The sequence below is a fragment of the Lytechinus pictus genome, chromosome 10 (genome assembly GCF_037042905.1).
Source record: "Lytechinus pictus isolate F3 Inbred chromosome 10, Lp3.0, whole genome shotgun sequence".
Classification (NCBI taxonomy): domain Eukaryota; kingdom Metazoa; phylum Echinodermata; class Echinoidea; order Temnopleuroida; family Toxopneustidae; genus Lytechinus; species Lytechinus pictus.
This window is the reverse complement of record NC_087254.1, coordinates 32115622-32249293: the sequence shown is the minus strand read 5'-3', so window position 1 is coordinate 32249293 and position 133672 is coordinate 32115622. Positions and strand designations below refer to the sequence as shown.

The 133672-nt window shown below is 37.0% G+C and overlaps 6 protein-coding genes, 1 long non-coding RNA gene and 1 other non-coding gene across 13 annotated transcripts; 6 read left to right on the top strand and 2 right to left on the bottom strand.

Moving 5' to 3' along the window:
* Positions 1–19865: 19865 nt before the first annotated feature.
* LOC135155743 (uncharacterized) lies at positions 19866–26255 on the top strand. The gene is made up of 2 exons (XR_010294922.1): positions 19866–20541; positions 21651–26255. It is a non-coding gene; the product is annotated as an uncharacterized LOC135155743 (long non-coding RNA).
* A 4310-nt stretch (positions 26256–30565) lies between these two features.
* LOC129270095 (phospholipase B-like 1) lies at positions 30566–41172 on the bottom strand. Of its 2 annotated transcripts, none has more exons than XM_064105845.1 (11): positions 40841–41172; positions 40365–40516; positions 39276–39501; positions 37709–37943; positions 36999–37160; positions 36105–36249; positions 35120–35320; positions 34524–34664; positions 33361–33546; positions 32850–32953; positions 30566–32291 (listed from the first exon to the last, which is right to left on the bottom strand). In XM_064105845.1, exons 2-11 carry the CDS (start codon positions 40480–40482, stop codon positions 32115–32117), a joined length of 1695 nt encoding a protein of 564 aa, XP_063961915.1. In that variant the 5' UTR covers positions 40483–40516; positions 40841–41172; the 3' UTR covers positions 30566–32114. The 2 variants fall into 2 exon arrangements, with proteins under 2 accessions (XP_063961915.1, XP_063961914.1); XM_064105844.1 differs by lacking the exon at positions 40841–41172 and adding an exon at positions 40818–40836 and having other exon boundaries at positions 31465–32291.
* Positions 41173–45709: 4537 nt separating this feature from the next.
* LOC129269489 (mitochondrial dynamics protein MID49-like) lies at positions 45710–57024 on the top strand. 4 transcript variants are annotated; one of them, XR_010294921.1, is made up of 3 exons: positions 45710–46168; positions 50765–54553; positions 54727–57024. XR_010294921.1 is itself a non-coding variant. In XM_064105843.1 (2 exons), the coding sequence occupies exon 2, from the start codon at positions 50779–50781 to the stop codon at positions 52198–52200; it is 1422 nt and encodes a 473-aa protein (XP_063961913.1). In that variant the 5' UTR covers positions 45710–45831; positions 50765–50778; the 3' UTR covers positions 52201–57024. The 4 variants fall into 4 exon arrangements, 3 of the variants coding, with proteins under 3 accessions (XP_063961913.1, XP_063961912.1, XP_054762972.2); XM_064105843.1 differs by having other exon boundaries at positions 45710–45831; positions 50765–57024; XM_064105842.1 differs by having other exon boundaries at positions 45710–45994; positions 50765–57024.
* Positions 57025–63899: 6875 nt separating this feature from the next.
* On the top strand, positions 63900–70941 carry LOC135155585 (uncharacterized). Its single transcript, XM_064105079.1, has 5 exons — positions 63900–63975; positions 64345–64548; positions 66008–66948; positions 67544–67747; positions 69185–70941. The coding sequence occupies exons 3-5, from the start codon at positions 66709–66711 to the stop codon at positions 69722–69724; spliced, it is 984 nt and encodes a 327-aa protein (XP_063961149.1). The 5' UTR covers positions 63900–63975; positions 64345–64548; positions 66008–66708; the 3' UTR covers positions 69725–70941.
* A 595-nt stretch (positions 70942–71536) lies between these two features.
* Positions 71537–77439, top strand: LOC129269488 (uncharacterized). Its single transcript, XM_054906995.2, has 2 exons — positions 71537–72264; positions 75450–77439. Exons 1-2 carry the CDS (start codon positions 72157–72159, stop codon positions 75705–75707), a joined length of 366 nt encoding a protein of 121 aa, XP_054762970.2. The 5' UTR covers positions 71537–72156; the 3' UTR covers positions 75708–77439.
* Positions 77440–81534: 4095 nt separating this feature from the next.
* Positions 81535–100064, top strand: LOC129269487 (probable ATP-dependent RNA helicase DDX17). 2 transcript variants are annotated; one of them, XM_054906994.2, is made up of 14 exons: positions 81535–82061; positions 85849–86059; positions 86670–86766; positions 89155–89288; positions 90491–90556; positions 90990–91131; positions 91289–91449; positions 91732–91904; positions 92223–92333; positions 93814–93875; positions 94099–94158; positions 96060–96296; positions 96578–96847; positions 98522–100064. In XM_054906994.2, exons 1-14 carry the CDS (start codon positions 82003–82005, stop codon positions 98548–98550), a joined length of 1812 nt encoding a protein of 603 aa, XP_054762969.1. In that variant the 5' UTR covers positions 81535–82002; the 3' UTR covers positions 98551–100064. The 2 variants fall into 2 exon arrangements, with proteins under 2 accessions (XP_054762969.1, XP_054762968.1); XM_054906993.2 differs by having other exon boundaries at positions 81875–82061; positions 96578–100064.
* Positions 100065–101791: 1727 nt separating this feature from the next.
* Positions 101792–124256, bottom strand: LOC129269485 (transient receptor potential cation channel subfamily A member 1-like). Its single transcript, XM_054906992.2, has 27 exons — positions 123984–124256; positions 121910–122520; positions 120163–120322; positions 119425–119603; positions 118807–118914; positions 118203–118311; positions 117704–117801; positions 116676–116848; positions 116069–116232; positions 115018–115181; positions 114237–114319; positions 113551–113712; positions 112693–112804; positions 111977–112146; positions 110711–110855; positions 109984–110067; positions 109343–109413; positions 108752–108956; positions 108474–108581; positions 107623–107789; positions 106864–106924; positions 106237–106305; positions 105509–105685; positions 105027–105095; positions 104657–104776; positions 103925–104025; positions 101792–103322 (listed from the first exon to the last, which is right to left on the bottom strand). The coding sequence occupies exons 1-27, from the start codon at positions 124084–124086 to the stop codon at positions 103151–103153; spliced, it is 3945 nt and encodes a 1314-aa protein (XP_054762967.2). The 5' UTR covers positions 124087–124256; the 3' UTR covers positions 101792–103150.
* TRNAM-CAU (transfer RNA methionine (anticodon CAU)) lies at positions 102523–102594 on the top strand. The gene has a single exon. It is a non-coding gene; the product is annotated as a tRNA-Met (tRNA).
* Positions 124257–133672: the final 9416 nt, after the last annotated feature.

Here is a 133672-nt window from a genome sequence, read left to right as displayed (position 1 = left end):
TGTCACAAGAATGATGAGACAAATCAATAGTCTGCCACACAATGATTACAGTTCATTAGTATTTATTCCAAAGATGATAAATACCAATCAAAGATGAATATATATAAAATATATATATGTATACAGTATAAAATATAGCTGGTTATAAAAGAAGGCTGTTATAATATTAGGTACTCCCCAACAAAGGCCATATGGTAACCCCTAAAGAGGGATGGCGAGGGAGACCAAGCACGCAGTGTCCTCTCGTCAAGAGACGGAGAAGAGAAGTCCTTTCTTAATTATTTTGGGGGTACAACTCTTAGTTTCGCACCATTAGGGGGGAGGAGTTAAACAATGTATCGACTAATCAGGAAAGAAGGGTGGAGCATAAAAAAAATGAAAGTTTATTTGCATCTGAAGTCAGGGAGCTATTATCTGGGGAGAAGGTTGGATGGAGGATAAAATATACCTCATTATTATGAATTATAAACACAATGCAAGGATAATTATGGTCTCTTAGGAGGAATTATAAACATAATGCAAGGATAAGGCTACCACATCAATCTGCGCAAACAGGTGATGGGTGTGTGGTCATTTGCTCTAAACAAAAGGAGTTGTGTCAATGGACAAAAGAGCATTGAACTTTCTTTCAACCAATTTACTATCTGGAGTTTGTGAGTTTACTCAAACATCCAAGCATGTTTAAAAGTATACCGGTAATCAGTTTTACAAAAATATGAAATGCAGAGTGTTATATTACTATAAACTGCATGCAAAAATTACACAGACATTATGTTTCCTAATATTTTATATCCATGCTTGTATAGTCTAACCAACGTAGTCTTAGATTATTGAAATATGTTTTCTTAATTTTGTAATGACCGAAAACTCTTTGTTATATTTGATATTCATTACCAATGTTCTATTATAAAGCACATCATGACCTCTGCCTGACCTTTGATAACATCGCTTGTTGAACTTTGACCTAAAGTTTATTTCATGTGATTATGATTGATTATTGATAATCTGTTATGTAGATATGATCAAATAAAGAATTTTACAAAATGGCGCGTAGATGACGTCATCATGACCAGATGACCTTGAAAAGCTTAGTATGGCGTCTCTGATAGACTATATATGACAGAAAAATCAGCCAAATTGATTCAGCCAATTCGGAGAAAAGTTGGCGACAAACATAGGTGCGAATAAATAAATAGAGAAAGAAAATTCTGACGAAATTAAGAGATGATCTGTCATAGACAGACCACCTAATAACAGTATACAATATGTACAAGAATGAAAATTACATGTAAAAGAGAAAAAAGGGAAAACTACTGAAAAGTTCATAAGAACTTGTGAGTTGTAGCTCCCAGTAAAACAAGAAAAAATACATATGGAAAAAATTGGAAATCAAATTAAAAATATACATTCAGCATCAGCAATCACCAGCATACATACAAGGGGGACAGTCGGGGAAAGTGTAGAATTATCTGAACAGTCATTTTTTTATTATGCCTCAGATGTCAGAACTTTCTTATTTTGCATCTAATGTTGATGATATTTTCAGTGCTATGCTTGCTTGACTTTCTCTATTGATTCAAATCAATATTTTCCTGAGGTGGACTTGACCTTTAAACCGTTTATTTACTCAGAATCTCTACTTCCATCATGACCTCAGGCTCACTGTCTGAAGAGGAAGAAGAATCAGGTTGCTCGTGATGAGGAATACTTACATGTTCTGTCTGGGCGTCTCGACCTGACACACCAGACTGCCACAGGCTGATACAGGGCTCTGGATTGAAGAAGTTTATATCCTGTGAATGCAAAATGTTATCAATTGATCAGTTACCCTATCATCATGCAGTCCTTAATGATAATGATAATAATAATAATGTGACTTATAAAGCGCCAAATCCACTCTGTAGAGTGCTCAAGGCGCATAAAGAGCTAAGAGTTAAATAAAAAAGTTTTTACAAGATTTTTGAAAGTTTCGACAGAGGTACATTTTTTTATGTCTTCAGGAAGGCTATTCCACAAAGTGGGGCATGCAAAAGCAAATGATCTTTCCCCCCAAGTTTTTGAAACTTTTGGAATGACAAGGAAGCCAGAGGTGGATGAGCGCAAAGACCTGCTTGGTCTGTAGTGATTGATAAATGAAAGACTGTATTGTGGTGCTGATCCAAGAATACTATGAAAGGCAAGCAGCAAAATCTTAAAGATAATCTGATTTTTGATAGGGAGCCAGTGCAGCGAATACAAGATGGGAGTGATATGAGAGCGTTTACTTGACAAAGTGACAATGCGAGCAGCTGCATTCTGAAGCTTCTGAAGCTTATGTAACTGAGCCTGCGGTAAATTAAACAAAAGGGCATTACAGAAATCAAGGCGGGAGGAAATCAAGGCATGTCCTTAAGTTGGTTTTCACTAGATTCAGTTGGCTGAATCCTCGTTCAGCATCTGCTGAGCTTGCGAGGACAGCCAGAAGAAGATCCAGGAGACCACAAATGTTTGGCAGGTGATCCTTCATTCCTGGGATGATCTCACTCCAGCATTGGCCCTTTTTGGAATGACTGAAATTGTGATAAGAGTTATAATGTAGTAAACACAATCCAGTCCAATCCAATAGACATACTCGTTATGTATTGTATACAGCGCCTTTTCTTTTGGTTGTAAAGCACTGCACACACTTCATGCCATTTCACACCACTTTGTCCACCTCTGATTTTGCCAAGGTTATACTTGGCTGCTACATGTGAATCTATTGACGTGAAGTCAATATCCGATTTCTGCATTGAAAGTCACAGAAATACACAGTTGCTTCTAGAACCCAGGCTTTTGCTTGTATATTACGCCTTACAGTTCTCTTAAGTTTTTACTATAAACTGCATGCTAAAATTTCACAGACATTTTGTCTCCTAACATTTTATATCCATGCTTGTATAGTCTAATCAACGTAGTCTTAGATTATTGAAATATGTTTTCTTAATTTTGTAACAACTGAAAACTCTTTGACATATTTGATATTCATTACTGAATAAGGCCACATTATGTGAATTGGTTGGTTGGTAGAGACTATTTGATAAATAACTCCTGTACATGTATATCTTCCAATACCTGATTCAGAAGAATAACAAAGTGCTTCATGGTTCCCACATAACTTACAATTAGTGTTCATTCTATTCCCCCATCTTTTAAGGTTGTCCCCAGAAGGCAATATGTTAATTGCTGCTCATGTTATAAAACTAAGTACACCTTTGGGAAGTCAAAAAATAAGCGATCTCCAGGTGAGATCGCTCTTCTCTAATTCAACCAGCTTTAGGAAATCACCCTGAAACACCAGAAGAATGTTTGTTGCCCACATCATTGGTCCCAATACTTAACATGACAACACTTGGTACTTCAGGTAGAACCACTGACTCGAGCTCTTTGCAAATTAAGGTGATCGTCCCTCTTGAGGCGCAGAGTCAGCTATATCGAACAATTGTTTCCAATTTTACTGCATGTTGTACAACAGGCCTCATCTGAGAATTATATTTGCCAGGTTCCAGGTAAAATTGGCCTCCTCCATCCACACTTTCAAATGTCCTCTGTGATTTTGGTCATTTTGGCGAAAGAATGTTTGTTGCGCACATCATTGGTCCCAACACTTAAAATGACAACACTTGGTACTTCAGGTAAAACCACTGACTCGAGCTCTTTGCATGTTGAGGTGAGCGTGGCTTCTAAAGTGATCTTTTTTTTTAAAGGAATAGCAAATGAAAAAAAGTTAATTATCACTCAGGAAATGTCAGATTCTAGTTTTCTACTCAGTGCCCATATAGACAGTGGTCTTAGACATTCCATAGGTGTGAGCAGCTCCTTGGTGTGAGATGTACAAACAGTTATTGCTAGAAGGTTGATAGGACACTTGAGCTCCCCAAGGGAAGTTAAATACTTTTGATTATTATATTTTTTTTCTAAAGTTTGTTTCCTTATTCCAAGATTAATATGTGAAAATGAAATGTTCTATTATATAGCAGAAAGAATAAGCTCAAGAATACAGCATTATTACATAGGCACCCTATGTACAAGGCTTGCCATATAGGAACTCATCCTAAACCAGAAAATACCCAGAAAAAGAGGATTTGACCATGCAGCTATAACAACTCTCAGAAGAAAAGACGTGCAGGATTTTGGGGTGCATGATTCCCCAAGACGTAGAATTGTTTTCCATTCCAAAAAGACTACAGTTGTGGAAAAGAGAAGTGAACTGCAATGTGCAAAATAAGTGTAAGTTGTCTATTATAGCACCGTGCTGGGACATGAAACCATGACCCTAGCAAAAAATGACTAAAATTCTTTCCAAAATGCTTGCAGAATGCAGATTGATGCATGAACAATATAATCTGAAAGACTAGCCTCCAAGAATTGACTTAAGTGTTAAAGGTCCCATTGAGTGTAATTCTTGAGTGCATGCTGAAAGCATTCTGGCCAGAAACATAATTTCAACCCATGCCTGGCACTGGTGCTTATTTCTTCGCAGTTCGTTCTCGAAGCCTTCAAAGGCATCAGCAAGATCCTTTTGTTTTACATATAGAAATCCATCCAAGAGGAGCTTCCTCCCACCCCTTTCCGTCTGTACCCACTCCATCCTTGCTAATAGTGATGGACTCATGTACCAATAACATTGACGGGTCGTATGGTTTGCATAGAAAAGTTTCTCAATTCCCTTCTAATTTTGCCATTGATTAGGTAGAGAATTCCTGTAAAAGAAATCAACACTACAGATATTTCGCGCGCACCAGATAATCATGATAATAACACAAACACAAAACAGCTATACCAAAACCTCCAGAATTTCTCTCAATTTTTCTCAATAAAGTATCCCTGGAAAATTAAAGTAGATTGAAAAAGTGTCCCTGGAAAATAAACTATATCACTAAAATAAAGAAAAAGAGGCCAAAAGTCATCAGGTCATAATTTTTCTTCGATATTTTTTTTTTTGTGTGTGTGTCTTGCCCCCATCTCTGGAAAAATTCTAGGTACCGCCATTTAAACTCTATTCTTGTTTAATCATTCATTGTTGTAAATACCTGTATCGGTGGTCACATACTGCTTGAAGGATAACACTGTGCCAACTGCCAACACTTTCTAATCCTATGATAATAGTCTGCGGCATAATCGGAGGGGGCAACGATGGGAATATGCGTTCGGTCTATTGCCCCAGTGCACCTGGAATCCCTTGAGAACTTCAAATAGAAGCACATTCTTCGGGAATTTGATGAATAGTGGTACTAATCTGTCAATGATTGCCCTGCATGTTGAATTTACAATCTTACATGCTGGAGACCTTCCAACTCCAAAGAGATGCGCCAATGTTCGAAACTCCACGTTTGAAGCTAGCCTCTAAAGAGTGATGGCTAATCTTTTCTCTACAGAGACAGCCTCCCTTAATTTTGTGTCTGGTTTCTGGATGAGGTGTCTTAGTTCCTTGCACAAAAATTCACAAGTTTCCTCGTTAATTCTGAAGTTCTTTTACCAATAATCATTATGTTGGACTATTTCCCCAAACCCCTGACTTTTGGGTTTATCCACACATCCCGCTCGCAACTCGTACTGATGAGGAGCATCATCATGCAAATCATATATCGACGTCTACGATTCACGATCTGTCTTCTGAAATGTCGCAGTCTTTTATGTCTCTCCCCTATAATGATATCCTAAAGTCGATCCATCTTGAAAGATTCTCAAGAATATATCTACCACAAATGACAATTTGGAAAGAATTCATCGCCGAAAGGAGCACAAGATTTGATCAATTCACACACCACGACATACACCAATCGTGAACGAAAAAGAAACACGGAACCTGGGCATGTAGTTTGCATGTAATATTTCGCTACGCATGCCAGGCAGGAGCTGCTTGTTTCGAATTTCACATGAAACATTTTACCACACTCAAATCGTACCCATAGCAACAAATCGCTTTTCGCGGTGCCCCTCCAATGAAATGGCTGATGCCTAAATCTGCATGGACTGCCTTCATTAGTAAGGCCTTTGTTAACATCTATGTTTTTGAGTATTGACTCTTGCATTTACTGCAATCCACAGATAACCAGGTGACTGACTTTTACATCGTGTGACAGGTTTCTCAAGGATTTTACTTCCCTTTTTAGCATTTCTTTCAGTGTCTTCTGCTTATAAGCACACCACATTTGCACATTTTTTATTCAACAATTTCTTGTTCCATTCATCTACTTCTTTGTTGCAGGAAAAGATATGTAGAGCATCTTCACATTATTCATCCTTTACGCAAGATGTCAATCTTGTCAAGTCTTCATCACACATAATATCATTACACTCTTTCTTGCGTAATCTGTTTAAAAGTAAAGCAAACGCTGTATCATCCTTTTGCCTCATTACTTGTTCAAGGTCTACTCTTTGAAATTATTCCATAGTGCTCCTTCAAGTGTATCTTTATATAATGGATTTCCCCAAACAGGAGGTAACTGAAACATGTCACCAACAGCGATTACTGATACACCACAAAAAGCAGTCTGATCACGTGATTGTTTTATTTTGTCGTAAACGACTGTGAATGTAATACATCAACTTTTGATTTACCGTTGATACTTCATCGATAATAAGAATCTGCAATTGATGGTGACAATGCCCATACGATCAAATACTGCCCCAAGGAATCGGACAAGATTAGGAGCAGGACGACATCAGTGTCAAGATGGTCAGATAGTTCCTCACCCTGAAGGCAAGAATCCAAAAATCTACTTAAGGTAAAGTATGATATTTGCACATGTGTGTTAATTGGGTTTCTTCTTCATGAAGCGAAGTAAAATTTTAGATATAAAGCTATTTATTTCATTAATTTTGGAGTTTGGACCCCCTTACATGTTCTAAGCTTCTGTTTAGAAAATTCATAGATCCATATTTTCACTATCGCAACATACAATATAGCTGGTGATATTGAATAATGGTCATTTTGAAGTGTACATGTGCAGACCAGCGGGGTTGAATGTATTGGCTGTTGAGATGGCAGGCTTGAACAAACTGGCAGATGAGGGTTTTATAACGAATTGGTTAGGATATGGAACAGACATCTGTTTCTGATGTTGCCCAGCTGGGTCCTGGACTCAGTTCAGGGAATCGGGGCACTGCTGGTAGTTCTTTGGAAGTGGGGCGCCCTGCGATTCCTCATCTGACATGTCTAAACTATCAGACACATATCTCGAAGGAGGACTGAATAAGCAGGAATGTTACATGAATATTGGAATTGGTTTGAATGTGTCACTTACTTGAGACAACATTCTTTAAGAACCTTGTTCAACATCTTTACAGGATCCTTGATTATCTCCAGACATCATGTCATATTCTAAAAAATAGAATGAATTCAACCTTTCCAAAGAAATAAAGTTTATATATTTTTTGTTGTTGGTATTTATGGTGGCATTTATCACATGGAAAATACAGATTTGGTAATGGTTTGGTATTGCTCCAAGTGAAAATTTGCATATTTCTTGATACCAATGTCATCAATCAAGATATCATTACCCTTCATGAATTCACTACTATCATTGTCTCACCTGCATAGCAGAGTGAGACTATAGGCGCCGCTTTTCCGAAGGCGGCGTCAACACCAAATCTTAACCTTAGGTTAAGTTTTTGAAATGACAGCATAACTTAGAAAGTATATGGACCTAGTTCATGAAACTTGGCCATAAGGTTAATCAAGTATTACTGAACATCCTGCCTGAGTTTCATGTCACATGACCAAGGTCAAAGGTCATTTAGGGTCAATGAACTTAGACCATGTTGGGGGAATCAACATCAAAATCTTAACCTAAGGTTAAGTTTTTGAAATGTCATCATAACTTAGAAATTATATGGACCTAGTTCATGAAACTTATACATAAGGTTAATCAAGTATTACTGAACATCCTGCCTGAGTTTCATGTCACATGACCAAGGTCAAAGGTCATTTAGGGTCAATGAACTTTGGCCGAATTGGGGGTATCTGTTGAATTACCATCATAACTTTGAAAGTTTATGGATCTGATTCATGAAACTTGGACATAATAGTAATCAAGTATTACTGAACATCCTGTGCAAGTTTCAGGTGACATGATCAAGGTCAAAGGTCATTTAGGGTCAATGAACTTTGGCCAAATTGGGGTATTTGTTGAATTACAGCCATAAATTTGAAAGTGTGTTGGTCTAGTTCATAAAACTTGGACATAATAGTAATCAAGTATCACTGAACATCCTGTGCGAGTTTCAGGTCACATGATCAAGGTCAAAGGTCATGTAAGGTCAAAGAACTTTTGCCACGTTGGGGGTATTTGTTGAATTGCCATCATATCTCTATAAGTGTATTGGTCTAGTTCATAAAACGTGGAAATAAGAGTAACCAAGTATCACTGAACATCTTGTGCGAGTTATAGTAGTTTTCAAAATCAGCACTGCTGCTATATTGAATCGCGTGATGCAGGTGAGACGGCCAGAGGCATTCCACTTGTTTTAGTCTAACTACTGCAAAGTGAAAATCATGGAAATCTTGATTCTCTTGTTCCGCAACACGGGCAAATTTGACCAATTCATCAAAACTTTGTGTTGAATCAAAGGTGCCTTATCGCCTTTTGCGTTCAACAAGTCTATTACTATAACACTAGTCACAAACACTATACACACATGACTGCTCTCTCTGCTGGTCAAAGAACAAGTGCTTTATTCATACATATGAAACATGTGGTACCACGCAGGGTCCAGGGTATTATATAACTCTCTACACGGTGGTGAGGGGTAACCATGGGAACAGATGAGACAGGGTAGGGGATGGAATGTGCTGACCCAGGGAAAAGTCTGCTACTGGGAAATGATGACATGGAATGAATGGAATGATTATATGCCAATGCATGGAGGCCTATACAAACACAATATCACATGCTTTAAATCGCTATTTCTCAGGTCTTTGCAAAACTCAACTTTTAGGGTCTCATCCTTAGAGGCTCGCACTGTCTACCAACATTTGCAGTTGTGCACTATAACCCATTACTGACTTGAATGTATTTTGAGTAATGGAATGAAGCTGCTGAAGTAGAACAGCTCCTGATTCAACAGTCCCATAAAATACAACTATTTTTTCAATTATTACGGCCCTGGAAGCCTTAACATCCATATCGAGCACAATTTGCACAGCCTCTCCGCAGTTTCAGAATTGCATCCCACCTCATTCTGTAAGCATTTTATTTCACTCTGCTAAACTTCAAAGGAAACCTCTCCCCCTGTAGAATTCTTGTCGTCACTAAACAAGGACAACTTTGTCGGATTTTTTATAACGATGGGTCATTGGTTTCTTGTTCCCCTGAGAAATCATCATCACACCCAAGATTAATTTCTAAAAATATTCTTGGAACTTTGATAATCTTGATTGTCTCACCATGCAATCGCCGCCTGTTATCATAACACGCCTCTTGCGTCAGCTGCACTATCAAATACACAAAATGCTGTGCCCGTCGGTTCTCCGGTTACCGTGTCTCTACCAATCCTAGCATTATCAAGAAAAATATCGGAATCAGTGAAAAAAGCCATTACTTCTCCTTCAGGATATTCCCTTTATCAAAATTACATGGTCCGCAAAAAGCTGATCATGTCTATAAATAAGTTCAGGAACATTACCCGGTTTAACCATATCTCCTACTAAATCTGTTTGGACTCCACGGTCAATATATTTCTTATCGGCCATAGACTTATCGAGAAGGGGGAAATATGACTACTTCATTATAAAATCTGGAGTCCGTAATCCCTATTACTCTCATTCTAGTTGTGGACCTCGGGGCAAGAGTTACTATGTTTTCGGGGGAAACGATGCCATTGTTGTATCAATTCTTTCCCCCCAATGCTAACAAAATATTCCACTGGTTCTTCTAATAAAGTAAACATTGGAAAATGATATACCTTTCTCTGCCCTCTTCTTCCTACCCCCCCCCCCCCCCCCGAGAGGTCCTTGGGGTACTTGAGCCAGTTCTTCATGTAGCCTTATGTGGCCGAATTCTTTCAAGTAAGGATGAAATAAATTAAGCCTTCTCCAAATTAAAGGGTTTTCCGCCTCCGAGTTACTTTCATTCTTTCTTGTCAGTTGTGGATAAAAAAATATTACATACAGCAGGGATTCATAACAATTGAAAGCCAACCATGCTTAGTCTTATGAACCAAAGCAAGGGAGCATCTTGGAACATTAAAATTAAAATTCCGCCACCGCCACCATTGACAAATTAAAAGGGGAATCCAACCCAAATAAAAACTTTTTTTTATAAGGAAAGGAAAAATCAGACAAGTTGATAGGTGGAAGTTTGAACAATATTGGACAAACAACAACAAAGTTATGAATTTTTAAAAGTTGTAAATATTGGTAATCACTATACCCATGGAGACTTCAAATTGGCCGCATATGGGATGTCATAGTGATGTAAGGCAAGGACTACTCTTCCATGTACTACAATGCATATTATGGCTAAAATGTCATTTTTCCCAAATGTTTTATTTTAAATTATACTTTTCTTTCATGAGGACATAAAACAATATACTACCTGGGTTATATTTAGATTACTGCCCCAGGGGAATGGGTACTTAGGAGAAAACCACAAATTCCTGATAATAAAGTACATGGCCTATGGGAAAGTTGTCCTTGCCCCTTGTCATAATTTACTTACCCAATTGCCAATTTGAAATCTACATAGTATTAGTGATCTCAATTTTAAAACAGCTATAATTTTCTTATTGTCCGATTTCTTTCAAACTTTCACCATTCTCTTTGATTTATTTTTCTCCTTCCCAACACAACATTGTATGGCCAGGGCTGGATTCCCCTTTAAAGCTTGTGGATAGTGTTGGTAAAGGGTAAAAAAATTCCAGTTGCATGAGTCTTTGCCATTGAACAGCAATTACTGATAACAATTGGAAGTGAAATTGACAAAATTGCTTCTCAAATTTTCAAGAAGTCTGTGTTTATTGCAATATGTTGTTTGTAGCTCATATGCACACACCATTATTAGCTAGCCGGGGTAATAATAGTAGGGCCCGCTATTAGAACAGTTTTTAGAACTGAAGTGGCTTCCCCGGGTAAATGTCCTATATTATTATCATAGACTGCACATTCTCAGGGATGCTTTGGACGCACTGTACCTAGGCTATGCTAGGTTTAGCCAGAGTTAATAATAATAATAATAATAGCGGTATATTTACCCAGGGTAGCCGCTTCAGTTCCGAAAACTGTTCTCCCAGCGGGCCCTGCTATTATTATTGTTGTAACAATTTGCTCTGAACGCAAGGCCACTGAAACCAACCCTCATTCATTTCCAAATTTTTATTTTCATCTAAAAAAAATAAAATTGCATTTCACCAAAATCTGATGACAAATATGCTAAGTACTCCACTTTTGAAATAGTGGCACTTGAGTCATATAAGGGACCCTTTATCACATATCTTGAAACAATATGATTATCCTAAGGAGAAATATGATGACAAAATGTCTGTCAAGGCTTTCTTTCTCTTCACCCTAATACTTTCGGGGTATTTTAAAGCTGGTTATTACTAGGGAGGGGCCATTATCACCCCCCCCCCCCCCGAGATCTCAGCCCTGGGTTGCGTTATTGCCTCAAAATTTTGAACAAAAGTCAAGAATCATGTAATCTACAAACTTGTATAGCTAAAATTATGAAAAAGAAAGCCTTTTTATCTTTGTAATAATTTTTTTGCGAATTTGGGCATTTCTCACGAAATAAAGCCTCATGAATATCAACTTTTGGTACAAATATCGTTAATAACTCTATTATCAATTCCTGTAAGTTAAAAAATGGGTTTTGGTAGTTACTTCTAAACTATTTTTTTTTTTTTTCACTTTCCTTATGTATTTCTCTTCTTTCTTCAGGTGCTATTTGTGTGGATGTGTGTGCAGTAGTAATTATTTACATGATTTCAAACAATGATACTTACTAGAAAAGTATCTTCATAATTTGGAAAAGCTCCTAATTTTGTCCATAGGGTTGTACACACTCATATACAGAAATAGTGAAATTTCAGTGATACGCGTGTTCAGTAAACGTAATCTGACATCTGCACGGCAGGTCCGATCGCCATATAGTTAGTATCAAAATATGTGGGAAGGTTCAGAGAAAAGTCATGCCTTTTTTTTCTTGAAACCTTGAGGCATTAGGAAGTATCAACAAAAAATTGACAGGGGGGGGGTCGTAATGCCCTCCCAACCCCGGGGAGTATGAGGTTTAATTTGTTTCAACATTACTTTTGTCATTAATGAATCAATCATTGCTAGAGACTGTTATTGAATAACTTACCACATATAACAACTGGAGTTGCTTTGTGCTTGTTTATGGTTGTATCCTGGATCCCCTTCCAGCAAGCTTCTACTGCCGGGATGGCATACTGGGCATGGATCGCATGAAATGTCCTTTGAGACATGAAATTCAATTTCGAAAATTGGGATAGCAGTTTGATTTTCTGGAAGTTGTTTCCAGACAGCAGAATTGCGCTACCAAGCCTAACATCCCCCACATGGCTTCTTCCTATGACCTCCTGGCTGCAAAATTTGCGTTCATGTTCATTAGGACACACCTTCAACAAATAGAAATGAGGAAATATCCAATTAAGACAAAGATAAAATTATGACTTATGAGACATACTCTACTACAAACTATTCATAAACTCCACACTGGAAAAACTGAAATGTGTAGGAGAGAGAAAGGACATAAAACAAATACTTTCTTTTGTCCTGGATTGCAATTCAAGCTTCTAAATATATTTGCAACAAATAACTCTGGAACGATTGATTGATATATATCTAAATCTACGCAATGCATGCAAGTATGACACTGAAGAGGGACTGTACTCTTTAAAAAATGTACACTGATATTCCCTTTGAAATAAATTAGTACAGGCGACTTGTGGTTCACTTTTTTCAGAAAGGAATTCTCCTTTTCAAACAGTTCTTTTCTGAACTGATTTCATGCCAAGATAAAGGCCTCTCTTACAATTTATGTTAATCAAACATACGTTTAGTGCCTTTTTATTTATGAAATATTTGCTAATATCCTGCATAAAGCCAGGGGAGGATGTACATACCATAGTGAAGTAAACTGAAATAAAATAGAATTGAATAGCGTAACATGACATTAGAACCAATCTCAAAATGCTTAAATGCAAGACTGACTTTGAAGCTTATTCTTGAACAATCACAATCCCTACATTTGGATACAATGCTAGCACTTACCCACTTCACATGCCCAGCTGAACCATTGGCATCATGAACTGTTGCAATCGTCTCTGCGCCACAAACTGCACATGTTGGGTAGGCTTCTTTTGCCAACTGTTTCAATCTGGTCTTTGAAATCAGCACAAACCCTAAGTCCGAGGTCTCTTCTGGTGACACTTTTACATGCAGACCTAACCTCGTTGTCTGTAAACTGGACTCTAGTTCATCCTGCTCACCAAGGACTTTTTCGTCCTCCCCGATTCTCCTCAAGAAAGCTATATCCTCAGGCCTGTTGAAGAAGAAAGGACCCCCAAAAAAAGGTTCGATTTAAATCATCCTTATTATTGTTCTCTGTTTATCATTTTGGCAATATCTGCCTCTCTGACCTGCTCACAAAAAGTCTTGGATTTTTATCATGCTGATATCAAGCAAAGAGGGGTGCATTTTTTCCTATCTTGCATACCAAATTCTAACTACTAACTTCATTTTTCTGCTGGAAATTTTGAGAAGGGTTAAGTGCACACTTGCCCAAATACAAACATCATATAAAAATTACTAGTATGGTAAAGTATTAAAACTACTTCTAAATAAAATGCATTTGAGAAAATGAGCAGGCAATAATGGGTGTACTGTCCGGTTGCAGTAAATGCTCTATCTTGATATTTATTTTTAATTACAATTAATCAGAATCTGACAAAGGGATTTCTGAATTAAAATAATAACGGTTCTAAGGATTATTCAAATTCATTCAAGCATATTTCTACGGTATGCATTTATTTTAATTGCAATTAATCACAAAGGTGGCACCTTAAATCTTGGGGAAAGATTCCCCAATGAAATGTAGATGATCTCACATGGGTTTGTTAGTTGTTCCTCATTCTGAATTATTTTCTGAGGTTGTATTCCTTAAAAATTCTTGTAAAGAATTATGCTATCAGGTTGCCTTCATCAAAGAATGAAGAAAACATTACCATAATTTGGTGTATAAATTGCAATAATTATCGTCTTTGTAATAAAACCTCTGCAGCAAAATCACTATCATCATCATCTACAATATCCTCTTCATGTGGATATATGAAGTCACCTACTTCAGCAAAACTTATGCTGATGCTGCAAAATCTGAAAAAAATTGTAATATAATTTTGTAGATCAACCAAGTTTAAAAAAAATTATATATATATGTGTAGATGTGTACATTCTTCAAAGAGGAATGCATGTACTGCATACATTTCTGTAGACACAAGTAAGGAACTGTCCCACACTGCTTTAAACTATTCCTTGTCAAGTTCAGACAATGTGCAGCACAGGGTACCCATCCCAAACTGTAATAGAAATTTGACTGTAATAAATTAAAGATTATTTTATGACATGTTATATGTTATGACAAAATGGCAACAAAATCAATAATTAATGAATGTTTTAAAAGGTGAATAGCAAGGAATACCAACCCCGGGGAGTATGAGGTTTAATTTGTTTCAACATTACTTTTGTCATTAATGAATCAATCATTGCTAGAGACTGTTATTGAATAACTTACCACATACAACAACTAGAGTTGCTTTGTGCTTGTTTATGGTTGCATCCTGGATCCCCTTCCAGCAAGCTTCTACTGCCGGGATGGCATACTGGGCCTGGATCGCATGAAATGTCCTTTGAGACATGAAATTCAATTTCGAAAATTGGGATAGCAGTTTGATTTTCTGGAAGTTGTTTCCAGACAGCAGAATTGCGCTACCAAGCCTAACATCCCCCACATGGCTTCTTCCTATGACCTCCTGGCTGCAAAATTTGCGTTCATGTTCATTAGGACACACCTTCAACAAATAGAAATGAGGAAATATCCAATTAAGACAAAGATAAAATTATGACTTATGAGACATACTCTACTACAAACTATTCATAAACTCCACACTGGAAAAACTGAAATGTGTAGGAGAGAGAAAGGACATAAAACAAATACTTTCTTTTGTCCTGGATTGCAATTCAAGCTTCTAAATATATTTGCAACAAATAACTCTGGAACGATTGATTGATATATATCTAAATCTACGCAATGCATGCAAGTATGACACTGAAGAGGGACTGTACTCTTTAAAAAATGTACACTGATATTCCCTTTGAAATAAATTAGTACAGGCGACTTGTGGTTCACTTTTTTCAGAAAGGAATTCTCCTTTTCCAACAGTTCTTTTCTGAACTGATTTCATGCCAAGATAAAGGCCTCTCTTACAATGTATGTTAATCGAACATACGTTTAGTGCCTTTTTATTTATGAAATATTTGCTAATATCCTGCATAAAGCCAGGGGAGGATGTACATACCATAGTGAAGTAAACTGAAATAAAATAGAATTGAATAGCGTAACATGACATTAGAACCAATCTCAAAATGCTTAAATGCAAGACTGACTTTGAAGCTTATTCTTGAACAATCACAATCCCTACATTTGGATACAATGCTAGCACTTACCCACTTCACATGCCCAGCTGAACCATTGGCATCATGAACTGTTGCAATTGTCTCTGCGCCACAAACTGCACATGTTGGGTAGGCTTCTTTTGCCAACTGTTTCAATCTGGTCTTTGAAATCAGCACAAACCCTAAGTCCGAGGTCTCTTCTGGTGACACTTTTACATGCAGACCTAACCTTGTTGTCTGTAAACTGGACTCTAGTTCATCCTGCTCACCAAGGACTTCTTCATCCTTTCCGATTCTCCTCAAGAAAGCTATATCCTCAGGCCTGATGAAGAAGAAAGGACCCCCCAAAAAGGTTCGATTTAAATCATCCTTATTATTGTTCTCTGTTTATCATTTTGGCAATATCTGCCTCTCTGACCTGCTCACAAAAAGTCTTGGATTTTTATCATGCTGATATCAAGCAAAGAGGGGTGCATTTTTTCCTATCTTGCATACCAAATTCTAACTACTAACTTCATTTTTCTGGAAATTTTGAGAAGGGTTAAGTGCACACTTGCCCAAATACAAACATCATATGAAAATTACTAGTATGGTAAAGTATTAAAACTACTTCTAAATAAATTGCATTTGAGAAAATGAGCAGGCAATAATGGGTATACTGTCCGGTTGCAGTAAATGCTCGATCTTGATATTTATTTTTAATTACATTTAATCAGAATCTGACAATGGGATTTCTGAATTAAAATAATAACGGTTCTAAGGATTATTCAAATTCATTCAAGCATATTTCTAAGGTAAGCATAGATTTTAATTGCAATTAATCACAAAGGTGGCGCCTTAAATCTTGGGGAAAGATTCCCCATTGAAATTTAGATGACCTCACATGGGTTTGTTAGTTGTTCCTCATTCTGAATTATTTTCTGAGGTTGTATTCCTTAAAAATACTTGTAAAGAATTATGTTATCAGGTTGCCTTCATTAAAGAATGAGGAAAACATTACCACAATTTGGTGTATAAATTGCAATAATTACCGTCTTTGTAATAAAACCTCTGCAGCAAAATCACTATCATCATCATCATCTACAATATCCTCCTGATTCATGTGGATATATGAAGTCACCTACTTCAGCAAAACTTATGCTGATGCTGCAAAATCAGAAAAAATGGTAATATAATTTTGTAGATCAAATCATCAACCAAGTTTAAAAAAAATAATATATATGTAGATGTGTACATTCTTCAAAGAGGAATGCATGTACTGCATACATTTCTGTAGACACAAGTAAGGAACATTTTCATTCTAAAATCACTGAAATATGAATGAAATCCAAATAAGATATGGAAAGGTGCAACTCTATATGATTAATTTATACCAAATCTCACTGTGCACTCTAATAGTCCCCCTCTTTGATCGCGACAGTTCGTAAAACTTGCTCGATTCTCTTCCTTTTACGAGTCTTGTACCTGGAGAGGCACCCTTCGGTCCCCTCCTCCCTCATTCCTCGTCTCCCATATCCTCTTGATTAGATTATAAAATTTTACTTGAATTATTGTGCGGTGCGAACCTCTTGCCTTCGGCTTCGGCTGCAGGGATACCCGTATTTATATGAAATCAATTAATTTCACCATCAAAACACAATTTCAGTCCATTTACTTCATGTCATATCATTTTTAGGGCAAACACAATCATATAATTCATAAGTGAAGTGAAATGATGACAACTGCATATTTGAGAATCTCCAAAACTATCCACCCTCTTTAAGTACCACATTTATATGGGACATAAAAATTCTTAGAGCATTGTGCTGATAATGCAAGGGTCATGAGTTCCGTCTTAACGCTCCCCACCCTTCGACAGCTGCTTTGTGCCGGCAGGCTTGGAAATGGTTTTTGGTAAGGTCTGTTGAGCTCAGGAAGAAGCAACGCCTCACCACTGCCAAGCTGAGGGGAAGTTAGTTAACACAAAGACCATCGTAAAGTAAACGCAAAAGACAAATAAAAGATTTAAATGTCTATTTGGTCATTTGTTTTATTGTGTTTAATTTTTTATGCTAACACTTCCTTGGTTTTCTAAAAAATTGGTGTTCTCAAAAACACATTAACATATGGTTCACTTTTAGTTAAACTTTACCCCCCCCCAAAAAAAAAAGGAAATTATGAGCTTCACATATGAATTCACACAATCAATCAAACAATCACTTAAATTGTCAGTTACATAGAGTGAAAGGGACAAGGAGAAAAGAAGGAGTTTTTGCTGTTCAAGGGCCCTGATTCTTAGTGTCTCTCTTATCAATGGCTAAATGTTCATAGTTCTAGTAATACAGGCCTTTTCTTTATATATGGGGTAATTCATATTGTCAACTTAGCTAATCCTTGAATTCAATTCAATTCTTTATTTCATTTCCATTCTATATTTCCATTCCATTCTTGATTCCTTTCGTGACATGCCTTGCTTGGAGTCGTTACTGCAGACTTCTGATCCTCTACGAGGTTACTTATTGGTGTGTGCAGCTGTTACGATCCTCGCTATTCCTTTATACAAATTAATTCACAATCATCTCACCAGCTTTTTTTTCCACAGGTTTCAACAGGATCAAGATATGTTCATTCCTCTCATGTGATCTGGAACGCTTTAACTTTTTGGCAGTTCGCTACTGAATTTAATAGTAGAGAAGATACAGCATCCTCTACCCTTAAACTAGCCTTCTTCTTGAATTCAGATCTATGCCTTTTGCTGAGTACACACTCCATGTTAATCTTCACTATGCTACATAGATATATATTTAATGCTTTTTTCATTGACAAAAAGTTACCTTTGTAGAAACTGATTCCTGTATGGTTGTAGGAAAGAACCGTCCAGGGTAACCGTTTGTCCCCCAATAATTGTCCAAGATGTTTCCGAGATCGGTAATAATTGCACCTCCATTCATGTTGACTAATAGAGGGTTTTCATCCTTCGCCTAACTTCTGATCTTGATGACAATTATAATTACAGACACATCTTGACTGAAAAAAAAAACGTCCGCGGGTCCCCATCTCCAAGAGGTTTAGTGATCTTCACCTTTGATACAAATGATATATATATTTTTAATGAAATAGTCTATCATTTTTGACAAAATTTACATTTATTTGAACAATTTGCTTTTGAATTAAGATGGCTTAGTTTCTTGCTGAATCCCCTGATGAGATGGATGGAACCATCAGAGTTGCCTCTTTGGATGGTTACACGGCATCAACAACTCCATTTAGCAAGTTAAATACTTTTGACCAATGAGCAAATACTCAATACAGCCGTTGCAAATTTTGGAACCCTGTCATGATCCGATCATTTGCGAAAGATTCGGCGGCATCTCGATATTTCAGGACAGACTTTTACCATATCGAGAGTTGAGTTCCAGCGTGTATCCACATCCTTTACCAGTTATGTGTGTTGTTGATCTGGATAATGGAGATTGAGCTAGCTCTTGGAATCTCCTCTTGAGAGGGTGAATTTTTACCTTGCTCACTTGTGTACGAATTGCTTTGAGACTGTCCCACACTGCTCTAAACTATTCCTTGTCAAGTTCAGACAATGTGCAGCACAGGGTACCCATCCCAAACTGTAATAGAAATTTGACTGTAATAAATTAAAGCTTATTTTATGACATGTTATATGTTATGACAAAATGGCAACAAAATCAATAATTAATGAATGTTTTAAAAGGTGAATAGCAAGGAATTATATCACTTTTTTAGAAGTAGAATTAGGCTTTGCGAAATATCCTCATGATAATAGAAATCTATCATATATTATATAAAGAAATATATTCTCACCTGGTTGTCAACTTGATTAGCCTAGTGGAATGTCACGCACATATATTCCTTGTCTTGATGGGATCTCCACATGTCATTTGTTAAACTGACCCCACACATGGCCATTGCCAATTCATCTTTAAGTCCACTGACAACTTCTCGATAAAGCTCAGTGATAAAAATAATGTTCTCGATTGAACTTTGCACTGTGCATCCATCGTAGTTAGCAAATGCTGGAAACCATCATTTTCGACAATGTTTTATGGCCACATATCCATTGCCATCATCATTCCCGTGGCCCGACTTCTCCTTTCCGCTGTTTCAAGAAGCATTGTCTTCAGGTTACAGCTCCTCTTGCCACTCCTGGGCCCCATTGCCAACCTCTTGGGCATTTCTTGAGATGCCTTTTAAGTTTGTTGTACTACGATTCTTTGGATCTTGACCATGAAATTGCTTTTCCCCACAGTGCTTACGAACTGCCAAATTATCGTTGTCAGGTCTACTTGGAATTGGTACCACACACATTGGATATTGCGCTTTCTCGCTGACATTTTTTCAAAAGAGTCCACATCAGGATGGAACACTCACATGTAAATAAATAAACATGTTTCATCTTGCCAATGACATTCCTATTGAAGGACGTCAGGGCCTTTGACGTTCTTCTGAATTTGACATGACGAACGACTAATTAAGTTAAGCAAAAAATAAACAATTAAACATCATGTAGAAGGATTGTTTACAATTATCTCTGATGCAATCAATCATGTGACAATATTTTGTTTCAATCTTTTCACAAAAAATATTCTAACTCTACGCCATATAATTTTCTTATTTCCGATGGATTTCCGCCAATTTAAGTCTTAAGCGATGATGGATACAACGTCTATTGGTGAGATTTTTTCGGACGATGCCATTCGAATAGTGATGTAATAATGCAAACATATTTCCGTATCGGTAGGTTTTTCTCCTCCTGTTCCTCCCGTTTCCCCCAGCATATCTCTTTTTACGTATTTGGCAATGTCTCGCTTCAGGCCCGTCCAGTTGTTGCGCGTGTCGTCGGGAAGTGGGACGCCAAAATCTTCATGCAGGACCAGGCAGTGTAGTAAAATCACGCGAAATCGTCATTACGCAAACATGTAATAAAATGAGGTCACCACAGTGAATCGATAACAGCGAGAGCGCTGCACATACTTTGTTTCTCAACTTTATTAGCATCCGATCTATCCATGCCGATTAGATTTTTACCGTGCCATTTTGTTATAAATTAGCAAAAGAACATGTACATCAGTTTATCCAAGCTGAATAAAACGACTGGTAGGCGTTTATGACAGCCGTCATTCACGTAAACTTTTGTATCCGATATGTGAATTTTCATCTCTACACGTAGTGTACTGGTATACCCACAACGTCGTACTACTACAGCGATATTGAACGTTATCTGCGTTTGTATTAATATTCAGAGAGGTGATAGCAACAGGAGCATAAGATTGAAATGTACAATAAAAACCAGTAAAATCTATATAAAAGTGATGAGTCCTTGATGCAGTTCACTGACACAGTGAAGTAATTATCAGGATCATAAATTACAAAAAAGATGAACATGATGAAATTATGATAGTCCTTACTTACATGACTTGTCCAATATCACATGAATCATAATATCCCTTATTTTTCCTTTGGCTTTATAATGACTGTTAAGTGCAGAAAAGGGGGAAACGGTGACTATTTTAACTGGTAGCCTACTGGCTGGTTGGTCCCGTAGTCAGTTAACATGCATGTTCTACATTCACAATGATCACGATGGTCAGAGAACAATTTCCCTCATTCCTCTCAATTCTCTCTCATCATGCTTATCATTACATGTATCAGGTGTATACCAGGGAGATTGGATTTGATGTGTGCATGGAGCTACTAACTGGTGTGTGGATGCAAGGAAAGATACCTGATGTATAGGCCTTAGTTTGTGTGTAAGTTCATTGGGCATGTTGGGTCGGCTCTTCGGTCAAGAGCGCGGGTGTTGTGTGCATCATTGCACGGTGCAAGCTTCTGTGTCAAATACGCGCGAAACGACTAATAACAGGCTACAAAAATCACTCGACCATGCTGCCGCAGTGCGAACTCGGTGTGCGGAGATTACGTAACTTTCGCCAAAAGTAACGCTACACCGTCATGACGATTTTGTGTTATTTTACTACACTGCCAGGAGGCGGGTAGCGACTTGCTGCGGTGTATTCAACGGCGGTTTCCCCATTTGAGAGAGTTGTACGTCTGCAACATATCCAAGCAGAACGGCTCGTTTCACGGGGAATATCGGTTGGACGAATTACGACGAATCCTTTTGTACAGAATGCAAACACGTACTTTTACCGGATACAACAATAAGACTCGAGCGATCCACCCCCGCCTTAATATGGTCCATGTAGTCCTTCAACCTTTCGATCATGGTGTTCATACCTTGCAGCACCATATATGCTCCCTCTAAATCAGCACCGATGGAGGGACGAGGGAGTTTTCTTGCTTGAGAAGAAAACTCCTGCCTCATGGACCCACAACGGTTCTAGATGCTCTCTTGGAATTTTGGCGATTTTACTGCCGTTTTCGCACATGTCTGTGTTGAAGGGACGGCGGAATAAAAGAAGGGCGGAGAAAAGCGGAATAAGAGTGGGAGACTAGAGAGAGCCGGTGATGAAGAGGAAAAAAAACGGAATATATTTATATATCCTTGAATCAAAGTGAAAACAATGGGAATTTGGCTTTTCACTTTTAAATGATAAAGAAAATGAATAATGACTTCACCTCATTTCTATTAAGTATTTTGCATCTCTCTTTTCTCTCGATCTCTGAGACTCCCTCTTTCTTCCATTTTCCCCAATCTCTCGTTTTCAAAACTCTTCACTTCTCTCTAAAATCGTCAAAACTGTAAGGTAGCGAGCTGACACCTCAATAATAATGCCAATCACCTCAACATGAACTTAGTCAGATATTTATTCTTGCCACAACCAATTATAATACGATCTTAATCACTTCGTATCATAATTTGTAATCTTAATGGATCTTTTATACAGCGCTCTCTGAGTTCGGGGAATGTTCACCATTAGAGCTTGATGGGTTGAAACACCATATAACCATAAATTTGTATTAAACCATAACATAAAATAAGTGATGCAATGTACATACTCAAAATACACAATACTGCTTGGACCATAAAAAAGCATATTGTCTGTACAGCTTGGCCCAAAAGTAATGACGATACCAGCCAAAACTCTATATGTCATGTTAACTACTGGTAGTGGTTTTAAAATGTCTTTTCATAGGACTTTGTATACTGCCAATTAATAGAAGGAAACATGAACTGTTGCATACACGCACCAAACTTTGACAAGCACATTAACTTCTCACCAAGTGTTGATTTTGAATCGTTCCATCTGTGCTTCTGGGGCGATCTAATACCGCTGGTAAAGATGGTTGTTCTCGGCCTTAATATGGTCCATGTAGTCCTTCAACCTTTCGATCATGGTGTTCATACCCTGCAGCACCATAGATGCTCCCTCTAAATCAGCACCGATGGAGGCACGAGGGAGTTTTCTTGCTAGAGAGGAAAACTCCTGCCTCATGGACCCACAACGGTTCAAGATGCTCTCTTGGAATTTTGGCGATTTTACTGCCGTATTCGCACATTTCGTGGTTGAAGGGACGGCGGAATAAGGGCAGAGAAAAGCGTACACGCACCTAACTTTGACAAGCACATTAACTTCTCACCAAGTGTTGATTTTGAATCGATCCATCTGTGCTTCTGGGGCGATCTAATCCCGCTGGTAAAGATGGTGATTCTCGGCAGTTTTGCCACTGCGGCCAATTTGCTCTTAATGGATTACAATGTTTTTTAATTGTGCTTGCCTAACATAGCAATATGGAGCCTTGATGTAGCCCATTGCCAATGATTTGGCAGAAGTCTGTAAATTAAGGGCTCTGATTCTGTGAACTGCCATCTAAACCGGTGATGAGTGATCGCCCATTTGACAATTACGTAGATCTTCATTTTAATATAGTTCATATCCCTCATAATGCGGTACATTCTATTGTTGAAAAAAAATACTGTTATTAATCGAGATATGTTTTTTATGTTGAAGATTATTTGATTCTCTGTATTTTAAAATTAAATTTTCTGTTATCTTCTATTGTCATGCTGTAATTCACATTGAATGAATTCCATTTGTATTTCATAGAAAAAAGAGTCAAATATATTTCTAAATAACATTTAAAATGACAATCATTTGTATTTCATAGAAAAAGGGGTCAAATATATTTTAAAATCATCATTTAAAAAACGACAATCATCTTTAATCCAGAGCTCTTAATTCCTTAGGCCCCCATTCCACAGAGCGGAGACCATTGAAAGACCACTGAAAGACTTAAAATTGGTGAGGTCTTACAGCGGTCTTCAAGATCACTGAAATTTGTCATCTCTGTGGAATGGCTCAGAAAGACCCCTCCAAGAACTCTAAAAGACTGATGGATATTTCTTGTCTTACTGGTCTTAGACTAGTCCTATAGAGATCTTTCAATGGTCTTTCAGAGATCTTTTATGCAACAAGTGATCTTTCAGAATTCTTTCCATGGACTTTGCCTGGTCTTTCAATGATCTCTCATGAGTCTTACAGTGATCTCCGCAAAAATCTTGAGAGACTGCCGAAAGATCATTGAAAGTTCATCGAAAGACTGCTGAAAGACCGCTGGAAGACCACTGAAAGACCATTTTCTTGTAAGACCGTTGTAAGACTGTTTAGAACCGTTTCAAAAAGTTTTGGAGCCCTTGAAGACCACGAAGACCGCTGAAAGATTGGTCAGGACTTGTGTAAGACCTCAAAGACCATTGTAGGTTCATTGAGAGACCTCTGTAAGATCGACCAAAATTCATGGTCTTTGAAAGGTCTTTCAGTGGTCTTGCTCTCTGTGGAATGGCCCCTTAAGGCTACCATGGTGCAGGGCCCTGTTAGATAAAAGTTAACTTTGCCATCCAATGGTAACTACCGTGGTAACGGTGCTAATCAGCCAATCAAAATCAAGGATTTCAGGGAAGGTACCATTGGATGGCAAAGTTACCATAATAGTAAATTTTATGAAACTGGCCCCAGGATATCAGCTGTGAAAGAAGGATGTCAAGTAGAATCATATCCTGTGTGCATCAATGCCAATTAATATTTTTCATTTTCAAAATACATAAATGTCTGTTCATGCTGAAATTCTACATGAATGTCTATTCATGCTGAAATTCTACATAAATGTCTATTCATGCTGAAATTCTTCCTCTTGGATTATTCAAGTTCTTTATTTGCTTAAAGCAGGAAGAAATATTTGACTTTGGCCTTGGGTGTTAATTATAGGAATGTAGTTCTCATGACTAGAACAGGGCCCATATTCTTAAAACCTAACAGTCGAGTTATCATCGAATTGTGTATTTTTAAGTGTTTTATGAGTATGAGCCCTGGCAATTCCATTTTAAAAGGATCATTATCTGCTATATACTTTTGTAAAATGTATTGAAAACATGTAAGAAATCTTATCATTCCAGTATTAAAAACAGGACTTTAAGGCTGTACTTGAAAATGAATATTTTAAAAGAAGGATGCATTAAACTGGAAAGTACTGTAATATGAAATATGTATTACTTTTAATATGTACACTGTATATCAGGAAACCAATCTAATAATACGTACAGTTCATAAATCGGAACTTCAATCTGTGTTTTAGAATTAAATTTAAAGCAAAGATTTTATTTCTTGCCCTCATATAGTTAATCTGCAATTGAGAAAGTTGAGCGAAGCTTAATGTGAGTGCAAGTGTGTAACATGTGAGAGTTTAAGATATATACATTCTAATCACTGGCAATGCAGATGAGTCCAAAATAGTTTTTTTTTGTCTAATAAATGTGATGATAGCACAGATGAACTGTAGGATTTGAGTGTAACAACCAAGTGAATTGCTCACCCCCTTCCCCTCCCCCAATATCAGTGTTCAATGAATTTACAGTACCGGATACTTGTGTTTGTACTTTTCTTTTCATTGAAACTAAATATAAGCTCCACCTGGTTGAATGTGTGACAAAATGCATTGCTTCTGCTGTGATATACCAAATTAAATATCTACTCACCTTTCAGTTTCCAACAAAGGTTGTTAGAAGAGAGCTAAAGTCTAGAGATTATTGTATTCATTTATTTATGTACATTTGCAACTACACACTGTGCAGATACGATCACCTTATTTGAGATTTGTAATCAGCTATGCTCACTTTACATGTCTTATGAAGTGATACTATGGTTTAGTCTTGCTTGTTTGATAACCCATTTTGTTTAAATATCAACAGTAAGTGAAATTGTACTTCGTCTAACTTGATATTTTCCAATACCATTTCTTTTGTTTTGAAATTTTATAATGGTGTTAAGTGAAATGATTTTTTTTTCTGAGTTAACTATAATATCATGAAAAAGTGAAATGCATTTTGGCAAAAAGTAAACCATATCTCTGTGATTTAGTGTAATGAATTTTATGAAAAGTGAAATATATATGTTTTAAGGTGAAATAAAAATTTGTTAGAGTGAAATGATTTAGCAAAAGAGTTCAACATTTGTAAAAGTGAGATATATTTTGTATTGAATCCCTAATAGCATGTCATATTGTACCTTGAAAGTTTGATCTGTTTATGTGTGCTGCATTTTACATGTACCTTATATGTATTCCATTTTAAAAAATGTATCTGTAAATAGATTTTTCTATATTTAGCCACTGAAATAAATTTCACTTAAGATTATGAATGTGTATTGACTTAGTCACTTTTGTGTTAACTTTTGAGAACGATGTGATAAAGAGACCGGCAAGATAACTACATGTAAATGTTGCTTGGTGAATCACTTTGAATGCTGTTGAACCTGTTTATAAATACCACACAAAGAAGACAAGAAATGTAGTTTTCATGAGGAGTTAGTCTCTATGAACAGGTTCATGAAAATGAAAATCCATATTTAATTGTTGGAAATAGACATGAATGAAATAACTCTGCGCAGCGCCAGATTGACGAGGCTCATGTTAAAGATCTGTTAATACTATTCAAAAGAAACCCATAACGATTTTTTTTAATATACTGGTGGTCCTTCTTTACATGCGGTCCCTAAAGCAGATTTGACTGTATTTAACAGGCATTTCACCCTCACAAAAAAAATTTACAGTAAAACTAGCTAAAAAGATAACAAAAAACATTGGTGAAGATTTGAGGGGAAATCCAAAGATTAAAAAAGGTACAGTATTCTAATAGCATTTTTTTTGTGACATTATATGTGGGCATCTTTCCATGTATCGTGAGTTAAAAAAAAATCAATGAAATGTAATTTTCTCAAAAAATTTAAAAGGGTTTTTATTGTACTTTTAGTTTCATCAGCAGACAAATTATTTCACACCCGCTCTTGAAAGAAGAAAATTTTTAGTCTTCAGGAACCATAAAAAAAATGAAATTTCTGCATGTTATATTACATAACATATGGAACTGCTGCTCGTTTATGACGTCACAAATAATTAAAAAAACCTTTAAATACTATAGATGAGGTTGGTAGAGATGAGACTAATGCATTGTAAATATAGATCATTGGACCTCCTCATCTACTTTCTTAAAACAAGTTAGAGAAAACCAGCCATATGTGTACCAGTAACTGGAACTCTCAAAGCGGTCCTGGAAGCAATCTGTAGTGGTCTTCCTAACCAGTTTGGGAGACCACCTTACAATGTAGACAAGGACACAGCCATAGTTTGGGAAGCGATCTTCGCCTGGAAGTACAAGCATGTACAAATTGGGTGTGCTACTTAGTACACACCCCGAGTGTAGAAATGCCTATACTGCGCTTTCAAATTTCACATAAAACCAAGGAGCTTCCTTGATGAAACATACGACTCCGCTGAGACCACGTAACATAAAGTGGTCCTGGAAACCAGCCCAGGAGATGGTGATGAGATGCTAGCAAAGCGATCAATCTCAACTGGATCCTAAACTGGTTTAAGGGAAACCATTTTGTATTTTTCCTTGAAAGCATGAAAGGTTTTAATTTGAATTAAGGTCTAAAAGCATGCTGGAATTTAAAAAATGAGAAATTAAATAAAAAGCTGGAATAGTGTAAATGAGCATTTAAATGGGAAGTGAACTGACCAACACGATGTTGTCTCTCATTGACTATGAGACTGCTGTGTCTTAAAATATATCTTGACTATTAATAAAGTAGAGGATGAATTAGCCTATAATTCTATTTTTGTAGAGAAACTTGAGTCTTTTTTAGAGAAAAGGTACACATTTTGCTACCTGGTAATATAATAATTGTAATATGGAAGTATTGATTAGCGATTTAGTGTGTTATAATTCAAGTGGGTCTATATTACAAGACTACGCTGCTGAGAATATTGCATTATAGGTAATGAACCTGGCCAGATATGAGTAGTTTAGCACTTGAGGTGGGGCTATTAAGGTTGCTAGTTCGTATGTCCTTTAAAATGTCCCCTGCGGTGAGTGGAGGCATACAAAGATACAACAGATAAACAGACACATGAACTGAATAGATCATATATATATGAAAATTATGCATTTAATATAACATTTTATAGCATTGTAATATCATATCCATTCTGCACGATTCTCTTAGAGATCTCTCTGGTCAAAAGGTTCATTCATACATTAACATACATGTATTACCATTTTTCATCAATTCAAGAAAGTCAAATGGAAATAGGTAGAGAGTTATTTGTTCTAAGATGAACATAATGCAAGTGAATTTGCTGCAAATAAAATACTACTTACAGTTCATTAAACATGTCCAAATTTGAATAACATGAAGCAATTAAGCTTTTGAAATTACTCTTTTTTTCCCTACATGATATCAAAGGGTATCTAAGTAATCATTGGTATAGCAATACTGTCACTCATCTAAAACCTAATACTTTGTCATGTCAAATCAATTACTTCTCTTTGGTTTAGATTTTGTACTTTAGAACAGCACAGTCAAATTTACAATATTAAAATTCGGAAAGACGTTTTATTTTTCATACCAGTATAATCAAATTTCTTGAGGCAGGCATGTAGCAGTAGCTTCTTGCCCCCAAAAGGCTACATGTATTCTGATGCCTAATAAAACCTTGGGGTGAGGGGGGGTAGGGGGTTGATTCAGCCTTCCCTAAAACTACGCTGTTAACCATGTGATCATGAAAAAATGTTATGAACTTTATGGTTTTATTCCATGAAAATCATGAAGACATTTACTATCTCAATATTTTTGCAAGCAATTTTTCATAAATTGGAACAAATGTAGAACAAAACTTGTTCATGATAAATGTTCACAATCTTGGCTATTTGGTATTTATTTGATCAAGTTTCTGGATATTCAACCCACATCCTATTTTATTATAGCATTCAGCCTCACCTATCTTTCTATTTCAAAGGTCACTATACTACTATTTCAGTTGTGATGGTACAAGTTTCCAAACCATCTCTGATAGTATCTACAACAAATTAGGAAAAACCTGTCGACTATCCACTCTTCTTGGGGGCTGAGCTGAAAGAATAAAGCAAGATCTTTCAGGTAAAAGTTAAAATGTAAAACTATTTGATGTAAAAATTTGTACTACCAGTTTCATTATGGTTTATTACGTGGCAGTTATGGACCACTTTTCATCATTTTATGATGGCAACATCAGGCCCAAAGGACAGTTAAAAAAAATAAAAAAATTAAAATAAATGTATAAATGAGGTAATCAATGTAAATGAATATAATCAGTGATGGATTGAATTGAATAGTGGAACATGTAAATGTTCGACCCCCAAAATCACAAACTCTCAAAGAAGTCTCCCCAAACAACAGAGGTTTGGTGGCTTTCTCTAATATCCTATCTCTATATTTTCAATCAATTATCAATAACAATTTAAAAAATGCAACAAAAAAGAAAGAGTTGTATTCACACTACAGGTAATTACAAATAATGCACGTCCATTGATACATTTAAACGTTACCTTAAGACTCGTCTATTCAATGCCTCTTACTCTTAATTGTTTCTGAATCTATTACTATTATATTTCTACCTGTTCTCTTTCGTTCTTTCTTTCTTCTTTCACTGCGCCTTTGGCACTCTGCCGAGTGGATTTGGCGCATTACAAATCACATATATTATTATTATTATAATGTTTAGTAATCAAATAACACTATTGAAGTAGCTGATAAATGATTTTATCAGGCATAAGTTGACCATAGGACTAGGTTTCAACTAAGGATATCTGCTTACAATGGAGAGAGATATGTGTGTTGTAAAATAAATATATAAATTATGCCATTTATTGACATACATTGTACAAAAATGTATTACATATGTTCCATGTTTGATGTTGATATCATTATAATAGTTCTGATTGCATTTTTAATAACTGTCATTTGATTTTCTCCTTTCAAACCCTGATGATTGTAAAAATCATCCCAACACCCCAAAAATCATATAGTGCGAATTCAGAAGAGGGAGATATGAAATTACCATTTGTGAAAGTTCAAGACCATACTTTCAAATTTGAGTATCAATTTCAGCTATAACTTGGAAGCATACATGTGTAATCAATCTCTTGTTACTATTAACCTGGGTTAATAATTGCAAATGATGGTAATGATGGTCTGACAAAGTTTCTAAAACAAAAATCATCATGGCAATAATTCTAGTTCATGGATTTAACCATGAATACTTTAAAGTGATGTGGTAAACATGCTGCATAATTCCGACTCTGAAGAGGAAAGCCAATTTTTCCCAATGGTCTTATCTGGTTTGTAATTTTGCCAACTTTCTCCACATTTCCTTTTTTTAGAGATGTCATTGAGTACTGAGAGCATATGATTATTACACCTAGTATGCCACACCATGCCTATCATCAATTCATTACTGGTACCATGGGCGTACCGTGGGTCATGGCATTGGGGGGGCACCAGCAAAAATTTTGAGTCACTTAGGGAGCGCGCTCAATTCCAGGTATACTGACCTAATAGAGACATTTTAAGGACATGCAGTGCCATTAAACGGATATGTATCTCACTGATTAAATAATGCGAGCACAAAGCGCGAGCTGAAAATTTTTGATATTCGGACCTAAAAAGGGAAAAAAAAAATTGTAATCATGATATGTACCTGTCTCGCTAAATAAACAATGCGAGTGCGAAGCGCGAGCTGAAATTTTGTATCTATTGACCCCAAACAGGGACATTTCAAGGACTATATTTTAGGAATCCATTAAGAGTATAAATATCTCAGCATAGTCATATAATGCTAGTGCCATCCTTTGCTGATTTTGTTAGAATTACATCTAAACACATGAAGCACTTTTTCTAGTCATTGTAATCATGATTATCATACGCATCTCACTAATCAAATAGTGCGAGTGGGAAGCGCGAGCTGAAAATTTAGGAAATTCAGATCCGAAGAGGGACATTCTAAGGCTTGTTTGTAGGAATTCACTAAGACCGTACGTATTTCACTAACCAAATGATGCAAGAGCAAAGCGCGAGCTGAAATTTGTTTTATATTCAGATCAGAAAAATTGGCATTTTCAGGACTTATTTTAGGAATTCATGAAGAGCAGACATCTCACCAATCAACTACATGTAATGCGAACGTTAGCACGGACAGGAAATGTTTTATATTAAGACCTTAAAATAGGGCAATCACTTTAAGTAGTAATGAAAAAGAAGCAAATGTCACTACATAAAACAATGATAACTCGAATTGCGAGGAAATATATTTGGTGTATATTGATTTGAAAGCGGGAGGTTTTAGTACAACAGGATTATATATCTTGTTAAGCAGTCTATGCGAGCACCAGGAACAATGAAGACATAGGCCCTGAGCAAATAATGTTTCATAAAGTTATGAAAAAAATGCTTCTTATGTAATATAACATAATATAACATTATAAAGAACAATAATTTCTTCTTTCCCCACTACGTTTCTCTTCCTTTCTCCCTCTTTTTCTCCTTTTCCCCGTTTTTTTTTTTGCCAGCCGATTGGGGGGGGGGGGGCACGTGCCCCCCCCCCCCCCCCCCGTAGTTACGCCACTGACTGGTACCTATTCCGACTCTATCCGATCCCCTTTTTATCATCATAGAACCCCCCCATACCATCCTTACACAATCACTACCCCTCACCCCCTTCAATACAGTTTCCTTCACATACCCTGATATAAAATGATCATGTGGTAAAAGCTTCCCCTCTTTGCACACCATCTGTACCCCTTTATCCCACCCCTCCCCTTCAATGTGACACATGTTTATAGAAGCTGTCCCTCCACCTTTACTTCCTTCCCAATCCCCTCACTGTTGATATTAAAACAATAGAGAGGCTACCCCACCCTTACAGCCTATTCATTACATTCTCTACCCTTCCCCCTTTCCCTCCGATCCCTAACCCCCTCCCAATCAATGTGAGATCAAATGATGAAAGAAGCTGCCCTCACCGCCAACACCACCACTACTCATTCGATTCAACCCATCTCACTCCCTCCCCCCACCCCCGCTCTTATTCCCACACACCTTACGCGAATAAAAAGGATAACCAAAGTTTCCAGAAACAACCATTGACGATAAATTCACCAATATCTCAACACACATTCCTAAAGCTCTTTAGGACACATTTCTACAAAACTGAAATCATACAGCGTAGGGAGTCCGACATGAGACCAGCTTGTGAACGGGGCAGCCCACTGGAATGGTGGCAGGCTACCATCACCGCGAGTTGGCCCATTGATGACGTAACTGGTCTGCTTGGCCGCCATTGCTAGATTGGTCACCTGACAAAGAAAAAAAAAAAGAGGCCATTATGATTTTTGAAGAGGAGTATTACAAAAATTCTAGGGAATACAACTTGTTAAAATGAAAGCATGAAAGCATGAAAGCAAAAAAATGCAATGTTTCAAACATTTGGCTTTATGTATTGTGTCTAGGCCACTGATCAAATGCCCTTTCAATCTTTAACTTAAATCAATTATTTCCTCTATCTATCTATCTATCTGTCTGTCTGTCTGTCTATCTATCCATCCATCCATTATCTATCTATCTACATGTATCTATCTATCTATCTTTCTATCTATCCATTTTTTATTCATTTATTTATTCATTCATTCATTCATTTATTCATTTATTTTTTTTTCAATTTATTTATGTATGTATTGGTATAAACATTCACATACAATCATTTTTTTTAGTAAAATCAATTCAAACATTTATGAAGTAATATACACACTTTTAGTGTAACAACTTCAAGGAACTCTTTTGAAGCACTTCTACCCTCCTTCCACATAGTCTTTCACTTATCATTACTTCTTCATTAAAAAAAAGCAAATTTTTACCTTGGTATCATAGCAACCATCAGGAATAGGATCAGTCATGAGGTCACCTCTCATACAGATTGATTTGGATGGGTCACCCTCTGAGTATGGATCATTCTTGTAATCTAGATAACAAACATGGATTCTGCTTTATGTATATGTTCATCTTCTGAGGTAAATGATTCATTATTTTCTCTTTTTACAATATTATAAAGTTAAAAGAAGACTTCAGGTGATATGGTCCCCTCAAGATTTAAATGAGCCACTGTTTAATTTTGTGACACCATATTACATTTCTGAATATACATACAGCCCAATGGCATTTGGCTTTAGTTGTGAAAATAAATAAACAAGCTTTCTTTTCCATCTTGGTGTGACACAAGTGTTTCAAATATTTTCAAAACATTTTTGCTGTTACTCCTATGAAAGAGGTATTAAATTTCCTTTTTAAACTCACCTTTCAAATTCATAATTTTTTTTTCAATCATTTTTCTTACTTAATGTTTTTTGAAAAATATTCTTTGTAACCTACCATTGAATCTCATTATTTTTTTAAAAGACTCCATGTCAGTGACCTTCCCTTGATCTCTCCTGAATATCTTGGCACGAGGAGCAAGCTGGTACGTCATGTCTGATCCAACCTTCTTAACTTGCTCTGGGTAACCACTGATGTTATAGATCTCTTCATAGAATGGAACATTGTAAGATGGCCAGTAACCTTGATGAATTAAAAGAGGGTTGGACAGAAAGATGGCATAACAGATTTATTTTATCAGAAGATAGTCAAACTTGCTTTCGCAACAACCTGTATAGAATAAATGATCTTAATCGAAACATGCATTACATGAACCTGTTCATGAAGGGGTACTCTAGGCTGAAAATAATATGATTTGAACAGATGAAAATCAGGCCCCCCCCCCCAAAAAAAAAAAAAAAAGGGGAAAAAAATAATAATGATAATAAATAGATAAAAAAATAAAATAAAATGAATACAAAAAATGAAGAAAAAAAAAATAATAATAAAAAAACACTGAAAATTTCTTTAAAATCGGACAAGGAATCACAAAGTTATGACATTTTAAAGAATTGCATTATTTCAGTAAACATTTCTATACATGTCCTCTCGAGAATGCAATGAGCACGCTAATGATGTAAGATCTCCACTTATTCTTTTGTATTTTATTATAAGAAATCATGATAATTCAAATTCTATCCACCCAGAATGAAGAAAAAAATAGATTGACAACTTATTTAATGCATGAGATATTCATTGCTGCAACTTACCAGTATTTTGTTACAAGGGAGACCTATCACTATACATGAAAATGTCAAAAAATATGATTTAAACTAATTACAAAAGAAAAAGAGAAGTGGAGACATGTCATCATCAGTCCACCAAATTAATATTAATGACGGCATCCACATAACTGTTATAGTGCTGTAAAATTTAAGATTAAATTATTTGCTAATTGTTATTAGAAATCAAAGAATTTTTCAGCTCTTTATTTCAATTATTTTCAGCCAGGAGTACCCTTTCGATACAAATGATCAATGATGGCGATGATGTTCTACTTCACTAGCAAGAAGACCACACCTTGAAAATATTGAATAGATACCTATTCAATATGAGATTGCAATCGAGTAGGTCTCTATGTAGGCCCAATTTGATTGATAACAATCTAAATTTCCACATACCTGCTCTTAAAATGTTGGTTTGATCTCCTGAGGCTACAAGTGTCGGAACCTGTTCCACTACCCACAATGCATCATCCAAGATGGCAATCTTTGGTTTGATCTTGGTTCTGTCGATGATCATGTACTGATTGTTGTAGGTTCCTGAAATAAAGGGTAAATCATGAAAGAAAAGTAAGAAACTGTATCTCTCCCTAAAGTTATAATATGCTTCGACGTTGATTTTTAAAAGACACTGTTCAAACTAAGTTTGAGTTTTGGTATAGAAATATAATTTTGATAGGAAATGGTTGAAAGCAATCTGATAATGTTTATCATATGCCAGAATAACAAATTTCAAATATGCTATAGCAACAAATTTTAAATAAAATAATAAATGGACGGGCAACTTTCAGTAATTTTTCTGATCTTTATTTGCTCCATTACTCTGTAATTTACATTTTCCTTAGAGAATTGCTTGGCAGATATCGTATATTTACTGTTTTTATAACTCTGTGTAAGTTTTGTTCAATTCTGTGAACATTTCATTCTCTGTATTTACCAGTACCATAGTTAATCTTTCACAACCGTTACAATCAAAATACACTATCGTTTATTACCTGAGTTGTATCTGGCTACAATATCTGCCCATTGCTTTCCACTTCTCGCCATCATGTTGGCGACCCGCACCCGTTGCCATGCCAACAGTGACTGAGGTTGGACAAATTTGTAGAGTGTCTTGTTGAAGACGTTGTTTGTGGTTTGTAACATTGACAGTCCACTGCTCATGATGTAAAAATCATCCAAAGATTCCAAGAACCCTTAAAAGTAAAGCAATAACAAGAAAAAACAGGTCAAACACAAGTCAATATATTTCAGATATTTGCTGGATATATCCTATTGAAAATTCCTAGAGATTATCTTCGCTTCTGTAATTCAAAACATTAAAAAATAAGAGACAAAGTAAATGTTGAGATGAGATGCCACTATGGTTCAATTGGCATCTCATATTTTTTCATCAAATCATTCTGGTCTAAATTTTCAATTTTGTACACAAAATTCTTCCAGTCTGATCCCTATCATTATAATCTATATGTATCAAATGATTGAATTAAAACCTGGCATCATTTCTTGAGTCATCAGAATATACACAAATTTGAATGAAAGAGTTTATACTGTTAACCAATAGAATATGAAAATTATATTCCCGGACCAGGGATAAACAAAGCTAAAACTTAATCTGTTGCTCAAAGGCATCTAAGCTCTAATGGGTAAATGTTTAAACTCATTTGCTGATGATCTTAAATAGGTGTTATCATCCTCTCTATTGTTGAATTAGAAGATGTGCAAAAAAATTGCTTGTCAATATTAATAGGTCCCCAAAGTTGTCATATATCTTTAAATCAGTTATAACTTCAGAAATAATTGCTTGTCTAGTTCTTGCAAAAAAAAGAATATACAGATATACAATCAATGAAATTGATCAATGAAATGCACATTTTGAAAATTTTGTAAATGATTCTTGCAATCAGTTGCAAAGACCTTTCTTGCAACACATCCTATAACACTGATCCAGTGGTACTGTGACAGAGAATATATATTTACCTGGATAGCTGGAGAATGAAGTCACCTCAGCGGCATTTCCTTCAAAGTCAAGCTTAAAATGATAATGTTTGTAGATCCTGAGTGTAGCGCTGTATGTGAACCAGCTGGAATGAGACATGAAGACATCCTCAAAGGCTGGCAGTACCTAAACAAGGAATTAGATCAGTTAATAAAAAAAATTGGTGGTAGAAATGAATACAAGTATCATTTATTATTGCACTGCCACACACGCCCTCATATATATATATACAGAATATTGAATATTCTCATAGATTAAATAACTCTTTTTGGTTTTCATGGGGGAGAACAAATGTAAAACTTCTAAAATGTTTTCATATATTCACAGAAAGCTCTTCATTTAATTGAATCACAGAACTACAAGTATGCTTTTACATGTTCCAAATGAGCCAGACTTTTTTTATTTAACACAAGTACGTTGACAACATCATGTGCTGTCTGTACATCGCTGTTTCATAAAGAAATATATAACTTAAACATGATATAACTTCCTTACTTCATATCCAATTTTGACAACTTTGTCAATACAAGGCTCTTTCATTTTATTCAACTCAAGTCATTGGTTTGGGTGGACTTGGCCTTTAAGGATACACAGACACACAAGGACAGACGGTCCAAAGATCAATATATATCTTGTGCAAAAAAAAATTAAGACTATGTTTTATTGAAAATAAATCAGAGTAAATCTTACATTAAATCAATCAATTAGAACTAATAAAATGGCCAAAACATTTTACTTAAAAAGAAATGAGAACAGGGGAGAGAAAATAACTTCCAGCATGCGTGGAAAGAAAGGATAAAAACCAACATTTCCTCTTGAATGAAGAAAATAAAAATCCGCCCAAGGGTCCCATCCCTATATTACTTTCAATATACCTTGATAAGAGCAGAACAATGTCCAGAAGTGCTGACAAACCTCAGGATCTCTTTCTTGGTGAGCTTGTCCCAGTCTGGAATGAGAGATGGCATGAGAGCATTCTTGAGGTCTATGAGATCTCCACAGGAATTCAAGACTTGCATGGCGAGGAAACCGTCTTCCTGCAGGGGATAGATCCAAGAGGTCAGTAAATGATTTAAGAATCAAAAGTGCTTTTCGTCTTCCCTCAAAATCATGCAAAGATCCCTATTCTAATAATAACCACATTTCTAATGCACCCATATCCACTCCGAGGAGTGCTCAAGGTAACCACATGATAATATGTTGTTATTATTACTCCAACTTTAGCTGTGCTGCCTACAGGGGCTCAAGCGTGATTTCTTCCTACCTGGTACCCATTCACCTCATCTGGCTTGAGCGCAGCACAATGCGGGCAGACTGAAAGATGAGAGTCAAAACCACTAGGCCATGACACCCCCACAATTTTATCAAATTAATAAGATATTTTTACGAAGAGATAACCAAATCAATTTACGCATTCTATCTTAGAAAGTGAAGCTACAGTTCCATGTCAAAGACAAAACTATCCCACCTGAAGAGATTTTTTTTCTCTCATTTTTCTGAATATCTACCTCTTTTGACATACAAGGATTTATGGTTTCTTAGCAGATGAATAACAAATTCACTAAGAGAGGAACATAAAACTTACTGATGTAGCATTGGAGAAGCCACTCATCTTATACCCCATAATCAGGCCATCGAACTGGGAGAGGACGAGAGCCACGCCCTCCCAGAAGGGGTCATCATTGGCCCTCTCTTTAATCATCTCCCTCATCCATGTATCTTGTGTTGTAAAGAAATCTACAACCCGTGCCCAGAGCTCAGGGTTACCATCAGGACTGAAGAAGGTTGAATTTATGTTCTGTAGGTTCTGGGATATCTGCCTTGAGAGAAGAGAATGAGTGCAATATGACAAGCTGATTCATGATTTTACTGATTATAAAAGAGTTTTTTGGTATTTTCTGTAAATTTTAGATTCAGATTTTTATTTCATTTGCTCATATAATTTTTGAGTGGGCACAGTCAAATATTTAAGTTTTCACCTACACTGTAAACAAGGCCGAGATATAACAGGAATTTTCTTCTCAGATTCAGATGGCATCTTACGGAATTTGGAATTCACATCATGGGGACAATTGTCCTAACCTGGGTACGGTGCATGTTATAAAAAATACAGTAACATCATCAGTAGCAAATAATATTGATGATCCATGTAGTTGATATTCAAAGTGTGCCATTTTAAAGATGACACTCTTTTGTGGGGGTGTTGCAAGAAACTTGCGATCAGTCACAAAATTTTCTATTGTGGAAGTGTCATGGTGTAGCGGTTCTGACTCTCGCCTTGTAATCAGAGGGTCTTGTGTTCGAATCCCACCATGGCCTAGCATCCTTTGACAAGGCATCAATCCACAATTTGCCACTCTCCACCCAGGTGTTAATTCGGTACCTGGTGGGATGCGAAAGCCTATGTAGTATGCCTAGCAATTGAGTCTTGGAACTCTTGTTGGAATGCTCCCCAGGGAGTGGAGAAGGTGGATACATTGTATACGGGCATGCCAGGATCCAATGACCGGGCGCGTCGTGGTCTAGTGGTTCTGACTCTCGTCCTTCAAACAGAGGGTCATGAGTTCGAATCCTAACCATGGCGTGTTTTCCTTCAGCAAGAAATTTATCCGCACTGTGCTGCACTTGACCCAGGTGAGGTGAATGGGTACCCGGCAGGATTAATTCCTTATATGCACTGAGTGCCGGTGATGGTAGCTCGAGCTAAAGCCGGGGTAATAATAGCAGCACTTTTTATCCTCAGGCAAAAGGCGCTTTATAAATACAGCTATTACTATTATTATTATCTGTAAAGCGCTTAGAGACGTTGTTTAAAAGCGGATTATTACTTATTATTACTATCTTGGTCCCTAAATCAATCATGGGTCTTGCAATTAATTGCAAATTCGTGATTGATTGCTTATCTGCACCTTGAAAAAAGGAGTAATCCAATTTGCTACAGCTAAATTTGATCCATCAATTCTAAAATTGCAACAAAATATTTGCAAGTGATTGCAAATATTTTCTTGCAACACCCCCTAAGAGCAGTTATTAGAGAGAGGGAGAGAGAAAGGGGATTATCATATAATCCATATTTAAAATTTCACACTATATATTCAATCAATTTTTTTGACAAACCCCAACAAAAAACCTGTTTAAATAAAGCAGCATACTTGGCTGTCAGAGCACCTTCCAAGATGCCCGCTGCATACATTCTATCGAGGTCAGAGTGGGCCTTGTTTCCGGTCGAGTACCCCGCAAACAGGTGCAGTTCTCCCCATCCCGTCTGGAAAAGGGTGTTATTGTAAGACCCGTAGGCAACTCCTGTTTTGTCAATGCCTGGACTGACAGAGAAGGTGCCATCTTCATGCTTGAAAACAGAAGCTTCCTGAACCTCTCCTGAAATGACAACAAGATATCAACCTTATTATGATCACAGAGTTTGGAATAAAATACATTTCAAACGAAGGTTCTAGAAAATATGTTTTTGCAACACTACTATCATGGTTATCAACACTGAACTCTCATTATAGTCATTGTTTTTGCTATCATTGTCATAATCATTTAATCATTATGAATATTCATGAGTATTTTACTGGAAATAAGCGATAGGTCAGTTTCTCACATAATCAAAGATGATTTTTCTGGGGCAGAAATGCGCATGCTCAATGAAATATTGAGTATATGCCGTTTTGTTAAAAATATAAGCCTATTGGAAACTATTTGGATCTCTCACTGCGACTCTGGCACATTCTAAGTTTCTATCTCTATGTTTTCATGCCAGTGGCTTTCAGATTTTAGTTCAAAATGATCTCATTTCCACATACTCATATCGCAACTAGAATTGTACAGTTGGAGTACTTTTAGAGTGCAATGCAACGTGATTGTCCGCTTTTAAAATGAGACATCTGCTAGGTGATAATAATTATAATCATAATTATGACAATATTAAATTATAATTGTAACAATACTAGTTAAAATGAGACATCATAGTATCAACTATCATAGGCGTTGAAATACCCTCTTTAGAGTTGCATTGTACAGACTAAATCACATATACCTGATCAGTGCCAACTCTTTTATTTAATTAGTTGAATAATCAAGTTGTATTTTATTGCAACTAACTCTTTCAGCAATGAGCCCCTGGAGGGTAACATTATTCCCAGAATAATCCTCATTTATCAAAAATTAAAAACAATAATCTTTCAAAGTGGGATTTAGAGGTTTGGAAGATTAAAGTGGAAAGAAAGAAAACAATTTACCTGTGGAAAGGTTGAGTGAAGCAAAAATGAGAAAACATAACAGTTGTAACTCTCTGGCTCTGAAATACTTTGCCATCATTATCTTTGTCGTGCCAGTCTCTGGAGACTCTGGTTGCATCAGCTTCGAAGCAATGCTTGAGCCTGAGCTAGGTCTACGGTAAAAAGAAACCAAGAATAATGTGTGAGTAAAGTATGGTAGATTTTTTACATGACTGCATGGCGACCATCCACATTTGTTTGCTTATTCACACAATAATCTGAATTCACTTGACCTATTTCGTAATTAGAATCATGACTTACTACGACGAGTACTAAAACAAACTAAACCTAGTACTACTAGTCTAGTAGTAAGACTAGACTAACCTCGTACTAGTGACATAGTGTGAGTGGACTAGACTAATTATTAGTAAAAGTTAGAGCTGAGTGACTAACATTTTTAACAAGACTAAGTACCGTAGTAAGTAACGCTAACGTACGTTTAGACCAAAAGCTTCGGTCTCTGTTATGCTATGTTGGTTGTTCCACTGATCGAACTCCGTTGCCACGGGGCGTTGACTCCACTCACCAAATTATCAAATACAGAGAAATTTAAGAAAAAAATAAAAATGTTGAAAAACTCCTCGAAATCGCGAAACAGACGGCTGCCAGATGTCTACTTTCGTTAGTCTTTATCCTGAATCTGATGCCACAGCTCAGCTCAATTATCCGAGGTGTTTAGAAACAATAGTGCAACGGAAAGCTTTTTGTAATTAACAATTATGCATTTTGATCATGCAATGGCATGAAACTCAGCGTGCGTCAGCTGACAACATGAGGCACATGAAGCATCACCTGACACCCCGTACTGGCCGGTTGTTTATACTTAGTCTTACTCTCAGGCAGCTCAGAGTGAGAATGGGCGTCGCTCACGACTGTATTGTTGCTGGAAGTATAACAACTGAAATTCTGCAGAATTCCCATAATATAATTATGGTGATAGCGTGATGAGCCAAAAATTTTGAGGGTGCCATGGCGTATGCCTACAGTGCGAGCGAGCAAAGTAAGCAAGCAAACAAAAAATTCTTCCCTTTTTTCAGCATGAATGTAAAAAACAAACAAACATGGAATATCATCTAACTCATTCCCTTTCAAGCTAAGTGTTGCCGCATGAATTATAGGCATAATTATGCTTCATAGAATACATAGACAAAAGATATTCTCTAAGCGAAAGAGATCTAGGGGGAGGGTAAAACTCCCTAATCACAGTCTTTTATCGGAGTGATGGAAAACAATCCCATGTTGTAGACTCCTATTTAGAGTGAACTGATGGTGCATCTTTTGTCTTCCTTTTTTCAATCGGAATTTTCACACTGAAAAGAGGCAAATGTACTCTTAAAACATTTGCATATCTCACCGGTCCTTCATCCCCAGTGGCGTACCTGGCATATTTCGTCAGGGGGGGGGCAAGCGACAAAGATGAGCAAGGTAGCCTGGGGGTAGTAGGCCGTATATAGGCACAATTTTCGGGGGGGGGGGCTAATAATCATTCCCCAAATATCATCTTCACAGTTTTTAATTTTCGAGCGAGCGAAAAAAAAATCAATTATTATTTAGCCTTTTTACATGATGTGAAACGTGCAGAAATTATACATTCGGTCATTAAATTACCAATACACAAGGATGTTTGGGCACCTCGCAGTCCTTGTTGCCCTGCATTTTGCAGCCCACCCCCCCCCCCCCCATACGCGTTTGGATGTGTAGGTCTGGCAGTGGCACTGAAGGTGGGAAAGGTTACCCAGCTAGGGGGTGCCCAATAAAAAACAGTTGGGATCTTGCTACTTCTGATATTTGCTCTCGGGCGATTGCACTTTATTGTAGAAATCAATTCTTTTTTTTTGTACATCATTCCAGAAATTAAATGTATTGGATAGTGATCGATATATTTCTAATCAAGTGGTAATTGCAATGTTTATATTAAAATACTTCTTTTATTCCTCTTTGAAGGTGTTTACATTATATGTTCCAAATTCTGCTCATATGGAGACGTTATAAAAGAGGTATTTTGACATTGAAATCAGTTTTTAAAAATAATATAAAAATAATAATTGCGAGCGCGAAGCGCGAGCTGATTTTTTTTCTAAAAATTTAGACCTAAAACGATACATTTTGTGCATTTAATTATGAATAGGATGGGTATCTTTTAATAAATTATGCGAGACGAAGCGCGAGCTAAAAAATTTGATATTCCTAACTGGACACTAAACATTTTAACAGTTTTAGAGGAAGCATTTCTAAATAGTCGTGTGGGCGCGAAGCGCGAGCTAAAATGTTTGATATTCCGACTTAAGAACTGGATATTCTAAGCACTTTTAGTAACCATGAACAAATTGGTTTCTAACTGAAATTGATGCGAGCGCGAAGAGCGAGCTGAAAATTTGATATATTCCCCCTGAAAAGTGGAAATTCTAAGCACCTTTTTGTTTTACTATGAAAAAGATGGTAGTTAAAAACAATAAATTAGTGTGAGCGCGAAGCGCGAGCTATTTTTTTTTTATATTTTGACCCAAAAACTTTACATTCTGAGCACTTCATTTAATTATGAACAGGATGGAATTTTATGCGAGTGCGAAGATCGAGCTGAAATCTTTGATATTCCGACCTAAGAACTTGATATTAAGCAATTTTTGTAACCGTCAACAAATTGGTATCTGATAATATATTTTTGATTTGTTATATTCCGACCTGAAAACCGGACATTCTAAGCACTTCATTTAACTATGAACAGGATGGATATATCTAAACAGTTATATGTGAGCACGAAGCGCGAGCTGAAATTTTTGATATTCCGGCCTAAGAACTGAATATTATAAGCACTTTTTATAACCGTGAACAAATTGGCTTCTAACTAATCAATTGACGCGAGCGCGAAGTGCGAGCTGAAATTTTTTTATATTTCAACCTGAAAACTAAACATTTAGTATATATCCAACTCATGAAAAACTGATGCGAGCGCTACGCGCGAAATTTTTATTGTTATAATTATATTACCTAGAAGTTGTTCTTTACCTTTTTCCTGTCCCTGGTCAGTCCAGTCCGTCCTCACTATCGGTACAGAGAGCTCTAAAAGTCGCATTGCGTAAAAATCACAGTTACCAAGTGCAGTTTAATTGACATTTACCGACAAAGATGGTAGAACTAAAAAAAACGAATCAGTTGGAACAGCCCCGTGTGCCCGAAAGTTTATAATTTTTTTCCGACAGTCGATCTGCAGTCCAGTTTTTGTTTTCCCCTTTCTCTTAAACTTTCTTCTTTTTCCCCTTCTCCCCTCTTTACTCTTTCCTTTTTCCTCTTTTCTTTTTTCTTTCCCTTCCTTTTTTTTGCTTGTGACTCGTACGTCAGGGGGAGGCAGTCTGCCCCCCCCCCTTTAATAGGTACGCTAGGCTCATGCATCTCGCTCTGAGAGGAGAGGGACTCGATGCAAGGTATTTTGGGGGTATTTTTCTAGATAACTATAATATAGGCCTATACAGTGGCGTACCTAGGATTTTTCACAGGGGGGGCAAAACCGTCGGCCCAAAAATTTGACAAGCAAAAAAAAAAAAAAAAAAAAAAGGGTCTTCAATCACAAATAAAGGATTTCGTACCAGAAAAAAAATTGACAAGCAAAAAAAAAAAAAAAAAAAAAAAGGTCTTCAATCACAAATAAAGGATTTCGTACCAGAAAAAAAAAATTGACAAGCAAAAAAAAAAAAAAAAAAAAAAAAAAAGGTCTTCCAGATCGTCAGAATGGTCTTTCAAGCTCGTCAGGGGGGGGGGGGGCAAGGATACGTCTTTTGCATGGGTTGTGGCTCGTCAGGGGGGACAGACTGCCCCCCCCCCCCCCCCGTAGGTACGCTGGTGGGCCTATATACTTGCGTTGCCTCTTGTCGGAATTGATTTCATTTTTTATTTATTTTATTTACTAGGCAAAAGACAACAAGAATATGTACAAGAGGGAGAAATTACCACCGATTAGTGCCTGAGGATGACTAAAAGAAAAACTAGTTTCTGTTATGAAGCTCTCCTCACAAGTCGGGGTTTACAAATATGACGGAGTAGATCGACTGGCACATTGGGAACGCAGTGGTCGTTCATAATTGTACAACGCCTACTTAGCTTGTTGTACGCGAGCAAATGGGAGGCTGAATGTCAAACATTCGTACCGTTGCACAAAAGACGTACCATCCAAAATGTACCGTCCAAAATGTACCGTTGCACGGCTTTGGGAGGTGACGTCACAATACGATTTAATTCATTGCGCTCGGTAAAAATGAACAATACGCGTATAAGCCAGCTGGCTAAATGCGCAAGGCTGCCCAAGGTCATGTGCGCTTGTGGGATTTTGCTTTCTGCTCTCGGTATTTTTGCTCCCTTTTCATAGATTACTATAGGGATAAACTCTTTGTTTTTTCATATTTTTGCTAAATTCCGAGGCGTTGTACAACACAAATAGCGAATATTCTTATTCGTGCAATGGTGCGAGATTTCGCATGAGGTGAAAGAAAGAAACGCTCTATTCAACTCGGCTCACGCCTCGTTGAATAGAACATCTTTCTTTCACCTCATGCGAAATCTCGCACCATCGCACTCATGCCTATTCGCTATTTGTATACTGTGGCACAAAAAATGCAGGCCTATTCCGAGGCTGGAAGTTTGTGGATTCATTTGCAAAATCATCTTTTTGTCAAATAATGAGGTTTTCACATTTTTAAACTGCTTTCAGTCTTTCATAGAATCGTCAGCCCTTTTTTTTTCAGAACATAAAAACGGTTTGATATATTTCCTTATGTTTTGTGATAAAAAAAAAGAATATTCCAAAGTCCTTTTTAAACACACCTTGCACTTTTCAGTTTTACAATCAGAGGCGCAGCGCAGTGTACCTGTGTATTCTTTTGAATTTCTTTGGAAAATGGAAGCTGCGTGATTGAACTCAAAGTTTGTTGTTACTCCATTCTTGAAAAAATTAGATACGTCTACAGTGCCATAAGAATGAAGGAAATTTGTATTTTTAGGTCTGATCCGCGGAAATTTCAGTGGTCTGAGCATAAAGACTATGGAAAAAGCGCGCCTGAGATAGTCTGACAAAAAGACCCTACTTGTATTTCAATAAGTGAAGTTATCAAAGAATCGCAAAAAAAACTTATATTTGAATTTCAGTGATTTTTCAAACCAAGATAAAGTATAAAACGAAGCTTACTTTTAAAGTTTCTCACAACTTTAGGGTATATTTTATTCGAAACTTCAGAGAAAGTTAATTTTTGCGCCTGTAAACAACGACAACCCCTACAGTTATAGGAGTTATAGCCACTGACCGTATCTCTAGTTCAGTGGTTATAGCCTGTACTCGGTCAAGTGTGGAGCGACAAGACGTGACGACAACTCTTGATTAATTCGGTGCTATCAATTCTAATGGCTGGTTTATCATCTTTGAAGGTGTGATGGCGGGTAGGTAGGTAGCTAATAGTTGAAACTATAGAAGACTGGGACTGTAACTTTGTACGGTAGCCGGTAGTCGAGTCTCGAGAGCTCGAGAGACGCCGAAACTCTAAGTTCCAGCCACAAGTCAACACAGGCTCACACACTGCAAAGCCGCAGCCCAGGCACAGACACAGGTGCGTAGTGGGAGGAGTAGTATTGTAAACATACCGGTACCAACACTTTCTATCTACCACTTCTCGCGCTGACGCAGTACAACCACTCCGGACCCGGGACAAGAAAGAGGGGACCAGACGGGGAACCAGAGCAGCAGACAGAGGCAGGGTAGTGATACAGCCTTTAAAATACAGGTGAGCTGGTACTAGTAATTTAGCCACTCATCCAGGAACGAGGTTATAGCCACTCATTCAATGAACCTGGGGCCTGTCATGCCTGTTGCATGACGAGATGAGCGATATGTAGGAACATCCTAGGACCATTCTTCCGAGATAGGAAGATTGGCGACAAATCAGCACTTTCCGTTTCACGAAGGCAATTTTGTCTTTCAAGTCCGCGACATCGTTTGATATCGATAGTATCGGAAAAATATTTAGTCTTCATCGTCACCTGAACCTTTTATTTCGGAATGACGACTTTTCATAAAATCATATATTTCAATAAAAGGGGATCAAATAATGTTTTATTTATTACTGATTGTAGAATTGATGTATGGAGCGTACTTTATGAGGTATTTTTAAAAAAGAAAAAAAACTTTCAAGATTCACAAACAAAACTGGATAAAATCGAAATTTTCATTATTTCCCTTATTTAGAACACGGTGTCCTTTCAGAGACACCTTTCATTGATATTTCAACGAAAAAGACCCTTGTCCGACATAAAAATTGATTTAACTAAGTAATTTCGACATTTTATTAGTTCAATATACTGATTTTTTTATACATATATATATATATAATGATGATTTTGCAAATTATGCGTTAATATGTTATCTGTTGAGGTAAAAATAGGGTTTGAATGGAGTAAACAAAATCAACAGTGTCTGATTGTATGAGACTAAAAAGGAAAATATGAGAGGCTGCCTGTGAAAAATTTGATTTATTTATTTTATTTGTCAGATATAACGCAAGAAATACAAATGTGAGTGTTTAGAGTATAAACATACCTCAGACGAGTTGCATGATGAGTAACCGAAGACAAGGAAAATATGAAAATTGCTGCAAACATGTCCAAGTGGATAAAGTAGTGCTTTGAAATAACAATTAAAACATAGAAAAAGGTGTGCAATCCGCAATGGAAAAAATACTATTTACAGAAATAATGCTAAATATTACAATGATCATAAACGTTGGTCATCTTTAAAGTTGATCACTTAATTTATGGAAGCTTATATAAGAATATAGTTTAAGAATATAAAAAATATATATGTTCAACATTTCAAAGTTGAGTAGTAGAGACTACATTATTGCTTTATAACATTACATAGGGGCCGAAAGGGGCCTACCCTACGATTTAAAATGCACCTCTCCGTATGGACTTTCCATAATCTTTTCTTTAATGAACTAGCTTATCTTCATTTGTAATAATTGTGATGGATTCGTAAGCTATAGGCCAAATCTGTATCTTAAATTCAATTAGCTATTTTGTTAATGCAGACTCTTTTTTGTTTTGTTTCACTGTTTCACATCTCAATTAGTTAGCCCAAATCCGACAATTAATTTTCATTGATTAAAATTAATCTCAGCAAAAAATAATTAGGCCTACAATGAAAATGAAATAAAAATAAATGAATGATTTACCATGTTTAACATTTTAGTTTTGTATCGTATTTTGTTTTAGCTGAAGGATATAAACACGTTTTTTACCTTACATCATTTTTTAAAAAGAAATTTGTTTTCATGTTGTTTAATTAATTATCTATGAGAAAGCATGAGGGGTCAGAGAGATACTGCCGCCCATTTCGATATTTCAAATAAAAATTAATGGAAACGGTGTGGGGATAGGACGGAGAATAAAAGAAAACATATTAAAAAAAATATTTGGGCCTACATTACCCCCGGACATAATGCCCGGAGAAGTTACAGGGACTCAGTTTTATTATTATGAAAGGAGCAATAAAAAGCTCTCCTAAAACTTTTAAGGGGAGCACTACAAAAAGCTTCTTCTTTGACATACAAGGGGAGCTCTCTTGTCTGATTTCAAAATGGATGGAGGAACATACACTAAGTTACAACCCACAACCAAAGGAGACAAACAATCAGATATACATGTACAGTAGATCTATGCAATATTTATCTCATTGAACTTTTTAATGTCATTCTTGCAAGTGTGTTATTGCATACAATATAATTGTGTGTTATTTACAAAACCTTGACAGAAAATGAGGTTTTAAGGTTGACTCTAACAGTTTGATCACTGACTAACACTCTTGTTAAGCAATAGCTGAGGCGAGTGATAAATCGCTCTACCAAAAATGGAATAAGGAGAGCGGTAGCGAGTGATCACTCTCACTCCCCGTAAAACTGAGTCCCTGAAGTTAAAATGACATGTTTTTGGTTGTCTTGCCGTGCAAAAAGACGACCTGAAATTGATGACAACTAGCCCCCATATAAAAAATAACTTGGCGCCATCCCAGATAAAATGCATCAGTGTGCAACCCCCCCAAAAATTTTGAAGGTGATATGTCAGTGTGGCTTGCCGTAAACGCATTTTCTCTCAATGCCGACGGTGGCGGGCGGTGTGCAAAGAAGATCATGCCTACGTAGGACATGTCTGGAGGTGTCTTTCCAAGGACCATTCTTCGTATCGCCCAAATTGGCTTTGTGAAACAGTTGAGCGATATCTCGTTCTTACGTAGAATGGTTCTACGAAAGACCCTTTCATGCAACAGGCCCAAGGTTATGATATAACCTTGTTCTCAGTTACATCTCCATGACTGTGTGGCAAAATAAGGATGGCAATGTTTGGCTTATTTTCTCTTTTTCTATGGGACAAATGCTTGATTTTCTTACACTGTCAGTTTTCATTACAGCTATTCATCATATAGCTTGGCTCTTATGTAAATTTAATTCTTTAAATTATTTTTTCTTAATTAAAAATAGAGAGTGAAAAATGAAAATTTTATTGCCATATTACTTTCCACCAATAGAGGGCGTACACAAAAATATGCCCAAAATTCAAGTTTTTGAGCACTCTGGTGAATACAAAAATTATTCCCAAGTTACTAATGAAAAATAAATTACAACTGTATGGAAATTAGTAATTTTGATCACAAAAGTGATATTTTTAATGATTTTTAAAGTGTGCTATGTACAGCATTGGCATACCATAGTCCTACCTGTAGATTCCCCACAGGCAGGATGGTTGCAGTGAACAAGTGGTTATAGCCTTGTTTTAAATAGATCTACGGTACTGTACTGGTTATAAATTGTGTGATCTGATTTTAAAGTACATGTAGTAGAGACAGTGTACATATATCCACTCATTCAATGAACAAGGTTATGATATAATATCATGTCGGCAAGGCTACTGGTCGTTAGGCTGAAAAGTCTGCTGTTTCGTAGGAGTTTTTAAACATTTTCTGATTTTTTAGTCGTCCTGGGATGCTGCGGAGCCAGATGAAGTCTCAGCAGACCATATCTCTGACTGAAATTATGCAAAATAGACTGATTTTTCAGTCTAAGGCAAGGCCGGATCATTAACGTTTCTGTATTTGACATCTTTTGAGTACTGTACTTTTTTTTACTAGTTTTAGAATGCAATGCAAATTGATTTTGTCATTAATCACAAATGTACCAAAAATTGGTTGCCTGAAAAGGACTAGAAATGTCCCCAATTTCCTTTTTCTTATTAGATCTTCACATGATAATGGATATCACAATTCATATCCGTAACAAAATAATTTCCAGCAATGATTAGGCTATCTTATACATTATCAGTTGTCAATCAATCCATTTTTTTCACTTTTGGATGGCAAAATTTTAATAAATAATATTTTCATTTAATAAAATACAAAAGAATAATTTGGAATCAGCTGCCTTATTGCCTATTCTTGAAGAGATTCGTAGAACTATTTCACCAAAATTATTAATGCACAATTTTTTAAGGACAAGTCTGACCCAGCAAAAAGTTGGGTGGATAAAAATAAAAAAATCAAACCAGCATTACTTTGAAAAATTCTTCAAATTCGTATGTAAAATAAGAAAGAAATGACAGTTAAAAATTTCACTTTATTTCACAAAACAGGTCCTACATTATATTCACATCCTTGTCGGTATGCTAATGAGGAGACCGATGACATCTACTCACTATTTCTTTTGTATTCTTATTTTCTTCTCATTGTCAAGTGAAACATCATTGTTTTAAAATTTGTCTTTCGCACAAAAAGGTCTTTATAAATTGAAATATTTATATTGTAGTGCCTATAATTCAAATAATAAAATACAAAAGAAATGGTGAGGGAGGGACATTATTGACTCTCATCATTCAGTCGTGCACATAACTGTTTTGTGAAAAATAAGCAAAACTTTAAGTTGTCATACCGTAACTCTTATTTTACATCCGTTTTAACTTTTTGATGAAATTTTCAGTGTTGTGCTTCTTTGATTTTTCTGTGTTAATTCAAATCAACGTTTTTCAGGAGTGGAGTTACCTTTAAAATGTTATAACTTTGTTAATCCTTGTCCGATTTAATTACCTTTTTAGTGTTTTGTTTGTCTGCTTTTTCTTTATCTGGTGGTCAAATGATATTATTTTCAGCCTAAAGAGCCTCTTTGAAAAAGATGGTTAGTTTCAAAAGAGGTTTTTTACATGTTCATCAAGAGTTAAATCATGATGACTTCATTAAAATAATTTGCTGCAACTTTTGAGAGATGGAGAAATAAAGATAATCCATAGACTTGAATAATTATTGAAAAATTAATCTTTCTTTTTTTCTGTTTTTGGTTCAGGTGCTCGGGTCTCGATGGCACATAACAACAGAGAGAGGTCCTCTGCCCAGGAAAGAGATTCCTGGTGGGCAATGGGGCTTAAGGCTGCAGCTGGTCTAGGTGTACTTTCAGCAAGTGCCATCCTTGCAGCAGAAGCATACAAAGCAACAAAGCAGAGGGAAAAATACAATGCCCAAGCTCACCACCGTCAACGTCAGCAGCAGATGGCAGCATCTTCCTCTGCTCAGGTAGAGAGCTGTAGTGATGATGGAGCAGAAGAAGAGAAAGAACCATACGCATCTGGTCGCCGAACCTGTGATTGGTCAGATTACGAGGAAGTGGATTCTGATGATTATGAAGAAGCTGCTGCTCAGGAACATGCAAATGTGCGAATGTTACCCGTCAATTCTGATGTGCCAAGCGCAAGTGGATTACCTCTCAAAACAAGGTTGGAGAGCTACTACACAAGCTATGTCCTACCTAATGAAGAGAGGCAGCAATCTGAAAGAGAAGAGCTGAAGCCATTTAAAACATTCTTCATGAAGTTTGTGAAACAACATGGAAATAACCTCCCCATCCAGAATGCCTTCTTTGCTGGGGACAGGTCTCAGGTTACCATTGTCAAAGCTTATGATGCATCCACCAAATTACTTGTGCTTCCTATTGAAATGAACCCCCACACTTGGGAGTATGAAGATGCTCGACATTCTGTTCTGAAGGCACCTGGGTACTTCCTGGTAAGACGGATCAATCTGGACTTCATCCCGAAAGGCCAGGATCCTTGGGACAAGTTTATGGTCGGAAACTATCTCTGCCCTGCATATGTGCTTCGCCATCTACAAAGGCTTCTGGGTAGCAGTATCAACGAATTCTGCAAGATGTCCCCCGGAGAAGAACCAAGTGTGACCATAGAAGCTAAAATCTATGCCAAACTTGGTCCCAGACTTGTGACCCTGTCATCGTCTCCATTCTCTCCACGTCCTTCCGGTGTTATGCAAGATGATGAATATGATGAAGTAGAAAGTATGGAGTTGAATCTTCGCCCTGATACTAATCTTTGGATGTGGTGCTTCAATGAGTTTGTGCTTGAGATGCTACATGAGCTTGATGGCTCAGATGGGGGATGCAGGATGAAGTGTTTGGCCATCATGGAAGTCCTGAGAGTCAACAACTCCAAACTTCAAGTGCTCTCTCATGCCCACCTACTAGCCATCATGTACATCGCTTGTGTCGAAGAAACAGAGTGGGATGAACAGATGTTGGCAGAACGGTTCTTTGATATCCTAGTGATCCTGACAAGGTGCCTGTCCAACCATGATCTTCCGCATCCAAGGGATCAGAGTGTGAACTGTTTCCTGGACCTTCCATCCTGGGCTCTCCAGAGGATACGGAAATGGCTGAAGAGCATATTAAAGAACCCCAGAAAGATAAGTGGTATGCTGAAGCATAAGTACTGAGTGACAGTTTCAAATTGTTCTGAAACTGCACTCTCAATTACAACTCTGTGAGAGATGGGTGATTAACTGAATAGGGAATGTTTGCTTAAGAGTCACACTGAAGATTCAAGTAAAGAGAGATGGATTTTTACATTACAAAGACTCCGATAGAGTCTTTCTTAAAAATAGAAGAACCAGATTGATGGCTCTTTCCTAAGTTCAGAGTGAATTATCCGTTTGCAGTGTCATCCATTTTGGAAAAAGCATGTTACAGCTATTCCAGCTATTTATTCACTTCATTAGTGGATTGAAGGATTCATTGTCATGTTAGTTAAGAAGATATTACTCTTCATGAATCCTTTGTTCTGAGTGAAAATTCCCTAAATAAATAAACTTTTGTCAATACAAAAAAAATTATAACCTTCTCTTGATCAAATCAAGGTGCTTTATATACAGGAAATTGAAAGAGGAATGAATTAATAGAATACTTGATGACACACATGTATGTATGCATGTGAAATAGTTATGCTACCTTTTAAAGAAGCATGTAAGCTTAAGGTAAAATCTGGAAAAGACCATGTTTTTAGCTAAAGAAAAACTAACAAAGTAACATATCGTGTGCAGTTACCTATATACTGAACCTTTATTAAAACAAGTACATCCTTAAACATTTCTTGACAAACAAGAACGTGCTTTATTTTGCATGTATAGTGTATGCCAGTTTCAGTATAGCCATGTACCTTTTGTTGAAAGTTGCTGGTACTGAATATAAACCAGAAATTATTTAAGGTTATATTTGAGTGACTACATAGTGATCTGCGTTACATTCAAAATTCACCTATTCTCTTGATACCAGCTGAATTGAAGTTGTAAATTTAATGTTGTATTTTTATTATGAATATTAAGTACATTTTACAGGTCAGTGAGTATTTACACATGTAGTACATTTACAGGTCAGCATCTGGGATCAAGTTGTCTGGGATCTTATCCTAATTGGCAAGTATTTCTATTACATGTACGTTTTGTTCATATAAGGTTTGTTTCAAATTACTAAAGTCATACCATTTATGTATTATATACATACTTTAAAAGTAAATATAGTACATGTATTCAATTAAGTAGTTTTTAATGCACTGAAGACTTTCTTTTGATTAAGCATTGGATCTTATTAATATTGATCGTTTGTTGTAGGAGCCAATGCCACTGTGCTGTATGGCCATTCTTGGTCACATGTGTGACCAAAATTATGACAAATCTTGAATACAATTAGTTTAAAAAAATTTTTTTTTAGAGATTTATTAATTCAAAGGTTATATAACATCAAGTTTTATATAGTCTGCTATTATTTAGAAATATTTTTGCTGTCTCCAATATGCAGGTTCAAGTTCAGAGGTCAAAAGAAGTGGGTCACATTTGTGACTTCACACAGAACCATGATTTTGAAAGTTTAATTTTTTTTATCATTTTGAAATTCACAGGAATTTTCAAAATGAAATGAAAAAAATCATCATAATTAGTCATAAATCTGTATAATTTACAGATTTATACCTTATTAAAATCACGATTCGTCAAGATTTCTGTCACACATATGACCAAGAATGAACCTGTAGTGCAATACCACCTGTCAACCAATGGCCAATCATGATCAGACCTACACAAAACAACCAATAATTTGCAAGAAACCTGCCCATTTGAATGCCAATGCACCAATTCACTACATGTACTTGGTAAATTCATATCACAACTATTGCACTTTACATGCATGTTACCAATTAGCAAACAGTCCTTTTCCCACAAAAACATTGTAATTTCTCTCCACAAATAACATTATATGCCAAATTATCCTCTGTATTTACTAATGGTTATCCAAAATACCTCAAAATAGGCCTCAAAAGGTATACTTTAAGACTAGCTACATGTATTTATGGCACACAGTCGATGAGAGACAACATACAATGGTGATCAGTTTGCTCCCCTTTATTAAAGTCGCCTCATGCAGGGGCGGATCCAGGATTTCCCAAAAGGGGGGGGGGCACATTTGACAAGCAAAAAAAAGGTCTTCACTTTTAAAAGGGGGAGGCACACTTCTCTTTGAACGGCATTTTTACATTAAAAATTTTAATTGTGCCTCTCTCCCTGGATTCCCCAGTGACCTCATTCATGGATTCCTGACAGGATCGAATACAGGCTCTAACTTTTGGTAAGGTGTCTTTAAAACAGTATTGTCTCATGACCTAAACTAGTCATATATTTGTTCCGTACTCAACATTTTGATCATGATTCATGAATTCGTATTATGCCCAGTACAATTAAGCTGGAAGGAAAATACACAATGCTCGGGCGAATTTGCATCAAAATGCTCAGAACAGCCCTGGTGGGTGTTTCATAAAGCTGTTCGTAAGATACAAATGACTTTACGCACGACTGGTGATCCTTTCTTGTGGTATGTGATATCCCTATGCAATTGAGTTATGACCTAAGAACATGTTCCAGTCGTGCGTAAAGTCGCTCGTAACTTTACGAACAGCTTTATGAAACACCCACCAGGAAACTCAAAAACTTAGCCCTGGAAAATCCCCATTCATTGCAATGTTGTTCATTGTACATGTAATGTAATGCTCATCCAATTTTGCTGATTTAGGCAGTAAGTTGTGAAAAGTAGCCCCCGAATATAAAAGCTCATTTGTTTGCTTGGATTGGTTGTGAAAAGTAGAATACATTATCAAAATATCTGCCAAGGATTCAGAAGCCCAAAGCAATGATATGATTTAGGCCTCTGTTTATGTATATAGATTTTGAAATAAACGGTAATTATTTTTACTCGATAGCAAAGACCCTAAATTTAGCATTCTGGTCTGTCTTGTTGATATACATGCTGATTGCATGATTACCACATGAAATTTGCAAACTCAAAAACACCTCTGAAATAAGGCTGTAAATTTCCATGCAATACAACATACATGTACTTGTGATCAGGGCACTCATTCAATGAACAAGGTTATGATGTACATGTAACCTTGTTCGTTCCCTGAATAGGACTCCCTGTGTTGTAAAGTAAGGTTGGCAATGTTTGGCTTATTTTCTCTCGTTCTTGGGGACAAATGCTTGATTTTTTTGACACCGTCAATTTCCATTATTACTATTCTTCATATAGCTTGGCTTTTAAGTAAATTGAATTCTTTTTATTATTTTTTTTTCTGAATTAAAAATAGAGATTGTTGAATGACAATTTTCTTGCAATTTTTCTTTCCACCAATAGAGGGCCTATACAAAAACATGCTCAAAATTAAAGTTTTGAGCGCTCTGGTGAATTAAAAAGAAAATGATCCCCAAGGTACTAATGAAAAATAAATCACATCTGTATGGAAATAGGTATTTTGTTACAAAAGTGATATTTAAAAGAATTTTTAAGTGTGTGTTGTATACTCCATAGATTCACCATAGGCAGGGTGGTTGCAGTGAACAAGTGGATGGGGTAATAATGAAAGTTTTTGTGGGCATTTCGTGGCACATCTTGAAACTAATTGAAAACAAACACCCACACATATAACATAAAGATAAACAGCTTTTACATATTTTATATGCATGAGTCACTTATAAATTTAGTTTGCTATAACTAGATTGAATTGAGTAAAAATATCAATTCTGAATTCTGATTAAATACCTTTTTAGATATGTACATGTAATACAAAGTGCAAATCTGTTATGTATTCAATGCATGCAGATTGGTATGCATTTCATTGTACTGGGACTACAATGGCCTGGGAATTTCTTTTCAATGCTGTTGCTTTTGAATACAATTTGCTTTCGATTTGGGTATCGGTTTTGGTCTATTCCGTTTCATTGTGCAATTATGTGAACTGTATTTTCATGCATAAATATAGGTAGTGTAATATAGTACTAATGTCTTCTTTTTGTTTATTCTCTTACATGTATTAGATTTATTTGTGTGCTGTATTCTCCATTTCGTTACTTGGAATATATGCCCTATAAAAATTGTTTTATTCACTGACATAGCAATATATGTGGTTCATTTATATTCCAGTGAACTTTTTGCAAGTTCTCAGATTGTCAAAGTAATGTTTGTTAAAGAAGTGGGCTCAGTGTCACTACCCGAAGAAGGATGGTGTCCTCACCCACGCTTACACAAGTTTTTAACGAGGGCAAAGCGGTCTTGAAAACCGCATTGCGAAGTGGATTTCCAAACTGGTTTACAAGACTGCTTACAATCACTTCCAAGATCACACGTTTCACTAAACTGGTTTAAGAAAGTAGATGTGAACAGGGTCCTTGTGGAGTGAACAGGTGGGTGTTTCATAAAGTTTGTAAATTAAGAGTGACTCTAAGAAGACTGGTGATACCTTTCTTGTGGTAAATGGTATATTTCAAAATGTTCATCGGCGATGGTTTAGCACATAAGAAAGGATCACCAGTCATTCTTAAAGTGGCTCTTAACTTACGAACAGCTTTATGAAACAGCCCCCCCCCCCCCCCAGTCAGGTGGTCTTACATTAACTTCAAGAGACCTTAGGTATGGCAAGCACAATTACTTTACTATAATGCTAACAATGCTCAAGGGGGGTCTACTGGAAAATCGAGGTTTTATGGAAGTTCTCATAAAAAGCAAAATTACCATCATGACTATTTTTAATCCTTGGTTCAATGTGTCTGGGCAATGTTATCGCATAGCTTTTGATTTGAGAGAAACATCCTCTCATTATTGACAAATGATGGACCCATTCTTGTGTAAATAAAGAGGGCTGTTGTCCTGAAATCTCATGCTATGCAAATCACATGTTTGCCTGTTGGGAAGTAATAAAGCACATTATCGTACATTTCATGCAACATTCAATGGGAATGAGTATCACTTCTGTGTAATGCAACTCAATGTTGAATGGTGAATGTGAAGAAGAACATGTAGTCAGAGAAGTCCTATGCAACATGAGTTCTTGTGTGTGCTAGTTTTTCATACATCACACCAATTCAACAAGTGTTTTTAAAATCAATGCTGGACACATAGGCCCGTATTCTGAAGTTGGGTTTAACTTAAACTCAGGTTTAAAGTTGTGGTTTAAGTATGGATAGCCAATTGTTAACATAAATCACCAACAGTAGAGAAATCATATTTCAGCTCATTTGGCTCTCAAATCATTCATAATTGTCTAGGAAGTATGAAAACATGATTGTCTTCACCATCAATGAATCAGGAAAGAGCACAGCAAACATGAAAAAAATACAACTTAGTAAAAATGTTGACACTTTTGGCTTCCCGTAATCTTAGCACAGAGTTAGACCATGGTCTAAGTTAAACCTGACTTCAGAATCTGGGCCTTTAATACAGGCCAATAAGAAAAAAAAATATTGTGAGCTCTCAAATTCATTAAGGATTGTTTTTCATATGTCCTTGCATTATAATAAATGGCTTATAGTCACGTACACGTATTTTCACTAAATTGGGTCAAGTGTCTGTATACGTGCAGTTTCTGTCTACAGTGATTGTGACAAAACCGAAGGGGCTAATATACAAAGTGTCGATGCAGTGCATGCAGACAACCTATTCTCTGTGACAGACACCATCTCAATTTAATGTTTGGGAATGGTTTTTAACCACCAAACAACCACTGTGTTTATAATTTATGCCAAGTATGCATAGTGCCATAATCTTGTTGCAAAGAAAGCAAACAGCACATTATGCAGAGAGCTTATAACTTTTTTTTATAACAAATATGATGATATATAGGACGAGATACATCTTTCGGCACTTGCATTATTAAAGGTTTATTAAATGGTATAGGCATACCTCTTTAAAATACACAGCGTATGCCACTATACATGTAGTAATAGTAAGTTGTAGTTCGAATATAGCGCATTTCAGACCTGTAAGGACTCTCTATGCAAACAACATCAACATCAATCAATTACTGTACATGGCTTACACGTAAGTGTGTCTAGGAATAGGGGTATGGTTACAAGGTTGAGAAGTGTTTATGCAGGTCAGTGAATTGTTAGCTTTTCAGCTGTGTTAAGTCTTTACAGTTGAATGGAATAATCTCTAAAGGATTGTGCAACACTCCTTTGTGCCATGTTTACAATTATTGGCCATGGGCAATGGTCTGGATTTATAACCATCTTAAAAGAGTGATATTGAAAGATTACGTAATCATCTATCTAAAAGCATAACATGTGAATACCTCTTTTAAAAAAATTAAGGCTTGGGAGCTGAAATGTTTCCTTTTAAAACTCAACAAAAACTCATTTATTATTATTGCAATATACCCTGAATTGATAATCCTTTCACATATATATAGTTTACAGAAGGTCAACTGACTGTCTGCACACTAGAAAGGGGTGGGGGTAGGCAGCTATTCCCCCCCCCCAAAAAAAAAAATATATATATGAAAAAATATCTCTTGGTGAATATCCTGTTGATTTCTTTTACTTTATGTGATCATATTTAAAAAAAATATAGTAATATTCATAGCAAAATATTTTTTCACTGATTTACTTTACCGGGGTACTTGACTTTTAGTGTTCTTCAGAATTTTTTTGTTAGCTAGATTTGAACAGAAGCTTAGCATGTCTTAATTCATTCTTCCTTAATTTGGGGACAAAAGTGGTGCTTTTAGAAAACATGTATATTGTAAATTGATACTGCTTTATTATTCAAGTATAGTAATATACTCTATTATAATTGAATTTGTATAATAATCAAATTGTATTTTCAAAGCTGATATTTATTCATTCTTCAATGTTTTATTCATAACTTTTTTCTGATTTTAATTATATAATATTGATTATTGATATTCCTTGCATGTTTCTCTATGAATTCATAGCTATGAATTCATAAATTATAATTTCTTTCAGTGTGTATCAGAGCTTGTTATCGAAAATAATAAATTGGTTTACTTTCTTCACTTCATCAATTGTCAGGTGAATTAAAGATGTTTTTATTTAACTTGTTGTGTAATTGTATTCCCCCCAGAATAGTGTGAATTAGGATCCAATAACAGAGTAATGTACTAGTTAAAGGGATACATCAGGCTGAAAATAATCTAAATAAATAGAGTAAGAGTCACTGAGCAAAATGCTTAAAATTGCATCAAATTCTGAGCACTATAGTCTAATAACAAATCTATTGAATTTTAAAGTTCAACAATATTTTTAGAAAGCATTAATATGCAGGTCGTCATGAAGAGTCACTTGGTGGGCTGATGATTTCACATACCCACTTTCCTTATGTTGTTACATGAAATCATAATTATTTCATGTGTGAATGATATGTCTCCCTTATAATAAAATAAGTTGCAGCAATGAATGTCTCATACTTGAAATCAGTTGTCAATCCATTAAAAAAAATTTCTTTGAGGACAAAATTTGAATGAACATAATCTCAGGAAAAAACAAGTTGGGATATGACAGCATCAGTTTGCTCGTTGAATATTCATGAAGACCTGCATAGAACTGTTTCACTGAAATAAGGCAAATCTTTAAAATGTCATAACTGTTATTTCTTTCTGATTTTGATCAAATTTTCAGTGTTTTGCTTGTTTGGAGTTTCTTTATCTATCATAATATAAAATTTTCAGGAGTACCCGTTTTAATGCCCAAATGGATAGGTGTATCTCATAAAAGTCTCTAAACTTTTCATTTTGATGATGCTGCCTCGGGTGTCAAAGGTCATTTCATTGATATAATCCAGTTCGTAGTTCCATTCTGCGCATGATCAGAAGATTCTGCGCATGATCAGAGAAATGTCATTTGTACTAAAGTGGCATGGTGGTTTAAAATTTAATGAGATAAGCACCAACTTTGGTGTCTTGATTATTCATATATTCTTTTCAATTGTGTTTTTCATTGGCATCCACAAAGAACAAAAATGCGTCCACGAATGGTATTTCACTGCAGTTTGCCAAGTACATTGTGCAACATGCTATAATATGCATTCAAAGTAGACATGCAACAAATACCTTCATGGAGTCTTCAATGGTGTGCTATTCTAGTCACCTGGTATAATTCAATTTCTTCATCCTGCTATGTAAGGCATGCATATGTTATATCCTGCTTTGAAATATGCCTATCATAATGAAATAAATGAAAGGTAATTTGACCAAAATTGTCCCTGATGTAACTACGAACTGGTCTATTGGTGTAGCTGGAGACCACATTCTCTCCGAATTTATTTCAAATTGTTAAGAAAAACTTTGATGATGCTGCCCTCAGTGTTTTCTCTGTAATAGGGTATTTTATTGCTTATTTGAATGGAAATAGAAGGCATAAGTACGTGAATGAAACACATCAATCTATAAGATTGAGTAGACTTTGGGCATAATAATCTGTATTTTCTTTAAATTAGTTTATTTTTTTAAATTTCTACTTTTTGTGGGAAGGGGGGGTGCAGTGCATTTTTTAATTATTTATTTGTAGTTTTATTCATACAGGGTGGCACTGTCAGTTACAAAATTGCTTTCCACAACGGCCCTGTCATATACAATTTGTTATAATTGATATAATTGAATCATTAATATTAACATAATCAATAGCACAAATTAAATATTCACTTAATATACATATCTATATAGATATGGAACCCAAAACATTTGAAAAAAAAGACTTACAAAAAAGATATACAATAAAATATAAACAATGAATCAATTGGTTTAAAAATAAACGAAACCCTCATAAACAAACCCAAAAACGATTTTGAAAAAAAAATCATATGAAGTTCGTCCTAACCCAATGAAATAAAATTGATATAAAACTTAAATCTTTGTGAAACATCCACAGGCTTTAAAATGACTAATTTGCTTCATATATTTTGATTGCTTTATACGAAATACGGAAAATCATAATTTCCTTCAATTTTCAAAAGACTATAGGCGCCGCTTTTCCGACGGCGGCATCGTCAACATTGAAATCTTAACCAAGGTTAAGTTTTTGAAATGTCATCATAACTTAGAAAGTATATGAACCTAGATCATGAAACTTGGCAATAAGGGTAATCAAGAACTATATTATTACTGAACATCCTGCCCGAGTTTCAGGTCACATGACCAAGTTCAAAGGTCATTTAGGGTCAATGAACTTAGACCATGTTGGGGGAATCAATATCGAAATCTTAACCAAGGTTAAGTTTTTGAAATGTCGTCATAACTTCTAAAGTATATGGACCTAGTTCATGAAACTTGAATATAAGGGTGATAGTGTATCACTGAAGATCCTGCCTGAGTTTCAGGTCACATGACCAAGGTCAAAGGTCACTTAGGGTCAACGAACTTTGACCATGTTGGGGGTATTTGTTGTATTGTCATCATAACTTTAACATTTTATGGATCTAGTTCATGAAACTTGGGACATAAGGGTAATCAAGTATGAATGACTGTTTTGCACCTGTCTGAGGTCACATGATCATGGTCAAAGGTCATGTTGGGTCAATCGACATAGTATTTTATTATCAGTGTTTTCTTTTGTGAATAATTATTTAATAGCTGTTTTCAATTCAGCACTGCTGCTATATCGAATCGCGTAATGCAGGCTATAGACTGCCAGAGGCGTTCCACTTGCTATAAATTTAATTAAATTCTGATTTAAAAGCATTTAACGACCGACTGTTTCTTTGATTACCTTTTTAGTTCGACTTATTCATGATTTGTCTTTTTTACCTAATGATACACCCCCTAATTGTTGCGTTTGTGTGTATAATATAACCTTTGTTTTTAGCATTGTTTAATGATAATCACCGGTCCAAATCATGCACCTCGACCCCCCCCCCCCCCCTCTCACTCTCTCTCTCTATCTCTCCCTCTCTCTTTTATTGCGCGCCTGCGTCCCTAATTGCTCAATTCTGTCGCGCACAGGTAAAAGCGCATGCCCGGCCCCGAGATACGGCCCGGCGCCCCATGCCCAAAAAGGGGCACACACATTGCATGAAAATTTGCTAGCTGTAGGATTTCAAGTGACTTGAATTAAAAACAACGGTCAACTCGTAAAGAAAAAATAATAAGTTCAGGCATGACTGCTGAGGTGAGTGAATAGGCTTCTTGTGTGGGTTGATTTTGTGGCGAGATGGAGGCCGAGGATGCAAAAAAAGGGGGAGAGGTTTATTTTTAGTCGTTTGGGACTTGAGGAGGTAGGATGGGATCGGATGTCTGGACACTTTAAAATTTTGAAGCCTTTTTTATTTTGTCTTTGGATTACTCAAAATATATGCTTTCAATACTTTGTAATCTTCAATTTTGTTCTATTTAATATTGCCTAGGCCCCTAACATTTTGTAGGAGGGGGGAGGTAAGTTTCCGGACACGTTAAAAATTTAAAGCCTTCTTTTTTTTGTCTTTGGATTACCGGTAGGATAGGGGTCGGGTGTCCGGACAGTTTATCTTTTTGAAGCCTTTATTTTTGTCTTTGGATTACACTAAAAATATGAATTCAATACTTGTAATCATCTTCTATTTTGTTCTTTATAATATTTCCTAACATTTTGTACTAAAAATTGATGAAACTTCGCTTGTAATTTTTTCCAAATGACTTTCTCCGGACACACAACCTGTCCGGACACACAACAACTGGGTATACATGAATAGGCCTACAATACTTTGTAATCTTCTTCAATTTTGTTCTCCATAATATTGCCTAACGTTTTGTAGAATGGGCATGGGCGGAAATCCCAGCGGGACGCTTCCCCTATACCCAAAATAGTAGGGGGGCACAATATCAAATGTCCCCCTACTATTTTGGCCTTAATGATGGAAAGAAATACATCATTCCAAATCGAAATGAAACATTATTTTATGACCTTACTTTTTTGATGAGAACCTTTTTTTTTGCTTGTCAAATTTATTTTGGTCGAAACCGGCCCTGCATGGTTCCCCTACCTTGGGTGGGGGGGGGGGGGCGATTTCCGGCCTTGAGAAATGAGGGGGGTGGTGGGGTGCGGGGGTAAGTGTCCGGACACTTTAACATTTTGAAGCCCTCTTTTTTTACTTCTTTTCTTCTTCAATTTTGTTCTTTTTAATATTACTTAACATTTTGTTCTAAAAATTGATGAGACTTAGCTGGTTTGAGTTTTCCAAATGGCTGTTTAAAACCAACTGTCCGGACACACAAAATCTAGATAGAAACAGCCTAAACAGGGAAGCTGGTTCGTACCCGGAGGGGGGGGGGGGGCAGTCAACTTGTATTGCTGTACACATGCGTGACCAAATTATTTCCAAACACCCCTTAAATAAGTTTTTCGCGGGCTTTATTTACACATTTTGGCCCCTAAACAAGTTGTCGCCAGTATATGACCCCGGAGAAAAAATCTTGGGGAAAACATACCCTAAACACGTTTGGCTATATATAGTCTTTAAAAAGCTTTAGAAAAAATACGTTTGACCCCGGCCGTTTGACCATGCAGTCTATCAAAACCACCCATTTCCTTGAAAATCGGTGTTTTTGATACCCTTAACGAGTAAGTGCACGCGCGGCCCGCGTCCAAAACTGAAAAAAAACCACCCCTTTAAAAGCGTTTTGGGGGTCATGCATGTGTACAGCCTGTGTACAGCAATATATTAGACTGCCCCTCTCCCCCGCGGGGTTCGTACATTTACCATAGCCCCTAATTTGTTTCTCTCTCATTTTTGGTGGGTGAGGTGTTAAGTGCTCCCCATTATATAAAGTATATGGCAGTATTAACATTTATTTTTTTCTTGTAAGAACATTGTAAATCTGTTTTTATCAACAGGAACTTAGCGATTTAGTGCTCTCTGCACTGTATAAGATTACAGTGAGACAAGACGCTTTGGAAAGTTTTGTTAAGGTAAGCAACATCCATTTCTTTTGGATGACTTTTTTATCCCAATCGGGGGGGGGGGGAGGGGTGACAATTGATTATGTACATTGCACCTAATTTATTTTTCATTTTGTAAATAAAATGACCTTTCCTGTGGATCATCATCTTGCTTCCTTATCAACCCCCCTCCCCCGAAAAAATATTGCAACGTCCATGACTGAGTTAATACTAACTTAATGCTTATACAAAAGTCAGTTAATAAATCTCACAGTTTGCATCGAAAATGAAAATAATTCAAGCGAAACCGCCATTAATTTATGTAACTTTTGTTGTGTATAGGGCGATATCGAGACTGACGATAAGAATGATTGATCGTTTCATGGTTTGATTATACAGGCTTTGCACGGAAAAATAAAGAATCTGGCGGATCATCGGAAATGCACACCGTCGGAAGACTCGTCGAAGAATGTCGACGATCGCCGAGAACATTCGAAGTTTTCCGAGCTCTTTCGACTCCGCGAAGAAAACTTTGAGCTGAAGAGGGAAATTCAGAGACTGGACCATGCTCTGCAGCTTGCTAAAGATCTTGATTTAGATACGGTATGGTCTCGCCAGGGCTCGGGGAATGATTTATAAAGTGGGGAAGCTGATGTAAATTTGAAAAAAAAAATATCCTTTAAGAATGCTTGGGGGTTGGGTTCTGTCTACACTGTTTAAAAAAACCTGATTTTAGAGGGGGAAAAAACAAGATTTTGCAGAAAGCAATAACAGAATCATTTTGTAAATTCATAAAACAGGAATTTTTCTACAATTTAACAGAAGTTTAAAAAGGGGGAAAATGTTTTATTTAAGGAAATTTGTAAGGTTCCATACACCAAATACCAATTTCCTGTAATTTTACATGATACAATGTAGAATTACGCAATCTGGTAAGATTACAGATGTTCTCGAGACTCTGCTGCAGGAACTTCTTTCATTTTTAAGGATAAATTTTCTAACAGTGTATGGACACGCAGCACCCCAAGGAATTTTGGGGGGCACCTCCATCACCCCTGCTTCCCAGGGTTATCTCGCAGGATATTTGAAAGGAATGCGTTGACTGATCATGACTATATTTCTAAAAACCTGATGAGCTGTTTTTTTTAAAGAAAACAGATCTGCGAAGGGTCGTTATACGTTCTTTTTATCAATTATACTTCGTGTTTTGTCTTTCAATCATAACACTAACATGAATGATAACAGAATTATATAGAGGGCGTTTTTACATTTGTCTCTGCATGCAATTCGATGGTTTCACTTGGGCCGAGATGCCAGTCAAAAAGCTCTCAGGTACAAATTAATTTTGATCAGCTGTGGAGACAGACTGTAAAACTAGGGGAGAGTGGGGTAAATAATGGACCCCCCTTTCATAATTCCAATCATATCTTTTTTAATGCATAGCAGTAGAAACATGATAAGATGTCTAATACTAGGTCTATATACACTGAGTAGACCTACATTATGCAATACGGAGAACTAATTAATCTCATTTGCATATTAATGAGCATTAAACATTGTTGTCAGGGGCCTTATTTGCTTTATTTTGATGTGGTGCTAGGTTTGTGCTCCTCCTGGCTATGTGCATTTTGCTATGAGACATTGTTTATGCTCAAGATAATTATGTGCTAAGGAACTGTCTCACATACTACTCAAACAGCAACCCCCTTGACACTTGTAAACTTGAGCAGTGAGCTAAAATCTACAACAGGGGCCGTATTTACCCCGAGCCTCATTTACCCCACTCTCTCCATACTTGCCTCGAAATCACAAACCTATATAATATTGCAGCCTCCCACTATTGTCATGTATACTGATTTGACTTATTACTGCATGATTTAGGAAGTAGACCCATAATTTTCATTGTGACTATTTCAAAGCAATGCATTTAAGATTAAAATCTAGAATGTTGATTTAGAAATTAACGCATTTTCATCCATTGTGACCCCCGTGTAAATAGGCCTACATTTTTTTTTATTGTGAAACTACTACACGTAATCATAAGAAATGTTTTCTTCTACAGGGCCATTCGTCACCCTTTCTGCAGAATACCAGGAACCCGGTTAATTCCCGCTTCTGCAGAGATACCTGCGCGTCAGGATCGACTATACCCGAGAATTCCATAATTTCACATGATTCCACCGCAAAAATCACGAGAAATGCCCAATTCGAAAATGGAATTTCAAACACCAGAAGGGCCGATGGAAATTCAACTCCAAATATGAGGAGCGGAGGGAATATGTTTGACAGAATAGGGCGCATTGACAGTGTACCCAACCACGGAGAAACCTACAACGATGCCACGCCCCTCCGCCGAGCCTGCACTTCGACTAGTGATGGACGCCAAAACTTCTCGACCAATCAAGTGGAAGAGGCGACGGGAACATGCAAAGAAACTCCACCCTCTATAAGATCTATGCGAAACGATGGGGTCAAATGCGTCCGCAGACACGCCCAATCGATGCCAGAGGAGAAGCGAACTCGTGAGGACATTCGGCAACAGCTTCTTAACGATGCATTCCTTGTGTTGCAGAAAACTGGAGGTCGTTATATCAAAGATTGATGAATCTGTGATTGTGAGAAATGGAAGATTGGGTTACTTTCGTGTCACTTGAGTGACACGACGAAGACCATTTTCCATATAGGCTTCTATTTTATCTCATATAGACTCAAGATCCACTTCCCCACTTTACTTAGGAGAAAAACTACATTTCCTAAAACAATATGCAATATTGTAGACTGATCTTCTCAGTGTCGCATTACTTTGTCTGCACTTGCTACTTCACAATAGGAGAAGACATAGTGCTAATACCTATGCATTCTATTGCTTTGTCACTATTTTGTAAAATAAAAATTGGAAATGGAAACAGAGGAAACATCGATTGTAGTTCGGTCATATTGGCCATAAGACATGGGGGCTTCAAAAGGAGGCGAAATCTCCCGTTCATGAGACTGACGTGTCAGGTACGTAACTGTGCGGACGTTTTTCCGAAGGGGATGGGGCGTTAAATTTTGAACAAAAAGTGGACCTCGAGTCTTTTTTTGTGAGAAGCGGTCGAGTATAGGCCTGAATATGGGTTCAGTGGTATGCGCTTCCTGTGGCGTGATGAGGCAAGATATTAGGTGGCTGAGTTTTTTACTACAATAAACGGTTTTTTTTTTACATTGTGAGAGCGCAAAGCCCCCCCCCCTCCCCTAAAAAGAGGAAAATTCTAAAAGGGTACAATACTAAGTCTAACCGGTCATGTTTTCAAGGAAAAATCTGAACGTGTTAAAAGTACAGTACTTTTTCATTTTGTAAATAAAATGACCTTTCCTGTGGATCATCATCTTGCTTCCTTATCAACCCCCCCCCCCCCTCAAATATTGCAACGTCCATGACTGAGTTAATACTAACTTAATGCTCATACAAAAGTCAGTTAATAAATCTCACAGTTTGCATCGAAAATGAAAATAATTCAAGCGAAACCGCCATTAATTGATGTAACTTTTTTGTGTATAGGGCGATATCGAGACTGACGATAAGAATGATTGATCGTTTCATGGTTTGATTATACAGGCTTTGCACGGAAAAATAAAGAATCTGGCGGATCATCGGAAATGCACATCGTCGGAAGACTCGTCGAAGAATGTCGACGATCGCCGAGAACATTCGAAGTTTTCTGAGCTCTTTCGACTCCGCGAAGAAAACTTTGAGCTGAAGAGGGAAATTCAGAGACTGGACCATGCTCTGCAGCTTGCTAAAGATCTTGATTTAGATACGGTATGGTCTCGCCAGGGCTCTGGGAATGATTTATAAAGTGGGGAAGCTGATGTAAATTAAAAAAAAAAAATTCTTTAAGAATGCTTGGGGGCTGGGTTCTGTCTACACTGTTTAAAAAAACCTGATTTTAGAGGGGAAAAAACAAGATTTTGCAGAAAGCAATAACAGAATCATTCTGTAATTCATAAAACAGGAATTTTTCTACAATTTAACAGAAGTTTAAAAAGGGGGAAAATGTTTTATTTAAGGAAATTTGTAAGGTTCCATATACACCAAATACCAAACGCAATCTGGTAAGATTACAGGTGTTCTCGAGACTCTGCTGCAGGAACTTCTTTCATTTTTAAGGATAAATTGTTTAACAGTGTATGGAGAATAATACACGCAGCACCCCAAGGAATTTTGGGGGGCACCTCCATCACCCCTGCTTCCCAGGGTTATCTCGCAGGATATTTGAAAGGAATGCGTTGACTGATCATGACTATATTTCTAAAAACCTGATGAGCTGTTTTTTTTTAAAGAAAACATATTTGCGAAGGGTCGTTATACGTTCTTTTTATTAATTATACTCCGTGTTTTGTCTTTCAATCATAACACTAACATGGAAATGATGAATGATAACAGAATTATATAGAGGGCGTTTTTACATTTGTCTCTGCATGCAATTCGATGGTTTCACTTGGGCCGAGATGCCAGTCAAAAAGCTCTCAGGTACAAATTAATTTTGATCAGCCGTGGAGACAGACTGTAAAACTAGGGGAGAGTGGGGTAAATAATGGACCCCCCTTTCATAATTCCAATCATATCTTTTTAATGCATAGCAGTAAAAACATGATAAGATGTCTAATACTAGGTCTACACTGAGTAGACCTACATTATGCAATACGGAGAACTAATAAATCTCATTTGCATATTTATGAGCATTAAACATTGTTGTCAGGGGCCTTATTTGCTTTATTTTGATGTGGTGCTAGGTTTGTGCTCCTGGCTATGTGCATTTTGCTATGAGACATTGTTTATGCTCAAGATAATTATGTGCAAAGGAACTGTCTCACATACTACTCAAACAGCAACCCCCTTGATACACTTGTAAACTTGAGCAGTGAGCTAAAATCTACAACAGGGGCCTTATTTACCCCGAGCCTCGTTTACCCCACTCTCTCCATACTTGCCTCGAAATCACAAACCTATATAATATTGCAGCCTCCCACTATTGTCATGTATACTGATTTGACTTATTACTGCATGATTTAGGAAGTAGACCCATAATTTTCATTGTGACTATTTCAAAGCAATGCATTTAAGATTAAAATCTAGAATGTTGATTTAGAAATTAACGCATTTTCATCCATTGTGACCCCCGTGTAAATAGGCCTACATTTTTTTTTAATGTGAAACTACTATACACGTATTCATAAGAAATGTTTTCTTCTGCAGGGCCATTCGTCACCCTTTCTGCAGAATACCAGGAACCCGGTTAATTCCCGCTTCTGCATAGATACCTGCGAGTCAGGATCGACTATACCCGAGAATTCCATAAATTCACATGATTCCACCGCAAAAATCACGAAAAATGCCCAATTCGAAAATGGAATTTCAAACACCAGAAGGGCCGATGGAAATTCAACTCCAAATGTGAGGAGCGGAGGGAATTTGTTTGACAGAATAGGGCGCATTGACAGTGTACCCAACCACGGAGAAACCTACAACGATGCCACGCCCCTCCGCCGAGCCTGCACTTCGACTAGTGATGGACGCCAAAACTTCTCGACCAATCAAGTGGAAGAGGCGACGGGAACACGCAAAGAAACTCCACCCTCTATAAGATCTGTGCGAGACGATGGGGTCAAATGCGTCCGCAGACACGCCCAATCGATGCCAGAGGAGAAACGGACTCGTGAGGACATTCGGCAACAGCTTCTTAACGATGCATTCCTTGTGTTGCAGAAAATTGGAGGTCGTTATATCAAAGATTGATGAATCTGTGATTGTGAGAAATGGAAGATTGGGTTACTTTCGTGTCACTTGAGTGACACGACGAAGACCATTTTCCATATAGGCTTCTATTTCATCTCATATAGACTCAAGATCCACTTCCCCACTTTACTTAGGAGAAAAACTACATTTCCTAAAACAATATGCAATATTGTAGACTGATCTTCTCAGTGTCGCATTACTTTGTCTGCACTTGCTACTTCACAATAGGAGAAGACATAGTGCTAATACCTATGCATTCTATTGCTTTGTCACTATTTTGTAAAATAAAAATTGGAAATGGAAACAGAGGAATCATCGATTGTAGTTCGGTCATATTGGCCATAAGACATGGGGGCTTCAAAAGGAGGCGAAATCTCCCGTTCATGAGACTGACGTGTCAGGTACGTAACTGTGCGGACGTTTTTCCGAAGGGGGTGGGGCGTTAAATTTTGAACAAAAAGTGGACCTCCAGTTTTTTTTTTCGTGAGAGAAGCGGTCGAGTATAGGCCTGAATATGGGTTTAGTGGTATGCGCTTCCTGTGGCGTAATGAGGCAACATATTGGGTGGCTGAGTTTTTGACTACAAAAAACGGTTCTTTAAACATTGTGAGAGCGCAAAGCCCCCCACCCCCCTCCCCTAAAAAGAGGAAAATTCTAAAAGGGTACAATACTTAGTCAAACGGCTTGGCAAAATAAAGTCTAACCGGTCATGTTTTCAAGGAAAAATCTGAACGTGTTAAAAGTACATTACAATGATGTTTAAATCCTATTTTTCAGCATTAGTCCCAGCACCCCCATTTCGTATTCTGCCAGTGTACCCCTCCAACCTAAGGGTGATGGAACAATCGTATAGGCCTAGTCAGAATTATTTCACTGCGGTTAATTTTATTGGTCTATATTTGAAGGTTAATGTAAACACTAATTCTTTATATAAAAAAAAATGCTAGCAAACAAAGCAAAACAAAAGATTTTGCTTTATCAGGATGTAACTTCCTGATATATCTGCAATAAAAAAGTACTAGTTCCACGATCTATACCTCTTATATTTGATACTAGTTGAAATTATTTAATTAATTTTAATGATATGTACATTATGGTTTTTTATGGGAAGTGGGTATAATACCGCAAATCGCCCACAACTTTTGTAGTGGTATTCATTCCAAGGTCTGATATGCCAGTATTGTGAATCGATTGAATAAAGCTTATCATTGCTAATGAACATGTGTGTTTTTTTGTTTTTTGTTTTTTGTTTTCACAAAAGAGCCAAAAAATTTCTTCGGGGGAGATAAGACTAGTGTTTAAGCGGCTGTATAAAATGCATATGAAGACACTTTGGGCATCTAAGAATTACTCACGCGCTCGCACTATCGTCTATAATACGCACATTTTGCATGTTAAACACGATATGCGGGTTGACAGTTACCCATCCTTGAATCACACCATCTCGGATGGAATTATGATAATCAAATAATATTCTTCCCATTGATGTTAATTTCCATGATAAGTTAGAACGGGAATCCTTGTCCTTAAACTTTCAAAAGTGGATGTATATAACTGGATTCGAAAAAAAGGCTATGGAGATCACAGGAAAATACCGAGTTGTGTGCTAACAATAATAATCATGATCATTGTTATTATACTCATCGGATTGTTATAACATCATCATCACTATCAAAATCATCATGGTATAATTTTTAACGTTTATTTTTTTTCTCTTTCTCGGTAACAGGGACTGCCTTCATCTGTTATAGACCGGCATGGAATATGTCTCTCACTGTATACTATTTTCTATGTATACCAAATGATGATATTGCTTGTTTATTTCGTAAAGAATTAAAAGATATACTCAAGATTTGTTTTTTCTTCACACTTTCCTTGCATGAGTTGACTGTCTTGTCAAGCGTGCTTGTCACGCGATAAAAAAACGCAACTTTCGTCTCCCCCGCATTGCGTGATGGAGTATATAGTTCATGTTCTGAAAGCGCTGCTAGACAACTTTATTTGTTCCAAAGGTAAGTTCGTCGATGCTTGTATTTCTTTTATTTGTTTGATTTTTTCATATAAAACCTGAACCCTCTTCGGAAAAATATGTATTTGTGCTATAACACACACCCTGGCTTTTTGAGGAAAGAAGCGCTTGATTGTTTGCTGACGTGATAATATTACTCTATTGGACCAGTGGTTGCTTTATTGGTGGACACGCTTTGGTGAGCGAGAACTCGAGCTTCAAACCGGGAACAATAAAGAGGAAAAAATCCTTTGTTACAGATTCGGAATACACCCCTTTTTGGTACCAGTACACGTAGAGCTATAGAAGATACGATAGAGGCGCAGTTGGGATAAACAAGCCGTGTAGACAAGACTCTTTCAACGACACACCAACCCTCAATTTTCTTGGTAATTTATCTTCTGGAGGAGATTGAAATCTCAAGATGCATCAGACACTAGCGATCGTTCTCGTCCTGACACTCGTCGGGGCTACCTTGGCCATGAATCCAAGGCAGGACTTTGCTGATCGTCGTGGTATGCAGAGAATGGAGGTGAGAATGATTGGTATAATTCTGGGTGGAAACTTAATTACGGAGCCCTTGCGGTGACATGGCGTGTTTTTACTTTCCAAAATTCTCCACACTCGCTCCCATGACTTACTTCCTCGTTTCCCAATCCTCCAACTAAATCACCGCAAGTAAGTCAAGGGGTAAGACGGGAGAACAAGTAAGCAAGACGTGGAAATCAGTTATAAGTCGAGGGAACGAATTAATATGGGACGAGCCAGTAGAAGTCGAGGGCGAAAAAGAGTTCCTATCGCGACAGCCACCCTAACCCTAAACTTAACCCTTACCCTGTAATCAGGGGCGTCGATCCATTTTTCAGATTGGGGGGGCAAAATCATTAACGTTCCAAAGGCGCTCGATCGTACAAAACACCCACACACCCACACATACACACACACACACACACACATATATATATATATATATATATATATATATATTATATACACACACCCATATATATATATATATATATATATTACATACACACACACACACACACACCCATATATATATATATGTATATATATATATATATATATATATATATATATAATCACAAAAGGTTTAGTAAATGCCGTCGATTTAGTAAAGGCTTAGTAAATTTACTAAACCTTTTGTGATTATTTCATTCCTTATGCCGAAGCAGACTATTTCTATATATATATATATATATATATATATGACATAATGACTCATGAGACACAGACACGTATCTCACTACACAGATAGTACGAGTGCCGAGAGGGAGCTCAAATTTCTTTATATTCTGAGCTGAAAACTTGATATTCTAAGCATTTTTGGTACCAATGATTAAGATTTGTATCTAAAAGAGAATAGATGCGAAGCGCGAGCTGAAAATTTTGATATTTCGATCTGAAAAAATGACAGTTTACTGGACGTTTTTTATAAAGAACAAGCTATATATCCAAGAAAAGATGATTGCAAATTGAAGCAGTTCTTTTGAGGCTTAGAACTGAAGACGGGACATTTACATTTACCAATTTAATCATGAAAAGTATGGGTTTTTGCTACAGAAATGATGCGAGCGCGAAGCGCGAGCTGAAATTTTTTATATTCCAATCTGAAAAGCGGACATTTTGAGCACGATTTTAAATAAAGAACGAGTTGTGTATCTCAATCTCGCTTGCTGAACATTACAATCTTGTTTTTTTTTAATGCATATCCGAAATTATTGGGGGGGCAAAATGATATGTTTACCCCCCAATATTTTAATTGGTGGGGCGATCGCCTCTGCCTGTAATTATATACTTTGGGTGGCTGTCGTAAAAGGAACTCTGATCCCATCGAGGGAAAGAGGGTGATTTAGCAGAGAGAGTAAGTCGAGAGAACGAGTTAGTCGAGTTCGGAGGAAACGGGCAAGAATGAGGGAAGGGAGTTAAGTATTGTCGAGGCAAGGTGGGGGGTATTAATAATTAAAAACCCTATAGAGCAGCATAATCGATAAGCGTGAAGCCCTCTCCTGAACTGCTGCATTCCTGCAACCATGCTATGATCAGGGAAATGTCTCACTACTCACTAACGATTCCCTGCTTGACAGTCGGTGTCTCAATATAAACCTAAATGTTTTTTAATATGATTTTATCAAGACTAATTAGATTTGGTATTTTAGACCTAGGACCTGATTAAAGTGATCATTTCACTTTGTTCTGATTTAAAAAATTCTCATTTTGGTTCTTGAAAATGGGCTAAACATTAGGCTTATAGTGTAAAAATACCATCCCAAAAGTTTCAAAGTATTATATCTACAGGATCAATTTTAAAACATTGGAGATGTAAACCAAAGTTTGAAAATAATTGGGAGTTGGTTTCAATGACTATGTGTATAGAGCGAATCTGTGCAACACAACACATTAACTCTAGATGAACACAGCATGACCTACATACAGTGTGTACAAGGTATACACTGAATGTACAGTGCAGCTAATAGCGTGTGTATAGGAGATACACACAGCAGAAGGCAGTCAACATAGCCAACGGACTTTTTGAATTGGAGAAAACTGGTCATAAGCTGAGCCTGTCTACTAGACGGTTCTCAAAATCAAGCTAATAAATTGCTACTTGTATCTAAATTACAGTTTTTCATCCTATATTGAAGTCTGTTTCAGGGTTTTTGAGGACAAATACAGGCACTCATACACATGTTTCGTCTCAGTTTGAGAATTTTTTTAATCAGCTGCTCACAAAGTTAAACGATCCCTTTAAGGTAGCCCCACTGCATGTGTACAGCCATCGTCAAAACAGTAAAGGCCTATACATGCAAATAATGTGAGTCCCGTTTCATAAAGACTTGTTATAATACCAAATGCACAATTTCTATAACAAATTTATTATATCAGCCAAACAAAAATCGAATGATTTCAGTAGCTTAAACCGCTATGGCAATTTTGTTATAAATTGTGTCACTGCATACGGGCATAAACATTATACAATGCGTACTCAAAAGTTTGAGGGTTAATACTCGGAAGATGGATAATTCACCAGATTAGAATATAAAAGAATTACAGTTTTCTTTTATCCCCGACACCATGCATGTCTTGGCTTACTGACGAGAAAGAGATCAATGTTTCCAAGTTTGGGCAAGTAATTATGAGGTTTAATTCTGCCTCAGCTGAGTGATTTCTTTGTCAATGAACATGGTAACTATTGCCTAAACAAGGCTGGAAGGTTGCGCCTCATTGATCAGTTTCAATAGTTATGAGACTTCGTGTAAATTTTTGACTGGAGAATGATTAAAAGGAAAGAGGATTGTCGGTATTATTTCTTTGTTTTCTATTCCGTTAGGTATCCGCGTATTAATGATTGATTTCTTTTCTCTTTCATCTCATTCCTCCTTCATTTTTTATCTTCTACACTACCTCCCCTCCCTTATTCCTTCTCCTCCCCCTCTTTCTCTTCTACTTCTTCTATACGTCTACGTCTGCTCCTATTTCTACTTCTACTTTTATGTCTACTTCTACGTTTACTTTTACATTCTATATTTACGTTATACTTCTCCGTCTACTTCTACTTCTACGTTCACTTGTACTCTTCTACTTCTACGTCTACTACTTCTACGGCTACTACTTCTACGTCTACGCGTATACGTCTTCGTCTTAATCTTTTCCTTTCTCCCATCTTTCCTTTCTATAACCCTCTCCAATGAACAGAAAATGAAGCCCTTGAGGCCGGGGCTGCAAGTACGGAACGAGTATCTTGAACGGTTCCAGGCAGACGCAGAGAAGAGAGCCCGTAAATATGGTGAGAACAACCTGAGAGAGAAGATGTCCAAGTTGAAGACCCCCTATGCTGACCAGTTGTCCCAGCTTCGTGAGAGGATGGCCGCCGGACAGGAGAGGTTTGGATCCAAGATGAGCATGCGCGGTGACCAAAAGAAGGTCAAGAGATCATCCAGGAGGCAGCCATAAGAAAGATGACTTCATAATAGTCGTCTGCAGAGTGTCTTTCCATGTCAAATAGTATATAGGGAATGTCCAACAAAAATAGTAAATCGATAATTTGCTATCGTCCAGAAAAGCACTCATGAAAACCGCTTCACTTAATTTGATTATTTACTACGGCTCATCACGTTATATATCTACATGCAGATTTAATGCTAGGCCTACTGGCAGATTTTTATGTAAGGGTTGAATTTTCATGGTTTATTTTTTAACTCATGTTAGTTTTCGTTGCTCACTTAAGGCCACCGCACACCTTACGACTGTTCGCGATCCGATTTTGGAACAAATCGCATTTTGATCATTTTCTGAAAATGTGAATGAATCATATCATTTCATTTGAGGTTAAAATTAATTGAAAGAATACTAATATAACCATTTTGAAAGATTGCAAGCTTTTATTTTGGAGTAAAGGCCACATTAGTTTCAAATCGTAGTCAATCGTACGACTGCTATGACGTCATTAGGACTAGATATTAAATTTGCTTTTATTCTAAGAAGGATGATAGCATAGTCACATATTTGAACATAGGTATTCGTACGATGATTTAGAACATTACCCAGTAAGATATTCTAAGTCTCAATATTAACATCAAATTCTACTACATTTTATTCTGAAATCGGGTCGCAGACCAATCGTAAGGTGTGCGGTCGCCTTTAGGTTGGCATTATTTGTAATAAGAATTTCCGTAGTAATTTCTGCATCCATGTTTAATATTAAAGCCTGAATGACTTAAGGCGCAAACTCTTTTTTTTTTACAGTAATTTCTACCCCCTCCCTTTCCCGTTCGGGTCCCCGTTTGTGTGTTGTAACTTTACCGTATGTCTTTCGGCTGCCAATTTTGCTATTTGTTTTGCATATTCATCCAATACCTGTATAATACTAATTTAAGTTTTGTAACCAGTTTTATCATTGTTTATGTGTAAATTCAACTCGTTGTTTAAACAATTGAACTTCATGAAACATTTTAATGTGTTTTTGTGAGCACTTTTTTTAATGTAAATTTGTCAAATGAAAACAAGTTAAAGTTTATCAAAAAGCTTTTTATGTGTTAATTAATTTAGTTATATTTTCAAGAATTAATATCATTCAATGGAACCACAAAGGATATCACAAATAAATACAAGTCAGATTTTATCATTCAGATATTGTTAATGTATGGTTAATTCTTGGTGAATAACAGACACCGACAATCAAGCGGCGGTATGAGAAATCATTGGGTAAAGTCAAATATGAATGCTACACCATAGGTGGCAAATATGACTTGAAAAGATAAAGTAAAATTAGAATCAAATAATCAAATTTGGAGTAAAATATCATGAAAATAACGAGATAAAGGCATGATTTCATTGAAACTGTAAATGCATGACGTCGTAAATCCGCACCACTATTGTTTTTTTTTCTTGTGTGTTGTAATTTCTGCTCATTTAAAAAAGGTGTAAGATCACCTTTGCTGTAAAATGCAACGCATTTAGTTACAAGGAAGATAATCTTTATTTATGTTTGAAATTTAAAGATTTCATATGATAGAACATGGAAAGTGAAATTGGGGACATGACATCATCAGCTCGATCGTTGCATATTCATGGTGACCTGTTTAATTGTTGTTTCATTGAAACAATGCTTATAATTTAAAAATGGAATAAGTTAATTGTCTTCGGGATTTGATAAAACTTTCAGTGTTGATCCCTTTTCATTCTATTTATCAATTTATGTCACATTCATATTAGCTCTTTATGTTGTCAAAGGAAAAGAGATGGTATAGGCCTATTGAAACCGTGAGTGTGTGTGTGTGTGGGGGGATATTCTTGGTGAAAGGGGATGCGCGAGATGGGTATAAAAAAGCAAAGGGAGAAGTATGTGCGAAGCAAGAGAGAGGGGGTGGAGAATGCTTGGAGTTATATAACTAACTTGGAAAGGAATGAGAAGCAAGTAGATTCGGTGTGTCTAAAAAAGAAGGGTTTTTAACAAACAATCGCATAAGAATAACAGGGTGGGCAGAGGTTTTCATGGAGGTGTATTTGAATAGGAAATGCAGATGATGATTTAGGGAGAAAAAAATAGAAAAGGGTGGTCTAGCAAAGGAGAAAGAGAGAGCCAGAAAAAAGTGGGAGGAAATTTATTTGTAATTTATTTATACAGGGTGGCAATGTCCGTTTCAAAACGGCCCTGTCATGAAATACAATTTGCGATTATTAATATAATTGAATCAGTAATATCTAAATAATCAGAAGCACAAATTAAATATTCACTCATATCTATATAAATATGAAACCCAAAAGAATTGAAAAATACTAACAAACACAAAAATATATATTAAATTCTAAACAATGAATCAATTAGTTTCAAAATAAACGAAACCCGGGACGAAACCATTAAAAACAAACCCAATAAACGATTTTGAAAAAAAAGTAAACAAATCATATGAAGTTCTTCCTAATCCAATAATTAGAATGAAATTGATATCATACTTTCACGCATTTTACAATTAAAGTATAAGACCCCAGACAGAGAGAGAAGGATAGACACGGAGAGAGAGGGGAAATGTGAGACAGGGGTAGCAGACTCGACATTTATTTCCGTGCATGCAGACCCGACATAGTCTGCAGGCACAGACCCTGATTGAAACTTTTATCAAGTGTGTCTCAACACAAAGACTAGCACATACAAAACTTGCTGTTTCAATTTACACAAGGCATGAGTAGGCTGCAATTCAGACCCTTAACTCGAGTGAAGGGTTTGCACAGCAGACAAGACCCGACATACAGAGATAAATAATTATGTGCCCATGCATGCGCGGAGATGGGGCTACTGTGGGCTTGAAAAATTTCCTCCTTTTTATCTTGTTTATTCTACCAAGGAGACTATAGGCCTACTGACCAAGCAGCCCGCCCCCCCCCCCCAAATAATACATATTCAAAATCCATAACTATTTCATCTACATGACTTTGTAACATCATGAGGCCCTGATGGATGTATGTATAGATGAGGGCATTTGGGGCACTTAATTATAAACTTCCAAATAAATGGACATCTACAACTTCAATGGGCTTGGGTGGATGGGATACTAAACATGCAGATAGACTGCAAAAGAGAATGACCCCCCCCCCCCGGATCGCTGCCCTGTATAACACTTCATTGTACAGAGTATTGTAAAGAGTATAGAGTCAAAATTACTCTAAACAAAAGCGTCGATCCTTGGGGGCAAGATGCGATCGCCCCTATACAGAACAGGCCAAAAGTTTGGGGCCACCCTCACATTTAAAAGATACTGCATTCTGCATAATAAGCAAAATTGATACCATGGAGCTATTATAGCTCTATGTTGATACCATGAACAAAATCACAATCATTTGGTCATTTTTATGTTTTTGTACACGGTTTTGGAAACAAAAGTGGGAGTGAAGCCCTGAAGCCTCCCACCCCCCCCCCCCCCGCTTCCGCAGCTCCTGAATGAATACTTAACAGTAATTGATGTTAGTGCAGAACGCGGGCCAGAAAATGTGACATTCCAACCCGAAAACTGGAAATTATAAACATTTTTGTAAACATGAACAGGATCGTACCGTACTAAACAATAATTGATGCGAGCGCGATTCAAATTTGGTGATTTTCGAACCTAAAATGTATTATGTTTTACTATAAAAAAAAGTATTTTTTTTTTTTAAAAGGGCATATTTCATTTGGGAAAAGGGGCATTTTTTCGTACAGGGAATTTATCGGGGGGGGGGGGGCAAGAAAGCACAAAGTGCAAGTTGAAATTTTCAAATGCTGACCTGAAAATTAGTCATTTTTTGACGCTTGTCAGTTTTCATGTTATTTTTTCTGCTTACAACCGCTTTTAAATTTCATTTTTCATTTTTTGTATCTTCTACACTTATTTCACATGAAAACCGGAATAAAGAATACTAACAAAATAAAGTTATATTAAAAAGGGTATAAAATAAACGGGGTGCACCCCATACCCTTAGCTGAGGAGGGTAAATCTGAATCATTTCTTGAAACAGTAGAATAGAGTTCTGTATAAAAACATATTGACACTGTCGAACCATATATGATTAAAAAGAGGTAAACATTTTTTTTTTTACTTTGTTTTGTTATTCTGAGACACTAGACCCAAAACAAAGTATACACGTATAGAATTTAGAAAAGATGTACTGCCTATCAACATATTAACTAATTTTGCAGTATATTCTGCCTATAACCGGCCAAATGTGTCACCCCCGCCTTTCTTATATACGCCCTCACATGTTTATCCCCCTTCTCCTCTCTCTATTTCGAATTCCTTAAAAAATATCAGACCCCCCCAAAAAAAAAAGTGAGAGAAGAAGTTCCATCACCAATAATAAACTTAGAAAAGGAAAGGAAATAAAAAGGAGTAAATGTGATTAAAAATATATATATATAGCTTTTCCTATAGTAAGAGGGTGAAAACGCTCGCTCGCTTCAATCACTTTCAACTTTTTTGGCAGAAATTTTGCTCTATGTGCCATGCTTGGCCCCTCAAAAGTTTTGGCTCATCATGCCATTGACAAAGGCCATTTGGATATGACAAAATCGAAGAATGTGTTCAAGTTCACCAAATCTTTTCAGAATATCATTAAGACTTATAACATTCTTGTTTGCCAAAGAAAATAATACAATGAAAATCCTAATGGAATAGAAATCAACCTTGTTTTCATTCTTTAGAGTTAGCTATATATTTTTAAAGTATAATTTTTTTGGTCAAAATTGCAGTGAGATCTGTCAGAATTATTCCTGTCATCAAATCACTATAATCTTTATCATAATCATTATTACAATCATTATTATTAATATTGTCATTAATAATTAGTCATGATTACAACACATTACCAATAAATAATGTTATTTTTCATCACTGCTGTTTTCTTTGTTACATATGTGATGATAATTCATGATAATGGTGATATCACAATTGATTGTACTGCTAGTACACTTGCTGCTGCTGCTACTGCTGACTGGTAGTATTAACCATTGGTGTCATTAAATGTACAGAGCAATTGAAACATTTATCAATAATTACTTATATAAAAACAAATAAAAGTCAAATAAAAGTCCAAAATACAAAATGCCTTGAAAAAACCTTGAAATTTCAAGGCTCAAAATCGTCGAGGCCAAGGCTGAGCATCAAGGCACTACAACACTGGCACAAGGACTGATGAACACGTAGGCACTAAGCCAATTATAACTTAATGAAAAATATTTCTTATGTAATAAAATATAATAAAACAACATAATATTCAATGATTTCTTCTTCCCATACTAAGTTTCTTTTATCTCCCTCTTTTATATTTTTTTTGCCAGCCGATGGGGGGGGGGGGGGGCACGTGCCCCCTAGTCTGCTGGGCAAACCCTTCACTCGAGTTAAGGGTCTGAATGTGCAGCCTACTCATGCCTTGTGTACTGAAGGCTCTCTCGCTCAAGTTTTGTATGTGCTAGTCTTTGCGTGGAGGCACACTTATTGATCAAAGTTCCAATCAGGGTCTGTGCCTGCAGACTACGTGCCCCCCGTAGTTAAGCCACTGCCTATAAAATATATAACAACTTTAGTTTCATCTGCTTCTTTGATTTTTCTCCTTTGTATAAATTTAATTGGTTTCAAGGGATGAATTCTCTATACTTACACCCCTGTAAAACAATATCCATACTATACATTTTGATGTATTTTAATGTGGAATCATTTAGCCAAATATAAAGTCCATTTTCTTGACTTAATTGCGCACCCCCCCCCCCCCCTTTAAAAATCCTGGCACCGAGCCTGAATCAGTGGAACAGGGCCGAGACCACGCGAACTCCAAGTGAACTTCGGAAATGTCGACGTACGTCGCCCGATCAGATGACGTCATCCGGTCGATAATTCTCTGAAAAATAGAACCATTTTACATCATAATGCTCCGCATGCAAGTCGGTTGAAAAATAGTTCTTCATATATGCTGCCAAAAAGGGAAATTTTTGTAACATACAATTTAGATCTTTCATTTTTTTAATTGTTTTTTAGATGATATCATTTATGAGATTTTCTCATAACAGTAAACACTTAATAAATACACATCTCTAAAGACCTATGTCATGTTGGCGGATTAATACAGTCGAAACTACTTGAAATTCGCCTCTTATGACAAAGCCATTTCACTGCGCGCTGGTCGTACCATCTTGCTGCTGGAACCCAAACCTTTCGTATTGCCGGCTAAAAAGTCTAAAAACACCTTTATTTCTCACCACTGCGTAAAACAATTGTGAAAAATGTCCAGATTTGGAGACAGAGGTAGATCTTTTGATAGGTCTGATAGACGAAATGGAGGGTAAGTGTAGAGAAAATAAGTTTGTAAAAAGCCGGTAGAATGCGGATGTGTTTGAAATGAATGAATGTAACGACTAACGTTGGTGTGTGGGTGCGCACATGTATGGAATTTTCCTGTGAAATGTGGATGACTGCGACAATATCGCCATGGTCGCGTCGCGTCGAGTGTGGAAAGCACGAGTTCAGTTCGTGAAATAATTTCTTCAACTTTTTTGTGTCATTCATGTCGTTCGAAAGAACTTGGGCTTTGTCTTATATTTGTATCACGATTCACGAATTTATGTTCTTAAAGTTTGACCTTTCCCATGTTTCGGCATTATCGTGATATGATTGGAAACCGTGACGTACCGGTACAGCAGCGCTTTACCTTTAATTTATTCAGTCACACGCACGTTTCCCTATTTCCAGATTTCCACCTCCATTCACTTTGTACTCAAGTGCGCGTATACAAATCGACGAGTGGTTCCCGAAACCACGATTTTGCCCATGTTTCACTGTTATTGTTAACTGTACTTTCCCTTAATATAAAGGCCTTAAACATGCAAAAAAACAAAGGGGAAGTTCACCCTTAAACTGGGAATCCAGCCTTGGCCGTAAAATGTTGTGTTGGGGGAAGGAGAAAAATAATTAAACAGAATGGTGAAAGTTTGAAAGAAATCGGACAAGCAATAAGAAAGTTATAGCTGCTTTAAAATTGAGATCACTAATAGTATGTAGATTTCAAATTGGCAACTGGGTAAGTAAATTATGACAATGCCATGGGCAAGGACAACTTTCCCATAGGCCATGTACTTTATTATCAGGGATTTGTGATAAGTATTCATTCCCCTGGGGCAGTAATCTAAATATAACCCAGGTAGTACATGTATATTGTTTAATGTCCTCATGAAAGAAAAATATAATTTGAAATAAAACTTTTGGGAAAAGTGACATTTTAGGCATAATATGTATTGGAGTAGGCTACATGGAAGAGTACTAGTCCTTGCCTTACATCACTATGACATCCCATATGCGGCCAATTTGAAGTCTCCATGAGTGTAGTGATTACCAATATTTACAACTTTTAAAAATTCATAACTTTCTTGTTTGTCCAATATTGTTTAAACTTTCACCTATCATTATCAACTTGTCTGATTTTTCCTTTCCTTATAAAAACAAGTTTTTATTTGGATTGGATTCCCCTTTAATTTTGTTACTATTTTCTAGTTTCTTCTGAATTCTGCTCATGCTGGACTGTTTTTAAAAGAGCCAGAAATTAAAATCATGAAAATTAAGAGCCAAAAAATTTTACTTGAGATTGGGTCTTGGTGCAGGGCCCTAAAATGCATTTTTGCACCTGCCAACTTCGAGCAAATTTCCCCACCAGTAATTGTTCAGAAATGGCATAATACTGTAGCAAGTCTCAATTGCATTTCAACTTCAGAAAGGGCAGTCAAATGTATTGCTGTACCCCTGCGTAACCAAATTATTTCCAAACATCCCCTAAACGGGTTTTTCTCCGTGTGCAAAATAACACCCTAAACTATTTTTTTGCAGGCTTTAATTACACATTTTGGCCTCCAAACAAGTCGCCAGAATAATGACCCTGGGGAAAAAGCATACCCTAAACATATTTGGCTAATCTTAAAGAAATGCTTTGGAACAAAGACTTACCCTAAATTAATATAATAGTCTTTCAAAACCACCCTTTTTTTAATCTGTGTTTTTGATCCCCGTTACGAGTGCACGCATGGCCCACGTCCAAAACTGCAATAAACAACCACTTGAGAATGGTAGAGTCAAATGGATTATTTGTGTATTATTTGAGACAGTTCCTTAGCACAGATTTCAAATTTTCAAGCGTAGAGAACGTCTCATAGCCCAGTGCACATGGCCAGGAGAAGCACAAACTAATCCAGCAGCACCTCATAATTCAAATTTTGAAAGTAGCAAATGTTGCCACTTTAGAGAGGCGAGTACTGTACCTACCCAGTAATGTGTATTAACTTTTATCTTGGATTACTTGTGTAAGGTATTATTGTGCATGAACTGTAGTAAATTTCACCACTTTCACTCTTTTTTTCTCTGGATGCCTAAGACAGGCTTCCCAGCCCATCAGGGAAATTTGGAAATTATTTTACTTTTTCTAGTTGGGGGAAAAATCAGGGAATTTTATGGAAAATGCCTCAAATGAGAGAAAAATCAGGGAATTTTGATCGACCCGAAATTTGAAAGCATGGTAGTCACTCACTCTTATATTTTGTTGCATATCAAAACAACATCCATTGAATGACTCGTTATGGTGGTTATGGGGTATGGTGGATGGCTTTATAGGGAGAAGGGAGGCCATTACATGCTTGTGTTATAGTACTAATAATACTGAAAATACATGTAATTCACTGCAACAACTTAGAAAACATGCAAAACTGGGAATAGGTTTAAATAAACTTCATCAGGGAAAAATCTGGGAATTTTGTTTTCTTGAAAAGCTGGGAACCCTGTATGAACTCAACATGTCCAATGGGGTCATTTAAGGTCAATGAACTTTGGCCAAGTTGGGGGTATTTGTTGAATTACCATCATAACTGAAAGTTTATGGATCTGATTCATAAAACTTGGACATAAGAGTAATCGAGTATCACTGAACATATCATGCTAGTTTCAGGTCACATGACCAAAGTCAAAGGTCATTTAAGGTCAATGAACTTTGGCCATTTTGGAGGTAATAGATTGCTGCCATCACTTTCAAAGTTTATAGGTACATGTATAGTTTAAAAATGTGGATATAGGAGTAATCAAGTATCACTGACAAGTCTTAGGTTGCATGATCAAGGTCAAATGTCATTTATTGTCATTGAACATAGTATTTTTTGTGAATAATTATGTTATAGTTGTTTTCAAAGTCAGCACTGCTGGTATATTGAATCGCGTGATGCAGGCGAGACTGCCAGAGGCGCTCCACTTGTTTCTTAAATAATTGTGTTAAAGGACAAGTCCATCCCAACAAAAAGTTGATTTGTATAATAAGAGAAAAATCCAACAAATAAAACACTGAAAATTTCATTAAAATTGGATGTAAAATAAGAAAGTTATATTTTAAAGTTTTGCTTAATTTCACAAAACAGTTATATGCACATCCCGGTCGGTATGAAAATGATGGAACTGATGACATCACTCACTCACTTTATTTTCTATTTTATTGTATGAAATATTCTAATTTTCTCCTTATTGTCCTGTGAAACAAAGTTTTATTTCTCCCTGAGCTTATGGAATTACCATTGTTTAACATTTTATGGTTCAGTCAAGTTAGTCCTTATTGTTAAATCTGTGAAAATAGTAATATTGTTTAATTAAAAAAAAAAAAAAGAAATAGTGAGTGAGGGACATCATTAATTCTCTCATTTGCATGTGGCTAAATTGTGCATATAAATATTTTGTGAAAAATAAGCGAAACTTTAAAATGTCATAGCTTTTTTATTTTACATCCTGATGAAATTTTCAGCATTATGCTTGTCTGATTTTTCTCTATTGATTCAAATCAATATTTTTCTGAGGTGGACTTGACTTTTAAATGTGAATTTTCAAGGGAAATCCATCATTGTTTGCACGTTAGACATGCAGGTGTATAGGGCTTGTGTTTAAGCTTCGTGATGAGAAAACGAAAGACATACAGGGTACAGATAGAAATGTCATCACAAAGTCCTCTAGGCTACATTTAGATAAGGGATGGAGGAAGTGGTAATAGACACATGTGAACTAGTTTTGTGATGAATATGCCCAGCTAATCAATATTTCTGATTGTCTTTCAGTGGTGGTAGAGGAGGAGGAGGTGGATTCGGAGGACCACCTCGCTTTGGCAGCAGGGGCTCAGGAATGGGTGGAGGTGGTGGCGGTGGTCTCAAAGAGAAGTTTGGACAACCAGGGGAAAAACTCAGAAAACCAAGATGGGATTTAACCAAACTAGCACCTTTCAAAAAGAACTTCTACAGAGAACATCCAGAAGTAACGTCAAGGCCACTTGTAAGTCCCTTTATTTCTGACAATCAATAAGCCAGTTCTGACATAATCTGAGCATGTGCGGAAAAACTTCCGATGTATTTAAATGCACGATTCATTGAGATGAAAAGCTTAAGAGCATTAACTGTGAGCAACACATACATTTGTACATGCAAACTGGATTCCAAATGCTAATCATTTATTTTACAAAGCAGATGAAGGGAATAGCTTTGTCTCTACATGTAGGTGGTGTTGTGTAGCTGAAAGATAGATATGTAAATTTGTATGCCCTTAGATAAAAGCTTACATCGTTCACTCGTATATTCCATATCAAGACGGAGGTATTCACTTTTCAAAAGGGTGTTTGAAACTCTTTTACATTGTGAGTGCCTAATCTAAATGGGAAAAAAAAAATTATCTATAGATGTTGGGACATACCAATCTTATAATTGCAATCTTAAAGCCCAATTTTTTATACTGAAATGGAGAGTATATTAATGTAGTCATCAAAAAAAAAATTTCTGTATGAATTTAGGAGCTAGTACGATTGTTATGTGAGCTATTTCTCTGTTCAATATATCTGCCAGTTATTATCTTATGTCTTTATTATGTATTTTTGTGCTCTCTGACACAGACGGACATTCAAGGTTTCTGCGCAGAAAAACAAATCACAGTAAAAGGAAAAGAACCTATGAGGCCAGTATTTCACTTTCATGAAGCAGGATTTCCTGGTGAGTTATCTTGGGGATAATTGAAAGATAGGCATTGGAAGGCAACCTTCCCACTCCTTAGTTACTAGGCACAGTGATTTTCCGTTTCTGGAAATTGCCTTTTCCGTTTCAGCATGTCTGAAAACGGAAATTCTGTTTCCCTATAGACTTTGTGTACATGAAAAAGTGACAATTCCATTTACATAGAAAATCAATACGCAATGATTAGCGATGTCAAAATTCTTGCGCTGGTCAAAATTTGCATCTGCCACTGTATTTACAATGCTTTAAAATCGATTTTAATCGAAGAGATTAGAATACAAAAACTATTTAAAGAAACACAATCAACATGAATACATCCTCGCCTTTCACATTAGCATGATTTGGGGACTATTTGGACATCATTTTGAGCAGACAACAACCTTCGCCTATCCGCCATTTTGGATTTGTTGAATCACTGCGCTCATGATATTATGACCGGACGCAGAGGGCAGCAACAAACGGCCGTGTTTCTGCCGTATATGTAGACGCGAGTGTAAACTTATTTCGATAGGATCAAGCAGAGATGCCAACCCTCCCGATTTCATCGGGAGGCTCCCGAAAATTCATCCCAACTCCCGCCCTTACGATTACCATCCTTATCCTCCCGAAATTACGATTTTTTTTTGCATTGATCAAATTGGATTGGAAGTACATGTATCGTCTGCTGACTTTAGCATGTAGTAACTCCATTACGTTTCGCTGCTACTAAATTCTGTGTGAAAGGCAGACAAATAAGGAGCAGCGAAAAGCTGGTGCATGTGATATGCCTAACGGGAATCCACTGTGCACCAGGCCGGTAGGCCCGGCTAGCTTCGCGAGGCGTATGCGCTCGCGGCCGCTGGATTTGTCGAGTCGTGCGATGGAATATCGGTGTGTGATTTCGGCGTATTGATGGGTTGATATTGACACGAAATGGCGGAAAATCAACAAAAAAAGACCAAGAAATGGTCTCAGAAGTATAAGACTGAATACAGTCTCCAGTACCCGTGTATTCGGAAAGAGGAATCTACCATGCATTTTGCACAATTTGCAGCGTGGACATTAAAGTTGAGCACGGAGGTCGTGATGATATTCGGAAGCACGTAGGGAGCAAACGGCATACGGACATTGCGAAGACGAGATCTTCGAGCTCCACTAGTTCCCTGTTGACTTATTTCACCAAGCAAGGGACCAGCGAGGAGGAAGACGTTACCCGCGCTTTAATAATAATAAAGAGGATAATTCCTCATTATTATAGTTGAACAGGTACTTTTCTTCTATTGTCCCCTCATTTTTTTTACATGTAAAAATGCATATTTGACAGGGTGTTTGATATTTTTATTTTTATGTCAAAAAAGTGGGAACAATGTTTTTTTAAAAACATGTGAAATGCTCCAAAATAAGGATCAGATTGCACCAGAAGCATCTAGAAACCCAGAGCTTCCAGGGCCCTAAGGCGGGCCCTCGACCCCGGCCGCAAGGGTCGAGCGCTCCGCGCTCGAGATGTGCGCTACGCGCACATAATTTGGTGTCGGTTGCAAATCCTCCCTAATTCTGATTTCCAAAAGTTGGCATCTCTGATCAAGTGATGGAGGGGCTCAAGTGCAGTAACGATGTGTTGATTGTCATGATTGTTGTAGCGAAGTGAGATCGTGTTTTTTCCAGTTGATATTCATTTTTTGTTGAGGATTTGGGAGTAATTTCTGTTACTATTCTGTGTATTTTGAGAAAAAATTATGTTTTCCGTGATTTTCCGTGTGAAAAGCCACTTTCCGTTTCAAAAGGCTGATTCCGTGAATTCCGTCCGTTTTCCGCGATCGCGGAAAACCACTGTCCCTAAGTTACTCTTGGTGTTGATAGTTTATACATATGTACATATAAGGGTTACAAAATAATAAAACAGAAAATTGGAATAAAAAAAAGGTATTTGTATTCCTCAGATACAAATCCAAATCTGTCTTCACCGTTTCTATATCCTCCTGCTGAGTGTGTAGACCACTACTTATTTGTGTACAACTTCACTCAAAGATGACTAAGATAGGGTCATCTTTGGATCAGGGGTGAAGTTGTAACTTAAAATATGGTGATCTCACAACAGTAAAACGACTTTGGGTGGTTGCGTAAATTCCAACCCTCCTGTTTTATAAGTAAATTTAGTTTTAGTTAAATTTTGCCCTTTTTATTTGCTGTCTGCCGTTACCAAGATAAGCCAGAACTTGCATGTAGGCTTTGCTTGCATTTATTTCAACAAAAGGCATGGCTTTTGGTATCACATATGTGAACTGTAAAGTGTTATCCATTGTGATAAATTCATGGTCTGTTGAACCTGAAATCAATTTCAAAGAAATTTTAACCTTTTCAATTCCTCATCAATTTTCTTCCTCGCAGATTATGTTATGGGTCAGCTGAATCAGTGTGGTTTCCAACATCCAACTCCAATCCAGTCTCAGGGTTGGCCTATAGCACTCAGTGGACGTGACATGGTTGGCATTGCCGCAACGGGGTCTGGGAAGACTCTTTCAGTAAGTTTTTATTTGGTTTCTGAAAACCCCTTGTCTACACTGGGCTTTTCTGATGCTTTGAAATGTCTGACCTGCTCTTTAAACTTTAACAAAAACATTTACATTTAAACAATACAAAAACATGTTATGGAGGGTGGCCAACAAATAATGTTCAATGTTATGTAAACTGAGATGTATACCTTTCCCTCCAATATTGTGTTGTTATGACAATTCTTTTGCAAAAAATGGAAAGCATTCCAACGTTCAAAAGTCACCCCACAGAAAAAAAAGCCAAAAAACATACAGATATTTTATATTAGAAAGTCAAAAAGGGGCCTAAGCTTTCGATCCTAGCAGAATGACAAACATATAAAGTGGAACAACCATAATATAGACCACAAACAAGCTACAGCAACACTAGAAACAAGGAGACAAAAGGGGCATTAGTGAGTACAGAAGACCAATCAGGTTAGTGAAGGGGGTGAAAGAAAAGGAGTAGGCAGACACAAAGGGAAGTTAGTGTAAGTAAGGCCAGTAAAAGACCTCAAGCCAAGAGGGATTAAGATAATGAGGCAGGCAACATCAAACAGGATCTGGAACAAAACAGTGATAATGGGATGAATAACAAGAGAATTAGTGAGAGGTGGGTCAAACAGGTTACAAAGAAAGGCATAATAAATTGGTGCATGAGAGTGGGGGAAAAAAGGAAAAGAATGGGGAACAACTGATAATGTGCAAAAGACATATAAGTATATATGATAAAGCATTAAACAACTAAGAGAAGAAGGTAAGTGTAAATATGTATCTATAAGTGATATGTATATAAATATATCCAAAAAGGAAATGTATATGAAAAAATATAAATACACATATGGTGTAACTGATATTGTAATCCGCTAGGTGTGACGGGAAAAAAACATAAGACTATATAGTAGGGGGGAAAAAAAAGAAGATATTTTATGTAATGAAATGAAAATGATTCTATTGGCTTAGTATATGAAATTAGCATTGTCTTGTAGCAATGTATAAAAGTAAGTATTTTCCATTCTGTTGGACACAAATTCCTGAGAATTGGACCATGGCTCGTAACCAATGTTAGAGTTTTATAAAGATGTGCAAGACAGGGTAATTGACCCTCCCCTGTTTTTAGTCAGACTTTGATTTTGGCCTTAATTCTGTCATCAAGTCAAGATTAATCCATCTTCTTACCTTTCCCCCAACAGTATCTCTTGCCAGCAATTGTTCATATAAATCATCAACCATTCTTGGAGCGAGGCGACGGTCCTATTGTAAGTGCACAAAAAGAATAAACTTCTAATTAAGTACAATTTTATCACTATATTTGTCTTTGTCACAGTCTATAAAATGTCATTTGAACTCTGTTATGGATACAGGCATAGTCTATAGTAAGGGCGATGCTTGAAGTAATTTGGTTTTCGCTTCTCAATCTGTGTTAATCTTTGCTGTATTGTTGTACTATATGTTATTTAACACCATATATGTAGGAGTATCAAAATTAATAACAAGGTTCTAGTGATGAGTTGGCAACATATCTAGTATCTCAAGTGTGAAATTTATAAAACCAATGATAGTTCAAATAATTCATAATTGCTGAGTCAATTGCAAGTGGCATTGATTTTTTTATATTTTTTTGTTGCCAGCTGTATCTTCTACTGGTAAGTGATTTTTTTTTTTCTGTTCTGTTTCTGAACTTCTTTTCAGGCCCTTGTTTTAGCACCAACTCGTGAGCTAGCTCAGCAAGTTCAACAAGTAGCCTTCCAGTTTGGACGTGCATCAAAGATCAAGAGCACATGTGTGTATGGTGGAGCTCCTCGAGGTCAACAGCTTAGAGATCTTGAACGAGGTATGTACAGTGCTATTCATAGCTTATTTCTATGCTTCTGTGACTCGTTTGTACCAATTTCATATTAACTTTCCCCTCTCAATGAAATATAGATCCAATTTATTATTGTCATTACTGACCAGAGACTTTTCTGATTACCTTTTATTGTTTTCGGTAGGTGTTGAGATCTGTGTTGCAACCCCTGGTCGGTTAATAGACTTCTTGGAGAATCAGAAGACAAATCTGAGGCGGTGTACTTACGTTGTGCTAGATGAGGCTGATCGCATGCTGGACATGGGATTTGAGCCCCAGATCAGGAAAATCATGGAGCAGATCAGGGTAAGTGCCTGCCTACATCGTGCAATCCAACTTTTCTTGATAATGGAGGCTGTGTAACATTTCCACCCACTCAATCGAGACATTGCCAGATAAATTTGGCTTTAAAAAAAAAAAACTTTAGCTATGGGTCATCATCCCCCTGCATGGTCAAGAGGCAAATGTGATAGTATTCTCAATATTGCCAGAAATTAAGTAGACTTGTCTGCTTGTTGCAGTAGCTGTTGCTGTTCTTTTTTAATATAAACCCTATCAAGACTGGCTTTTAATGGTTATTCTTTTTAGCCGGACAGGCAAGTTCTGATGTGGAGTGCCACGTGGCCTACAGAGGTGAAGAAATTGGCTGAAGACTTCATCAGGGATTACATCATGGTCAACATTGGTTCCCTCACCTTATCAGCAAACCACAACATTCTACAGATCATTGACGTGTGTGAGGATACAGAGAAGGACATCAAGTGAGTCTATTTAACAACCTGTTTAGAAATGTTCAATGTGGATTACATTGAAATACTCTTCTAACATTCCTGTTGAGGAAAAAATCTGTTCAATTACTTTTTCTTGACAGATCTTGTGTGAATATTCCAATTTGAATAAACAAGATTAAGTTCCCTTCTTAGTCTCGGGGTACTGTTTTTATGTTTCTAAATAAAGAGCATCGACTTGAATGTCCTCACTTTTGTTAAAAATAAGTAACACACTTAGTATATGTTGAAAGAAAGGTTTGTGAATAATATTTTATGGTAATGCTTTTTCAAATATTTTTTTTCCAACAGGCTCATCAAACTATTAGAAGAGATCATGCGAGAGAAGGAAAACAAAACCCTGGTCTTTGTGGAAACCAAACGCAGAACTGATGAATTAGTACGCAAAATGAGACGAGATGGGTAAGTCTTTTGTCACTGGAGACTTTCATTAAAGTAGTGAACACTAACAAGCTGTCATCTGAAGGCTTCTTTAGTAATAGTCACGACACCTATGTCAGACCTGCCAACCAGTACGTTTTAGCCATATTTAGTACGTTTTTACAACCAAAATACGGCAGTACGTTTTTTCTTTGAAAAATACATGTTTTTTTTTTACTAAATCGTAATTTATTGAGAAAAATAATCTCTATATGTCTCTATTTCATAAAACGTACACAAATATGGTTATTAGATCAATGTAATTTCAGGTAACTTTTTTTTTCAATCATTTTGTTAAAACCAGGGTGAAGATATACACACGTTTGAATGTTCTTATTTTCATCTGCAAGAGCAGTGCGCATTTTAGCTTGCATGCAGCTTGAGCGCCGCGATGAGCGAGTGCGCCAAGCATTTTATTATGAAATACACTTTTTTGGGGGAAAATACAGTTTTTTAAATCACAGAATACAGTTTTTCATTCCCCGAGGTTGGCAGGTCTGCATATTTATCTCACACAGTAAAAATACTGATTTTTTGTCAAAATACTGATTTTGGGGATAAGAATACTGAAAATGCAAAATACAACTTGGCAGCTCTGCTATGTGCAATCAAAACCAAGGACAGTTGTCAGATCTGACAAAAGTTGAAAGAACTGTAGAACTGTTTTGAGTGGTTATTTTTTGCAGGTCTTTGTTGAAATTTCAAATGCAATATATTGTTCATATGAATGTTGTTGCTTCTCAGACAAAAAGTGTTGCCACTTATTTCCTTAGAAAACACTGAACGTTTATGAAAGGATCGATTTGAGGGTAGTTTCTCAATTCCATAGTCTGAGTTGTATTGTTTGAGAGTCTGGTCAAATATATTTTTGAAATATTTTGTAAAATTTGGAATTTCTTGGTACTTCTTTGTCTTACATGCTTTTCATCATATTTTTGATGAGGTGAATAGCTTTATTGTCAGCATGCAATTAATCCGTCTTCAGTCATTAAAATTAATAATTGATTTGTAAAATTTGACTAGAGTCATTTATTTTGGATATAATTATTCAAAACCTCTTGGGGGATTCTGCCCTACTTGTTCTTTCATGATCTGTAACAACTGAGGTATGTCCTTAATTTTAACTTCACACAAATTATGTGGTGGTTTTTGCTCTGTTGAGCCAATCAGGAGTGCTCCCCACCCACAATGGTACACCGAAAGTGAAATATCTTTCAGAATATGTAATTTTCAGTAATTTCACACTTGGAAGAAAAAAATGTATAAATGTTATAAATGAACTTGATCCTCCATCATCCATGTGAATTTATATCTATTTCAAGAGATTATTATAAATTTGGTTTCTAGGTAATGTGTTTTGGTTTGATAATGTTTCTACCCAAAAAAAATGTAGAAAATCTTACAGAGTGCTGCTAAATGTATGGACAATAATATAATCCGCCGTTCATGTATGTATTTTCAGGTGGCCTGCAATGTGCCTTCACGGAGACAAGTCTCAACCAGAACGTGACTGGGTGCTTTCAGGTAAGTTCCTCTGGTAAAACAACCGTTCTGCTTTATAGTTATTTTTCTCGTTACCAAAGAAATATTTGGTAGTCGGAGAAAGAAATGTTTTTCAGATTAATAATATTTAAAAAGTTTTGGGTTCAGTTAATGTGGCATTTAAATGTAGATAAATGAGATAAAGAAACATATATTGGCAAACGTGGACGTTTCTAAGTTGCCTTTGAACGATTTTTCTTTGCAGAGTTCCGAGACGGCAAAGCACCGATCCTTGTAGCAACAGATGTAGCATCTCGTGGTCTAGGTTTGTATCTTAATTTACCATTGTGTCAAATCATATCCAGTTCATTAATCCCACCATGACACATAAATCCTTTACATCCAAGGCCTCTATTTTGTTTAATTTTTACATATTTGTGAACCTGGAGCGCTATGTTTATGTTAACTAAATGTGTCACTTGAATTATCTTTGATTTTGTGATGTAATTTCAAGAATAACCACATGATTATTGTAAGTTTACATTTTAAAGTGTGCATGTGTGATTATGAAGATGAAGAGGAGTCGAGGCATTAAGATGTAAATGAGTATCGTAATGGCAGTGGCGGGGCTCAGAAACTGATCTGTATCAGCAGCTGAAAATTATTTTTACTTGTACATGTTGTCTTTTCTGACTTTGTCGTCTAAGAGACTCTATGATGCAACCTTTTCAGTTTTCTATTTTTTTCTCTGTAGATAAGTGAATTATTGCGGCAGGGCCCGTGGCATGACACGTCGTCAACAGTACTGAGCGGGAAGAGGCATTCATCGTATTTGTTCTTGAGTGTGCCAGGAAACTCTGGCTCCCATTACAAAGGTGTAGACAGCTCCACTTCCTGTAAATCACGACATCTGTACCACATTTTGTTAGGTTGCTGAAAACACCCCCTCCCCAACCCCCCACCCCTCCCGCTCAAAATTTATTTTGACATAGCTGCTTGTTTGCATGTCTGGATGAAGCAGTTTTGTTTTGTCTCCGCCAAGAATGTCCAATTATTATTCTGTGGCCCTTTTTCTCTTAAAATCGATACGAGGAGCCGTATGTTGCCTTTCACAATTTGCAATAATAGGCATCATTGAGGCCAGGTTGTACAGACTGTTCCAGAGCCAAAAAAATAGACAGTACTGTGGGATTTTGAGCCATCCAGCCACCTACAAGTGGGACTTAACTCAATGTCTCGCTGAGAGTGGTTGGGACAACCTGTTTGTGTGTCTCCGATGGAATTCTTGAGCAGGATTATCATCCTGTCCTTAACTCACCATGGATTTGTCCAGCCTCTCCCGCACGCGCGCTGAGGAAGCCACTTGTCATGTCTTGGGACCTCCTGCCTCCATTCCTTCTTCATGGAAATACACCATGGATCAGTGAGTACCATTCTCCTAGCCCGTTGACTTCTTTTGTTGTGCTCTACTGTTAATTTATTGCCTTTGAAAGTGTAAAGAATTTACTAAAATTAAGAGTACGTCGTCAACGGGGCTAGAATGACGTCCTGTAGATCTTGTCCACCAATGTGTTTTAGGGAAAGAAAGAAACTTGTAACCACACAGATGTGTATGTGTGGTGTTTTGGGTAGTAAGGACCCCGGCCTGCCATTGCTTTGTGTACAGCCATTGCAAGATTTGCAGTGGCTGTATCCTATGCTGATATTCGTAGAACATCTTGATAAACTGACCAGTGAAAAGAACATTAAATACTGGCCAATAGACAGTTCTTACATTTATGAATAGCCAAGAATTCTCCATTTCCTGGTTAGAGTCATAATATCACAATGATATGTTTTGTTCTGATGCATGCTCCCTCTGACTAAAGATCATAACATTTTATTTACAGGTCATCTGGTAAGTAGATATGTTTCCTTAGATTTGGTTTTTGTTTCCTGTATTATGGGGAGTGTGCATCAAAGGCCAGGTTGTTCTTTCACTGTGAGAAAGAATGAAGTGAGTTGTGATAGAAAGTTTTATTGCTAAGCTAGTACTTGCCATATCTTTATTTCCAGGGTTTGACCCCGGCTGACTGTAAATTTACGGTCACCTAAAAGGGGCGCTGCCACCAAATTTGTATACTCACATTATCCCCTTTATTCCCCTTTACTTCACCTTGTTGCGGTGAACTTATGCCAACACCACCTTGCTCTGTTGGCCTGTCAATCACTGTAACATCCTTGCAGATGTGGAGGACATCAAGTTTGTCATAAACTATGACTACCCCAATTCATCCGAAGACTATGTTCATCGCATTGGGCGTACTGCCCGAAGCAGCCGCACTGGCACAGCCTACACCTTCTTCACCCAAGGCAACGTCAAACAGGCACCAGACCTCATCTCAGTCCTACAAGAGGCTAAACAGGCCATCAACCCGAAGCTGGTCTCCCTTGCTGAACAGGCCCACCGCTACGGAGGCAAAAGTTAGTACTGTCAAAGTGATGTTGGAACAAAAAGCGGATTTTATTTACTTATTATTAAGGGATAATTGTTCTGTTATCGAATCCATTTAAAGTGAATATATTGAAAGATGACTTGGAGATTGTAAATATATTTTTAGTTGTATTTTAGCTCTTTATTCATTTAATGTTAGTTTTGCTTGTGTACTTTGTTCGAGTTCAAAATTTTTATTGGGGATATTTGTCAAAGAGAATCGCTTTCCACTGAATATGATCAATTTTTTTATTCTATCTCCATTTTGCAGGTCGAGGTCGCTATAGTCGAGGTGGTGGTAGTCGATTTGGCGGCAAGGGAGGCTTCTCTGGTGCAAGTTCAAATGGCTTTGGTGGAGGTAATAGGTTTGGAGCTGGTGGCGGAGGAGGCAGTAGGTTTGGTGATAGAGCTGGATCAGACAATAGAAATAGCTACAGCAATGGCGGAAGTCAGAACGGCTACGGAGGTGGAAGCACTCGAGGTGGCTCCAGAGGTGGTGCACGCGGTGGTTCTCGAGGCGGTCATGGAGGATATGGTGGAGGTAGAAATTTTTCTAGTGGCGATGGGCAGGGAGATGATATGGGTCAGGGTCAGAATCAGAGTAGCTTTGGTGGGTCTCCTCCCATGAACAAAGGCCTTGGTATGGGTGGTAATAGGCCTGGAGGGCCACCAAGGGATCAGAGTAGTTCTCAGGGTGGTTTTCGGGGAGGGTCTTACTCTGGACAACAGGGTGGGGCACGTAATGGTCCGCAGGGTGGACAAGGGCTACTTGGTGCCAGTGGGCCAATTGGAGGCCAGGGTGGTCCAGGGAGGCAGCATGGTCAGGGTGGACCTAGTCCAAGTGGTCCATCCCATGGGGGTCATGGTGGACAACAGATGCATAATGCCCCACAAGGCAGTATGGGAAGACAGGGTGGGTTTGGAGCTGCACCTCCTTCGGGAAGGCCAGTGCCTTTAATGGGTCCTGATTCCATGCAACAACCACCTATTCCTTCAGCTAACAACCCCCTAAAGCAGCAACAGAAAAGTGAGCAGCCTCCCATTCCCCCTCCAAATAGCCAGCGTACTCCCCTTATGCAACAACCACCACATCAGCAACAGCAGCGTCAGTCCGATCAGCCACCCATTCCTCCCCCTAACAGTCAGCGCATGCAGCATCAGCAGCCCCCTATTCCCCAGTCAAAACAGCAACCTTCTATCCCCCCACCCAACAGCCAGCGAAACAATCCTGCGCAAAGTGCAGTCCAAGCCACACCCCCAGCAAGTGCTCCCAAACCTGCGGCAGCGATGGGTCAATCAGCAGCCACTATGCCTCAGATGGACCCTGCACAGGTGGCCCAGATGGCACAAATGGCACAAACTGATCCTGCTGCTTATGCGCAGTATGTGCAGTACTACCAGCAGTACATGCAATATTACCAACAAGTGCAGGGCGGAGCTGCAGCTCAACCTGGTCAATAAAGAACAATGTTTAAAAAGCTTCTTTTTTTCCTTTTTTTTTAGAAATCAAGTTGTAGGGTGAAAATGATACTTGTCATATGGAATGAAAGTTTCTAACCATCCCCAACCATTTTTGCCAATCAAATCATTCCATATGACTTATGAAAAAGTTTTGAGTGGATGGCACGTTATTGGCTCTTGTACATAAATTGAATGTTTTGTAAATAGCAATATTATGAGTCACAGAGTTTTAATGCTCTAGCATTGTGTACATAGGTTTCCAGCTATATGGAGAGCATTGCATTTACTTTTACCTTTTTTACCTTCAGAGATTTATATTTTCTTCAGGATCGTTCCCTTTTACGTTTTAGAGTGGGGACAAGTTCATCTTGTGCGATAATGTCTGTGCCCATTTAAAAAAACAGACAAGAGTCATGTTGTTTCTTGGATTTGGAAGGAGACAACTTCTTTTTGGGGAAAAAAATAATTTTCCTCCCTTAATCACTGTTAGTGTTTACCTTTGTAACCTCAAATTTATCACTGGGACACTCATGATTCAACTGCATGAATCACCACAGGGGTCTGTACAGATACCCAAAGCGCTCCCTCTGAGAGCAATGCGCTATATCTTGTCCTTTCAAGTTGATTCTTGTTGAGCACTTCCTTGACTCGAAAAGAAGTGTTTTTCAAGAACCTTTACAACTCCACTGAGGGCATCCACCACAGCACTTGTTTATAACGTGAGCGCTTGTCCTTATCTTTCCTATGTACTCAGGTTCATGGCGATCCCAAGGTGGTTATTGATAAAAGGTGGTGCGAAAGCTAAAGTCAGGCATGTCCCTTTCCTGAAGAAGCATAGACTGAACTGGCCCTGCGTGTCATTAATCTCCTGGAAAATCATCCAAGAATTACTCTTCATTAGGTCATTGTCTGCTAGGTTTGATATTAACATTTCTCTGACCACATTGAATCATTCCACAATTGTTCTATGTATGATTGCTTCTAGATGTAAATATGCAGAAGAAATGGCAAATTGATCCAAATTTTTTAGACGAAAATGGTGTGGGGAAAATGCAGGCTGGTTGGAAATAGACATGCCTGACTGCTCAGCTTGCATGACCAAAATGGCGAATTTCTAGTGCATTCTAACGAGCTTTGATGTTGCAATCTAGTAAGAAGAAAACAATACCTCGATTAACTCTTGTTTAAACCAAATTTTTGTTGGCGCCTTTTGAACAAGCCTAGTGCAGGTGTGTTGCATACATGCACCCAACATGCACTGCCACTTTTTAACTCTCGGTTGACTAGCTTGCAATATGTTCCCCTATGTCATGTGTAGTTGCATCTTAATAAGTAGGCACTATTTATTGAAGCAGTTCAGTTGTCGGGTATTCGGTCTGCCCCTTTCTATGTTAGTACGTAAGAAGGTGTGCATTACCACACTTAATAAAAAATGAGCTCCATAGAAAGGGGCCACCAAAGATAAAGCAGGTGTGTGAAATTTTTAAAGTGTTGTATATGTTTTCATCATCTGTTGGATCTAATTGATCATACACTTAGTTCAGTTTTAATTTACTCAAGTTTACTGTTTTTCATTCGCCCCGATCGTATTCCATCAGTTGTGAAACCCAGAGTTGGCTGGTTTCAGTCTCCCAGGGGCTAGCCAATTACATTATGAGGTCTTTGCAAGGATCTTCATCCTTGTTGCCAATCTATTATGATTCACCATATGAGATTGCTTGTTATCATATTACTTGCAAGTCTATTTTATTAATCCAAGTTAGATATCCATAGGTGCATCATAATAGATAGCAACACGAAAGATGGTCCTTGCCAAAATCATTTCATGCCAATGGTCCCTGGATGAACCTTGCCTGATGGGGTCATTCTTGGTCTACAAATTATCTCGACTTTTCAGGATTGCATGTTACAAACACGGAGCCATGAGAGCTCTGTTTACATGTTATTAAAGTATGGTGAAATAACAGTAATGCAGAGCAGTAAACATATTTTAATCTTGTTTCCCCCTTTTTAGTGTGAAAGAATCATGAGAATCGTGCCCTTTGTGTTTCATAAAGGCAATCAAATGCGACCATGTATCGTACATTACTCCTCTTTTGGAGTTCTCACTTAAATTAATGTAAATTATAGAAGATTGTCATGATACATTATTTATTATGATGGTTAACATCTGTATGCATAAGAGTCTTGTTCCTGTTTATTTGTTTCCCTTTAGATGTTTAACCTCAAGATGTATTTTGGTATTATTAATATTGAGAAATTAAAGTGCTTTGCACATAACTGCTGTAAACTAAGAATATAAGTAAATCTGTCGTTTTTTTGTTTTGCTTTCTAATGTTATAGAAGTGAATGATGAATTAAGTGGTGACAAGCATGGTACTTTCTTGCAAGGATACCAGTCTTATTCATTTACAATGAGTTAGTCATTTTAGAACCTTGACTGAATATCAAGTACATGTACATATATTTTGTCTCTTGTAGTTGATATTCAGTCAGATGGTGTCCTAAAATGAATCCCAACCGCATCTCTGATGTTTATGGTGGTTTGGTATGATTTACAAAACGAAAATGACTGGTTTTGATTATTAGTGACTGGTAATGATAATAAGAGTTGATCATGACGGTGGTGGTAATGACTTATTGGTCAAACAAGACGGAGGGTACGTTGATGGTGATTGTGTAATCAGATTGGTTTTATTTGGTGAACACGAATAATGATGGAGACTAGTATTGATCATGATGATGGCGATTGTGAAAAAAAAACAGATTGCTTGCTTTGGATTGACTAGTTAGACATATATTAAATGACGTATGTGTTGATAATGATGAATTGATTGGTTGATAACGATGTTATTGGTGATGGTTTATTCCTAATCAAGATGCTGTAAATGATTGTTGGATTTGCTCCATAAATTGATGAAGGTGATATTGGGTTGTGGTGGTGACGAAATGATTGGATGGTTTTGGTTACTTCAATGATTTCCATCGATAAATGACAATGGTGGTCTTGTGGCATTCTCTTTGATGGCTTGCTAGTGGGCGTTTCATTAAGCTGTTAGTAAAGTTACGCACGACTGAAACACGTTCTCATGTCCTAAATGAATGACACTGGGATGTATCATCTAGCACAAGAAAAGGTCACCAGTCGTGCGTTAAGTCATTCGTATCTTACGAACAGCTTTATGAAACGCCCACCAGGAATGATGATGGCGGTAGTGAATGATTGAAATGGTTTCATCGATGAAAGTGGTGATGATGCCGTAATGGCGATGGTGAACGATTGATTATGACGATGGTGGTGATTACAGTTGGGAGGATGCGAATATTGTGTGGTGCGGACGTGTTGTTGATAATGGGGTAGATGGGAGAGAACAAAAAAAAAAAATCTGGGCAGAGGGTCATTATCATCCCCTGTCGCTTTCCCCTCTATCCTCACCTCTTTCCGATACTCTCCTCCCTCTTCTCTGAAAAAAGTATTCTCTCCTATCTTTCTCCTGTTCATTTCTGTTTTCCTGTCTCTTCTGTTCATTTGTCTCTTCAATTCCATTCTGTTCGCTTCATTCCTGTTCTCTCGTGTCTTCTATCCTCGATTATCTCCAAATCCTGTATTATCTTTTCAATTCTCTCGTATCTTTTCTCTTCGATTCTCTCATATCTGATATTCCCGATTCTCAATTACGTCCTATCTTCAATTCTCACATCTTCTATTCTTTTGATCTTCTCTTCAATTACCTCGAATATCTTTAATTCGCTTTTATTCTCTTCGATTTTCTCTTGAGCTCTCTTGTCTTCTCTTTTTTTTTCGCCTACATCTCTTTCATTTAATCTTTATTCTCTTCAATGATCTCATCTAATGTTCTATATCTTCTCGCCTCTTCTCAATTATCTTGTATTCTCTTTTATCGTCTCTCTTGGCTACTTTTCTGTTGAATTGTCTTATCTTCTTTTTATCTTTTCTCTTCTTTCACTCATTAGATAGACAATTTTCTTTAAAATGGATACAGAACTACAGCAAACACTGTACTTTTAAAATATTGTATAAATATTGGCATTGCTTAACAATATTTGACTATAACATTTCGAAAGATATTTAGTCTAATGCCATTCCGTCCATCAATATTTCGTCTAACAACCATTTGGTCCGATTACCATTTTGTCCAAATATCACTTCATCTCATCACCAGTTCGTCTCATAGTCAGTTGGTCTAATATCCATTTTATTTTCATTCATTTCGCCCAATTAACACTTAGCCCAATTAGACCAAATTAGACTAAATGTCTATTGGACCAACTAATTATTAGACGAAATGGTGAGTGAACGAAATGGCAATTAGACCATGTGGATAGTGGACGAACTGATATGGTAGACCAAATGATAGTAGACGAGTTGGTAATTGGACGAATTGGCATTATGCCAATCGAAAATAAACCTGACATAATATTCTCAAAGAGAAAACAAATAACTACCTTTACTCTCCTGTCTTACATAATTTATATTTGTAATACTAAATACACCTATATCAACATTACACTGATGACATGAAGAATTGATTGACAGAAATGAAAGACAGTCATCGAAAAGGAACAGTGATATAAATTATTTAGTTCTTAACGGAAGCGTGGTTGATTTCGAAATTTTCATGACAGTGGACCGATTCGACTCATAAAATGAGACTAAAGGGAAGACATATCTACATCGCTTTACTTCACAATACCCCTATCAATGAATTGAAGAAAATTTTGTCACATTCAGTCGTCTTGATGGCTCAGTGGTAGAGCGCCCGCCTCATGAACGGGAGGTCGTGGGTTCGATCCCCACCCGAGTCAAACCAAAGACTTTAAAAATGTGAATTTCTGCCTTCTTGTCGGCACTCGACGTATGAGAATGAAGAAGGGTAAAAAATAGCACATTATATTATGTGCAGGGCCCGCTGGAAGAACAACTTACATCTGAGAGTGACTACCCTTGGTATTAAAATAATGCTGGTTATTATCATCATTATTATTATTATTATTACAAAACACTTTTTATTGCAAATTAAAAAAAAACCATAAGTTTAAAAATGCACAAATGCCGTGGACTGTCATGGGTGTTTTTATAAAGCAAAGATATTTAAATGGAAATGGAGTGTGGATTCACCCTGTTCGTTATAATCCACTGAGCAAACTTGCCAGAGAAAATCTCGCAAGATGCTACATGAAACACTCCATTCAGGGGCCATGGAACTGTTTTGTAAATAGGGGAGGAGGTGAGCCGAAGGGGGTAGTGTGACCATGCAAAAAAAAAAACATCAAAATTAGATGGTATATTTTTGCACACAGTTTTGTAAAAAAGTGGAGGCGGGGCGGTTCCGCGGCCCCTGTCCCTGGCTGCGAAATAGAGCTAAGCTATTGAAGAGGTTGGATCTGTCTGATCCATTTCCTCGGTAGGCTGTTCATCGAATAACTCGGCAAGACCTTTTATATCTTGGACTTTAGATGCTACTCCCTCTTTATCAGCAAGCCTTTGAAGGATGTCCCCTTGTTGTCTCACCATTAATTTCAGCGATGCCAACCTGTTATTGAAGAAATATAACATTGATATTTTCATCAGAATATTCAATCGTAAGCTTATCATTGGGGGAGGGGGGTGGTGGTGGGTAGGGGATAATCATTGTCGTAGATCTGATGTTTCTATATTATAATACAATAACATATTTTGGTCGAATATTCGGTCCAAAGTACACACAATACGTTTTCAATCATATTTACCCTCATAAGCTTAGTCTTCTTAAAACGCCCCATATTTCCCGCATTCTAAACTTTTGCTAAACCACCAATAATTACGAAATTCAAAGTACCCTTTGTGAACGGAACAGAAAATTGCAACCTAAAAAACATAGTCAAATTTTTTCCCTTTTTTTTTTGGGGGGGGGGTTCGAGTGAGCTAATATAGAGATATATATATATAAATCAGCTAATAAAATTCCCCCCCCCCCCAAAAAAAAAAAAAAAAAAAAAAAAATATTTATTATTATTATTATGTAATGAATGACAATGCCAGATAAGGCGACGATGTAGTTCAGAACCTGACTATTCAGAACCCGGTTCGAACCCCGGACCTCGCGATTCATAGTCCAGGGACGTCCATTGATGTGTATGTTCGCAGATTACTTACGTGAACTTTTGTCTCTGTAATTCTTCCAGCACATGTTCGGCATTTCTTGGTTCTGACTTGTCATCTAGTTCGATGAGTGCCTCGTCTTCACGTGGAAAGAACTGATTATCGAATTAACCAGAATATTCATTTAAAAAAACTGTTCAATAATATTCATTTTTCAGTTACTTTCAATTATTGCAAGACAGCCTAAATCATTTTAAATGCTATAAGGAATACGATGACGCAATCAAACTTTGGTGTGCTTTTAGGGGCGGTATCAGGACAGGGGGCGGGGGCGTAGTAGTGATAATAAAGGGGGGAATTAGAAAAATAGGGAGAGAAAATGGAAGGAAGAAGAGTATGCAAAAAATGAGAGGCATTTGCCGTGGACCCCTATGTTTCAATTAAGAAAAAAAAGTATGACATCCCCTTTAGAAACCATCCAATCAAATCAAAATACAAAATATACGAGCACCACCCCTGTTCGATCTAGTTTTGGTCTAGTTCACATTTTAAAAAAGTTTAGTTTAGATGAGTAAAAACACAAATGATTATTTCATTCATCCACGAGCGGGGAGCCGAGAATGGGGCAATTTTTATACCGAAAGAAGGGAGAATTATTTAAAAAATATATCGAGTAGAAATAATATTAAGAAAGTAATACAGTGTTAGGGAATTAATGAATGCAACTCGGAAAGAGTAACAAGTGAGGAGGGGGGGGGGAGAGAAAGAGAGGGGGTAGGCTCTCACCATTGAGGTAAATTTGTTCCGATAACGTTCCTTCTGAACTCTGATGATATATTCTGATTGATACAGAAATCGCTGAAGCCAAAGGGGACACTTGTTTTCAAGATGATAGACGTAATCGGCCTTTAGTGGAAAAAAAAAATAATTCATACCAAATTAATTAAAAATAAGATTTACTACAGAAAGCATCAACAAACAATCATTATTTTAATGATACACTGCATAAAGTTACTTGAGGTTGGCCTACATATGAACAAAGTAATTGAACTTGAGCTTGGTCGATCTAAGGTGAAAGTCGAATAGAAAATTTTAAATATCAAAATTTGTCAACGATATGTTTCTCCAAATTACGTTTGCTGGAAATTCTTCTTACCTGAACAGAATTTCTTTTGATGAATGCCTTCTTTCTGATACCTTCAATATCTCCAACAGCAATACCAATCTGGTGTAACAAAAATGCAAGAGACGATAATTAACGTATTTTAATAAGTGTTACAATAGTCATTGTAGTACTTAATCTCTATAATGTGAGAGGCACCATCTTATCAGCGTCAGATCTTCCCAGATTTTTACATCAAAGTATCTTCCCCACCCCCTCGACACTATGCCATCATCTCCTACATAAATATACCAAGTCATTAATATTTTTTTTTCATTTCGATATATAGCTGTTCTTGATTTACCCCTTTTTTTCGCTCAATAAACAGAAACGAAATTATAAAATTATGAACATGAACTGAAGGGTACATGCAACACGAACGTAATATTCACGCAACGCATTATCGTAACCTGGACGTAGCATGAACGTAACCTGAATGCAACAAGTAGGTTTACTTTATAACACCGAATGCTTACCGTGAGGTTGTTGAGAACCATGGGCATCAAGAAGATGAAGACTAGAAAGCAAAAGTATGACGTCACTTCGTATGGTGTCAGGTCGTTTTCCTCGTTGAAGATATCGTCTTTATTCATCTCGCCCAGCATCATCGTCATCGTACTCATAAATGCGAGGTCCGTGGTGGAAAATCGGTACTGCGGGAATCGGGATGGGTTTAGTGTGTTAAAGTGTACTAAATTATGTTGACCCTACAGAGCCCGTAATCCCATCGTACGTATATGTCACATTGCACGCATCCATGCGAGGAGACGATTTCAGACAATACGACTATCGTAAGATATCAAGTACTCTCTACGGTAGCGTTGCCTTTACAGTTTGCTGTAAGTCATTATCATCACCATCATCATCACAACCATCATCAATATATTCATCAGCAGCAGCAGCATTATCATCATCATAATCGTTATCATCATCATTACCATCATCATCATCAACAGCAACAATTCTTACTTGAAATTCCTTGCCCATGTGTCTCTGTCAGCCCCCCCCCCCCATATCTCTGTCTCTAAATCTTCATTTAAATATGTTTCTCTCTTAATCTGTAATCATGTCTACTCCCTTCCCTTCTCCTCTCTGATCCCCACCCCCCCCCCTCTCTCTCTCTTCTCAAACCTTGCATCCAGTCACGCTATTATTTTGAACCCGATTCATTACAACAATTGAACATTTTAAGAAGTCCACATACCTGTGTACTGAAGAGCATTCTAAATGTGAAGGTGAATGCAATGACAAACATAATGAAAACTGTCATAGCCTGTGAATTGATAGAAGAAGAGAGCGGAAAAATAAATCACAATCTCATTACTGAATCATATTTAAGTTCAGTCAAAGTTGGGGATGAAACATTATGTAAAGCATAAAATGACTGGTAAGTGCTTATGTTTCTGACCAGAACATTAGTCAAAACTAACAATCTCATTGGTTGAAATCCCCCCAATAAAAATTTTGAATGTTAACATGATTTTGGTATTCACTGTCATACTGACATTTGAAATTCGTATATTGCTTTAATTTGTATTTTTTCTTATAATGAAACCTATAATAAGCAATGTTACCCAAATTAAATTCACATCTGTACTTTCCTTTGCGATCAAAACTTTACTAAAATCACAAACTTTGATTTTTTTTATCCATTCATTTTTAAATAATCATCAATACAGGTAAAAAAAAAAAAAAAAAACTGCACGAGCTTAACATGAAATTCCTCAGTAAGCTATACGTAAATTCTTAAACTCACTCTACGGTATATTAATTCTTGTAAAGAAAAGATTTTTTATTTTATTTCTGAGAGAAAATTTTATATCTGACGTACCTTCACCAAAGATATAAGGGTTTCAATGAACATTAAAACGTAAAGCCCGGTGGTCTTGAAACTACATGGAGAGAAAATTGTTTTAACACATATGAATTCACTGGCGTTTTAAAACTTTGCATATAATTATATCCTTTGTAAACCTGATGTTTTCCCCCTTTAACCTTAATTGCAACATTGAGAAATAGGGCCTAAATAGTTTCTTCTTACTTGGCTGGGCGGAGATGTAAAATCAAAATGAACAATAAATTATAAAGGATGTATTTTTTGAAGAGAAAGAGAGAGGGGGGCATTGATCTGACTGATCAAACGAATAAACAGGCAAAAATGAGTGTGTATACACTTTGACCTTTTCCTCAGGCAGCACATGGGTTTTTTAATAGCTAGGGCGTAGGAAAGACAAGATTACCAAAACGTGATACCCCCCCCCAAAAAAAAAAGGGGGGTTGGAAAGAAAAGAAGGGGGTTGTTTATAATGACACACGACCCAGCACACCTTTTTCCTTTCATTTTCTCAACTTTCTGTTCCCTCCTCCTTTTTTTTTTTTTACATTTTCATCACTTAAAATGATATGGGCCAGTCGCCCCCTGCCTCATGAGCCCCCCCCTTATCATATTCAGAAAAAAATCATACTTCTTCATTTACTTGTGATTACCTCTTTTTTTTGAGGGGGGCATCACCTGCATCGAATTTAATGTATCATAGTCTAAATCACAAGATTACAAATTACAAATGCGTGAAAAAGACCTAATTTTTACCTTCTTAAATACATGATAAGCTTCATCCAAGACAGGAAAATGGCGACGATACCAGCATTCCAGTTATGAAAACATGGAGCACGACCCGGAGGTAAAACGAACCAAACGGCGGTTGCTAGTGTGGCCCAGTCTACCAGATTAACCATCTCCGTGAAGTACTTTAAACGCTGAAATACAGGGGGAATAGTTTCTTTTTAATTACAAAATAGGTAAATTACATAAAGAGATTTAAAAGAAACTGATGTAAAATGGTTTAATTTAAATACCAGAAAAGTAAGTTCCACAGTTTTAAACGCTGTAATAGAGAAATTAGAAATGGGTTAATCATATTACCAGATTAAAACGACAAGGTGGTTCGCGAACCACGAGTCTGATTTCGCGATCAATATGATCTTTTGACCCCTAGATGTCCTTTGACCTTATCATCCTCATGAACACACATGTGGTATTACCTTAGGATCATTAATTTGTACCCATTGTAAAACAATAATTGATGCACAAAATATTAAAGAAAATTGAACAAAAACTTTAAAAAAAGGACATGACCTCATATCATTTGACATTTTGATCCCTAGATGGGGGCGTCGTGGTCTAGTGGTTAAGACTCTCGTCTTTCCATCTGAGGGAAATGATATGGAATATATTAAAAAAAGGAACGAAGAATCAACTTCAGGTTTTTCTTTTAATTTTATTTCTTTAGTTTGTCCCTTTTTATTGGGGGGGGGGGGGGGGGCTGATGTAAGTAGTCATTGTCGTAGTAGGAGTAGCAGTAGTAGTAGTAGTAGTAGAAGCAATGGCAATCTTAGCAATATTATTATTACCAAAATGAATGCATCCAATACATTACTTACAAGAGTATACATTTCAGCAAGTTCTCCAAAAATCATTGTTACGCAGTAGACTAGAATGGCGTATCCAGTATAGAACGGTGCGGGGTTAACGTACCATAGAGAATTGGACTGTAAGAGATAATGAACCAAAAAAAAATCATTATCCGATTATTTATTCATCTGTTGATTATTGAAATATTTTTTTTTTCTCTTTTTTTTCTTTCTTTCTCTCTTTCTTTCATCCCTTTCTTTCATTCATCATCCATCCATCCATCCATCCCCTCCAACCTTATACTTACCCCAGCTCCGTTAAAGAAAGTGTCCTTTAGTTCAGGATTTAGTGACAGGTTATAGGATGGACATTTCAACAATACATTGTTAACCTCATCCCAATATGCTTCATCCGGTGGCACGGATGCTAGGGTGATGTGTGTTGTTAAGCACGCTGTAAACGCCACATAGAATAGCAGATCGATGTAGAAAAAGACCCTTGCAAACCGATTCCTGAAACAATAGATTTAATGAAACTATTATCATTTGTGGTGTGAAAAATTCTTCTTAAGAAGGAATATTGGCGGTGGAGAAGTAGGAGGAGGGGGTGGTGAGAAGGGGGGGGGGGTACATCATGCTGGCCAGTTTGATTCCAATTTGTAACATGCATCAGCATTAATGGGTGTAGAAGCCTTCTAAAGATTGACGAAACATTAACGCGATGAATGAAATGAATGATTTGTTATTCATGTATCACGTTCACGAGTAAACAGCATGGCACAATCAGACAGAGAGGGAGAGAGAGGAGAGATAGAGAGAGAGAGGGGGGGCGGGGGGGGGGTAGAGAGAATGGGGGGGGGTTAAGGGGTTAACATTCAATTCAAATTCGAAGCACTTACCATTTCCTCTTCAAAACGCTCTGAGATAATTCATGAGCTAGCAGTTTTTCCCGTCCATACTGACACATCGTCTGAAATATAATCAAGTTTAGCAACAAACACAAAAAATGAAGCATTCAAATTTTATAAAAATTATTAAAACGTCAAAGGTTGTCAAATTAAAACAAAATGATTTTCATTAATATATTCTACTCTCACCTCACAATAAAACCAAGTGATACCTGGGTAGAGAAAGAAACAAATATAAAAACACAAAAGGACCGTCTCGATTATTGGCGGAGACATTTTACATCCTGCATGAATCTTGGTATTTTTCTTCCAGAGACTACACCCTTCCCCGTTAAAATCATAACAAGAAGATGAAAATATTGGTGGAGAAGAATAATCATGAAAATGAGGGTGAAACGGAGAGGAAACAGAAGGGGACGAAGGAGAAGACGAAATGAGAAAACGTAAAAGATGAGAAGAGGATAAAGAAAAAGAAGCAGAAGAAGAAAAAAAATGAAGAAGAGGAAGAGGAGGAGGAAGAAGAAGAAGAAGAAAGGAAGAGGAGGAGGTGGAGGAGAAAAAGAAGAAGTAGACAAAAAAGGTTTAAGAAAGATGATGAATAGGAAAGAGAAGTCTGCAATCCGATCACTCACCCTGATAGCGAAGTATCGATATCCATTAGCTCTTGTCGATTCATCGTCTGGTCCAGGGTCGATGTATTGATATTCATACTTTACCTATCGAGATAAGATAATTTTTTATTTTATTTACAATTATGTTTAAAGAAAAACATCATTCATATTGTCGTTATTATTGTTATTATCGTTATTATCGTTATCATCATGAGTATCATTATTATTGATTGATATGGCATTAATTACTTTAAACAAGTATGATTATTATCATTATACATGTTATAATTACAGATAGTATTACTAGTAGTAGTAGTATTAGTATTAGTAGTAGTAGTAGTAGTATAGTAGTGGTGGTAGAATTAGAAGTTGTTGTTATACTTTTAGATGTACACTATAGCAGCAGCAGCAGCAGTAGCAGCAGTAGTAGTAGTAGTAGTAGCAGCAGCAGCAGCAGCAGCAGTAGTAGTAGTAGTAGTAGTAGTAGTAGTAGTAGTAGTAGTAGTAGTAGTAGTAGTAGTAGTAGTAGTAGTAGTAGTAGTGGTATTAGTAGTAGTAGTACTAGTAGTAGTATAGTACTAAAGTTGTGTGGTGAATGGGCTCCCCTGGAAAACGATGAGAAATGAATCAATTGATTAATCGATAAATAGATTTATAATAGATAAATAGATGAATGAATAAATATCAATTGATTCAAAATATATCTGTAATCATTGTAAATTCACATGTGTTTATGTTATTTCCTTACGTCATAGGATGTAATATGTTGTTCGGTATATGTCTTATGGACACATCGGTCCATGACTAGGAGGGCGACGTCGGGAAGCTTTTCGATCAGCGCCTTCATGGGCGAGATCATCAATTCGTCCTTACTCTGCATCGCGATTCTCCAGCTGGCAAAATGAAATAAAAATGCAATTAAAAAAAAATAATCAATCAGACCCTTTTCAGTTTGAGTGCTTGAATTTTTGTTTCATAGAAAACGAGTAAGTTTTTATTTATGATTTGATCATTTCATTGCTTACTGGTGGTTTGATTTTGGTCCTTTTGTCCCTAAATAATCGTATAAGCGAGGGAGAGGTTTGATTTTCTTTAGGTTGGTCCAGCGTAGCATGATCACCCCGACATATAGAAAATATTTCTCTACATACACCTGACTTGCGCCAATTTCTTTCTGAGTCTATGGGAGCATAATCATGAAACAAAATAGTCGGCGATTTTCACTGAATTTTCATTCTAAGCTACTGAAATTCATGCACATGATTGTCTCAGTCACTAGCGTACCTACGAGGGGGGCAGGGGGGGCAGTCTGCCCCCCCCCCCCTGACGAGCCACACGCAACCCTTGCAAATGACGTATCCCTGCCCTCCCTGACGAGCTTGAAAGACCTTTTTTGCCCCCCCTGACGAGCTTGAAGACCTTTATTTTTTTTTTGCTTGTCAAATTTTTTGGCGGTCGGTTTTGCCCCCCTGTGGAAAATCTTAGGTAATCCACTGGTCTCAGTGCTAATCTGTTGATGAAAATCATTAACAAGATGCTTGAAGAACACTCCCATATCTACTATTCAATCTAGTCTTAAAACTGGAAAATGTTGGTGAGGAATATTAAGAAGACTATTTCAGTATTTTAACATCTACTATAGATGAATAGTTCCAATATCAGTATCTATCATCTTATATCTTTGTGATTTGTTAAATTATCCTACATGCAATTTGCTTTTAATTCATCGGTGGTTTTCTATTTTTCATATCATATTTACTCTGTGTATAGGCTTACGCGTTTATGTTATTTTGTATTTCGTTTTTTCCATCCATTAACTGACATGAGTTATTATCAAACTCTTCAACTTATATTTGTTTATGTATATCTATAACGCTTGATTAGAAACAATGTGTATTTAGTACTTTAGAAATGTTGCAAATCATTATTATTATTATTATTATTCTCATTGTTATTATTATTATTATTATTACTATTATTATCAATATTATGTCTCCAGTTATTCAACACTCACTCTCTACTTTTGATGATAGCAGCAGCAATCTCTCCATGATCAGCATCAATGGCTAGCTCTAGAGGAGTGAAACCTTCGTTGTTCGATGCTGATTGGTCAGCTCCGGCTCGGATTAGAAGGTTGGCTGGTCCGATGTGACCACCATCTACGCTCAGGTGAAGAGCGGAGTTCTGCTTAACGATGGAATAAGGCAAGATGGTGGTTATACTTGATGTTCTGGAGTTTGTCACCTATACTTTTAATCTTTATTGGACCGTTCTATCCTGGTACGATTTTGGATCTTAAAAAGGCCAAACTATTTATCCATTTGAACCATTTTCACATCACAATCGATTAAATCCATTCAAAATATTACAAATAAAGGTCAACTATATAAAGGAAGTATTTTCATATTTAGTGGTATCGTAAAAGCGGAGAGTGTAAATATACGGCAAGCCATAACTTATATATTTCTTTTCTTTAGGTGAAACTTCAATTCCGTTTGTTATAATAGAAAAACGAAAAGAATTTAGAAAAAATAAATTTTAAAGATTTTTTGGGGGGAATAATTTAGAAAACCTTTAAAATTAGAAAAATTTATTTTCAATAAAATAATTATATTCCAAACAACAATATACAGGTAACTATTATCCGTATTCAAATTACTGCCATATATTATTTATATTATCAACATAAACATGAGCATTGAGAGAAAGTATATATTAAATATTTCATACCTTATATTTGTCCAAGGCGTGTATATCGCAGTTATGTTCGATCAGTATACTCATAGTTTCCACGTGGTTATTCATTGCTGCTAACATTAAGGCAGTCCTATGATCGTCATTTCTATAATAAATCAATGAAATGAAATTGAATAAGATTTCAATTTTAAATATTGTACTCCAGTAATTTTGAACACAAAACATCGTACTACTGATATATACGGTGTGTCATGACCGGATCCAGCTGGATAAGTCAGACCCCCCCCCCCCCCAAAAAAAAAAAGAGACACTTTCTGACAGAATATGTAGTGAAGCCGATGAAGTAAAAATTATAACTTTGCGGCAAAAAACATGTATGCAGCTTAATGTGATTAAAAGTAGATCCTGCTAAATATGCAATTTTCTTCTCAGAACTAGGTGTTTCCCTAAACGTCTTGCTTGTTTTTGTTATAGATACTGATCTTTGATATAACCATCTACGTTAGATGTTAACATACTGAATGTTTCTCCATAAACTATTCCGAGAAAAAAAATGATGAAAATAATGTAAAGAGAAATGTAGATCTGTATCTCTAGAGATCTGTATTTGATATTCAACCCAATGCATTCGATATTTTATCCATCAAAAGTAGATATGAGTGACTCATCACGCCATTGTCTTTCCATAGCTGAAGGACTCCTGCTGAGTAGACGAAAACAATGTCATCATAGAGGCTCCAATGAATAGTAAATTGACACCTTCCTTGTCCTGTTTTTCCGATTGAGCAAAAGAAAGCCATTTAAATTATTCAAAATCATTATTTATTTTTCAACAACTGATAATCTTAAAAAAAAACAAGAGAGAGAGAGATCCTAGATGATAATCCTTACACGCTCGTAATATCTGCCCCGATCTTAAGAAGTGTTTTGACAAGATCCCTGTGCCCATGGTAACAGGCTATAAGTAACGGTGTCATTCCATCTTGGTCTTCATCATTTAAGAGCAATGGTGTCTGGTGGAGTAGCTCCTCAACACAAGATAAATAACCGGCTCTGTAAAAAAAGAGAGAATATAAACCACCATCAATATCACCAATACTAACACCATCAAATACTAACACCACCAATAAAACAATATTGTTATGGTTGTCGCCATCACCATCACCAGTATCATCTATATCACTACCACCACCACCAATATCATCATCACCGTCGACATCATCATCATCATCATCATCATCATCAACATCATCATCACCACCACCACTACCACCACCACCACCATCTCGCCATCACCTCCCCACCATCACTAACACCATTACCACCACCATCGTCATCATCATCAACACTACCATCACCACTATCATCAACACTACCATCACTACTATCATCATCACTATCATCATTATCGTCATTACCATCATCTTCATTATTTGGTTTGCATTGTCTGTCAATCAAAACAATCTGCCTTTTAGATCCATGGCTGTGACAATAAAGACCGTCATCATCATGGTCTCTCCATCATCATCTTTAGCATCATCATCATCATTATCGGGATCATAGTTTTATTGACTTACTGAGCAGCGATATGGACCGGTGTTTTCTCTGTCATGTCTCTCACTTCACCCTTGACCTCATACTGGATCAACTTTTTGATCATCTAAACATAAAAAACACCCAAGTTATTCACCTAACGTTTATTGTATATACATAGTGTCACATCGGAAATCTATTTACATCTCATCCAGATGTTATACTCCATCTGCTATACAACACTTCATTCCCTTTATAAATCCCGGAATATACTGCTAAAATTCTTGAATTCATTTTATTCAATCATTTATTAATTCCACGTAGGATGTCATGATAACAAGGATATAATAGAAAACATTAAAAAGTGTTAACCCAGTATAACGATTCGACCGATAACTCAAGGTTTAGATATTCTACCAAAGGCTCTCCTCATTGGATGTCAATTGTTTCAAATACTTACTGTCAAGTATACCCCAAACAGCAAGGTAATTGAAAAATAACTAGAGATACATATAAATCAAACACACAGAACATTAAAATTGGGTGTAATTATGTAACATAAGATAGCTATATTCGGAAGTTTTTATATAAAAAAACCAGCCTAACGGGTGATATGCAAAATGAGAGCACCGATGGTGCATGTCACACATAATAAATATATAGACTGCTTTCAATTCCATTTGTCGTTGGGGTGGGCAAAGGCTTTAATTGATTTTTTTCACAGTAATACTTATTACGAATGATCATTACTTATCTCATCTCCATCTTTTAACCCAAACACTATTATGAGTGACGGCAATAAAGATAATGTCCCAATAACGATACCTCGACATTTCCCGCCTCTGCCGCGTAATGTAGAGCCGTCTGCTCGTAGATGTCTGTAATTTCTAACAGCCGATAACCGCCATTTTTTAGCAAGAACTCGACGAAGCCCAGATGGTCCGTCTCGGCGGCCCAGTGTAAGGGAGACTTGCGATGCATGTCAAACACTGCAAATATGAAATCTGCTTGTCATTCTTCAATATTCTTAAATCTCAAAGGATAACTTGAAATAAATTCGTCAACACGAAGTAAAACAGAAAATATGGTGGTCTTCTCTAATCCCCACGCAAGGAAACCTAATTTATCAGAGTTGGCAACACGACTAGTAACAAAGGAATATCATTTCTGACAATTCAGTAATTAATATTAGAAGGAATTTGTATTTAATCATGTTCATGTATTCCCTGCTTTCATATTTCAGATAATCCTAATTTTTCAACATTATGAATAAACTGGTCAACTGTCTGCAGCCAATGATCAGTTTCAGCTTCCAATTTTCGGAAGTGTGAAATCCAGAATAAAAGATGAAAACATCGGCAGTCTTTTCCTTTCCTTGCTCTCAAATCCAAGATAAAGCCTATACATTTCCAATGTATTCTACCCTTTTGTGGTAAAACCTAAAGAAAATACATTATTACGATTGATGCTATTCTCAGAAGGACTTTAAAATCTGCCGCTTTGCCGAAGAATTTTCACTCGTGTTTGCCACCTTTACAAACACGAGTGAAAATTATTCGGCAAAGCGGTTCTCGACGCATGTTTCGTTTGATTTGTTTCGCAAAGAAATAATTTCGTTGGCATGTTGTTTCCGATGCGCCATTTGATTACTGGGGAGAGTTTACTCAACATTTGTCATGTGACTTGTATTGTTACTATGACAACTGTCGGATAAAACATCCGACAAGTCCTTTCATTGAAACGCTTCCCAGAACTTCTCACAGATAAATGAATGAAACACATTAATAGGACTCTGTTACAATGACAATGTTTTTATGTTGCTTTTGTTGATGTTGATATTGCGTTCTTCTCAATTATTGAAGTATTCTCATCTTACCGAAAATATCAGCTCCTCGTGAAAGCAGCAATTCACCGGCCGGAGTATGGCCCTTACAGGCAGCGCAGAGAAGCGGTGTAAAACCAATGTTATCAATTTCATTGATCATTGCACCTTCGTGTATCAACAGAGCCATGGTCTCCACTTGGTTGTAAAACGTTGCCCTGGTGAAAATATAAGATAAAAGTTAAATTTTTTTGGTGAAAAACTTGCCGTGGTAAAGATTCAAAGGAAAGATGCATGAAGCCGAGCGATTGATTGATAGTCCATGTTTGATTATCAAACGAAAATTTTAAGAGGGAAAATAATAGACTTTAATTGTAACAAGGCAATCGTCTTGACTCCATTTGCAAGATGTCGCCGTGCTACATTTTTCAAGCCATGGTGAACATTAAGTCTGGACAGAGATATATGTCACCCCTTTTAAATTTTAAAGGAAATAGACGATTCGTGGAGAAGAAAATATTCAGAGAAAACAAAAATAATCATAGACTTATGACAAAAAAATCATCCAGTTCGAAATAAATACAAATTATGTGTCTAAGCTTATGGATGTTGAACGAAAATCAATTTCTTTCTTAAAAAATAGATATTTGAATAGTCGTACCGATGAAGAGGTGTCATGCCTTCGTCATCTTTCATGTCGATTTCAGCCCCGTTCTGAATCAAATGTAAAGCTACACCAGTCGATCCGTTGATCGCTGCTATGTGAAGGGGGCCCATGCCGTTCTTCTTGACGAGATTTGGGCTCATTCGATAGCCGAACAAACGCTGAATAACCTACGTAATAAAATGTTATTTCAACAATACAAATCAGTTACGTATTGATTATGATAATGAAATAAACTAAAGGAAGGCAGAAAAAGAGGGAATTCAGAAAATGGCGGGTGGGAGGGGTGTGCTAGAAACAATTCTTATTCCACATAGCCACACTGTAAAAACTGTGGTGTTAAAACTGACACCAGTTGGTGTTAATAGAGGATCACACCCCGAGGTGTTAAAATTACACCCTAGAGATTGAACATAACACCAAAGAGTGTAAATGTAACAACCAAAGGTGTTGTAATAACACCTATAGGTGTTAAACTAACACCATCAATTTAACACCGGAGTAAAATGACTGGTGTGGTCCTCTATGTACACCGGTTAACACCATAGTTTTTGCTGTGCATAATCTGCAAGGGTTTTTTCAAGAGACTTATCCTCCTATCTATCTAGATCCCACGCAGCTTCGGAGCTGGCAGTGGGATGATGGTGATAATAATGGTGGTGGTAATAATGATGAGGATGATGATGGCGACGATGGTGATGATGGTGATAATGATTATATTGATGGTAATGACGATGATCATAATGATGTTAATGACGATGATACTGGAGTTGTATATGGTGGTTATGATATTTATGATGGTAATAATTCCCATTCTGGTTATGATCATGGTGAAGATAATGACAAATCAAAATAAAGACAGAAACCAAATTTTCCTTGCTCATATTGCGTCTTGATTGGTTTCATAGACAATAGAATCTCCGGCAGGCGGTTAGAAGGCAGCGCGATTGTGTGGAGATATTTTTGTAATATTTCAATTTTTTTTTATCCAGATACAATCAGTTCAAATATCATCTATATCTCACCTCTGATCGTCGCTTGGAGACGGCGAGATGAAGACACGTATTACCATCTATGTCTTCATCGTTGATGTATGCTTCGATACTAAGACCAATTTGGTGCGCTGAGAGAGAGAGGGGAGGGGGAGGGAGAGAGGGGAAAGAAAGAGAGGGAGAGAGAGAGGGGGATGGGGTAAGAATAAAAATGATCATAACATTTTGTAATTCCATCATCGTTATCATCGTCATCAGATATCGTCATCGCCGCGAGAATTCGCCATTGCTAAAGAGGGGTTGTATTTTTTCTCCTTATTCATCACATGCCATATTTGATCAAAAGTATGAGTGGGGCGGATGCCCCTTTCTTCATTTTTTTATTTCCAGTGGTTGACATACTTTGAATCTTCACACCTCCTTCTTTGGAACAAACTGTATATGCCTCTAAAATCATGCAAATTGTCATCATAGTGGTGTACTAAAACCAGAATAAACACAGAACATCAGATTGATTACATGTCAGACGTACCTCTCTCAAGGAACATATCTACCAAAGTGACATGTCCACTCACAACAGCTTTCATTAGTGGCGTCATACTATTCACGTCCTTCGCTCTGATATCGGCTCCATGTTTGACCTACAATAATTACATGTATTTATATATTAGTTAGATAAGAAAAGAAACTATAGTTATAATCATGAAGCTATTAATAGCTTCATGTTATAATCATGACTAATATGATACCATTTCAAATAAGAGGCACTCTGTCTCAATTTTTTTTCAGAATTACCTGATTAATCTTTGCTCTTAGCGGAACTTGCCAAGATTCATGCCGAAGGCTATTATTTTTCTCCAACATTGATTTATATTCCCCTCAATAATTCCCGAAAGAAGTTTTCTTTTGATAATATGATATTATCCCATATATACGACAACATTAATCTAAGCAAGATAGTAACATAGACATATAAAAATAATAGTAATAATAATGATAATGATAATAATAATGATAATAATAATACCCTTGTTTATTCTTCTTCTCGGGTGAACGGTATTTTGTGTTTTGATGTGTACTTGAACCATGATGTATGCACAAGAACTAAGATATCTTCACAATCTATATTTCCTTACCAATAGTTTACAGACAGCTACATTCCCGCTCATCGCACCTGCATGAAGAGCTGTAGCATTTTCCGCGTCTCTGGCATGTACATCAGCCCTCCCTAGTGTTAACAAGATCTGATAGAGACAATGAAACATACAAAGACAAGAAGAATTATGATGATTGATAGCTGGGTCTAAAAATTAAGAATTGAGGTAAGTGAGAGGAGATTGTGTAAAGAACGAAGGTGATACATTGAAATAGCTTCACATTTTATCAGCTGAGTCAATTACTCCAGGCTCTGACTACAATATTAAAATATTCAATCCGATTCAATAAATTCATTATCATGAAGAGGTCAACTAGTATCATGCGACATTGCATTTTCAATCCTTAATTATGATGCCTTCTTAGGTAAGAATAGCCTTTACCTAATATTTTATCAAAGATGAGATAATCAATTCCAAGGCAATTTACCAATGAATCAATCTCAACAATCTTATGATGATCGGATGACGCAGCCGCAAGCCCCTACGATTTGTCTTCTTTACTCTTCTATAAAATGTATGAAATTGCAGTATCAAAACTTTTTGAGGGTGGGGCAGCTCTGTAACTTTCATAAAATCAAATTGTCTCAAAATCCTTACATTTGTGATTTCTTCATGTCCTCGTCGAGCACTGATATGAAGCGGTGTTAGACCAGTCGAGGTCTTTCGATCGACGTCGGCACACCGTGCGAGAAGGACGTGGGCGACATTGACGCTGTTCATCCGCGCAGCAGCGTGAAGGGGCGTGGCTTTGATGTCGAGGTCGAGTACGTCGACGTCTTCGAGGAAGGAAATGATATGTGTTATGTGTTTGTTACGGGTTCACATTGATAATCTAGAATTTTACAATTATTCGTCTACGTGACTTGAAAAAGAAATGGAATACGATATTGCTATCCTAATTACGGGATGAAAAAAAATAACCATAAATCAATCAAAGATCGGGAATATTCTTACAAGGTATTACAGGCTTTAATTGATTTCCATTTGAAAAAAAGAAACTATTATATTCTTTACTGCCAAATTGGTCAAACCTTTTCCAGTAAAGTACGTATTGGCAAACTGGGCAAAAAATATTCAGTATGTAACAACATAGTTACAAAGTTCTTTAGAATGATTTCTGTTCTTTTTCATATTTTTGTGTAAAAAAATCCAGTGAACTTTTCGTTATAAAGTATTGTTATGTTCCATCGTCATAATATCTTGAATTCATGATCGTTGACATTATGTATAGAGTTGTTTTCCATTATGGTCAAATGAAATCAAACCAATCCAAAAGTTCTGACTGGACTATATAGCCACCCCGGACATAGGTCGGCTTCACATTTTGATCCCTACCTGCACCTCGTCGTAGAAGTTCTCTGGCGATGAAATCTCTATCTTGAATCGAAGCATAGTGAAGGAGGGCTAGGTTACTTTTATCCAGTTTATTCAGATTAAATGAACTGTTTTCAGTCAAGAGATTCTTCATATTCTCCATGTCACCCCTTCTTACAGCCTGTTACCATTTTATGGTAATTTCGAAACAGAAATAGAAAAAAATTTGTTTTATGCATATAAGTATTTGAGGATAATTCAAATAAAACAGAATGGTCTCAGATAATTCGATAAATTGCCCTAAATGCCTATTTTCAATTTCCTTCAGTTTCTATATCCAATAAAATAGAAAGTAAAAAGTAAAAGTGCGATAAACAGCGATACACTGCAGTACTTCAACATCAAGAATTCACCGTAATTCCCTCCCTCTCACCGTTGTAGGGGGCTGGAAACTGGCCTTTTGATAAATTATTGATGTATATACTGATGATAATACCCCCCCCCCACACACACACATGGCGTTATCTGCAGGGTAAAAATTGATACCCTATACAAATGTATTCATGGGGTGAAGAAATTACACCCTTTAACCAGCAAATCTCGGCGCATGGTGCTAAAAAGTGCCTATTCCCCCCCCCCCCAAAAAAAAAAAAGGACGTCCACGATGCCGTGTATTGTGCTGACCCCTTTTGACGATTTGGGGTTTGTTTTGTTCTAGGTTTTCTTTTCCTGGACACTTGTGTGCAGATGTTAGGTGTGAACGACCTATTTGGTTAATACGTGTTATGATGTTTCATGAGTCATTATAAGATCTTAATCAGTGGATGTTAATGCAGGCGCAGATCCATGGGGGTCGAGTGGCCTTGCCCCCCCCCCCTCCAAGAGATAGAGAGAGAGAGAGAGAGAGAGAGAGGGGAGACGAAAGTTAAGAGGAAAGCGGACCGAGGAAACAAAATGAAGAGAGGAAAAAGAAAGAAAAATAAAAAAGAGAATGAAGAAGTCATTTCGAAACTCACCCTTTCCGGATGCGTTATGCCATAGCCCTCTTCGCCACCAAAATCTACTCTCATGATTTCAAATTTGCCCCCCCCCCCATGAAACCTTCGATCCGCCCCTAGAAGTAACTTCTTGAGCATGAGTGCATGATATTGACAAGGATGACGTAGGAAGGGAAAAGGCAGAAAATTCGTCCAACAAAATACGTGCTGTTTATGAGAATAGCAGACGGCGATTTTTTTTTTTAGGATGAAGTTTTGAAGTGAAAAATTTAATTCAAAGATAGTTGAACAAAATTTACTTGCAAGTGCGCTGGAAGCAATTCGTTTTTTTTTTTTGGGGGGGGGGGAGTGAGCTCTTGTAAAAAAATCTCCGACAGCACCTTTAAGGCTGTACGCAAATTCTTTCTTGGGATAGGGTGAGCCGTGTAATATTTTCGAAGAACCTCAAAAGCAAGGGAGCGAATCGAGTGAACTTGTCACAGTGGCGCTTTTGTCATTTTTTTGGGGGGCGGGAACTGCCCCTTCTCCTACTAACGCAGGGTATGGCTATGAAGGTGACCCTAATAAAATGGTGAAAATGCGTTTTGCCCACACTTTTTTGGCAGGGAGGCAACCTTGGTGGCAACTGTCTCCGACTCCCGCCCACTCCCGGTGCCCCTGTGTTTGGTTGTCTTAGGTTAATAAAATGCATGGGCTGGTAATTTACATAAAAGTATACATGTATGTAAATTACATCGGCTAAACAAGGTAAAAGGCAAATAGAATCTTACATCGACCAAGTTGGACATGAGTATCGGTGACGTCACCCGTCCAAGCTTATTCCTCCTCTTCTTCTTCGGGAATTTCGCCTTAACGTTTCCAAGGAAACCATTCTTAACATTCCTCTCCTCATCCTTCTCCAACTCGGTGTCGAGAAACGACAATTTGCTATTCACGAAATTGGCATGGTCAGGTTCGATAACCAACTCCTCTTCGTGATCGCGAGGTGTTTTCCCTTGGTCATCAGTATCCAAATCGAAAGCGACTTTCCGTGGCTTCCCATGAAAGCTACTGAGCTCATTCATGTCGTTCGACGATGTCGAACTCTTTCCGCAGACGCTCTCGTCTTCGACTGGTTCAAGCTGAAGACCATGCTTGCTGAACCGTACTTTGTTGGACGTCGACATCAGAGTCGACACTGATCTTTCGTCATCATCCAAGGCATTCAACGTTCTTGGAAGTATTGACGGTCCTCCGGGTGAAGTCGACATCGATGTCATTTCGAAAGCAGGATTGGAGAGCTCGCCTGAATCTTGGTCATCATCGCCTGATTGCACGTTGTTAACAGTCGATTTGTCGTCATCGTGGTTTTGGTTCCACATTCTATTATTGCAGACTGTGGCTATCGTTAATGAAAAATGATAAAAAGGTGGACAAATGTGATTTAAGATTATTAAAAAGGAAAAGAACGAGAGAGAATTGTCCATGTCACATCTGCGTACAATAATAATATGGAGACCGTGACTTTTCGTCTATTGCTCCACGCCTTTGAAACTACCTCCCTTTATGGAATGACTAAAAACTCACTTATTTTCAGCAGGTATGTATAGTTATTTACTTAACTGAATGAGCATGCACCTATGAATGTTTTAAACATAAATATGGCGCAATATAAATGTTGTGGATCATCATCATCATCACCATCTTTATCATCATCAACAACATCATCATCATCATCATCATCATCAATATCATCATCATCACCATCATCATCAATATCATCATCATCATCATCATAATCATCATCATCAACATCATCTTCATCGTCATCATTATCTTTATCATCATCAATAACAACAACATCATCATCATCACCATCATCATCATCATCATCACCACCATCACCACCACCATCACCACCGCCACCACCATTATCATCATCATCGTTGGGAGGTTTCTTAGAGTAAACTATAAATTGTGGTCTTTCGAGCAAGTATACTAGGGACATACACGACACTATATCATTTTAATTCAATGACGAGTTGCCGATGCAGGATTGCAGTGTCCCCTATAATTTATCAAGTATTGCAGAAATATTGCAGAAAAAATGATGCAAGACTAAAAACAGAGAGGTATGTGTTGTGTAACTCTAAAATACATCTATTAGACAATAATTGAAGAAAAAAAATCGTAATCTTTGTTCGTCTTGCTCCCAAAATTCTCTGGCGCTGATCGTGGTCGAGTTTGCAATTAGAGCTATCTCCTCTTCTTTTATTAGTTTGCTTTTCCATCCTTCCTATGTATAATATAATCATATGAATCGATACATTTTCAACATTCTAAAAAATGCTCTATGAGGGTAATTATGTGTTCAACCAATATTGGGCATTTCTTTTGGGCATTTTTATATATCCAGTGTAATGAAAATTTTGCCCATTCTAAAGTAATTGCTGCTTATTTTTTAACCTTACTGGACAATATGCTTCCTGCATTGGGTAAAATACTGCCCCAGATTGGTTGGACACATAATTACCCTCATGCTGGTTAAAATTTTCTCCAATATTTTTTAACAATGACTGACATAATGTGACCTTTTCGTACATTTGATGTGATTTTAGTGAAAATACTGGTAATGCATCAGCAACATAACTGTCATGGTAGAGAGCACTATCTTAGGCATGATATGTAAATAAAAAATAATCTCATCATAAACAAAAACAAATTCCAATAGGATGAGCATTTTCATACAGGAATGAATAAGTCAAAGCAGCACATAGTTTTCATTACGAACTCAACTAATCTGAATCTTCATTAACCCACATACGTATAGTTTTCAAACACAAAACAATACAAATACTATTTTACCTGATATATTTTGCAGACTGTCTGTGGATGATTGTTGACGGCTGTGATGTCTAAGCACAAATTGATTTTCAATTGAGGAATGTGGATGGTTATCACAAAACATTCGTCTCAAACATTCAATTACCTCCGAAATAGATGAATAAAGAAAACGATTTTGATTTTAATAGGCGGCCTATCAACTCCGGATTTTTATGCCGAAAACAAAAGTGTGGTCCAAATTTCGTCTGACGCTCAATTAAAACCCATTCCCAAATGATTAAAATCTTTGTTAATAATCAAAATCTTGGGCATGGTTCTCTTTGCACATGAGCTTATCCTGTTGCGTATACGATTAATCAACCAAGCTTTCGAACTAGATTATTACATAATCTAAGTTTGTTCTGTGATTGGTTGTATATTTATTCATCAATGGACGAGAACACTAATAAACTTCTTCAAACAACTTGACCCATTTTTGCGATGAAAATGTACCAAGGTTCACCCATCACTAGACTATCACTTATCCCGGTCACTTATGTCGGGGATATAGGCCTACGATCTCAAGGTTGCTGCTTTGTCGGGCTTGCAAATCAAAATATATTCCTGGGCTTCTTTGCCATATTTGCCATAGAAACGGGCATGCAGATTTTATAATTTTTGTTTGCGACGAAATGGAAGAAAATAATAATTTAAAAGCACTATGAACAGTTCATAGTGGTTTTAAAAGTCACGTAAAATCCCACGTGGATAGAAGTCATTGGTATTTGTTTGGAGAGTTATAAATACACAGTTTGCCTGACGTGGTGCCAATAAAGAGGTCACAGCATGGCGCGTTACCTAGAGGTGACGCATATTTCCCCCTAACTATTGATATGAAAGAAAAAAAACACAGTCAAAGTGATCGAAGAAAGTGGGGGGGGGGGGGGGGGCTGCCCCTTCCCTTTGTGGTATCTCCCATGCACCTAACAAGCTAAACCAGAGAACACCCAACCCCCTCAACTCCATGGTTCCGATTTCTCTCATAGTAAAGAGCGACCTCCAGTGTCTCAAAGTTGCTCAATGGAAGAGAACAAAAATCATGATATGAGATATATACTAATATATTTCTATGACAAAAACTTATCTTTTTTTCTTGTCACGATCAGAGACCATAGCAACTCTATGTCAGTGAAAGGAGGGGGGGGGGCTGTAAATTCTTCAAGAATATTCGAGTGAATAACTGAAGCGACTGAACTTAATCTTAATTGGCCTGTATCAATTATTGTTGACGATTTCCATATTTGAAATTTCAATATCTGATTCTCACTCACTTGAAACTCTGTGAGATATTTGCTATTGAAAAAAAAAATTATGAAAAATACCCCCCTCTGCTGTGTACGAACACGGAAAACCTGTTTAGGGGTGGGGGTGGTCAGAAACGTCATCCTCGACAAAATTAGCTTATTTTCTATATAATCTCTTTGTGCCACGCAGGCCTATATAGATAGAATTAAGACATGATCGAAATAATTTAATTCCTTGAGATGACAACAGATTTTTATTTTAAAAAGGTAAAAAAAAAGTTGCTCTCTCGATCAGGACTTAAAAGATTTTTTTTCACAGACGTCATGTTGTGCTCCCTCAAATTTGTTGTCTCATTACGTGGCCAGGGTTCACATTTAAAGTCACCATCCAGACCATCGATCCAAAAGAGTCCAGGGCTCGAACTTGGAACCTTTGCATCCCACTATCCCACATCAATTTGTACTCCCCCCAAGATAGTTTGGATTACAGGCGCATGCATGTGTGTTTATCAATCAGATATGGTAATTACGCCTGGGTCGACCTTTAACGTCACCATCCAAAAGACCGGGGTTCGGGTTCGAACCTCGAACCTCTGCATCAACAGCTGGCAACTTCCCCTGGCTTGTAATGCAGGCGCACACCACACAACGCCCAGTCGTAGTCTACTAAAAACGTAAAGTTAATACTAGTAAATTATTATAATGTTTACGTCCATCACGTAGTTTAGCTAACATAAACATAAAAGACGTTAGTTTAAAATACGTTCGTTTAAAACACTGTAAAACACCTCATATGCAGCAAAATCAAAGTATAGGCCTATATGTATCATCATTCATTTCAAGACATTCATAATTTATTATTGAACGCCTTTTGTAAAACTACGGTTGCAAAAAATGCATAAATGGTGTCTCTGCATCCGAGCTCTGGAGTGTGGTGTGAGCGCCTTCCCCCTTTTTGGCAGTTTAGGAGGCGGTAAGGAGATTACATTTATTTTGTAAATGATTATTAATTTGATATTTTTGAGTTCAGTATTACGCAGACACATAGTACCCGGATTTTTAGGAAGAATTTCTGGCTATTCTGCTAATATTATCCACCGATGTTAAATTGATTCTCGGGACCGGACTCGCCGATCGTTTGGCGGAGCTGTCTCGCGAGTCGATGCGCCCTGCCCCGTGCAGTTTGCAGTGTACGGTACTATCGGGTACCTGCTATTTTTCTTAAAAGTTTAGCTGCGTCATTTTACAGCTGGATAAATAATTTATTATAATGTGATGATGCTGATGTCTTGATGATGGGATTTGGTTGCTGGTGATGGATTTGATGAGACGAAAGTTACAGGTAACAGGTGTACAAAAAGGGCGGAAAAAATAAAATTAACGTTTTGTCGTTAGAAGTTAAGATCAGAAGAAAAAAGAGAAAATTTGTCTTGACTTTTGTCTTTACTTTGTCTTTAGTTTCCGACTTTGCCTTTGGCTGCTTTGGCAAGTCTTAAAGCTCTAGAGATCGGTAAACATCCTTTTGTTTTAGGGGACTAAATTATTTGGAGCAATAAGTGACCACTAACTTCACCAAACTTATCACACTGCCATTTATTATTGATACTGATAGCTCCTCTCCCACCCCACCTCAGGACTCACAGGAGTCCTACCCAGGCAGAGAGGAGGGGTGTGGGGGTGGCAGCACCCGCAGGAATGGATGAGGCTATTAATTATTTTACAGTGTGACATGCTGGGATGAATTGGGTGAAGTTAGCGACCACATTTGTGTGCAAATAATTTAGTCTCCTAAAACCCATTACCAGAAGTTCTCTCAAATATTGCACAGTGGCTGCAGAATGGTTTTGAAAGTGGGAGAGGTGGTTAGCATGCAAAAAACACAATCGGATGATAATTTTTACATATTTTTGTACATGTTTATTGAAAAAGTTGGGGGGGGGGGGGATTCCGTGGCCTCTGATAAATAAAAGCATCATGAAAAACAATAAAATATCAGAAAATTTAGTGCATAACCTTGTCTTTTAATTGTGCCTCTTAAAAATACAAAGTAAAGTTTAGAGGGAAAAAGCTTTAATACAAATGAGTCTTTTTGTTTTTTGCTGTTCTTTTGGGTCTATTCACGTCCTGCCATAGTGCCAGTGCAATGTAATGTTAATGGCTTAAAATTAAAGCTTCCAATATTATATAAGAGTATCATAGGCATACATTAAATCTACTGTGATCAAATTGTCGACAGCACACAATTCTAACAATGACAGGGGACATAGTAAATTGAACAACTTAAAGGGACGAGTCCTTCCTACCATTTGGAAGGGGGGGACACAATATCAAATGTCCCTCCTACTATTTGTGGTCTTTGTGAAAATTAGTAATGGACAATTTTTTTGTGCTAAGTGTGCCCCCCCCCCCCCTTTTGAAAATGATAACCTTTTTTTTTTGCTTGTCAAATTTATTGGGACAAAATTACCTTGCATTTTGGGTGATAACTTTTTTTCTTTTTTTTCTTCTTTTTTTTTTGCTTGTCAGATTTTCTGGGGGAAAATGTGCCCCCTTTTTTGGAAAATCCTGAGTCGGCCCCTGGTTCCCCCCCTACCCTTGGGGAGGAATTTCCGCCCATACTCAAACCTTTTACAATAGGCCTGTATAGTTTTTTTTGTGGTATTTTTACAACAAACTTTTCTTGAGAGTGAACTCCTTTAAAATTTACAGAATCATGATATTGATACTAGCCTTGATGAGGGGAATATCAAATATATTGCCCTCCACAGAATCATGTAGAGTACCGAACTGAAAACATCTCAAAAAAACTTTTTTTTTGCATTTCAGCGTTATACCATATTTTGGTAGCGCATAATGAAAACATCAACCACTACCAAAATTTGTTGGGAATCGTCCGAGGGGGCCTGAGATATAACCCCATGAATACACAATTAGCCCCATTGAAGTCAATGTATTATTGGCCTGGCCTGGTTCCTAGCATTTAGAACCATGAGAGGCCAATAGTATATTTGACTTCAATGGGGCTAATGTATTCATGAGGTCATACCTTTGGCCCCCATGGACCGAATTCCACCAAATTTGGGTTGTGGAGTTTTTTCATCATGTGCTACCAAAATATTGTATCAAAAATGCTGAAATGCAAAAAGTAAAAATTGATGACATCACACTTCTCAAGTCTTTATACAAGGGCAATGTGGTTTTTATTTGATGTTCCCAAGAAGAGCCAGTCAATATTGTTATCATAAAATCAGACATCTACAGAAAATCATGAAGATGTATAGACCCTTAAAGGGATACTCCAGGCTGAAAATACTTATATCTAAATAAATATAGTAAAATTCACAGAGCAAAATGCTGAAAATTTCATCAAAATCGGAAAACAAATAATGAAGTTTAAAGATTTGCATTATTCCGACGAAACAGTTCTAGGCATGTCTTCATGAATATTCATTAGGTGGTCTGATGATGTCACATCCCCACTTTCCTTTTTCTATTCTTAATTACATGAAATCATAATTGTTTCATTTTTCATAAATGTGTAAATGATTTGTCTCCATAATGATGAAATAAGTTAAGCAATAAATAACTAATGCACTTAATCAGTTGTCAATCCAATTGTTTTAGTTCTTGGTAGAATTTTTTTTAATAAACCTGATTTCTTATAATAAGATACAAATTGTATGACATCATCAGCCCACCTAATGAATATTTATGAATACATGCCCAGAACTGTTTCACTGGAATAATGCAAATCTTTAAAGTTCAATAACTTTGTTATTATTTTGTTATCTGATTTTTATCAAATTTTCAGCATTTTGCTCTTTGAATTTTACTCTATTTATTGAGCTAGAAATATCTTCAGCCTGGAGCATCCCTTTAAAGTTTATGCTAGGAGTTTTATATAGCCAGGCCCAGATGTGATTATCAAACATTATGATGTTTGATAATCACATCTGGGCCTGGCTATATAAAACTCCTAGCATAAACTTTAAAGGGATGCTCCATGCTGGAGATGAATCTATTTCAATAAATGAGTAAAATTCACAGAGCAAAATGCTGAAAATTTGATCAAAATCGGATAACAAATAACAAATTTTAAAGATTTGCATTATTCCGATGAGAGAGTTGGAGGCATGTCTTCATGAATATTCATTAGGTAGGATGATGAGGTCATATCCCACTTGTTCTTTTGTATTTTAGGTTTATTCAAAAATTTCCTACCAAGAACTAAAACAAGTGGATTAACAACTGATTTAGTGCATTAGTTATTTATTGCTACAACTTATTTCAACATAATGGAGACACATCACTTACACATGTATGAAAAATGAAACAATTATGATTTCATGTAATAACATGAAAAATAAATGTGGGGATGTGACATCAGCCCACCTAATGAATATTCATGAAGACATGCCTAGAACTGTTGCACTGGAATATTGCAAATCTTTAAAATTCGATAACTTTTTTTAAATCTGATTTTGATGAAATTTTCAGCATTTTGCTCTGTGAATTTTGCTCTGTTTATTTAGCTATAAATATTTTCAGCCTGGGGCATCCCTTTAATGTTTATACTAGGAGCTTTATAGCTTAATACCATAGTCACTAGATGTGATTATCAAACATGACATTATTTTAGGCATCCTCACATGTCTGAATTTAAAACCATGGAAAGTAAAATACTACTTTATATCGTCTCTGCATGCAAAGTCACTATAAGCAGAGTGACCAAGCAAACTACAAACAATATGCATGTACCCCGGTCTCCATCAATTCTTAATTTTCTTAAAAACAAGGGGTAGAGACATGCAAGATTCAATTTCTAAATTATGTTGCAAACTGCATTGTCATGGTAATGGCATAGGCGGGGTATTAGTCACCTTCAATGATATACACAGTGTATACATGTGTGTATACGTATACATTCTGTACCCATCCACAGCCATCAAAGATGCCATGCAATATCTATGGCTTTTGAGCAGTACATGTACAGTATAATGTTTTAACAAAGTTAAATGTATAAACTGTACACCCCTATATTCACGCCTTTCGAAAGACAAAGAGAAGCCATGCACTTTATTAACAGAGAGAAAAAATAAAGTAGATAGAAAAAGGGACCTTGACTTCTCTTTCGGAGAGCTGCACAATTCAGCTGTTATTTCTGCAGTGCTGTTGAGTGAATTGTTGATCAATATTTCATATTCTCATTAACACTGTCCAGTTCACACATCTGGCACGCTGTAACAAACTGACTGAATAGTGTGTATAAATGAAACAATTTCATCTATCTTGATGTAGTAGTGTTGCAGTGTCATTACTAAAGACATTATATGTTTTATGAGACTACAGCAGTGAATCTATACGTATTAAAAACCCACTTACAATATGGAGGAATGAGAAATGTCTCCCTAGACGGAGTAAAAGGAGTATTTAGGATTTTTTTGCTGCTCTCTTTCGATTCCCAAGAAAGACAATATCCAGAACGCTGTTTTCAAAGTGTACAATCTTATGTGCATATGCTATACTACATGTAGTGTAGAAGTAGTAGTAATGTACTTTTAATAGTACCCTAGATCCGAGATATTTAACAAACAATTCCCCATATGTGTAAAATATTAAGGTTTACTCTCAGTGTACAAAGGGGATCATAGGATTTATAGCATTGAGAATAGAAAATCATGCATGCAATCAAGCATATTACTTCAATGTCATACTGAATATTGATCTTGATCAAGCATTTTGGCCATGCCTATAGTTGGCCAGTGGAGCAATCAATATGTGAATGCCCTGGATGTAATACAGTGTGTTGCACTTACTGTCGAGAGTTCAAGTAAGGCCCCTGTTGCATAAAAGTTACTAAATTATGGTAACTCTTCCATCCAATGGATGGCAACAGAGAGTTTTAGGAGCGGTGAACGAGAACGGCGTAGTAGTCGTCTGATGGTTCGAGTCAAGTCGTCGTCTGCCCTTGTTCACTACAGATGCGAATACTTGTACATGTACGTACGTCCACGTGAAACAGCATGATAACCAGCGGGTCATGACACGCTGCCCGACATGGAAGATCTGGCTTACCATTGCCTGGCGACCCTGTCAGGTGATCCGAAGGTGCAACTTGTGCACACTTGCCCTTTCACTTGCTTTGATTCCTTTTTATGCGAGTTAGGATATATATTTTGGATATCAGAAAGCAATTTCAAATATGATAAACATAATGCATCGTACAACTTACATTAATTTTGTAAAAAGTCACTGAAAACTGTGTTTTAAAAGAGAAAGGTTGATCTTCATGCTGAGCTTGAGCGGTTAAAATGACTTCACTCACGTCACGTGCACGTCGACTATGATTTAGGAGAACCGCAAAATGGATGTGGCGAGGTTCTAGATTCTGATAGTGGACGTGTGTGAGGACCTGAGGCATGTGGCAGGCCCAAAAAATGACGTCATCTCGTACCAGTCGTCTATGTCGCCGTACGTTTCTAAAAGTGCTTAACGTTAAATGGTAAACAGTGCTCATCACAGCCAATGAAATGGAAGGCTTCCATGGAAGTAGTCATTTGGGAAGTTACCATAATAATGAGGCAAATGATCACCATTGGTGGTAAAGGTGATGGGCAAACTATCACTTTTAGTTTAGATGGAAAGATAAGCATGTTCAGCTCGCTGAGGATGATAGCATATCTCGTCACCTGAAATTAAGATGTGAATACTTGATTTTGAATAAATTATTGCATTATTTAAAGCTGACAGATTAATTCAAGAAAATATTAAGCTTCTCCTTTTTAAAATGAAAATTTATTGTAAAATATATCACCTCACCTCCTGTTTTACCAAATAAAATCACAAAAATTATTTGTACAACCACTATTCAGACCTAATATGGCTGTTATCTAAAATGTTAGTGTACAGTATTATGCTTTTCACACTGCATTTCCTTAACCCCATACTATCCTTAACCCCGGACTATCCTTAACCCCATACTATCTTTTTTTCGATTCACACTGTCTTTCTTAACCCCATACTATCTGCTCAGCCGGGGATAATGCATTAACCCCGGACTATCCCTCAGCTCATGAATATTGATGATTTTACCATACAGAGCGTGATTAACGTGCAATTCGACTTCCGTGATTGGCTAAATGCTTAGCCCGACTTTCCTTAGCCCTGTTCGTTTTCACACTGCATTCTCTTAGCACCGCAATTATGGTGCTAGCACCACAATAAGCCGGCTAACCCTGCTTTTTTTGCAGGGCCAGATAGTACTGTACTATTTACCGTGCTAGCCCACTTTGCTAAAACGTAGTGTGAAAACGAAGTGGGCAAAGCTTAACCCCGGGAAATTGGTGGGGCTAAGAACCCCCCTTAGCCCCACCAAAAAAAGTGCAGTGTGAAAAGCATATTAGTTTCCTCCGAAAGCAAAACCAAATGATGTTTATCGTTATAAAATTACTAGTGAAAGATTAATTTATATACAAAATGTAGAGAAAAATGAATAGAGGAAGAGACAGAAGGAGTGGTGAAGAGAGAGAGAGAGGGGGGGGGGGGGGCTACTAAAATGCTCATAATCCCAGCCTAATACTCTGGCATTTTTGACACTTTGATTTTCCTTTTAATATTGTACCACAATATTGCCCAAGCCTCCATATGTCACTCTATTCCAAATGCTATTTATGAAGAGCAAAAAATGAGTAGGAGGTGATAATGCCAAAACCGTTTCCTGCCATCTTGCCCTTGTTTCCTATTTGGTTCTTGGCAGAGTTTTCTTCTTGCATTGCTGTACATATCAGATATATAGATACAAAACGGTGTCAAGATTCAGGAACTTACTATAGTGTCTACCACTATTATACTTTAATGGGTAGGACTACATAATGTAGAAATTGAATTTTAAATCCAGCTGCTGGCGATACATTTAAGTATGGTTTATTGATATTGTATCATAACATGAGACCTTAAACTTGCTTGCTTTGTTTGTAATATGCTATGGATAAAATTATCTCAACATATAAATTTCAAACATACATGTATGTATGTTAAAACAAGTATGATTCATGCAGAATTGTTTAATAATATAGACTTTAAGACTTTAAATTGGGATGACCAAAATGTTTTGAAAGTAAACTATTATCATAAATTTCAAGAAATTAGAAGGAGTTCTTTATAGTATGAAATTGAAATCAATATTCCTTCATGTTTAGTAGGAATACTATCATGTTTAGGGAGCAACTGTAAGCTGTTACAGGCCTGCTTAATTGTACAACGCCTACTTGGCTTGTCGTACAGGTGCAAATGGGAGACTTATTGTCAAACATTTGTACCGTTGCACACACGACGTATCATCCAAAATGTACCGTTGCACGGCTTTAGGAGGTGACGTCACAATACGATTCAATTCATTATAAAGTAAAAAGTGAAGGTGAAGTGTGC

Bases quoted from the DNA above. Each gene is read 5' to 3' on its own strand.
- LOC129269487 (XM_054906993.2), top strand. From the start codon at position 82,003: ATGTCCAGATTTGGAGACAGAGGTAGATCTTTTGATAGGTCTGATAGA. The intron at 89,289-90,490 runs GTAAGTTTTTAT...TTCCCCCAACAG, and splicing joins GGTCTGGGAAGACTCTTTCA to TATCTCTTGCCAGCAATTGT. The intron at 92,334-93,813 runs GTAAGTCTTTTG...ATGTATTTTCAG, and splicing joins CGCAAAATGAGACGAGATGG to GTGGCCTGCAATGTGCCTTC.
- LOC135155585 (XM_064105079.1), top strand. From the start codon at position 66,709: ATGCAATATTGTAGACTGATCTTCTCAGTGTCGCATTACTTTGTCTGC. The intron at 66,949-67,543 runs GTACGTAACTGT...TTGATTATACAG, and splicing joins TCATGAGACTGACGTGTCAG to GCTTTGCACGGAAAAATAAA. The intron at 67,748-69,184 runs GTATGGTCTCGC...TTTCTTCTGCAG, and splicing joins AAGATCTTGATTTAGATACG to GGCCATTCGTCACCCTTTCT.
- LOC129269489 (XM_064105843.1), top strand. From the start codon at position 50,779: ATGGCACATAACAACAGAGAGAGGTCCTCTGCCCAGGAAAGAGATTCC.
- LOC129269485 (XM_054906992.2), bottom strand. From the start codon at position 124,086: ATGTTTTGTGATAACCATCCACATTCCTCAATTGAAAATCAATTTGTG. The intron at 119,604-120,162 runs GTAGGGATCAAA...CCTTCCTCGAAG, and splicing joins ACTTCTACGACGAGGTGCAG to ACGTCGACGTACTCGACCTC. The intron at 105,686-106,236 runs GTATGTGGACTT...CGATTCCCGCAG, and splicing joins GAATGCTCTTCAGTACACAG to TACCGATTTTCCACCACGGA.
- LOC129269488 (XM_054906995.2), top strand. From the start codon at position 72,157: ATGCATCAGACACTAGCGATCGTTCTCGTCCTGACACTCGTCGGGGCT. The intron at 72,265-75,449 runs GTGAGAATGATT...TCCAATGAACAG, and splicing joins GTGGTATGCAGAGAATGGAG to AAAATGAAGCCCTTGAGGCC.
- LOC129270095 (XM_064105845.1), bottom strand. From the start codon at position 40,482: ATGCAACCAGAGTCTCCAGAGACTGGCACGACAAAGATAATGATGGCA. The intron at 39,502-40,364 runs GTAAATTGTTTT...TTGTCATTTCAG, and splicing joins TTCACTCAACCTTTCCACAG to GAGAGGTTCAGGAAGCTTCT. The intron at 33,547-34,523 runs GTATGTGGAAAT...TAATTCATCAAG, and splicing joins AACCAACATTTTAAGAGCAG to GTTACTGGCCATCTTACAAT.